Raw genomic sequence first — 144,179 nt, 5'->3', positions numbered from 1 at the left:
CTGAGCATTCACAACCTGTCCGCCAAACACCCTCAGATGTCTCCTGCCAGCACACCTGCCCCTTATTTTTCCCCCAATGAGTCGATACCAGCCCCCTTTTCCCCAGTCCGTTGCCAGATTGTCAATGTTACTACATGCCTTTGAGTTCCAGTTGCTTCTACCTGAACCTTTTCTTGTACGTGCTTGCAGCCATTATTAATATTACTACAGCTGTGCTTTTCCTGCAATCACATGTCAAAATGAATTCTGTGAAAAAGGCTTATCCTCTAGTTAAAGGCCCTGCCACCTTAATGTGACACAAAATACTTCTTGTTAACTCCTAAATTTAACCATTTCTGCATAATGACCTTCCTTCGGTTGATCCAACAGTGGTTTACTAAATTATATTGTAACTTCACAAATGCTATGTACTTAGATAGGCCAACTCACTGGTTCGGCAAATTTACAGATTGGCTTAGACTTGCATTTTTTCCTACTAATGGAATTATTTTTGACGGCCCAGCCCACCCACACAGGTGTTTTCAATATTCAGAGTAGCTGTTTAACTCTGCTCAGGTCTAATTTGGATGGAGCTATGCTGGTAATTACATAATGTCAGTTAACAACAGTACTAATCTTGTAATAGCTAAATAAAAGCAGGACCATTTGTCAATTTCTTGTAACCAATTTCTTGTGTAAATTTGAGTTAAAAGGTCTTTACTATATTGTGCAAAAACACATTGCAGCACCTTAAGAAGATTGGGGGCCATTGTAAGTTAATACTTTATGAGCTTTGATAGCACCTGCTAGATTGCAACTTTGTTACTGTAGTTTTACAAAATGATTTTAAAACCAGAGTTAACATTTTACATTTAGCACTGTGGTTCTACATACTTTAGGCCTATAACTTTGTTGTGATAGCATAATTCAGTATGTTAACTGCTTAATTTCCAAAGGCTATATGGATATTTGTGGGACAATTTACATTTGTAGTATTGTTGTGTTTTTAAGGTTTAATGCCATGTGTTCAAATACACAACTGCAGTGCAAAATAAAAAGATTAACTTCCTAACAATTTTGTTGTTCAATGAATTCATTTTTAAAGCTACTACATGGAAAGAAAGCTAAAAACTACTGAAGAAAATCTAATTGGACCAACTTGACTTTTTACCTGTCATCCACTTAAAACTTGTGTTCATAATTATGATAATTAGGTACACAATACTTAAAAATTCCTTTTAAATATTGTGGAAAAACTTGTTGGAAAAACTTATTTTTTATGAGTTATCAACTTAAAAACTTGTGTTTATGCTGCCAATTATTAAGTATGTAGTAATTAAAAATATCTTTGATTGTAGAGGTAAAACTAATTCCCCTAACTCAATGTAGTTTGTTGGTTCAACATAAATTTATCAGGAGTTGTCATAACTCAAAAAGCTTGATGCAAACTGTTATGTTAATTTTTTTGTTGAGCTAAAGCATTTGTTTAGAGTGTACTTGTGTGCATATTATGTCTATTTTATTTATTTATATATTTATTGTATTTATTGTATTTTTTGGGGAAAATAGACAACTCTGTCCTCAAATACACACAATGTCGCAAACCACTTCTTTTCACCTGCCAGTACCATGCCAGGAGATTGAATGTATGTTCACACTGTCCCATTAGAGTCCGACCTCCTAACAGGTGCCCGACCAGCTAGTTGAAAGTGACAGTACAAAAACAAGATCTAGTAGTGTTTGATTTTGAATGCTTAGCTAAGCTGGAAACTGTTGAGTTCTCTTATTCACTGAACTCTCGTATCCTATTGCACAAACAACATGGCAAAAAGTCAATTTGTAGTAGCCTGTGTATTGGGAAATAAGATACACTTGACTTTGTTTACCCATCCACACCATCCAGTCCCAAAACCACATCTTTCACTTCTTCTTTCAGTCATATGCCAGTATATTTTGGTATTAAACACCCCATTTGTTTCTTGGAAACACATGTTTAAACATCAAAGTCCATTAATCATCAACCCAATCACATTATATAAGCTACTTGGACGGATTATACATCTTTACTGCATGTCATACTCATACATAAAACATTGCCAGCATATATCTACCATTGTAGTTTTTCATGAATCGAGAATCGAGAATCAGCATGAGGTGACAAACAATAGTGCATTAGACAATTTAAGTGACATATTTCAAGGAGAGGATGACCACACACTAAGCTTGAATTATTTTATTGTATTACCAATGTTTTGACTGCACAGCAACTTTTGCAAATGTCAAACAAAAGTCTTACATATACATACATCACCTGGTAGCAACCTGCAATCAGTGACATTATCAACAGGCCTTTTCATAGCAGACATTATCACTCGTCACAGCAGGAAAAGTGCAGGAGGAACCAATGCTTTTAACGATGGCTCTGTGTAACAGGGTCAACTGTACAGCATATGTATTATAATTACACAAAAATTGTAAATAGTTAAATCCTGACGTGCTACTCCTTCAGGGTCAACAGGTGGAACATTTAAGGCTCAGTTCACTGTACCCCTACGTTCACTTTTGTGGGTGCCCTGCCGCCCCCCAAATGATGTCCCCCGCCTTTACCTCTCCCCTTTTGTTGTCAAACTTCATGGGAGAGGTAGGTGACGTTGTGCACTCCTTTTTTGAAGTTTGTTTATCAGTCTGGACTTATTGTACAGTATGGTAACACAATTCTGTTATTTAATTTGTGTAGGAGTCTGAGTTAGCGTCACAATTGACCGGAGGATATTTTCTTTTCATTTACTTCTGTCAGGTACGTTTTCGGTATTTTTGGTGTGTTTGCTGCAACATGGCTGCCCTTTTGTTGTCTTACTTCATGGGAGAGGAGCCTGAGTTAGCGTCACGATTGACCGGAGGATATTTTCTTTACATTTACTTCTGTCAGTTGCCGGAATAAATGGTGGCCTCTAACGAATCCCTTGTCTGAGCCTCTTCCTTATGACACAATGCAAGAGTCAACCGGTTACATCTGTTCCAGTTGAGTGTTGCTGACTGCTTCAGTTCAAATGTTTGTTACTAACTCTCTCACTCTCTCTCACTGTCCCCCATTCAGCCACTGCTCACTTTCCTCAGGTCTCTGCCCTTATGAATTCTGAGCATTCACAACCTGTCCGCCAAACACCCTCAGATGTCTCCTGCCAGCACACCTGCCCCTTATTTTTCCCCCAATGAGTCGATACCAGCCCCCTTTTCCCCAGTCCATTGCCAGATTGTCAATGTTACTACATGCCTTTGAGTTCCAGTTGCTTCTACCTGAACCTTTTCTTGTACGTGCTTGCAGCCATTATTAATATTACTACAGCTGTGCTTTTCCTGCAATCACATGTCAAAATGAATTCTGTGAAAAAGGCTTATCCTCTAGTTAAAGGCCCTGCCACCTTAATGTGACACAAAATACTTCTTGTTAACTCCTAAATTTAACCATTTCTGCATAATGACCTTCCTTCGGTTGATCCAACAGTGGTTTACTAAATTATATTGTAACTTCACAAATGCTATGTACTTAGATAGGCCAACTCACTGGTTCGGCAAATTTACAGATTGGCTTAGACTTGCATTTTTTCCTACTAATGGAATTATTTTTGACGGCCCAGCCCACCCACACAGGTGTTTTCAATATTCAGAGTAGCTGTTTAACTCTGCTCAGGTCTAATTTGGATGGAGCTATGCTGGTAATTACATAATGTCAGTTAACAACAGTACTAATCTTGTAATAGCTAAATAAAAGCAGGACCATTTGTCAATTTCTTGTAACCCTTATTGACCTTACAATTTAAAATATTTTTGGGACATACTAGAGCCATAGTTTTTATGTATGTTGATGCTCAACTATTTTTTCATCTTTTTTCTAATGTTTCATGATTGTTTGTGATAAACTAGGTGTTTCGTTTAGCTTGTTGATGATGACCAGGTAGTTTATGTTTATTTAAGGCAGTATGTTGGCTACAGATTGAAGAAGAATACACATTTGGGTAGAGACTTGATAATCGAGTGACATCTGGGACAACCCTCTTTCCTGCCTCCTGACCCCTGCTGATTTGACCCCTCCTGTTTTTGCCCCCTTGATTTGCCTTGATCTTGTATGCAAATGCCCTTCCTTCCTATCTTCTGTTCACCATTGATGCTCACTGCTTTGATCTTTACTGTATAAAATCGTTCCATTTCTTCTGCTCTGGGTCAGTCTACTGTATCAGACCAGCTCTGTGTCAGTAAGCTCAACACATTTCCGGAATGGTATTAAACCACTTCCACCACAGCAAACTTTGAACAAGGACTTGAGTGAATTTTCTTCAACAAGATACAGCCTTACACAACAATTGTGGGTACCATTATTGTTCCTATGCCCCGTGTTATTTATGTATGTCAGTCATGTTGAGATAATTATAGATAAACAATCATTTGTTATGGTAATGTTACCTTCCTACCAGAACTATGTAGGTGGCAGTTTTTTCTAGTTTCGCTTTGTACATTTTGTTGTTGTGATTGCACGCTGGCTCTGGTGTGGACTTGAAAAGTTTGTCTGCACTGGAGTTAGAGCTTTCTCCAGATTACCGCTGTTACCACATCCTGCGCAGTAAAGGAAGATGAATGTTGTACTCTTGGTCCTAAGTAATCCTTCCTCCTGCATGTAGACATCTAAATATCCCTAGTTGGTTGAAGCTAACAATACTACAGTGAAATCACTGGAGTTTAGCCACTGAAAATGTATTAGGTTCATTCTGATTCAAGGCTTCTTTTAAAGGAATGTACTGTCAACTTCTGTTTCTTATTATGGAATGAAAGGAAGCCAACTTCCTTTTTAATCTACTCCTTCACACTAACTATAACTATAGTTATAGTATAACTAAACAATCTTACTGTTCTCTAATTTTCCATTTTTACAGGGTACTAGGACCTGGACTTGATGTTTGCAAATCATCTGTTTACTGTGTCTTAAATGATAGGTTAACATTTTTCAAGTCTGCCTGTCACAGTTATGCAGGCAAGTGTACCCAAATGCAGAAACAACAAGCAGGTGACAGGAAATGAAGAAAATAATTATTTATTTACCAAACTCTGGTTACTGGCAGACAAAGACAAAAACAGAACTGGCTTTGGTTTTTTTAGCGTTTCATTTGTGCAATGGGGAGAAAAACATGTTTCAAAATTTGCTTATTCATGTAAGCATTAACATTGTGTAATCTAAATTCAGCCACAGACACATTAAAAAATTGGCTGTTATTCACATAGATAACCTTGTAGTTCCACTGTAGCTAAACTGCTGTTGGCCAAACTTAAGAGCCTTTGGACTATGGGAGTTGTTTTTTGCTTTTTTTCTTAATCTCTTGCTCATTCCTCCAGTGTTGCTTTTTAGTCTATAAAATCTGCAGTAAGAGATGGTAGGTATAATGATATTTGTATCGTAAATCATTTAGGATTTTGGTTATAGTGATACTGTGATACCACTTAAAGTTTTTATTTTTCCTGGTCTTAAAGGCAGAATTTCATTTCTTCTTAAGATGTCAAGATGTGTAAAATATTGTTAATTTAAACAATCCAATTCATCATCTCGAACATGCTAACCTATCTTTTAATTTGTTTTACAAGAACAAGGAAGAGTTTGAATCAGGCCTTGACAGGCTTGTGAAGAAAATTGCCATCATTGGTGATTGGTCCATCTCAGGATCTGACCACAAGACAGCAACATTGTGGGCAAGGGAACCAAGGTCCTGGAGGGAATTGCACACACAATTTGTTGCACACACAGCATACTCAAAGCAACTTGACAGAGATTGTGTTAATTTGAGTTAAAAGGTCTTTACTATATTGTGCAAAAACACATTGCAGCACCTTAAGAAGATTGGGGGCCATTGTAAGTTAATACTTTATGAGCTTTGATAGCACCTGCTAGATTGCAACTTTGTTACTGTAGTTTTACAAAATGATTTTAAAACCAGAGTTAACATTTTACATTTAGCACTGTGGTTCTACATACTTTAGGCCTATAACTTTGTTGTGATAGCATAATTCAGTATGTTAACTGCTTAATTTCCAAAGGCTATATGGATATTTGTGGGACAATTTACATTTGTAGTATTGTTGTGTTTTTAAGGTTTAATGCCATGTGTTCAAATACACAACTGCAGTGCAAAATAAAAAGATTAACTTCCTAACAATTTTGTTGTTCAATGAATTCATTTTTAAAGCTACTACATGGAAAGAAAGCTAAAAACTACTGAAGAAAATCTAATTGGACCAACTTGACTTTTTACCTGTCATCCACTTAAAACTTGTGTTCATAATTATGATAATTAGGTACACAATACTTAAAAATTCCTTTTAAATATTGTGGAAAAACTTGTTGGAAAAACTTATTTTTTATGAGTTATCAACTTAAAAACTTGTGTTTATGCTGCCAATTATTAAGTATGTAGTAATTAAAAATATCTTTGATTGTAGAGGTAAAACTAATTCCCCTAACTCAATGTAGTTTGTTGGTTCAACATAAATTTATCAGGAGTTGTCATAACTCAAAAAGCTTGATGCAAACTGTTATGTTAATTTTTTTGTTGAGCTAAAGCATTTGTTTAGAGTGTACTTGTGTGCATATTATGTCTATTTTATTTATTTATATATTTATTGTATTTATTGTATTTTTTGGGGAAAATAGACAACTCTGTCCTCAAATACACACAATGTCGCAAACCACTTCTTTTCACCTGCCAGTACCATGCCAGGAGATTGAATGTATGTTCACACTGTCCCATTAGAGTCCGACCTCCTAACAGGTGCCCGACCAGCTAGTTGAAAGTGACAGTACAAAAACAAGATCTAGTAGTGTTTGATTTTGAATGCTTAGCTAAGCTGGAAACTGTTGAGTTCTCTTGTTCACTGAACTCTCGTATCCTATTGCACAAACAACATGGCAAAAAGTCAATTTGTAGTAGCCTGTGTATTGGGAAATAAGATACACTTGACTTTGTTTACCCATCCACACCATCCAGTCCCAAAACCACATCTTTCACTTCTTCTTTCAGTCATATGCCAGTATATTTTGGTATTAAACACCCCATTTGTTTCTTGGAAACACATGTTTAAACATCAAAGTCCATTAATCATCAACCCAATCACATTATATAAGCTACTTGGACGGATTATACATCTTTACTGCATGTCATACTCATACATAAAACATTGCCAGCATATATCTACCATTGTAGTTTTTCATGAAAAATATACTTTAGGTAAAAATAACAAAATACCATGTAAAACAGATATCTATCATATATCATGATCATTTTCTCCCCCCTTGCAAAGATCCTTGAAACTCTAGTTGACAGGCAACTATGTGCTTATTTAAACTATAACTGTATTTTACAGCAGTTAGGTTTTAGACCACATGCTGTAATACATTTACTGCCACTAAACAACATTAGACATTCACTGGATGTGAAACAGCACTGTGTTGCACTGTTTATTGAATTTTCTAAGGTGTTTGATACTGTTGACCACTGCATTCTCCTCAATAAACTAATTGTCTTGGTTTGGATGTTTCTGCTCAGAACTGCTTTCATGCATATTTATCTGACAGGACACAGACCTCTTTTGGGATATATCAGGCGGTACCATGAGTATGAGTACTATTTCCTCTCCATAAACAACATTATCTCCACCACAGACTTACAATGTCCATTTATGTGGAAGGCGCAGTCTGTCAAGTTAAATCCTGATTACGATCTAATTTTCTACCCAAGCTTGTACTGAATGCTGACAGGACAAAACGTATTTTATTCTCAAGAACCCATAATTCCAGTTTGCATCAATACACTTAATGGTACTGAGATTGAAACTGTCCAGTCTTATAAATACCTGGGAATTTGGCTCATAGCAGTCTCACTTTTAAACAGCACATGGAGCAACTGGCACAGAAACTCGAGATGTCTGTCATGTCTGTCTTGAGGTCAGGAACAGTCAACCATCATGTCGACTATGCAGATCCCCTGCTGCTTTGTGCTGTTTCATTACAGGAGATAAATATAATAGACATCACTTATATGAAAAAGTAGGCTGGTCTTCACTAGCAACAAGATCAACATTATTTTGTTTTTATTTATAAATGTCTCCTGCAAAAGCTGCCTCACTTCTCTTCTTCAATTCAAAACCACTGCTCACCAGACCAGATCTCAGGACTGTAACTACTAAATACTAAATATATTAAATAACCAGTAAATACTGATATTAGAAAGACCGCCTTCCACTGCTTTGCACCTTATAAATGGAATGAATTACAGAGGATTTGAAAACTTGAGTGCCTTATCCCACTGACTGATTTTAGACTTTTAACCCCAAATTTGTGTGCCTGTTTGTTGTATGTCTCTGTCTGTTTGTTATGCCTGGCTATGCTTGTTTTCTCTCTCTCTCTCTCTGCTGTACTTAGGTCCCTCTTGCAAAAGAGATCTTGGTCTCAGTGAGATTACCTGATCAAATAAAGATTATATAAAATATATAATACAAATGACACTGTATAGTACAGCTAAATTACATAACATCAATGAGTAAGCTCAACATAAGTAATTATAACTAATATTGTGATGTTATGCTTATTTTACTTACGATTTTAAAGAATTCTTCCACCCTTGTTAATTAAAATTTCACTTGACGCTGTTGCAGACAAAAATTCCACATTTTTATTACATTCATATTATTCAAATATAACGTTGCACATAATATTAGTCAAAACTGATCCCTAAAAGTTGCATTTTAAAGTTTTGGACTAACATTGATTGACATGGAGCAGTGCGGACCAGTGCCGTATAAACATATTTATCGGGCTCTGGTGCAGATGGGTATTTGTTGTGACCATTGCACTTAGGCCACACCCTAATCACTGACGCCAGAGTGGACCCTCGATTGGCATGCCAAGGGCGAATTTAGAGAGACGGAAACAAAATAGGAAGAGGCAAGTAACGGATAACACCAAAATATAATTAAAACGAAAGTTCCGCCCTCCTTGTATCACATGGTTACAATGGAAGCTCTGTTTTTGTATATAAGACCAGAGGAAAAGGTACGGTTTATCAGGAAGCTTATAGCATTGCAGCATACAGCAGACCACGGTGTTTTGAACACTTTCAACACGCGTGTCTAAAGGGACAGCATCGACACACTTGTAAGTCATCATGGCGGACTCCAGCACAATGACATCCCTCGCCCGGGCTCTGTCACACCACAAACTGGATGGGGTCGACTCCGGTGATGCTTGTCCTTCGCGAAATGTTCCGTGCCGGAGGAGAATGTTAACATTCACCCCCTCGACCGAGGAGATCTGCGCCAATGAGTCGCGGGTCCTGGTGCTCAACACCGGAGGAACCATCGGGATGACGCTTCATGATGGCGGTAGTTATGACACAATTTTAACTCATGGTACTTGTATGTTTTCTGTGTTGTGGAAGCTAGAGCAACTGGTAGCTTTCTGATAGCACGTTGTTGTTAGCAGGTTGTTGCTCTCATGTTACTGCAAATATAGTGAGCCTTGCCTGCCAACAACATGCAAATGCATCCCAAAAATAGTATTGCGTGCTTAACTGAACAGCTGAAGCTATAAGAGTAAGCAAGCTCAATGAAACCACATTTTCTGAGTCCAAATGTAAACTTATCTTTAATTTAAAAAAAGACTATTATGGTCCGAAGTGACTCCCTCCACTTGTACAGCAGATGACAGCTGATTCAAGTAAATAAAATGTTACTGTACATTGCAAGCATCTGCGTCATGATGCATAACACACTCCCTCAATGAGTAACTAGATGTTGACATGAGGTATTAGGCAAGCAAGTAGTGAGGCAAAATAACATTCAAAGGTCCTACCAGCTTCACTTTTATTTGCTGGTCACATTTGTATCATTTCCTGACACCCCCCCCCCCCCCCCCCCCCCCCCCCCCCCCCCCCCCTACCACCCGCCCAATAACATTTGTTATGTTTAAAGGCCGTGGGATCAATAGTGTCATGGTCAGAGTCATGTCAGTCAGTTGTTCAGTCTGTCAGTTTAGAAGGAAAGATAGATAGGTAGATAGTAGGATAGATTACAACTTCATAACATATGAAGATAGACTAAATAAAATATAAAACTGCAGAATAAAATAAAAAGCTGACAATAGAGACTAAAGATAGGACTATAACTTTTTCTCTAAATGTACTGAACATACTCCGTACAATGATAGTAATATAGCCTACTGTGTAGTGATATACTTTGTCTAAGGTCAGAGTGAACTATTTTAAGGACTGTTTGTCATTTTTTTAGAAATTGCACAACCAAATTTAGGAAATACCACCATAAACTGAAACATGAGCTGACTCCACTGTAGAGTTTTGATATAGGTTTATTTTGTGTGTATTTAGAGTTATGATTGCATGGTTATTTTCCCTTTTTAATGTTACACTTTACAAAATCTTCCATTCCTCCTGTGATGACTTCAGAGTGTAGGTTTCTCAGTTTCTTTTAGAACTGATGCTCACGTGGCAGTCAGCTGCCACACAACGTCTTGCATTTCTGCCAGCGTTCATTCAGAGTACACAATGCTTATTCTTACATTTACCACTAGGGTTCAGCATGAGACTGATATATGGTGTTGACATGGTGTTAAAGTCCTTGTGCAGTTCTCCAAAGTCATGATCCTTCAGGGGGAAACTATGAAATATCACAATCATATTTTTTTTTCTATTACTGTAACCCACAGTGCTTGAACCAGAACCCAATGCTTTTGTGAAGGCCCTGCGCAAGCTGCCCATCTTCCACGATGAGGTGTATGCCAAGCAGACCCACATGTATTACTACTACGACCCTGAGAAAACCCTGGTCCTGCCGTAAGTGCTCCCTGCTCAGTAGGGGGGGAAAAGTACAGTAGCCTATAACTTGCTCTTAATACTGTTTTCACTGTATATGTTATCCATATTTCATATTTCATGACTAATATATACCTAAAACCCTTTAAATGGATAAAAGTTTGCTTTACAAACAAACAAACGTTATTTAAAAGTGTCACAACCATCAATTATGTGTGTCAGCTGCCCTGGAGCTTGGATCATACGGTTGACTTTTTCCCATTGCAAACTTTCAGAATGGTTAATGTTTAATATAATTATCTGGTGCTTGAAAGATTATTATGTGAGCATCATGTAAGGGCAGTGGTGATTACACAGAGAGTGTTGCTGACTGTACTTAAGAGTTTCTGTGTAAATCAATGTAACACCAAAGGATGTTATTATATTTGTATTATTGCATGCATAATGGCATAATATCCTCACCTAATTAATTAAAGAAGCTGGGCACGTATAGTACAATTTGACTTATAGGACTACCTGCCTTAGTGAGAAAAGTATAAAATTATTGTCCTAGAGTCCTTGAGAGATGCTTAATACGCTTAAATCATATTGACAAATGTTGTTGTTTTCAGACCATGGTGAAGAGGATTAAATCATAGATATGCCTGTGAGGCCTTTTTGCAAGGCAGGTTGGTTTTATAGGTTAAATCATGTTAGAATTGATGAACACTGCATCTTATCTTCATGAATATTAGTTTTTACCCAGTTGGTATTATGGTCATCATACAGCGCATGATACACCTCCCATCTGAAAAAGCAGAAACTGAACGAAAATGACTCACTGTCCTCTCACCATTAGCGACGGACTTAATGACTCTAAACTGCGTTTGTTGCCCTAACAGGAAGCCAACCCCCCACCCTGACCATCAATATCATAGGTAGCTGTAGTACTGGTTGCATTGTGTTTGCCTGCGCCTTGCTTGATAGTGAGGGTGTGCTTTCCTGACAGGAAGTGCATGCTGATGTTACCTTTGGCAATAGGAGTAAACACCAGGAGGGATACAGGAGCATGGGACTGTATATTGGCTGAAGTGTTTTTGGTGTCTTTTACTCTGCACTTTCTAACGTCGCCTCTGTCACCACCAGAGTCCCTGACAGAAATGTAACCTCACTCGCTAATTTTGATACAAAGCCTTATCTTGACTGCCACTGTGAAAGTCGGAGAGGCTGCAGGGTAGTAGCATGTATGATAAAGATAAGATATCCATATAACAGACAATGGTAGATGTTTTGTGAAAAGCTTGAGGTTGATGGTATATGAGCAGTTTTGGATTGGTTTGTCTGGCTTATAATGACTGTTTTAGGACTAACATTACTACAATTATTAAACCTTTGCAAAGCTTATATTAATATTAAGTTTCTACATGAATATTTGAGCATGTTTTCATTACATTTCCTTTTAGATTTTTTTTTCTCTTAGGTGTTGAGCATGAATTATTTTTTAATATCTGCTTATCCTTGAGTTTATACAGTGTTAATATCAACTGAAGTAGGCTCATATGCAAGTCTAATGGCTGTACTGTTGATAGTGTGCCTAGCCTTTGCTGAATACTTACTTCAGAGGAGGGAATTAGTTTATTGATTTATTGAAAAGCTTTATTCATGTGATCTTGAGAGGCAACGCCACAAGGTTGTATGCCCTCCCACCTCCAACCTTCTTCTTACAACTCTTGAGTCCCCCACTACACACACACACACACACATTATTTGTAAGCTATGAGGCATCTTATCACGGGTATGCTAATGTGTAGCTTTGCTACACCTTAGGGTACACTGCCAGATAGATGAATAATTGGTGATTTGAATAGTTTTCTTCTTGTGGCACTTTGGCTTCAAGATTATCAACAACATATGTTATAGGGCCGTGTGTGTGGACTTAAGGCTAATTAGAAGAGGACCCCTGGTTGGGTGGACTGGGGCTCTCTTGCTCTTTCCCCTGCTGTTCCATTCAGCTCATATCTCCATGTTAGAATGCTGGCCTATGGTAATGTGGGGGGTGTCCCACTCTGTTTCTTTAAAAGGGAGATTAAAAGGAAAATCTTTCCATGGCTGTTTAGCCAGTCACGCTGCCTTATACGGAGTGTTGCAGGTGGGGCCACGGGGCGACCGAGTTAAACTCCACTTAGAGGCAACATAAATATGTATACATGCACCCCCTCCCACCGCCCTCCTGTAGTTGGAATGAAAAAGAAACATGGGCCTTTGCCCTAACCCGAAACAACTTGCCAAAAAGGCCCAGATATATCAAATCAGCCACCTTATGTCCTTCAGCTCTGCCTTCATTTTTCACTACACAGTGGTAAATTCTCACAGAACATTAAGGCTTTTCCATGGAAAATAAAAGTGCCTACTTTGAAAGTACTGCTCTCTAACAATATGCACCGCCATGCCCCTCCCTCTTTACACTTCCAAAGGTCTCTCTCTGTCTGGAACAGGTTTTGGCACCCTGCTGTCAAGACAGAAGGCTCAGCTAAATAGTGTTTGTCTCGCTTCATAAAGTCGTCTTGGTTTTTAGCGTTCCCCTACCCTTCTTTAAACTCACATCTCAAATTTAATCAGCACTTGATCCAACTTTGTTAAATGAGCACAATGAAGACAAATGATCATTTGTCACAATGAAGTCGATAAACATTCGTTTAACCATGTGTTTGATGTGTTTTGGAGTGAATGAATGCACTTGCGATGAATGAAACCACTGATTAATAACTGGTTGTTTTGGTTTTTGTAAATATGATGATTCAGTTAGTGTATGTGATGACTGAAACTCATAGATCAACTTTTCTCTTTCAGGGCGACTAAAGACAAGAAGAGGATCATCTACACTATTGAAGACTACGACCCTTTGCTGGACTCCTCCAATATGACCCCAAAAGATTGGGCTACAATTGGAAGGGACATTGAGGTACTTGCTGCTGGATTCCTTTCATGTTTAGGTTTTGAGTTCATTCCATATCTGTAACACTGATAAGCAACACATAATTTATGCTTTTAAAAACCAAGCATCAGAATTAAAAAATTGTCACAGTTGATGGTGTATGAATTTCTATTAATTCCCAGAAAAACTATGAACTCTATGACGGCTTTGTGGTCCTTCATGGCACAGACACCATGGCTTACACGGCCTCTGCCCTGTCCTTCATGTGTGAACATCTGGGCAAACCAGTCATTCTCACCGGCGCACAGGTAAGAGCTGCTGTCTTCAGAAGTCTAAACAAGGCAAAAGTGCATCTGCAGCATTTTAAGTATTCACTGCCCTCTTAAGATAAGACGTTTTTTCTTCTCAGGTGCCTATCTATGAGTTGATAAATGATGGCAGAGACAACCTGCTGGGGGCGCTGGTGATTGCTGGCCAATATGTTATTCCTGAGGTGAGGACACAGATACACTACTCACAAACATGATATGAGATACATGTTATGTATCAGCCTCAAAGAAGAAAAGGGAGGATGTGTTGTACTTGTGAATGTGAGAGAAACAAATTAAATGTAGAGTCTGAGACTCTTGAGCTTCCCTTTTATTACTATCAAGACTTTTTGTGTGTGTGTGGGAGATAAGTGGTAAATTAAATGAATCATCAATTAATTGATAAATTAGAATAAGTAACCCTGTAGTATTACAAACCTACTGTATATATTTTGTAATGTATTGAGAAAATACGCTGTGTTCTGCAAAGACAGCTGTGAGCACTGTTGGCACGCAAAAAGGTAACAAAAGCTCCCCTAAACGGCTCGTCTGATGAGAATGTTTTCTAACGACAGTGAGATGTGTTTCGCAATACTGAGCAACAATTACCAGAACAGGAAGAACACACAACAGTCTCATCTATGTCTGTATGGCTGAATGGCAGTAAAAATTGCATCCATTGTACATACCGTAATTTCTTTTGCTTAAACAAATGCCATTTTTAGATCCATGTGCGCAGGTGTCCAGGTTCATGTACAGCACATGTGTCCATACGTTCTGCAGCGTTAAAGGGATTTTCATTTGTACAAGAGCAAATGCACTGAATAAAATATAACATGGTGTCTCTGTCTATTCAGGTTTGCTTGTACTTCTACAACAAACTCTACAGAGGGAATCGTGTGACCAAGGTGGATGCTGGGAGTTACCATGCATTCAGCTCTCCTAACATGGGTCCTCTGGCCACCACTGAGGTGGATATTACAAGTAAGCCAGTGGTGTAAAGGGGTTGTCTTGTGTAGTAAAGAACAATAAATTAAAAATAGAAGAGTCTTTTTTTTTTCTTCTTTTTTTTTAAATCTGTCTACTTCTACCTTCCTGTAGTTAACTGGGACTCAGTGTGGAGGTCAGGCACCACAACAAAGTTTCGAGTCAACACTAAACTGGACCTGAACGTGGGCCTGCTCAGGCTGTTTCCAGGAATCACTACTGAAACTGTAAGTTGCTTTATGAATTATGTCTATCTCTTTTCAGCTAATGGCCTTTCATTATTAATGGGTAATTACATCAGGGGGAGTAAAAAAAAAAAAAAAACATGGTGTAAATATTTTAGCCAAGAATGTTGTAATGAGCTTTCCTTCTCAGACTGTTACAGTGTCATTAAAGATGTGTTCTTTGAAGGTGACAGACTGCTCAATAGCTGTTGTTTTCTCTAACTTCAATAAAATATAGTTAACTTTAATCTAATTGTGCTATTATCCGTCTTCCGTTACTTTCCTGGTCATGTAAACTGCCATCGAAGCTCAGCCTGGAGAAAGATGAGATGGAGTTATGGGCCATGACCAATCACCCTGTAAAGAGGGGGGGATTGGCATAGATGCTGTAACATTTAGCAGCACCTCCCCCTCTCCAGAGGTTGCAGGGAGAGTGACTTTACTGTCTCAATCTGCTCCCACTGCCCAGCTTGGCTATCAAGACTTCCTTAGAGCCTTTTACTGCCTTTATGAGGCAACGTTTTGATTAGGCTCCTGGCTCTTGTGTGCTCACTGCCTGTCTCTGAGAGCTTCATTGGTAATCTGCGTCAAACATTTCTTGACAAAGTGCTTATCACATCAAAAAATACTGACTGAACCTGGCACTTTTAATGATACCTTCTTCTCACATTTCATGGTAACTGCCTTGTTCTTGCCAAATGACGTTATGCTTGCTAACACCTTCAGATTAATTGCTCTCCTTCCTGCCATTTCAGTCATCTGCCATTCTAGTCATATGCCATGGCTAATGATGTGGTATAGGGCTTCCCAGTGCCAGCCAACCAGCAACTGAGATACTGGATTGCATAGATGACACCAGATGGGCTTTTAGGAGAGTGGATGGTCTCATGCTTTGGAGGGCTGCAGGAAAAATAACGTGGAATACTAATTCCTCAATCTTGATTTTACGCAGTTGGGCAGCCACTTCAGTTGGCCATAAATTTGGAGTTTTTGTGATGCAAAACTGTGCTCATGTCTGTGTCCAGGTGAAGACTTTTCTGAAGCATCCCATGAAGGGTGTGGTCCTGGAGACCTACGGCAGTGGAAATGCTCCTGATAACCGCCGTGACCTCTTAGATGAGTTGCGGATGGCCACTGAGTCAGGCGTCATCATCATAAACTGCACCCAGTGTCTAAAGGGGACTGTGTCTGCTTCTTACGCCACTGGCATGGTTGGTTGTGTCACATGCTCGTCAATCATGACCTTTTCCTTCGACATTTTGTAGATGATAAATTTCCCAATTTAAAAAAAAAAAAAAATGCTGAGACTCAAGACTCAAGAGAGACGAAATCAATCTAATCACTTGTCCCTATGATTCCTCAGGCGTTGAAGGAACAGGGGCTGATAGCTGGTGGTGACATGACTCCAGAGGCCGCCCTTACAAAGCTGTCCTATGTATTGGCCACAGACAATGATCTAGATGAGAAGAAAAAGGTTGGTGTCTGCATTCATAGGTGATGTCATTCTCCACATAGACAATAGTAAACATAGGAAAAGTGAATTAAAAGTGTGTTTGTGTGTGTTTGTGTGACACTGTCCAGATGATGGGTCAGAACCTGCGAGGTGAGATGAATGCTGACTTAGCGGGAGCCAAGCTGTCCCTGGCTGACAGCCGTTTCATCCAGGTCATCGGCAAGACTCTGAGCATCAGCTGCAAAGAGGTGAGGGCTAACACTTCAAACATACACAGACTGAAATCACTTTGCCAACCAAACAACTATTAGGATTTTTGAAACAGGTTCTTGTCGCTCTGCCTCATCTGACAAGGCAATTAAGTTTTGCATAAAAGTCAAGACGTTTTTGAGAATGGTGTCATGATGAGACCCGTACACTCAATGTTTAAAGTTTATCCTAGAAATGTATTTAAAATGTAAAGCATTTCATTTCATTTTCAGACATGTTTTGGTATTCATCCACTGGATTAAAACACTATACACTTCACCTAAGGCCACAGTTATCACAAACGGGATCACTTCACCAAGCTTCACACTCCAACAGGGAACCAGACAAGGATGTCCACTCTCTCCATCTCTATTTGCAGTTTTCATCGAACCACTTGCCACAGCCATACGACAAAACAATAAAATCAAAGGAATACAATATACTAACTCAGAACACAAGCTTAGCTTATATGCAGATGATTTATTACTACACCTACAAGATCCTTTCACATCATTACAAGAAACATTCAAAATAATCAACAACTTCTCCTCAATCTCACACTATAAAATAAACTGGAACAAATCCACTATTCTACCTTTGACCGCAAATGCCTGGGATTCTGCAGCCCAAGATCCCTCTCTCCCACTCCACATTGGTAATATCAAATACTTAGGCATTAATATTTCCTCCAGACTGTCAGAGTTGTTTAACCTCAACTACACCCCTCTGCTGAAAAACATAGAAGATGATTTTAAACGCTGGACCAAGTTACCACTTACTCTTATTGGACGCATTGCAACAGTTAAAATGAAAACCCTCCCACAAATCAACTACCTATTTTCATTACTTCCCATTACCCCCACTGACAACTGGTTTCAAACTTTAAACTCTTTAACAACTCAATTCTACTGGAAAAATAAAAAACCAAGAATCTCACTTTCAACATTTCAGAGCACAAAATCACAGGGCGGCCTTGAAGCACCAAACTTCCTTCAATACTTCTTATCAAATCAACTACAATATTTACTCAAATGGATCCATAAAGATAATTACAGTACACCATGGTTACAGATAGAACAAAATCAAACCACTTCACTCACAGACCTCCCATTCCTACCACAATCAATCAAGAAACAAGATTACTACAAGAACATCACAATCTCCTCAACTCTGACAGCCTGGTGGAAAGCCCACAAAATCACCAAATCATCACTGGCACCATGAAGGTTCACCCCGATTTGGCACAATCCGGACTTCCAACTGTACAACACTTCTGTTCACTTTCCATCATGGCACCAAAAAGGATTCACTCACCTCCATCACTTATTTGAAAATAACCAGTTCATATCATTCAATACACTTATCCAGAGGTATGGGGTTGGGAGAGACCAATTCCTGCAATATCAACAACTAAAATCTATTATTAAATCCAAAATCAACATATCTAATAACATATTACAGCCTTCCAAATTAAGCGAAGAAATCTTTAAAATTACAAACCCCAAAAGAATAATTTCAAAAATTTACAAACTTCTTTCATTGACAGACACCTCCATAACACTCCCAACCACAAAATGGGAAAAGGACCTGGCTCTATCTCCCAACCCCGATTTCTGGATACAAATCAATAAAAACATCTTCTCCATGACTACCAATACAAATTTACAACTAATACAATATAAAACCATACACAGAATACACATCACTCAAGGAAAAATTTTTAAAATGGGATTGATCGATACAGATATCTGTTCACAATGCACCTTGGGTCACATAGATGATTATTTTCATGCCACTTGGTCTTGCCAGCCAGTTTTTTCATTTTGGATAACAGTCACAGAAAAACTATCGAGTATCTTGGGCTGCAGAATCTCAGCATCCCCATCGCTCTGCTTGCTGGGAGACTTGACACATATCACAATCCCAACTAAACACAAAAACTCGTTATTGATTTCTCTAACTATCGCCCGCCTCTCCCGACTCCTTGCCCTCCGGTGGTATAGCCGCGGTCCTTGGTGAGAGCAGCCGGAGGTTACTGGCTGTGGTACCTCTTCCCCTACCCCTCTTATAGCAAAAAAAACAAAACAAACAAACAAAAAAATCTATGGTCACCTTCCACTGGACAAACTCTCTCCCAAAGGGTCTGAGAGTGGTCCAGCTGGACTAGGTTTGGACCGTCTCCAAAACAGAACCGCAAACAAACAAACAACAAAAGACAAAGAAGGGGAAAAGGGGAAAAGAAGCAAAACAAACAAATATTACAGGAGGAATACCCCTTAGCTGGTCTCAGCTGGTCTGATCCCTGGGCTGTAGCGGTGTTGCTGGGGGGGCTGGCTGTCGTGTGGGAGGGTGATAGTGGCCTCCCCTCCTTGGGCTCTGTGTGTTTGGCTCCACCCCCCATAGCCATATTAAATTAATTTAATTGATATACACTCAAATAGATATAAATTGATATAAATTAATATAAATAGCTAATTATTTAACCCATTTCACTGTTATTGTGGCTGCCTCTGCCGCTGCTGCCACCACAGCATACTATCAAACAAGACTATTATCATTATTACATTATATTGCTGTATTGTTATTATTATCATTATTATTATAATAATTATTGACGCTCTCACTTGTTCTTTCCTCCCCTCCTCTCTCTCTCTCTTCTTTTCTCACTTTCATTCACTCACCCCCCCTTCCCCTTCCCCACAATCAATCCATATTGCTTAGTTGCTTTCTACATTTACTATCTTTTTCATTGTAATATGATTTTGTCATTGCTGTTGTTTGTCATTATTTTTGTTTGTCTATTTGCTTGATTTGTCTTTTTGTTGTTGTTTTGTTTTTGTTTTGTTTCCACTATGTCTTGTCAACAGTATCACCAAAAAAAAAAAAGACATGTTTTGGTATCAGTATTATTGATTTAAAGCCTGTGGTGTCTACAGCAACTGGAAGCCATCCGCGATGCCTTGACTCCTACGCTGGCATGTGCTGCCTCAAAGATTGGAGACATAAAGGCCTTGGATGCTCTAAAAGAAATGGTAACACACACACACACAAGCATTATTATAGTGTACGCTGCCTATGAGACATGTTCATGATGCACCAGGTGACGAACTGCGTAATGTAACTGATATCTTCCTGTTTTCCTTGTTTTCCTTTGGCACAGGGCAGTAACTTGTGTCTGGAAGACTATGATGGACGTACACCCCTTCACATTGCCGCCTGTGAGGGCCACCTCAAAGTAGTGCAGTACCTACTAGAACATGGAGCTACAGTCCATGCTAAAGATCGCTATGGAGACACACCCCTCTGCAATGCTGTGCGCTTCAGGTAAGACTCACCTCATTTGAAACAATAAGAGCTGTTTGTTTTTCATCTGTCTGTTTTAAAGTAATAACGGCATTTTATGAAGTTGCAAGCACAACATTAAAAATCCCCCTTTTGGTCATTAGCAACCACTTTTTCTTGAAAACATGTTGCTAATAGCTACTTTACAGGAGACTTCAGTAAATGAGCTGCTGCAAGGTAGGAAATCTGGCTCTGTTTAGATGACAGGAAGGGAGCAGCGGCTGTCGGGGTGGAAGGGGGGGGGGGGGTGGGGGGGTTGAAACCAGGGGAGCAACCGGTAATGGAGTTTAGAGGCCAGGCAATAATTATACGCTAATTAGGCTAATTGTCATCTGACACTTTAGTCAGTGTTTATTTTTACCGAAGCCGTTTTTAAATTTTTTGTCATTCTCTGACATTGCTCTAAACGTCTATCTGGGAAAAGTCACGCTTAACGTTGCTGTGTTAGTGCTATATTGAGCCCCAGGGTGAAAACGTTGTGTGTCGAAGACTTGACAAATGGCTGTTGTCCTATTTTGACGGTTGGCACTGCAAGTATAGACTTGTCTCCCTTTGTGATGGTAGAGGGATGCAATGGAGCAGTAACAACTGTCGTTACACATCCTACACATATGCTACACAACTTGCCTCGCTATGCCTTACCTGAATGTATTTAAAGTAGACACAAAGTAATAGAACTGGAGTTTTGAGTTGCTTTCAGGATGCCAGCGTTTCTCATGCACCTTGAATGTCACCGGCATTTCACAGTGCTCTACAGCCTAATGCCCATATAAGGAATGGCAGCGAGAGTCAAGAGAAGGGTTCAAGAACAAAAGTGGGGAGTGTCCTCTGAACCAGTCCTACCAGCCTGCTCCCAGTTTCACAGATGAGAGATACTGGCTTCTTAACACTCAACAGGAATTCTCTTAAGTACTTTTTAATAGTTTCTTAGGCTGTAGGTCCACATACCTGTAAACAATTAACTGTCAAATTGAACTCTTTCCGGTAATTTACCTTATTACGCAGCAAGCACAGCTCTTATTTATGTGTGGACAGTTTTTGGCCTTATGGTTTCTTGTTTATTTTTTTGTCACTGCAAATGTCACTGCAGGTGACTCCTGTGTGGGCGGTTCATTGCGGGGGATAAGGAACTTGTTCTTACTTGTCAAACGACAACCACTGCCACACTGCCTCTTTCAACAAGACATTTATATGTTTAGAATTGACAAAATCAAATTCAAGAGTTTAAAATCATCATGTATGCCCTCAAACAGTTTCTTATACCTATTAAGGAATCATCAGTTTGTGTTTTAGCTTATTTTTAACTTAGTGGTACTCTGATACTACTTATATATTATATTGTGAAAGTTATAAAATCCTATTGCATGTTGTCTATTTTAGGCGCAAGGAAGTGGTGAAGCTGCTGAGAAAGACTGGAGCCCACCTCTCCAAAGACGAGATAGAGGAAGCAGGAACAGAACTGTGCAGGTAAAACACACAAAAAACATGCCTTCAAACAATTGCACACATAAACAGTCACAAATTTCTTGGTCGTTCAGCCATCCCTAGTGACCCATGCCACATAGTTGCCACAGGTACAACCAGTTGTCTCACTGTTACACAAACTGTAGGAATGCTCCCTGGCTGCATAGCTTTGGATCTCTTCTGCATCTCTAGTGCCGGCGTCTGTACGACACACTGGCTTGCCCCTGTTATTTATCTGCCTGAGACACTCTACAGGTTTTGTCAAGACAGTTTCAATACACAGTTTCAGAAACATGCCTTTCAGTAAGGTTCAATAAGCGAGGCTTGTGGCGCTACTAAAGTAAAACAAAAGGCAGCAACTTGCTGAAAACATCTGTGAGTCACGAACGTTACTGATTTATTGCCTTGATGGGCTTGCCCAGTTTCTGAAAAGTGTGTTTACACAATCCGTCCTTCACCTGGTGTCTGTCGGTGCTTGTGCTGTTAATATGATTTTTAGAAACAGAGCCCTTTACTGTAATAACGCTGTCAATTTCTGTGTGTTAGCCTGGCAGCTAGTGGTGACCGGGAGGGCCTGGAGATATGGAGTCTCGCTGGAGCGGACCTGACTAAACCAGGCTATGACAGGCAGACAGCACGTCAAGTGGTGGGTTCTACTGGGCAACATACTCCACTAAAATAACACTTTCTGATTGTTAGAATCACACTCTTATTCATTATTTTTCTCATCCTTCTCCTGTCCCAGGCCGAGGCTGTTGGCAAACCTGAAATGGTGACATTTTTAGCCCAGCTCATAAAGAACCAACCCAAGGTAATCGCTGTTATCTGTTCTAGCTACTTTCTATCTCTTTATTTCATGACAAACAGCCTCTACTTAATATGCATGCTAGTGTAACTGTAATTCTGTCTGTAATTGCCTCTAAATTACATGTTTTCCTTGTTTAATTTCAGACAGTATTTGCTGAATTTAATGATTATGATGAATATGATGATGATGAGGTAAATGAGGTGTAGTGAATGTGTGTGTTTCCCACATTTAGCATGAGATCCCCCTTAGCGTGGCTGCTATGGCTCCCCCTTTTTTGTTTCTGTACATCACAGCATGCCCATTATCCACCCATCCTTTTTTTTTACCCACTTATCCTGCTCAGTGTAGTGAGTTGTGAATCCCAGCATGCATTGCACAAAGAGGCAGGGTGTATCTGGTCAGCTTACCAGTATATCATAGGGCTAAAACATAATAATATTAACAATAATACAATACAACAACACAAGCAAATGCTAGTCAATCTAGTCAATTTTAAGTATGCAGTTCACCCAACACCTAGTGGGAAACCATGCAGACAGTAAGAGAACATGAAACTCCACACAGGAAAGAAAAAATATTGTTTTTTTATTATTGAAATATTTCATATACCACTGTAAAAACACATAAACACTATCATAAATGTGTTTTTAGTAGAGCTAAAAAAATATTAATAGATTCATTGATTGACAGAAAATGAATCTGGAACACTTTTAATAATCATTTAATCATTTATCAAGCAAAAATGCCTGTAACTTTACTTCCAACTTCTTCAAATTTGCTGCTTTTCTGTTATTTATTTATTATTTTATGTATGAAATACATTTTTTATGAAAGATTTAAGTATTTGATATGTACACAAAGACATTCACATGTCAAAAGACACACTTTTATTGACATATACTCATACTAAATACATACATATACTAAGTAAATCCTTGTGTAGGAGAGGTAGGAAGCTAAAAGCTTATACAAAGACCTCTCCTTAAAAAACTCCAGCCAACACAGACAGAATTACTTTAAATAAAAGAGAAAAGGCTAAAAAGTAAAGAGAAAAACAATTATTTCTCATTCCAGTTGTTCAACAGTCAAGACTGTATATTAGAAGATAATCAAACAATCTAAAAAGTAATCATCGGATTAATTGATAATTAATAAATAATTGTGGGTGGCTCTAGTTTTTAGAATTTGAGCTGAGCATGCCTCAGACCTTCCTGCTTTTAATCTGTATCAGAGAAAATCTGATCATTTGTGATGGCTTTGGTGCCTGCCCACAAATGCCTGAGAATCCTGAACCTGTGCAGCCTGCTTTACACTAGTGTGTGTGTGTGTGTGTGTGTGTGTGTGTGTGTGTGTGTGTATGTGTGTTTGTGCTTTCGTTTTTGTGTGAACACTGGTAGTCAAGAGTGTTGAAACACCTCTCACCTCCCCAGTGCTTCATGTTAATCCTGTCTTATCATTTCTGTTGCAGAGCGGCGGAGTCATCGAGTTCTCCGCCACTCCGTCAGGAATGTGAGCCGACTTCTACTTCAGCCGACGGGAATCGTCCACTTCCTCCCAAGCTGTCCTCGTCACACCGCCTGCTGTTAAAATTCATAAAGCTGCTCTCATTTTGAATGTCTGCATAATGCTTGCATTTACATATTGTTAAAAGCCATAACTGCATATAGTCTTTCCCTCCAAATCCACAAATAGCACAACATTGTGTAACCGCTGCCTTGAGTGCACAGTGAGGCAGATGTATATGTTTGATTGTTGCACAATATTTTATCTGTGTGTTTTAATCAAATGATTTTATTTCTCTGTATGAGCACCACAGGCTCACTTAATGGGATTAATTTAGGGAATAAGGGTGAACGTCACCCAAACATTTTTAAGATGGAGAGCACTGAAACCTCCCATTGCTCCTTCAGCACTGAAGAACGGTGGTTAAAGCTTTTTTATATCAAAATAGTTGCTGTATGGTACCATTACTGTTTGTCTCTATATAGCAATATATAGAGACAAACATTTTATAGTGAGATGCTGGAAAGTATCATGTAAACTAATGAAAATAAGATTATTATCTGGAAAGTTATCAAACTGTTGCACTCATCCACTGTGTCGAAAGTACAGAAATGTTCTTTTTCCTTCTGCTAAACGGGCATTACAAAAACCTACGGTTACCTCTCAGACTAATCCATCCTGTTCTTTGTACTGACTGTCAGGCTGGAAGAGTGACATATCTGTCACTTTGAAATGGAAAAAAGGGAAATTCAGACTATGCCACATAAAGACTGAAACCTGCCACAGTTTTTGTGTTCTGTCTTTTTAATTTGAATATCTTAAATAATTTGCTTGGATGATGATTGCATGCGCTTTACTTATCTTTGTTCTGCAACAAGTAAAAGGTCTTAAAACACTGATTCTCTTGATTGATATAGTTATTACTTTCTGAACCAATCAAGATCAGATTTTTTTTTACACACTTTGAATGTTATCACCTGTAAAGGAATATTCCTTTTTCTGTGATTATATGTGACTTTTAAGTGCAAACAAATTCCCCCCCCAATGCTGTTATTATCCCACTGTTGTATTCAAAAAAATGCAAGAAGCAACACAAATAAACCTCATGATTCAAAACAATGTCTCCTCTTGATTTCTTACTATGTTGCACCAAAACCCCTGAAACTCATGAAACTGTAGATATGCAGCTCCTGGCTAAAGATTCCACTGCAATTTCAGATTTGACATGATTTTCTGTACCTATGAATTGGTGCACGTCTACCCAATTGTTGGAGGTCATTTTTATTAGTGTGCAGTGTGTTTTTGTGTCCTCTAAAGAAATGTGTTCTGAATAATAATTGGATTCATGTTGATGGCATTATGCTTAAAGGAGAAATACTGCATCAAACCTATATGTAGAGCTCGCCCAACACCATTCAATGTATGCTGAGACTGTGATTTAAATGAAGAAATTAACCAGAAATAAGACAAGCGCAAAGATAAAGTTTTAGATGCCCATTTGACTTCTCAGCCTGTAGAGGCTGGTATTTGCTATCTCTGTCTTGAGGGCGGCTGCCCCATCGTGCTCCTTGCTGGTGGAACCCAGCTCATCCGGTTGAACCAGCATGGGCCTCATTCCTCTCTGAATGAGAGGCTTGTATGAACCAAGCCCCCAAACACTATATAAAGAGCTCTACCGCAGTGTAGTCACTCAGTGTGAGCACGGACACCAAAGGAAACACCGTCGCAAGGACAGAGCTCACCTTCTCCAGGTAAGCGCTCTTGACGCATGAGCCTGTTGTGCCCTCTGCTCGCTTTTGCGCAATTTATTCAGCAGCAGGCCGAGGCTCTAAAACCTGTCGCGGTGACACGTTTACTTGTGTCTTTATCAAACAGATCATCTCCGAATCTAATTGTAGCTGCTGTTTTTTTCCTTTCACTAGTGGAAGCAACTATTAAGAGGACGGATTTTGCCCTGAAGAAGTGTGTGGTCTCCCTGATTAAGTGGTTCTCAACAGTTCAACAGTTCTTTGACAAAATTGTGAAATGTTTAGGACCACTTGACCAGTCAGACAAATGCTGCCAACTTGGGAAAAATACTGCCTTTGAATGGACCTTTGAACGGGCAAGCATCTCTGAATGTCTGGACTTTTTGACGATTCTGCAAAATGCATGTGTGTAACTCCCTCTGTTTCTGTTTCCTTAATGTCTCTCTCTGTCTCTCTGTATCTCCTCTCGTTGTGCCCCCTTGTGTTACAAGGACAACTGCAGTCCGGGAAACTGCGAGGGGTTGTAAAAAATCACCAAGCTTCAGTAATTTCATTCTGCTGGCACACATGCAAAAAAAAATTTAACAGCTCTACTGCTGCAGTAGCAATCCTTATTTTCATCGCTTTATTGTTCCCTGTGTTTAAAAGTACTGATTAAAACAAGTCTATAAAGCATCACGTGTCTCTGTTGAGTCTGTGGGGGATGGACAGTGAGTCTGCAGGGATGGTCGCTGTCCAAAGTACTGAAACTTCGCTGCTGCAGTAAATAAGACAAAAATCACTGCACCTGCTGCCATTTTAAAACCTAATATTCCAAACCAGAGGGGAGTGATGAGAGAGAATATATTATAATGTTGATAATGATGAAGTTAGATGCATATAAATAATATATTAGATGTTGGTTACATACAGTATTTCTGCTTTCAATTTGCTTTATGTCAAATTTGCTAGACTTCCATTACACTGACAAAACACTTATTGGTCTCAGTTAAATTCTAAACACATATGCTTGCATACAGCTACTTCCAGGACTAGTTTGATGGGAAAACCTGATCAAAATCTGACACAACTCAGGCACAAAAAAAAAAGAAAAAAAAAATCCGAATGCTTGCTTTTTTTCCCAAGGAGTAGGCTACTTTATATTGCATAAATCATTCATGAAAGCACTGTGCACCGATTAGTCCCCCTCTCCTTTTTCAGACCCCCCCCCCTTCTCCTTTCACCCTTTGATCTCCTCCATGCGCCAAGAACTATCAATATTTGCTAAACGTTTCTCACAAAGCCTGTCCGTGCACCGGGAGAAGCTGCAGCACAGATCTCACAGGCAGGGGATAAGACATAGGAGAGGCATTAATGAGATGCCCAGAGCGATTTCCCTGTACGTGCACAAGGGCACAGCAGATGTAGCGACTCAGTCCCTGGGGGATCCCGTCCACGGAATTTCATCAGCGGCCGGAGGGAGGAGGTGGGGGGACCCAACCCAGACCTCCTCCTCCAGTGGGGAGAACATGGGTGACGGACGTGGTAAATCATCTTTACTATGGATTGCAATTATCGCTCTGCTGACAACCCCTGCCTCCACCCTCTCACAAATAAGTGTCTGTGTGTAATTTCACGTGTGAGTCTGTGGGATCAAACATAATTTATTCATCTCTAAAAAAATGTAAATTATTTACCCCCCTCTGCTCATGTGTCTAAGCATCATTGTTGCAAGTGGGTCTAAATCTTGCTTCAATCATTTCTGACCTGCTGAAAAATTTAAAAAAAAAACTTTTTCTTTTTGACCTGCGATTTTAAAGTTTAGAAACACTGATCTCATCGGATATATAACACCGTCTACTTCTGCAAACATGAATTTAAGTTTGAAAATAAGTTTTTGGGGTTTCTGCTAAACCAGAAGTATCTACGATTAAAGGGAAAATCCACCGTAAAAAAAAAAAAAGATCTCATCCCACTGCTGTCTTTATCCGGTTAATATCAGTCACAGCACAAACACCTCTAAGCTGGGAATAAGAGCATCAAGACATGAATTTGTAATGTAATAGTTTTTGGAGCTGGTTCATAGAGTTTTTGTTTGACGTGTCACGATTAAAATGAGGTTTATTTATACACAGTTCCTGGCTGTGAATCAGAAAACCAAAATCACCTTGGGTGCTGTCACACTATCCCACTGTTCACTGTCTGTGGAGCAGCTCCAGGATGACATCATCATCATCATCACCACAGTCTGTCTCTCTGCTGCTCAGCAGCTTCAGGAAAAACTGGTTCAAATGTATTAATTCAATCCGAGCTGACAAAATACTCTTTGATTTCAGTTTTCAACTGGCCTCCCTGCTAAACGCAGTCTGAGTCTGAGCAGAATTCACATTTTCCTTAATACTGCCCAGTCAGCCTAATTACATCGACATAACCTAATAGCTCCCCTGCACCACATGAAACTACTCCACTGGCCTCAACCATTCAATCTATGCTGTAACAAGCTTCAGCCTGGTGGAAATGATGAAGGCTATGCATTGAATATCGATCAGCAATCATGAGATCTTACTGGATTTTAGACTTCAGATACATTATGAAGAAGAGATGACTGCCAACACCTTAAAGACTCAAGTTGCTCAGGGGTCACATAAGAGTTTTATTGTTAGTTGATGATTTCGAAGCAAAGCAACCAGTCCGCATCAATAACAGTGTCGATTTTGATTAATATTAATTTGATAGCCTGCAATAAAGTATATTAAAGTCAGTCAAAATCAAATCAGGTTTAATTGAATTGAAAAAGGCTATCGACGCCGTTCTTCATCATCATTGTAAGTAAATATCCCCTTGATAAAAATACAATGCTGCAAACAGCAGCACTATAACCGTGCTGCAGGAATATTATTAGACAGGAGGAAAAATGCCATAAAGTAAGCTATGATGAGGTCATTAATGTGTGCACAGACACACTGTAAGTCCTTTGCATGTATATTACAGGAATATTACAGAGAATCTCTCATTAGGGGTTATGGACAGGATTGTCACTGTGTTACATCTTCGTGTAGGGGGCTGACAACGACGCACCAGCAAATCGGGTAGAAGAACAGGTCATCACTGTCTGACAGCGGGACTGAGAGAGAGAGGATGACTGAGTGAGAAAGAGAGAGAGAGAGAAGGAGGAGAGGGATAGAGAGAGAGAGAGAGGGGGGGGGGAGGCTGGAGAACAGAGAGCAGCAGAGGCACAAGGTGCTCCTTCGCTCTCAGACCTGCAACGCTGAAAGATCAGGCGTGACCAGCCTCAGGATGGCTTAAAAAAGTATTCAAGTGGATGTAAACCTTTTTGCGCACCGGATGGATTGTATTGCTTTATTGTCTTCTCAGACCACTGGAAATCTGAGTGGTTATTTTTACGCACACGTGTGAGCGCTCACCGTGAGTCACTGGATGTCCGGATTAAAAAACCTTGTGGATCTTTTTGGAGGGTACGAAAGATACGAATTAGATGGCTCTACGAATGAAATAGGTTCCCTGAGGAGTGGAATATTTTCTAGGCTACGTTTACAGCCCACATGGCTTTACCAAACTCACCGGGGTCTCCTGGAGCTGGGAAGCCCAACCCCAGCGTCATAGACCTGGGGACAATCTTCGTTGACTCCGACATCATATTTGGATTTACAAGTCACCTGCTAAAGAGAAAAACAAAGGTAAGAGTGTCTCAAAAAGGACGATCTGGTTCTTGAGTGTTACCACTGCTTTTAAAATAAAGAGTGATGATGAGCAGACAAGTGATGCGCCTCTGACAGTCGCGGATCCTGTCCACCGCTGTTCAGGACCTTGAACAGCACCACGCAGCATCCTGAACCTCTTCTCTTGATCTAAAACTTCACTCTCGAGTTTCACTTATTATCAGTTTGTCTTTTTTTTTTTTTTTTTTTTTTAACATTTCTAGAGTAACTGCCAGCATATAAAAATACCAACGATTAACTTTTATTTTGTTTAACTAGCGCCAGTGGCTAAATAGCTCCTAACGTTTGACAGAAATTGGATAGTAAAATTATAATCCGCTCTTTCGCCCCTAGCCAATTTAAATACGACTGATTATGGGGATGTTTATGGACTATATGATGATATATGAATCATGATTTTAGTTTTCTGTTGATACATTTTTGTGCGTCTTCGAGAAAATCCATATTCAACCTCAAATAATTTGCACCCCGAGCTGAAATTTTCCTTAAATGACAGTGAAAATATACCTAATCCAATACTTATCCCGTCAGATTGTCTATGATTTACAACTAGTTGTGCTTTCAGAAGACAAAAGACCGTTGGTTTTTCCAAATAGGTCGTTTGAGGGCAGGAAAAAGAGAAACCCTTTCAGATGTTTAGGGCAGCAGCGCATGGCCACTGTCGCCTACATCACCGCATGAAATATTAAAAGTTTACTAATTAAATATTTAACCTTAGCAACCCCCACCCCTCCAGTTTTAGAGATGTCGCTCTGTATATTGCCAGAGGATGGCGCCAGAGTAACACTAACGGCACACAGTGGCGGCGGCTCTGCGCCTGGAAGGAGAGGCAACAGTTGCCAGTTGTGCTCTGAAACTGAGCGGTCACATTGTGTGCGCATCCAGGCGTAAAACCATCAGAAATAAAAGCCCTAAAAGGCAGATTTTAGACACTGATGGAAACGATGCTCTTATCTGTTCTATTTCAACTTTACTGGTTTGAATATAAGGAGAATAAAGAACACTAAACTCATTTTATCGACCTTTTACTGTAAGAAAATCTGCTTGATGTGATAACAGTGAACTGAATTAAAATGTCTCATGATCGTTTTGGAGAGTACTCAAGTAATAATACAAATTCTCTGAAAATATCATGAAGTTGTCTTATAGTGCTACTTATTTACTCTGATGATCACCTAAAGGAGAGTTTCCCACCGTTTTTTAACCTCACAAACCTCTCTGACGCACACTGGGCCAGTCAGTACAAATTCATGTTATGCACCGAAACTTTGTTCAAACACGGTTTTTTTCCCTGAAGAGATTTACATTAATGTCTCTGTATAGATCCAGAGGTTTCCAAAAATATATATTTGAAGCTGGACTTTGAGGAATTGTGTATAAAGTAATGGCCAGGGCATTCATTTTCATAAAGCTACTTTGGAGGAAAAGGGTGGAGACTATATTTAAAGGGGTTAAATCACTAATATAGTCTACTGTTATATCACTGACCACTACACCGTCACACCGGTCCATTTGATAAAACCTCATACAGCCCCCTCAGCCTGTGCAGGAAAGTTTTCTTTAGCCCTCCCATTCCAGGAGTAATACCGCCTCCTGCGCACCGCTGATCCCCCTCCTGCACCAAAACTCCTCCGCTGCTTGTAAACGTATGGGACACATTCACCAGTTGCCTTCGATCAGCAGCCACTGGGTCCAGTACACACTGACAGATGACTGGTAACCTTCAGTCGGGTCTGCGGTCTTGCCTATGGCTCTTCCTTGCGTTTTAATTTGGTGTTTGACGAAGACGTTCTCCTGAAGGTCTAGCCTAACCTTGATCTGGGAGAATGAATTCATTTGGGGGCAATCCAACTCCTGATGGAGGGGACCCTAACAACCGCATGTTCACTGTAAGTGTCTTATTGCATGATTAAGTGTAAAAAAAAAAAAAAAGATGATTTGCTTCTACTCATGTAGGTTTTCCTCTTAAACTAAAAGTCGCATAACCTGCATCTATGTGGTGCCTACTTGGACAGGTGTATTCAAACGGGTTGTCAAGCTGCAAACAAACGCTTTCACCCTCACACTTGTACGCACTGGAGGTGTGTGACTTGCTCTTACAATCGAAGTTAACCCAAAAATCCTTTCTTTTGTTGAAGGTGGAGGGATGTCCGAGTGGAGAGTCTCCAGCAACCCCCAGGAAAAGACTTCCCTCTGTGGAGGACGCGCGGTGCAGCAGCCGGCCTCCTCCCGAGGGCGCCGGGTCGGTTTCTATCTCCGAGTCGGAGGAGAAGGGAGGCTTTTGCCAGCAATGTCAGAAGAAAGTCTCAGAGCTGAGGAAACAAGCGCTAGCCCTGGCTGACCAAAACTCATTGAAGGTTGGTTTAATCATTTTATTCACACTTTTTTTAGGCCAACCTCTGTTTCAATGTCTGCATGTTTTGCAGTTATTTACACCTTAAAGTTTGAAATATTGTGATCATTTGTGCTACATTGCTCCATTTTACAACTTTTCTTGTTAGAAAGAATCAAATTAGGTTCAGAGAGCCCTCATGTGAGCTATACAGTCACTGTTTTACACACAGGGTAGTGAGAGAGAGCAGTGGTTTTAGCTTTGGCAGCAGTTTCTCAGTCTTGCTGTTGTAACAGTTCTGTACTTACAGTATATCTTCTGGTTTTACTTGCCCACCTGCACCTGCTGTTATCACTGTTATCTATAGACAATGAAATAAGATCCCCTTGATGTTTTATAATTGTACCAAGAAAGCTCTCACCATCCGCTTGTAAAGTTGTTTATTGCCATGCTTGACTTCAAATGCTGGCCTTGGATGTGAAAATGGAAGCTTTTGAGACTTTGAAAGTGGCCCATTGTTTTGCTAAACAATGCTTATCTCTTTATTTTGCTGTTGGGTGTGGGGGGTTGAGGGGGTTGTAATAAGCGAGCCGCTAACGTTGGAGACTGAGGAGGAAGTTAAGTCCCAGTCGACCTTCGCTTTGCATTGAAAGTGTTCCTGTATGGCTGGTCCCACAATTCCCACCGCTGTTAAATATAGGCCCTGAGACTGCTGTTGTGGCGGGTTGGGCTTGCCCTCGGGTAGGTTCTCCTTTGTTGTCCTGTTTTAGAGAGAGAGTCTCAAAGTCAGATTGGATTACAGCTACTTCAAGGTTCACCCCAAATCCCATAGCACCTGATGTTCATACGGGAATAGGTATACAAGGAACAAGGGGGGACTTTTGTAGCACCTGGGCTCTCTGTTTGAGATATCTGTATGTGTGGTCTAATCTTTGTAGGTGGTTCTGAGCATATCAGATCTATATTCAGGTATCATCAGGTAAGTCCAGCCCGTAAACACATTAAACCTACTCCTAACTGCCATTATCTGCCATGGGAACTGACCTCCCCTTTTTAGTGTGGGACCCTCCAGCAGTGCTTTGTGGCCTTCACCAGGTGCTCAGCAGCCCCCTTTCCCCCCCTATTTTGTACTTGTTGATGGCTAAATTGGGCCTTAATTCCAGGGTGGCAAACAGTGATGGCAGGGTGCTGTTATTGTAGCAGGGTTATGGCATGGGCTTCTAAAGCAAGGATAATAAACCTATTGTCTTTGTGAGTTTGAGCTGCTCACCTGTTGGGCCTCATAGGATGGACGTGGCTATGGATGATCGCTTCCAAATTACTTCCTCCATGGAGGGGAATAAGGTCAACAGGGCAACTCAGGTGGCCGTGTCTGGGATCGTACTACCTGCTGGAGTCGGTTCGGGCCAGTGTTGTGTCTGCAGTTGTCATGGGAAAACGAGAGCAGAGACTGTTTACCCGAGGTCGCACTTCCCCTCCCTCCCCATCCGCCTGCCGTCCCGTTTTTGTGAAGAGGAAGTCGGCTTGGTCCCCAGACATCCCTCTCCCCCTCACCCTGCCTGTAGACTTATTGTTTGAATACAGTAGTAGCCCCGAGTAGATAAAAATTCAAGGAAGAGTGTTTGTGTAAAGTGAATGCACTTTTATACATGAAGCCTACTGCGGGGAAAGTTCACCATTCACACACACTGAAGCCTTCCAGACAGCTTTTGTGTTTTCCTGTTTGGGTCTAAAAGAACCTGCTTACAGTGCGTCCCTCAACAAACATAGGGAAGTAAAGGCTTTTTCCCTGTATACTGTAGTTCAGCACAGCTCTGTGGTCAGGAGTCCAGTAGTGGTGTAAGTGGACACCGGCAGCAACACACTGACAGTTTTGTACAGAAACCACTTGGTCAGCATTAGAAAACTCAAATTATTTCTTTTTGGTGTGCCAATCCCTCCACAACAACTGAAAGCTCTTGGTTTCTACCCTTTTGGCACCACTGTGTCTAGAGTTTCCATGTCTTTAGTTGCTGTTTGACAACTTTTTAAAAAGCTTGCACGTAGTAAGTACTATATTGCCCTTTATACATGTAATTTGCAGTGCTTTTCTAATTCTAAATAGTTTATGACATTGTGTTGAAGGCCTCAACCCCAAATTAATTCGCTGAAATTATGTCCTTGAGCTACCACCCACAAGTTTCAGGTGCCTTTACACATTTGATATCATTCAGTCAGCAGATGATTAAAAAAATTGGAAAAAATACACTTTGCTATCAGTAGAGACACTGACAACCCGCAGACTTGATCTAATCAAGGGAATTCACCTACTTAATTTGCATAATTAAAACCCACAGTAAGGAATGACTTCAATAGTGAATAGCAGACAGTCTGGATTCAATAATTGTAGACTGTGCTTAATGTGGCTGGACACAGCGGCTAGGTATGATATATAAAGAAAGATGATCGCTTAAACCCCAACTTCAAAGTAACCAATTAGCTTCATACTGTAATCAGAGGCTCTGTCAACACAGACAGATAGGACTAGCATGCAGCTGCATTAGATCCAGCCTTAGCTCAGAAATGCTAACTCTCATCCTCTTTTTGTAGGTCGGTAAGGGATACTTAATACTTTTGGTTGTGTGTGCTGATGAGATGAAATGAGAGGAAAGTGTTTTTTGTGCCTGTGCCATCAACCATCTCATGAAAAAGTGAAAAAGAGTGTCAATGACAACAAAAGGCGATTAGGTATTGTAAAGAGCCAGTAGCCTGGGGTTATTGTGACCTGTAAGGGCTATAATTCCTCGCCTGTGGCCAGTCTGGAGCAGCTAAAGCCCCTCAGTCACAGTTTAGGCAGAAGCACTGTCACTCGATATCTTTTTTTGAAAGGGCTAACCTTAATTGTATCCCCTGAACCATGAGAGAGATGACATTTAGGGAGAATGGGAGCCAAAAAGGCTGGATTAAGTTGGTGAAATATGCAAGGAGGTGCATTGTAGCTCAGGTTCAAAGAATCCTTGAAGAACAAGTTGGAGGTGCAAAAGCTATTACTTCAAGCAATAGTTCAACATTTTGGGAAATATGCTTATTACTGCTGGTGGAGAATTTGATTAGAAAATTCAGACCACTCTCAATCTATTGAGTGCAAGGCTACAAGCAGCAACTGGTTAGCTTAGTTTAGTCGGAGACAGTTAAACAGCTAGCCTAGCTCTGTCTGAAGGTAACAAAATCTGCCTACCAGCAGTTTAAACCATACAAAAACTGCCAAAATGACAATTTGTGGTTTTACAGTGGGTTATGTGCCTGACTATTTCTTGGTTGGGAGCAGTGACTTCCTGAAGACACCAGGTATACACCACCTTCCCCCTGTCTCCAGTCTTTGTGCAAAGCTAAGCTAACCGGCTGCTTGCTGTCTTTCATGGACAGATTCTCATCTTCTCTCCAAGTCCTCTCATCTTACTCTATGCTAGAAAGCAAATATGATTATTTACCAAAATGTTTGACTATTCCTTTAAGATTACATCTGAGAATACTTGTGTTTGTTGTCTGCAAAGGCTTTTATGTATGTATTTTCATCATTAAAACTATAGGTTGGAACAGAAGCTGTTAGCAGAGAGCTGTTTTTTATAACACAGAGTACATGGTTTGTGGTGACACAAGCCAGTTGTGATATGCTACTGAGTATAAACTGGATTGTTAGAGCACATACGTCAGGGTTTGGTATGTTGCAGAGACTGTGAGTCAATGATAGAGTCAACACTTGTGCTAACACCCACTCATAAATACTGAGGCTCATGAATATAAATGTAGTGTTGGACCTTGTGAGCTCCACTAGTACACTGACTGATTAACAGAGAATGTCCTGCAAACCTCTGAGGACTTGAAGGTTTGGAATAAGTTGAGCTGTTGGAGGTTAAGGTCAGTTTGCAGCCAGGACTCACCTTGGCCTTCGCACTCTGGATACAGGGAAACTGAATTTAGAATCACAAGCTAACCAAGTCAATATCTAGATCAAGGGGTAACAAGAATGAAGTTACATCTTTGTTATACAGAGTGAGCAAACTGCCAGCTAATCATGAACACCATTCACTGCTGATATATGCAAAATGTGTCCAAATCTATTATGGATGGATCTATTATGGATGTGTATGAGTGTGACTATGAATGTGACTGCAGGAATTAATTTGTACCATGGGGCCTTTTGCCAGTTTTTTCATGTTGAATTCATAAATTATAGGAACAGTAATTCTTGCAAACGACTCATTTGGATTCATGTTCGATTTGTTTCTGCTTTGTTCTTCACTTGACCTTTGGTCCACTTAAATTGTAGAATTGTTAGTGAATCCATCTGTGTGTTACAAATCAGTTTTTGTTTCCTGAAGCACCGAGGAAAGGAAATTAATCAATCCCCTATGTCATGCAACAAATGTTTCCTAGCCAAAAAGCCAGTGGCATTGTAAGATCTCTGAGTTTGTTTGTCTTGGTTTTTGTGTGAAATAAATAGTTACTTCCACACTGTCATTGTGTGTGCTTGTGTGGGTATATGAATTAGTTTTTGCTTTCTTGAATCTCATGTTTTAACTGTATGTTGCCCGCACTCTGCACATTTCCCAAATGCATTCAGCCTCCATGCCCACCTAACCGTCACAGAATTGGGGCAGAGTGTTTGGTTGCCATGGCCAAGGAGCCAGGAGGAACATTGCTTTGTCGAAAATAGCACTGTGCATAGAAGAGTGTGTTTACAAGTCAGTGTTACAAGAGAAATTTTCTAAGTCCAAGAAAGACAGAGAAGAAGTGGGTGATGGTAAACTGGCTGCAGATTTACCAGCCTGGCTACTGTTTCTCAGGCGAGTCGAGGGGATGTATCACCTCTTCTTTGTTGACTGACCTCTCACCTTTCTGTCAGTTTGCTCAGTCTTTATGGTGGGTTAGAGTTTCAGGGGGCCGACCTGGGCTGGAACAGGTGTACGCTGCTAGGTTCGCTGCAGGAGGGCAGATGACAGGACAGAGTGACTGGCAGACGGATGGAGAGATGGATGGAAAGACTGTGTGAAAGACCCCTTGGTTGTGAAACTTGAGCCAACGTAGAGTTAAAACAGAGCATGACCACATTATTCTATTCACCTCTAAGCACCTGAGCCTCTGAGGCTCTGTGTGATGTGTGTGTGTGTGCTGCATGCCTGTGTTGCTGCTCAGCAGTGCATGCACTCCAGAGAGAGAGCATGGGAGGAGATGAGAGACAAGACAGGAGAATAGAGGAGACTCTGGGCTGAGCTGTCCCCTCGCTTCATCCCTGCATGCAGTGTGACTTCTGCTTTATGGCATGTGGCTGTATTAAACTGCAGAGCAATAATCTGGTGTCAAGTGGTGCAGAGACCACAGACATCAGTCATGGCTCTCCGCTGCCGTGCTGCACTGTATCTGTGAGCCTCAGCAGCTGTTCATTGCCACTTTAACTCAAGACTCCACAGCTTCATTCATTTACTCTTTCCGCAGCTGTCAGCCACCTCTTCATGTGACAAATTTCTTTTGTGTTTGAATGCTTTGTGTTCACTTCTTTTATACTTCCTGTTAGGGCTGGGTATTGAACCTCAATAGTTTTTTTTTGCTACCAACCAAAATGTGTCCATGGCACCAAGTATTTAAAATTATTCAAGCACTGAAACCTGGCATCTAATGCTCAGCTAGATTTGGTAGCTTGTTTACTTATATTTGATCTTTGATATTTACTGATTAGGCTTTTATCAAGGTAAAGCTCTTGTATGCTTGTGTTAAGACAACATTTAACATTTTAGAGTTTGGGCTTCTTTTGTTACATGAAAAAGGGTTTTGTAGAAAAAAAGTAATGGTAAAAAAGGCTTGGTATCGTATACCAAAACTTACGTAATATATTGCTATTATTAAAAAAATTTCAAACGATACCCAGCTCCACAAACTGTGCAGTGAAGTGGGTGCAGTGGCATGAAATTAAAGGCTTTGTTGTATGAATGCACTTTTTTGTAAGAGTGAAGCAGGAGGGTAATTTTCTTGGGGGAAAAAATCCTTCATTTTCTTTATTTCTCAGCCTTTATCTCCACCTGAGAGCTGCACAGTGCAACCACAGTCTTTCATATGCAGACAGTGGAACAGCCCTGACAGCAGCTATGGAAGAGTACAGTGTTTCTCATTCACTTTCCTGCCTCCAGATTCTCACAGCTGGTCCCGCTTTTCAAAGGAGCTGACTTTTACTGGCCACAAACCTTTTTTCTAACCTTCAGGCAACTCTGGAATGAAGCCCACATCTTCACTGTCTGCTGCAGTTTCATTTTACATCTTTAATTTAGTGAGCTGAAAGTGAATTGACCCTACTTGTTGCCGCTCAGTCCGCTACTTATTGCAATTGCAAGGGCAAATTGCTACGAGGCAGAGCTCAGGAAATGGGTTCAGCATGCACAGATGCAAGGGCTGATGGGTCTGCGTGGTGCTAGGCTGCAGCGAGTCTGATGCTCATCACCTTTCATTGGGAGAAAAGCGAAAGAATCTGTCAGAGGAGGTTGAGGAATTCTCCAGCAGGAATAACTGCCATTCCTTACATCTGCACTGTGCTCCTGACTGCTCAGAGGAGCAGATCCACAGCGGGCAAGATGAAACAAGAGCTGACTGAGGCTCTCCAGCAGATGCCCACACACACATACACACACACACACACACACACAGGCACGTGCACACAGGTGAACTCATGTGTGAACATAGACACACACACGCATATGCACAGAGTTTAGCTGTATGTGTCTTCTTCTGGCCATCTGGCCCTCTCTGGTGCAGCTGTATTGTCTACAGAGAGCCGTCCAGATGTTCCCTCAGTTACCTGTCAAGGTGAGCAGAGCTTTTTAGAGAAGCTTAGACCCGGGAATTTACTCTGCCGCCTTCAGTTATTGTAAAGGTTGCAGCACCCTCACTTTCACAGAAGTCAAATAAAATAACCCTTTTATCCTTAACAACAGCTATTCAGTAAAGACGTTCAAAGTGTGACTTGGAGACCAGCTGCACCATTACCTTATAATGAGCTAATGAGAGAGCAATAAGCTACCAAAGGTCATGAAGCTTGGTAGAGTCTCTTAACTTCTCTAAAATCTCCTTAAATCTTGGCCTGAAGAGGCCTGTTGTAAGAGTATTTTTAACAAAGAAGTGGTATTACAAAAAGAAAAAAGAAATAAAATTATTTGTATTTTTCAAGCAAAAATGTTGACATTTACTGTTTTCAGGTCCTCAAATTTGAGAATTTGCTGCTTTTCCTGGTCTTACATTATACTGATTTGAATACTTTGAGATTTAGGGTAAGGGTTAGGGTTTAAACAGTGGGAAACAGCTAGCCTGGCTCTGTCAACAGGTTAAATAATCACCATACCAGCACCTCTGAAGGTCACTAATTAGCAAATTGTATCTCATTTGTTTAATTTGTACAAAAACAGATGTGTAAAAAAGGAACATGGCTTTACAGCGTGAGCTCTAGAGGTCATAGCAGGCATGTTTTGTTACCTGTGGACAGAGCCAGGCTAGCTGTCTCCCACTGTTTACAGTCTTCATGCTAAGTTAAGCTAACCATCTCCTGAATGATGGTTCATAATCAAAAGAGTGGTATCAATCTTCTCATGTACGCCAACTCTCGGCAAGAAAGTGAATAAGCATATTTCCCAAAATGTTCTTCTGTTGAACAACAGAGTTTGTTAGCAATATGGTAGCTAGCATTGCACAAATTAGTATAAGTGGTCATTTTGAGTGACTGCAATAACCTGTAAAATTCCTGTTGGTAGCCAGTCACAGGTGTATATTTACTGAGTGTTTTAATTCAGATGTGGCTCAGTCAGGCAATCACAAATGAGGCCCGAATCTGGTTTTGTTTTATAAACAATCATTTTGACAGAATTCTTTGAATCGAAGCTCCAGGTAATGCTGACATTCTGACAACACCTATATTCTTTAACTGTTTCTCATTGTTAGTGTGTTTGAGGAATGATTGCCATACATAATAGCACTTGTCTGAATGAGTTTGCTGCTGTTTGGTGAAGGATCATGTGTAACAATGAGCCAGACTGAAATGAAACAATGGTTCTGCAGTCTAGGCTGACAGGGTGATGTGTTACAGCAGAGCATAGGTCTGCAGAGCATGAGAACAGAGCCACAAAGGCAGAAATGTCAATGAGCAAAGAACACAAATGCAACAAGAAGTGTAAATAGTGGGAATTAATCAGTTTGACTTGTTCATTTAGGTTGAACCGCCTGTGAGTGTGTGTGTGTGTGTGTGTGTGTGTGAGTATGTGTGTATGTATGTTTGCTTTATGCTGTCACAGGGCTCCTACGACTCAGCTCCATATGTCATGGTGAAGTGAGACGTGCACGATCCAGGCAGACTGCAGTCCATTATTGAGTCTGATTCAGAGCATTGGAAAAACATAGTTGTTGAGATAAATTTTCAAGACAGTACACAGACACTGAGGGGCACTGAGTTGGAGGTAATCTCCTGCTGGCTCCATAAAACGCACTCAATTGACAGCGGGCCTTGTGGTAGCAGACAAATCGCCTGGCTTATAGCAATGTGCTGAAAGAGAATGCCAACGCTGTGTATCCTTGCCAAGATGGATATGCAGACAGAAAACTCCAGCAGTCTGGGCGTGGCTCCCTTGCTCACAGTAAACAGTGGATCAGTGGAGTATGGTACTTAAGTTGGACTTGACATTGCCTTGTTTGTTTTCCTCTTTGGCAGATGTAAATGGAGCTACCTCTCATCTGCTGGTTCAGAGTGCTGCTAGTGTTTGGCCTCTTTGGCAATGTTTACCCCCAGATAGTGCACAGAACCCATCGAATTCATGTTCAGCGCAATGAACTGTGTTTCACTGTTAAGCATTAGAAAACAAAAGAAAAGCTTTAGACATGCATTAATTGATCTTTTTTAGGCCATCTGGGGACAGCATAACGAACTGTAAACACAACACTGACATATCACCTCATAAAGTTAAACAACAGAATATTTACACATTGAGCAGACATAGATTAACATTAGCATTAACATTTTGCTTTTCCTGCAAAGTGTTCCACTAGGTTCACCAGCTAGTTGCTAACTTGGCTTGTATGCAGTTTGGTACTGGTCAGGTTGCATACAATGGGTTTTGTAAGAGCTTTTCTGGAAACAGCTGCCTCCTGTGAGAGTGAAAAACACTGGACATAAAACCAAAACAATTTTTTTGGTACTACTGTGTGCACATTAATATTTCTCAACACCTTGACCGTCAGTTCCCAGAGGAGCTCCTTAGTAGCCAACAGTAGCAGACCGTGGTTGTGGCTTGCGGCTGCTGTGTGAGCACGCTGGTGTGCTTTCGTGTAATATATCTGTATAGGTGTCTGGGTGACGGTGTCCATGCATCTTATTGCGATTCTATTTGTGTTTGTGTAATAGTAGACGGATTGTGACGTGATAGGTAGATGGTTTGCGCTAACTCGTCTTACTAGGCTTCCCAGCAATGCGCTGGGCAATTCTTTATTGTCAGAAGCTCATTCAGATACGTATATAGTGCCCCATAAATCCTGGCGCAGTGTGAAAATGCCAGTCAAAGTTCACGCTGCTCATGTTCATTTCATGCTTGAGTGTCCAGCTCCATGTGCAAGGATGAGTGTGTGTATTGATGATGTGTGAATGTGCGTGTAAGTACCAGAGGAAAAAGAAAGAGATGAAGCACATTCAGAGTCTCTCCATCCTTTCCACTTTGCCGCAGAAGTCATCCATCTTTCTGAACTTAACCGCTATCCAATTTATGATGGCATTATTACAGTCGGTGTTTTATCCTCATTCCAACACACAGGCAAAGTGGTGGTCTGGTTAATGGAGAAGGTGATGGAGAAGGTGACTGTCCAGTGCTATTACGCTGGTACTTGGTGGGCTTAGCTTTAGGGTGAAAATGGTGAGAATACAAGATCTGATTTTAGCACTTCTGCGCCCTCATTTTAGTGGCTGCTGGTTACTTAAATCAAAGTCTGTTACATGTCACTGCTCATATTATCAACTTATACTAAGCTCAGTTTTTAGGTTAATTTTATATCATTATATCATTAAATAAATAAAAATCTCAGATTGGCACCAAAGCATGTATCCCTTCTATTGACAGAGGGAGCAGAGGGAAAGAAGTGGAAAGTGGTTGATTCCGTGGGCGTCTTTGTTTCACTATTGAATGACTTGACTTAGCTATTTGCCTGCTGACATTTTAAAGGAAACAGCATAGCAATACATTCTACAAAATGGCAGCAAAGTTGCTTTTATTCGTGTGGAAAGTGGTGTCGTGGAATTTCTCAATAGGCGGAACACTGAAAAGGTCAACCTCAGCTGTATGGATTTTCATAATGGATTTTCACCAGAAAAAGTCAATCAAGATACAGTAGCTGTGTTGTTTGTCTTGGATTGGCAGGTGAGGTATTTTTACTGGGACTTTTGTTCTTCTGGAGAAATGTTTTCGTAGCTTTCAGAGCAGCAAAGGCTGAAATGGAGTGGAGTCTTTTTTCATAAAAAATTATACATTTTCATCCCGTCTTTGTATTAGCAAGCATCTAACCATTTTTTGGGGGTCTCATCCCATGATTTATCCAGATGTGTAGCACCAGAGTGATAAAGATGAGAGAGAAAGAGCATCACCCAACACCACATGCTTGTAAAATCCACTTAGATTGTGCCTTGAACTTTGACAAACAGCAAGAAAGTAAAGAAAAGAAGCCAGTCCTTCACTGTTGACAAGCTGCACTGTTGAATGTGTAACCTTCGGAGCTAACATATTTGCCCACATAGTAAACATGTGTACTTTGGAGGTCACTGGTATTCAGTTGGATAAAAATAATTAGGTTCATATTGAGATTTTCAGAGATTTACTGTCTTGAGAAATGATGCCATCCTGAGCTTACCACATACTCCCAGTGGATGCTTATGGAGTAAACCTTCCCTTGCCTCTCTCTCATGAACTGACTCCCATTAATAGATCCGTCCTTTATGCTTCCCCTCTTGTTACTGCCGCTCTATTTTATGATGTCACTCTCTCTGCTGAAGAGCTCTGGGCTGTTTTATCTTCTTCATGTGTGTCGGGCACTTAAACTTAAACCTCTCTGTTTATGAGTCCCAGACTGCCTCTCCATCCTCTGCGTTTGCTGCTCAGTATCAGTTCAGCATTGCCTATAAAAGCGTGAGCATCCTCCCTGTTCTGGGAACTCACTATCGGGCCCCGCAGTGCAGACCCCCAGCTGAGTGCTGCCCAACTCCCATGCTGAGTGTGAGAACAAGCCTGGGAGAGAGTGTGTGGGCAAGTTTGTGTGTATATGTTTGTGCATTTGTACAAGTTTATGTGTCTCCCGGCATTCTCAGTCAAACTTTTTTTGTTTTATGTGATGTTGACAGCAGTCTATCTATGATTGCTGCTCTCTGGCCTGCTTGCCTCACCATTTGACTTTTATTTGGAGCATATTTTAGTTGAGTTTTGTTCTTACATGCTGGTGTTTTTTTTTTTTTCTTCCTAAAACTGTCATCATTAATGCGGTGTGTTTTAGGTTCTCGACTGCTCCTTTTCTGCCATGGGCTATTTGGCACCGGTTCACCCCCACTGCGTCTCTCAGAAACATTTAAATCAACTCGGTAGATACTGTAGCTGTTGTTTACTGCACTACATTTATACATCAAACAAAAACATGGTTGGAATGCCTTTGAACGTGTCTGTGCAACACGGAAATGCTTTGTTTCCTCAGATGCCCAGTGAAGAGGAGGGAAGCTCTCGGGGAGCACACCTGTGCATGTGGCCTTGTTGAATTCCTGCATAGCTTGACTGTTTGGAGTAGAAGTGGATGCTACTGCTGTGTCCAGCTCACCTTCCCCCCCTCTCTGCCCTCCAAGAGCAGCAACTCAGCAACTATTGAGAGTCAAAAGTTACAAAACTAAGGTCATTCCATAATGTCCACTGCAAGTCCAGACAGCCATCGGGCCGTAAAACTATTATGTGGTCAAACTTGAATGTGTGGTTTTGTTTACACACAGCGTTTTACAGGTTGTCAGCTTTAGTTTGACTTTAAAGCAGTGGTTTCCAGGGGAGGTCATAATGTAGCAATGCTGAGCTTTTCATGTATCGAGCAAACTACATTTTTTCTCTGTTATAAATACATAAACTGGGATTCTCTCTTTTTTTCTTTTTCATGCACTACTTGTGCATCTGACCTCAAACACAGGTAAATGCATTTGTGTACACATGCACTACATTTATGTAAAAATGGCCTTTCCGCTTTGCAAGCATTCCCTCACTAAGATTCCCTCACTAACATGCATTCACTGCATTCACCCGGTCATTACCACATCTAGCAAGATGTTGCCCCCTCCTCCCTATTCTGTCCATCCACTGACCCCGCGGCCTCCCCCCGTCCCATGCTGGGCATTTATCTTTTCATCTCTTTGTGAGTGAGAGGCTGTTTTGGCTGCAGAGTCCAGTGGAGGGGTGAAACCAGGGCACACTTGAACTCCTACAGAAGCGGTCACTGGAGACCGTGTTTGAACTGTATTTGACCTGCCAGACTGTACCTCATCTGTGTTTCCTTCTCTTTTAAGCGCTTCTCTCTGCCTTTTACAAACACACTCGCGAACATGTATGCACACAACATACACTTACATAGTCAGTTTTTGTCAGAGCTCGGTTCCCAAACTGAAAAGCAGTTCAGAAAGTGATTCCTGCTAGTTGTTAAGTTATAGGAGGGTGCTGTAAAAGTCCTACAGTAGCCATTGGAAGTCATGGTGGTGCTATGGGGATGGAGGGCTTGAGACTACTGCAGCAACTGAACAATGCTTAATTAGCTCATAAACAAAGGCTAGTGGGGGATCAGAGAGGGCAATCAAAGTGTCCCGTTCCTTTGAGATTCTCTCACCATCAACAAAGCCACTCTAATGGCCCCGTCACTCCACTTGTTGTGTCTCACTGCAGTGTGCTTCCTGACAACATAAAAGGCCCACATTCCAAAAAAAGCCTCGGACAAGAGACAGTACCCATCCACACCTCCCTTGGCCTTCAAAGCAATCCCCACGATGCTAGTGCTACTCCCCCCACCCCACCCTTCCTCTCTCTGTTAGATATTGACATTGCTCCTCCGCTCACCTCCACAGTGTATGTTTGGTTCCCCGTGGCGACCACCACAGCTTTCATCTATCCTCTTTCAGACTTGTGTCCATGACTTTGGTGGTCTGTTTTATTGGATTCCTTTGTGTAACGCTGTGCTGGCACGCTGCTGGGAGCCAGCGAGGAAGTGCTCGACACACAGAAGACTGTGCCAGGCTGTGGAAAGGTTATTGAAGCTTGGCACGAAGACAGGTGCAATGCGCGTGTCAGGTGTGTCTATGTGCGTGCCTGTGCGTCACAGTGGCCTGGTGTCCGTGTTTGTTCTTCGCAGCGAGTTCGATTTGCACACTGGCGCGTGTTATTTTTTCTGTGTTTGGACACGAGGCCCTCTAAAGAAAACAGACATCCACTGCCACATGAGGACAGCTCGGCAGCAGGTCGGAGGCAATCTGTGCTTGTTTGTGCGACTATGTTATCATCTCCTGTTTCCTGTCAAAACAGGAAAAGACAGGGGCGAAAATGGAGGCTAGGAAAGTGCTGCCTTGATGTGTGTTGGCTGGAGGTCCAGCTCTGCCTGACAGTGACCCTTCTGGCCAGGAAAAACAGACCCGTTCAGGGCGTAACCCACAGCGGGATACTTCATGGTGTTATTTTTATCACTTTCACAAAGCACAGCGAGGGATGCTTTTCCCAGCTGTTGACACAGGTTCTGGGTCATTTTTGTCTCCAAAACAGCGCAGCAGTTGTAAGCGTAGGAGTGAGGGAGACGTCCCCTCTGGCCGTGTCCCTTTGGCTGGCAACCTCGCTTTATTGTAGTCTCTGTTTAGGAAAGGAAATCCTTTTTGATATTTTGTTAATCTTGAAAGTGAGACACTCCTTTTCTTTGGATGATCCCTAGACCTCCAATCACAATACCTTTTCCGTCAGCGTAGTTGTCATGTGATTTTGTCCATCCATCACATATACTTGTTAGCTCTCTACAACAGGATGGCACACACACACACACACACACACACACACACACACACAGTAGACCTGGTGAAGGGTCTTTTACGAGGCTCAACTGCGAGTACATTCCAGACAGTAGAGTCAGCTATCAATGTGGTTGAGGCGGTGGATTACTGCTGATGGCATGGCAGGTAAAAGCCCCGGCGTCTGCTGCGATATGGCTAAATGAGAAGGCACGGACAGGCACGCCGCACAAACAGCTGATTAGGGAATCAGCTAATTATTGACTGGTGAAAAATGATAACCATCTCCTGTTCTGCTCTGTTTAGGGAGTCACTCTGTAAAACTGAGAGTTGCTCATGTGGAATTCCGAGAGTATGAAGGCTGAGCTAAGTTTAGCTCTTTATGGGGTCTCTAAAAAAGAAAGAGCTGCTTGCACAAGAATGCTTTTGTTAGATTGAGCAGATTGCACTAAGCAAGCATCTCTGTTTTTGTTTTCCCAGCATTTTGTGTGCACATTAAGGCCTGAGTGACCACAGCTTTTATTCATGTTACTCAAGAAGTGACAAACTGCTACAAGATCATGGAGAATGAATGTTATTTCTGATTTTTGATGACCAACTGAACATGAGACCGGACAGGTAAACATCAGCCATAGCTCCTTTAGCACGTAGCGTCTGGACCGGGCAGCGGCGGTCTGCGCCTTTCTCTGTGACCCTGATTAAGATATGGCGTGTGCTTGCTGACTGGGGTCGCTGTCATCAGCAGGGAGGTCGGAGTTCATTTGTCTCTCTTGACAGACCTTCAGGTGGTGTTCCAGCGCTCTGGCAGAAGGCCACACCGATGCTGACCTCCACGAGTCGCACAATTAGTTACCCTTTGACCCTTCAGTCCCACAATCAAACCCCAAGCACGGATGGGGCATGCTTCTGCATCCCCAGACCTACTTTACATAGAACTGTGTGTGTAATAACTCTGAAGCCATTTATCTTGTTTCAGTGACATGAAATGAACAACACATTAGATTAGAGCCATGCATAAGAATTTACACTTCCAACTTAATGACACATCTGGCTACTTTCCATTCTCCTTGACTCATAAATATATAAAATACCCATTAGTCTGCATCTCTCTGAAAATGAGCTGCTGTAGACTGTAGAACTCTTCCTTGAGTGACTATTGCTGTTTAAGTGCTCCTAACTGTGTGTTTCTCATGCTCTTAAGTGCAGTTAAAGCACATCACTCAGAGGTTATATGGACGGACAGACTCAGACGAATGCAATCGTACCCCTGAGCCAAAAGTATAAATCTCATTGCAAACTCAAGCTTTCTGTGTTCACTTTGTTTGACATGTTCTGTCCTCACACACACACAATTCAGCGCAGCTTCTCGCTGTTTCTCTCAGGACTGTGTGTTTCTCCATCAAGCTGAATTTCTCAGCTCTCACCAAGCTCTGCTGTGTTGTGACATTTCATATGAGCAGGCAGAAAGCCCCCCCCTTAAGAAGAATTTGAAAAGCAGAATTCAAGAAACTCAGAATTCAACAAAGCTGCCAACAACTCCAAGGTTATCTGTTCATTTCACAATGTGAAGTGACAGCAGCAATGTCCTTGTCCGCCCATGCTGGCGTCCCTGACATGAGAATAGAGACAGTTGTGTAACTTGTTTCCGGTTTTGTGATTGGCTGTACAGAGAAAAAGTCTCATTCAGACGAGTGGATAACTTACAAAGCCACAAATTTGTATGCTTTCTCCTGTGTGAGTTGGAAGGTGTTTGAGTATTACTTCTGTAATCAGTTTGCACAGAGGTATAACAGAGATGTTTTTCATTTAACTTTTTTGCAACTGAAAAAATTATGAAATATAGCAGAATATAATGTTCTATATCTATATATAGTCTATAAATTTATACTTTTTTGCACTATTTAATGAACTATTAGGGTGAAAAGAGATTATTATTCCCCCCAAAAAGTATATATATGGCTTTCTGCCCAACCAGTCCTCACCACCTCATTTGAATATTAAGTGAAATGGTTGGAGTAGCTTCGTGTTGTGGGCCACAAGGCCATTTGTAGGATGCTATTGTTCCTACAAGACAAAGTGGCAAAATGTGCATATGAAAAAATTTTGATAAGCCATGCATTTTCTAGGATGCTGAATGAAAATCCTTCAGACTCAGTAAGTGGATTAGTGTGCGCCATTCTCCACTGAGATAGTTCAGCTTACTTCCTTATCTCGCTGAGATTCAATTGAATGTGTCTAGACATCTCAATTAGCAAGAAAAAAAAAAACAGATACTGGTTAGCGCTTATCTCAATGTGTTTTTTTTTTCTATCAGTACTCTCGTCAGCTGTTAGTGTCTAGTTCTCATAAACAGACAACAGTTTTCCATTAATACAACCCTTCCTTGCTGAAAGCCCTTGGCTGATGTTTAAATTTCTATTATTAGTGATAATTGTGTTCTCTGAGAAGTCATTGGCATGGTAATGACATCTTTCATGATAAATTAGTATTCCCCATTCTCTCTGCCGTACCTACAGTAGGCTGTTGCACCAGGCTGATTCCACCGCTCGCAACTCTGCTGTTCCATTGTTCTGCCGACACGCAGTGGCTTTGTGAGACACAAAGCGTGTCACTCTCTGAGATAATGCACTGCAGACTGGGAGTGGATGGGACAGGGACGCTCAGCACAGCTCACCTTGGCTGAGGATGATTTGTGCTCTTCTGTATGAACAGAAGTTAAGGTGCCAAAATAGGGGGGGGGATTAACCTTTAGCTTGTTCTATAGTCAGTACAGCTTTGTGATGCTAATGGGTTAGCCTGTTGCTCACATACCCACACTGGCACACAGGCCGATAAATGAAAATTGAGATATTTGCCGAATAAAAAAAGCGCTGTGCTCGAACAATAACCACTTACTGAGACTCATTATGCACCTTCTCCTCACAGACTCAATCTATAGAGTCACTCCATGTGGAGAGAGCGAGTGGGAGGGAGACTGAAACTCCAGCAGCAACAGAAAACTTGAATATTTATCCATGTGGCAGCTTGCCAGCATAATTACTGTACCGTCCATTCTGAGGGGAAAGTGAAGAGAATAATTATTGTAGGATACTCAACATTTCACCTTGTCATCACTTTCATACAGCTTTATTTTCATGACTATGTAGAGCTATGCATTTTTACACAAGGTGTCTGGGATGAAATATTGCAATAACTGTATAAAGTGAGGCAAATATGCACCTTGTAGATCCATATGTTTAATTTATATGCACTGTAGCTGTGCAGCTATTTACATGTTGATCTAAAAATGATTAATTCTAATCATGTTGTTCATGTGTAGACTGAGATTTTTTCCATTATAGGATCTGGAGGATGTTGATGAAGATGCCGTATGCAATTACTTCTGTTTGAGCATGAGTAACTCCCTTTGCATTTTTCTTTGATAATTAACCATTCACGCACACAATCTGCATCTTTGGATGTTCACCTCTGTCACACGTTACCCTCCTTGTGGCTAAGGGAGTCCTGTGATGGAGATTAGTTGCCATAAGCTTTAGCAGCAGTTTGTTTTCTCTCTAAATAAACTGCAGGGAACTGGGGGTGCTCTGTCTCCCAGTCAAAACGAAAAATCCTCCCATAGAACAAAACACAGTTAACTCAGCTCTGTCGGTGTGGCAGTTCAGAAAGAGGAGAAGCAGGTGGCTGTCATCACTGCATAGAGACTGGATGGGGGGTTTGAAATGCAAGTGAAGTACTGGTTTGGGCTGTTGGAAGAAACCATTGTATCAGGATCCTATGCTTTGCGGTGAGTGTTTTTAGAGTGGGCTCTTGGACAAAAATAGATCTCTCAACAAGCTCCAGTGGATGGTTAGGAATACTGAATACTGCTTCAATTTCACACTGCACATTAATGAGGACAGTAGCTTTCAACTGCCAGTGGTTATATTTGTAAAATGTTCATCTCAGATTTCTGCTATTGTGCAGACTTTTGCAAAATAGCAGCTTCAGTTAAGGAGATGACAAAACATCTGTGCACCCAGATTTTTAACCCTCATCCCCTCTCTTCAGCCTCCCTCCCCCTCTCCCCACCTCCCCTTCCTCCCTTCTGTCCTTGCTTTCACCTGCAGTTTACAGCAACACCTGGCTCCTGCCTCTCCAGCTTGACTGTTGAATTTTTCATTATTTTCTCATTTTGGTTTGTTTCCACAGAAGAGTGTGGTTGGGAAAAAGACAAACTACCTTGAGAGTGTCTCGGAGCCAAAAAAATCAGCCATTCTAATTAGAAGTGAACAATTGCTGGTGAAAGTATACATAAACACAATCCAGAAGTGTGTCCCTGGCGAGGACGACACAGCAAGCTGCCCTTCTGCTGCCTGACTTGTTCTGCAGCAGCTACGGGCAGGGAAGTGGAAAATATTTGAAGAGGAGAAAAAGTAGTTTCATTCGTCTGGTTTATCTAGTGATGCAGCCGAGCGTTACTTTTTTTTCACTAATGAGAAAACTTTGGAGAGGTTCATGTTGTTCTCTCTGTGCAAACCAGAGCATTGCTTCATCTCTGAAATCAGCTTCTCACTGAGTTGAAGTGATCATCCACCTGCAGATCTGTAATGAAGATGCCTTAAGTGCCCGACTCTCCCGGTGGTGAGTCCAGCCTCGACCCCCCAGCACTCTTACTCTGGCCAAAGCCGTTGAAAGCTTGATGGATCTGAGACAGGCTGCCTTGGGTCCACAGAGGAGACAGAGAGAGAATGAGAGATGTTGGAAAAAGGGGGAGTTGGGGGAGTGGGAGAGGAATGAAGTCTGTCCAAACAGTCTGAAAGGGGCTTGTTTTCTTGTGCGTGAGTGAACAGGAAAAGGTAATTAACTGGCCAAGTGGCGAAAGGCTGGAGTGATGGATGGGTGTGGTGGAAAGAGACAGCCACACAAGGGGCAACATACACACACACACACACACACACATACAAACACTTACATACACACATGCGCGTGCGCACACACATGCATGTATTTCACCCATTTCTCCCTCTTATGTAAAGCCTCGTAAAGTGAGCCTTTTCATGTAATTACACTTTTACACAAACATATGTGAGTCAGTAAGGGGTGCTATAAGCACTCGCACCCTGATAAATGGGTGGACCATATGGAGTGGTGACACATCATTATACGAGGTCATTAATGGTTGCAGGGTGGTTTGCCAAAGACTCATGAGTGATTACATCTGACTCTATCTATGTTTAACCTGAGGGTCAGCAGGATCTATGGCCTTTTTATTTTTGATGGACAGTGACATCTGTTTTTATGGATGACATGAGAAGCTGTAGGCTGCAGTCTGCAATGAGCTGTATCACAGTGCAAGTAAGCCACAAAAGCTATTTACATCACATTGGAAGATCCAATGTGATGTGAAAAAAGGTAACAACTGTATTTTGTAGTAAATCTTACTTCCAATGGCAGATCCTGCTCGACCCTGTAATCATTCACCAGCGGATGTGTCACTGTGATACTCAGGACAGGTGGTGGTATCATGTGTTGAAAGTGTCACTAAGGGGTAAAGCCTATTTGCATTTTCTGTCAGCAGTTCACTGACAGTTAAAGGGAGGAAAGGGCTAAATCACACAGGGCAGACATCTGACATCTGCCTCTGTAAGCTTGTTGTGAACAGATGCTTGATGCTCAGAGATTTGGCTGTTCATTTAAGGGAATACTGATGCAAAACTCTTGTGCGCTTCTCCAAACAAGGTAATCATTTATTGTTGTTTGTTTGTTTGATCTAAAATACATGGAAGTTTGTTCTGACATTGTTAGTAAGCAGTTTGTCTTCAGGATATTGCGGAATTATACAATACTGGCTTATCTCTCTGAGAGGAAAGTAATGTTGGACTCAATTTTTGCCAAGTCAGAGTTGAAAATTATCAGGTTTTTGTACATAAGTAAAACTGAATGTTCAGTATATCTTTATTAGTACTTGTTTTGTGTTTGTTTTGCCCATATTTACCCTGAGATTTTCTTGTGATTTACCATCAAGCAATTACAAGAGAGTCAGAAACAGGAGCAGTGAGAAAGCAGCTTCTGAAAAGCAAGAGCTGAATCCATTTTGCAACCGTATCCCTCACAAAAGCTTAAAGTCAGATAATGGGATAAGAGTCTACTTAAACAAAAGCCGAATTTCACGTTAGAAACGCTGGAGCTAGTTCATCTTTATTTGATGGAATCTCATTGTGCTCCAATAAAAACCCCCCAGAGTGACAGAAAATTTAAGCAACCAGGGTTTTTCACACCGCCACGGAGGGTGAATGAATTCATGGCTTTAGCGGCGCATGCTTTTTGTCTGAGGCAGTGTTATCATCTAGGTAATGACAGTGCACTTGTGTTGCTGCAGATACTGTTGCTTTGTTTTGGGAAAGTCTTATTACAGGTTTGTTTAATCTGTCAAGTCAGCAGACAGGAGCAAACATCTGTTTGATGTGATTTGGTGAGCCGTCCCATTTTGTGTTCTACCAAAGACGTTCCCACAGAGTTAAATAGCATGCTAGTGTGACATCCTGAGTCATTGTCTTCTCTTGCCTCCGAGCAGGCAGTGGTTAAATTTAATGGTCTGTATCCCAGGTCTCCTGCGGCAGTAAAAGCTTTACCTGATATCTAATCAGAGTCAGGGTGCACAGGCTTTCCAGCTTTCTTCTCCTTGAGGGGATCTGAGTTGAGTCGGCTGTCTTGGAGAGCAGGTCAGAGAGGTGGAGGTGGTGGGGACAGTTGAAAAGGAGCAGGGGGCAGAGAGGGATTACACCACTGGATGTGTTGCTTTTATCCTGGGAATGTAATCTGCCTTAATGCCCTGCGCTCACCCGGGGCAAGGCCAGCAGCTGTGCTCGTTTTTCTCCAACTTGGCTGTCAGAATGAGCCGGGCTACCTGTGGGAAAGCAGGCATGCTGGAAACTCTCGTACTCACCCCAGGATCTGGACTGGGCTCCTGCGGTTTATTGGGGGCCAATCCCTTTGAGATTTAGGGAGATGGTGTGTGGTTAGGGTCAACACTGTTTCAAGCCAAGTAAACATAGTGGCTCAGTCGCATCCTTACTGGGAAGCAGAGAAAGGGAAAGCCAGGGGGTTGAAAGGGCACTAGAATCTGCAGCTGCTGTGTGGTCTTGATTTTACAAGAAATGCAGTCATAGGAAGTACTTAAGAATTGTAATGTGTAAACAGGACTGGTGCTGGTGAGAACAAAGTTTAGTGAGGACAGATATAAAGCAGCATGGTGTTGTACTGACTCATTTTGGAGAATGTTTCCATGCTAGTAGAATAATACAAGAGAAACCTGGAAGGGGAAGGAAAGGAAGGAAGACTGAGCAACTTAATCTTAAAGTCAACTTGCACTAGCGAAACTGGCTTGTGTTTCCGTTACTGAACGCTTACAATGAACACACAAAGGATCGAGGAATAGCAAATGTGTTATTTCCATAATGCCACTTCTGGACTTATTTTGTGCAAATTGCACTTTGACTAATGTTAGAAATGAGAAAGTAAATCACACATGACAGGATGCCGCAGAGAGCTCAAAAACAGTTCAGATAGCTCACAGTTTGCAGATTGCAGTATGTCAGAACTTTTCACTTTATTTTTTCTCATCATGGATGCACTTGAACACAATTTTGCTTCATTTCCCTTTCTGCCACTGCTGCAGTGGGTCATGGGGAGCTTTTATGCTGGGGAAATATCTGTTAGGCTCAACTGGAATAGAAAATACGGTTTCCCAGAGTGTTTTACTTTCAATGGAGCGTGCCTAAAAGTCTTTCGGCTAGTGCGGGGCCTCATGCATTTCAAATCACTATGACCTTCCCTTGATTTAAGTCAGCTTGCTACATCTGGCCGGGCTCTCCACATCAGAGGTATATTAGACACTGAAAGCGGAAACAGTCAGATGGCAGGTTCACTCTGTCTGGTTAGAGAGAAGGTGTACTGACGAGACAGGGTAAATGAGGTGTGATTTGAGAAAAATCTTATGTGTGACTTTGCCCGGTTCTGGTTGCACCCTAAGGAGGCAAGAGAAAGAAATCATGCACATCTTTCTCCCTGTCCCCTCATCCATAAGTAGTTACGGCTGAGCTTGTTTCTATCAGCCTGTGGGCATGGGGCTGTCTGTGATGACACTCTCCATCAACCCAGAGAGACAGTCAGTTAGTCGGGCAACTCTCCCTCCTGCTGCTGCTGCTGCCCTGGTTTTCATCACAGTTAGTCTGAGGGACAGAGACAAACTTAGGTCTCTAAGGGTTGTGAAGGGCTCATTCCACAGGCAGGGCTTTCTCTCCCCAGTGTGCTCAGCACACCTCCTTTCCATAATAAGGCCATAGCATCTGACTACATTTGTCCCCAGAGTTTAATAAAGATCAGTGCTGACAGGCAGTAAACCAACACAACCACCCACAAGCCTCCAGGCAAGGGCCACAACCCCGGCCTACCTCCTCCCACCTCTCTGTCTCTCTCTGTTCTCTTATCCTCACTCGTGCAGTTCGATTCTCTCCATGGATAGAGCTCGGCTTGAAAACCAAAACCATCTCCCACATGTACAGAACAATGGCTGAGGAGTCAGAGCCCTGAAGTAGCTCCACGCCTCTCTGCTGACGGGAATGCTTTGAACATTTGGATTGTGTTGATGCTGTGCGTTACATACTTCTCTGAAGCAGCGCTACTCTTCACACCCACTTGCACCTGTCAGTAACAGATCATATGGATAATAAAAGAAACAATATGGCTTCAGGGCGGAGTGCACTCAAGCATCATATGTTTCATGTTTTCCACTTTATGCCTCTCAAACACTTAGCTTGAGTGTGATACCTAAAACATATAAGACTGTTTAAGCTTGTAAGGGCGACTTTTCAGTTTGCTGAAAGAGTTAAACTTCTATATGTTTACGTTCAAACCTGCCTCCCCAGAAAGATTGCGAGAAATATCTCCTGATCTTGATGTCCTTTCCTTACTATCCTCTTCTCCACCTCCTATGAGTTGTATACAGATGGATTGTGTGGCCTTCAATTTCATCATACCCTCATCATTCTCCTCCACACCCCCAACATCATCATCATCCTTCTCATCATCAGTGTCATCATCCTCATAAGCCTTGTGGCCCTGACCCTTTATTCACTCCACTGGGCATAAAGCTTGCAGACAACTTTACCGGAGAAGCCCGCTCTCTAACCTCCAGGAAGAAACTGAATAGCAGATGGGCTCAGCTTTGTGTGTCTTTTTATTAGCTCCCCTAAATCAACACCTAACAATGCATGGAGAGAGATAGGGGAATTGATTTCTTCCATCTACTGGTGCCCTGAGGTGGGTAAGGGGTGGTTGGAGGGTAAAGGGTGAGGGGTGATGGAAGGGCGGAGTTGACTGGTTATGACTTAGCTTCAATTTCCTGTCTAGGAAGCATGTACATGAAGCCAGGCTAGACTGTGAACATAGCAGCTAGTAGTGTTTTTTTTTTTTTTTTTAGCTCTTTCTTTCATTTCACTCTAATTTGTCCTAGACTGTTTCATCTTATTTCAGCGGAACTGTCCTGTCCTGTGCATAAATATTCTGCCAAGTAGAAAATGTTCACGTGTCAGGATCATGCAGCATTAGGCATCATTTTTTTAAAGCTCTATCATAGCCCTATCACATTTCTATTGTAAGCTTCTTACATTCAAATCCATTCCTCATTGGGATATATTCTGGCATCAATATGCACTTGATACCATACTGCACTTGATCTACCATTAACTGCTGGTCGTCAACACATCAAAGTCTTATATTCGAGGTGAGATTAACAGGGTTTTCTACATCCTCACTGTATTTGTGCTTAGGTTCCATCCCTGCCTGCTCAAGTGTAAAATAAATAGCCAATATAGTAAATCATTAACGAGAGCTTCTCAGTTAACATCATGCCAGAAAGTAGCCCAGTCCAATCACAGTCTTGTGTATGGTTGTTCAATAAATAACGTCATAGTATGGAGATTCTGCTTATCTGTAAATGGAGTATAATTCAGTAGATACTGTAATGTTGTAGAAAGGTTGCGTGATCGCACTATTAATACAGTTGGTGTTTGCAGAGAAAGGTCATCTAAAAGTCTTTGTATTGAGCTGCTTTCATGCGGAGGAGATTTAGAGTCCCTCGGCCTGCCTCTATAGCCTCTGTGTCTATTGGGTTAGCTGTATTAAGTGGCACTGCATTAGGGCAGTGGATTGTTGTTTCCCCTCTGCTTCACTCCTCTTGATCACCTCCGAGGTTCCACGGAGCAAAGGCCTCATAAACATTTATGTATGGGCTGTGGGTTCCTGTCTTAGGCCATGACTCCACTGGGCAGGAGACCGGTGGCCCTTTATGCCTCTTAAGAGACTGTCTGTGTGTTTGTGTGTAAGTATTTGTGTGAGTGTTTGCTTCCCTAAAACACAGAGAAAGTTATGTTCCACCCTCACTTAGGATTTGAATAGTTCGCTGATAGCTCTGTGTGCCTCCAGCTTCCTGGAGGAGGTAATTATTTTTACATTTGGTGGCTTATCACATGTTTTCATGCTGGGACACTTATCATATGTAAATTGTATAGCTTTGGGCACTAGAGTCCACTCAGCTGTGGAGTTTTGTCCCTTGAGAAGGGACAAAACTCCACTGGACACCGTCTCTAAAAGCTGTAATAAGCTGAAATCTGCTCAGCCCTCTTATTTCTAAAGCTTCACAAAATAAATAAAAAACACATTTCATTTGTTTTTTTTTTTCTCGCAAGGCATGCCTCTGTGGGATCTTCTACTAATCCTTCCGAGCCTTATTTCAGAGTTGTCTCCTGATGTTTGGCTTGTTTGGTCTCCCCAACAGAAGTGAAATAAGCACATGCTCACTGAACCTGATCAGCAGTCTTAAGTTGCATGCAAGCAAAAGCAGCTCAGTCTAAATAAACAGCCACCCAGAAAAAGAGGAAGTGGTTAAGGCAGGGAGTGAGGGTCCCAGAGGGCAGTCAGGAACCACCCTGGTAGCAGACCACTGACACGCCTGGAAAATGTGAATAACGTGCAGGATTTTTTTCAAAAGGACAGATAATGAGATATGCTTTACATCAACAGTGTTATATGCACAGAGTTTGTGTGTGGGTGTATTATGCATAGTGTTAAAGCACATTTCTTGTGTGTGTTTACTCTGCAGGACCCTGGATATGCAACTTTTCTGTTTGAGCAGCTCCAAGTACCTGGGAACAATGAAGCTGGTGTCAGCTGTTGCCAGGTGTGCTTCACACCTCTCTGCCAACTGAGGCAGGAGGCCCTGCAGACGCTCCACGCTCCCATCCTCACATTCAGCTCAGACATGGCTGCCCTGCCTACCACATCATTTTTACCACAACCCTCCAGATTCACTGTGTCGTCCTCCAGCGCCAATGCTAAACAACTGTCCAAAGGCCAACCCGTCGCCCACTCTGTCCTGCCCTTGGGGGAGCGTCACATGGTGCCAGGCTGGTCGCAGAACCCCTCAGTCTCTTCAGGTCCTAAGACCAGTATCCAGGTTACGGTGGCAGGAGGGCAGCTCACTGGATCCCCGAGTTCCGTCACCATCCAGGCACAGCAGTACCTCGAGGGCATGTGGAGCATCTCCAGGGTCAACAACTTCCTCCCTCAGCCTAAACCGGTATGTCTTTAATGTCACCTTTTTCACAATATTACCTTCCATTCTTTTAGCTGCTATGGCCACTTAGAGCAACTTTTTAATGGTGCTATAGTAGAATGAGCTTAAATTCCTGGTGGGACAAATGGCAAGCAATATTTGGTAATGTAAAGGTTTGGCTACTTAAGTGCCCTTTTGAAGTTTTGTGCCTCAAGACAATCATCTGCTGGGAATATAATAAAACAGACTTTTTAAAGCAATTGGTAATTGGCAATTTCTAAGGAGAAAGTGATAATAAATATTCCAGAATAATCAACTTAAATGAACACTAATGATCAGTGAAATACTGAAGTAAAGCCTTTTTTCTTCAATTTCTTCAACCCGCGCTATAGTGCTCGTCAGGTCAAGTCTCGTCACTACAAATGTTACATTTCAGACCTTTTGAGGAAATGAATCCCTGCAGAGAACTCGTGAGTCAGAACTCTACAGGATTGCTGACCTCTCATTCCTCAGTAGTCAAGGAGCCTGAGTGATCTGAGGTCAGAGGCCATCGCAACACTAATCTGCTGACCTCCTCCTCAAGGGCATTTCGAATGACCACCCCACAGCGTCACCATAACTCTTTTCTCATGTAGGATAAGCGGTAGTCTGTGCTTTGTTTCATGTGTAAGAGACTTGGAAAGGTCCTGAGTTTTGCCCTTTGTGTCATGAGAAATTATGACTAATCATGCTGTACTTCTTTTATGACTTAAACTAATTTATTTGCACAATTAAGCAGTTTTTCATTGTAATGTAAACTTTACAATAAACACTACAAGTATTGACAGGGATCTCTAGCATCTTAGAGTGTATTTCTGGCTGCTGATGAGTCTCTTCCTGCATTGACGGGGACATCTGTTCACAGACTTGATTGACAAACCTCTGTGACATTCTGCACCAGACAGACTCAGTGTACAGACCAAACACTATAGGCTAACATAATCTAGCCCTCGCACTTTAATATTTCCTGTCAGATATATAAAATGTAAATTTAGACATTTTAGTTCAGCCCTGTTGGAAACTACAGTCTGTTACAGGCGTTGGCAATGTTATTCCCTCCTCTCTGTTTGGAAATTGAAGACAGATTTTCACTCCTCCTTTTACTCCTTTAATGTCAACAAGTGCCTTTAGAGATGGTTTATGGGCAGCCATCAAAAGCTTTTAACTGCATGTACGCAATCTAGGGCAAATCAAACAGCCTGCTGCAGAAGGGAGAGGCTGACTTGAGTTCTCCATCTATGTGTCTAAAAGCAATTAGTGGCCCTTGGAGCTGGGATGAGTTGCTCAATGCCACATAGCTGAGGTTGGGGCCTCTTTGGACAGAGAGAAATGTCCCTTCAGGACATGAAATTACAAACACAGCAGAAATGGGTGTTATTTTCTCAAGCTTGTTTCTTTCATTAAAACCAGATCCTTCAGAATGACAAAAACCCATACCAGCTCTCGTGGATTGGGAGTTATGCTGTGCCGAAAGGCAAAAGCTTTATGATGATTCCCACTTGGTTTTTTTGTGGGGAGAGCATGTAGTGTTGTTCAGACAAAGAAGCTGAGATGGACTATGTGTGTGTTAAACAGAAAGAGTGTGTCAGCCAGGGAGCCTGGGGCGCTCCCACACACAGCCCATTATAGGGCACCTTGAATCTCCCATTTGGGAAAAGGCTCTGGTTAACATCTGGAATGATGTTTGTGGTCTTTAGAATTGAAACTATCTGGCTCCCTCTTTAGTTTTGGCTGACATATGAGTGTAGCTGTCTTGAATTGAGCAAATGGCACACAAATGCACTTTTCTGAGATAGCAGGTTTGTGGAGAAATTCAGTCTCCAGCATGTCTAGAACCTTATCCAAAGCTCCACATCTGATAAGTGCCAACTTCGCTATTACTGTGTAATTTCTGGAGATATTTTCACTTTGAATGAAGAGCAGTTAAGGTAATACAGAAAACCATGTTATATGCATTCAAAACGTCAAATTGACCCAAATCTGCGAGTCACGATGTTCTCTATTAAAATCCACAACCACATGTGTGCCAATCTACAAAGACCAAGTGCTCTTGACCTATGAGGGTTTCGGTTATTGGCCCGCTGGTTGCCTGGTGCCATGGCCTGCTCCATTGCCACCAATTTGAAGCCCAGCAGATGATCTTGGCTGCTGTTGCTCTGGTGCAGCTGGGCTTGCATGGCAGTGTGCCACAGAAAGCAACGATGACAAGAGAAGAAAAGAATACAGGAAGGAAATAGAAGGATATTTCCCATTCTTGCCAAATTAGGAAACGATTTTAAAAAATTGTGCAATTATGTTTGGTATAAAAGCATTGGACACTTTCCGTCAAGCGAGCTACTTCAGTCTTTTTCCCACATAATGGGACTCCAGTATCGTTAGTCGATTAGTAGTCAATTCTCACCTCAGTTAGTTTCTGTTGGTTACAAAGGCCAGCTAAGCACGACAGCCCAGATTAACAGAGCCTATTTCACTTCAGCAATAATTGTCTGTTGACCGCTGGGATCAAAGGTCACAGGAGAGTCCTGGTACACTGGTTTGCTGATAGGATGCTGTCCTACACTGCTTACTTTAGACTTCATAGAAAGAACTCTTCTCTCTTTAGATTCTCATCCTCACTCTTTCACACACCTTCTCTTTTCCATTATGTTCAAATCTCTCTACCTTTGTCTCTTTCCTCCCCTCCCTTTTCTGTCTTTTCTTTCCGTTGGCAAGCCAAGGTAAAGGGATCAGGGAGGGCTGAGGGTTAAAGGGTGGAAGGCCAGCTCATTACTGACTTGGTGCAAACGGCCAAGCACACATGGCTCCACTGACACAGCCTAATTACCTGACCGGGGGATAGATTGTACTTTTCAGCCAGAATCAGGGCCAGTCCAGGTCCAAGGCTGCAGAAAGCAGCTTAAGTCCCCAGTCTTAATACCAGGGGGAATACTCTTTGATATACACTGTGATGTGCTGAAGTGTGTGCATGTGTACGTGCACGTATGTGTGTTTGAGTCCATATTTTATCCATTTTGAGCTCATAGCCAAAAGCCACCTGTGAGCAGCTGTCCCTGTATGCTCCTAAAATTGACAGCCACTTGATTTTAAAACCGACACTACAGTAGCTCAATCAGTTACAGATTTGATGGGCTATACACATCAGCTTCCTGTACGGCTGCGTGTGAAGTGCTCTGGTCTTTCGTGCCAAAGTGTAATGGCCCTACTTCTCTGGAATGCGCAGAGTTCCCAACCTGTCACCGACACCAGCATGGTGTGAGGCTTTCCGCTCTGGCGGCTGAGTGAGGATCTGTATTTGGCTCATTTCAGTTTGCAGCCAGTTTTTCCATCATGTACTTCTCAAGTCATAACTTCACACAGCACAGCTTGATATCTGACATAACCTCCATGATGAACTCTCAAGAGAGCGAAACCAGTCCTCCAAAACAAGGCTGGCGATCCTAAACTCTGATAACAAGCTCCAAAGGAAGAAATGGGAAACAGGGAATTCATGAAGAACATGCGCTGCTGGTCCACTATTTGACAAATGGTCAGCAAAGGTTTTCTGGGAAGCGATAATTCACCAAAGCTTTACTATAGCAACACATCGTACTGTATGTAAAGCTAACAGTGGTGGCACTCTGCAGAGCAATAGTTGTGCCTCTCATGTGAATGTCAGAATGTAAGTATGTCCCCACATCCTGATGTATAGCATTCACATGTCAGGCTTGGTATATAAATAGTTCAGCTGTCAGGCCTGTGTTGACAAATGGCATATAGTGGAAGGCCACACACTTTATAAAAAAGATTGTGAAGGATGTTATTTTAGTTGCCAAACATGAATCTAGGGCAAACACTGAGGTGGTAAATATGCAGAGGGCCTGAACTGTGTTTATAATACATGTCCTGTCAAATAGCAGTGAGGCTGCAGTGCTGTGTTGTGCTCCATTCAAGGTCGTTGCTGATTACACAATGTTCATGTGTCACTGTTATAAATGTTTTTATGAAAACTTTGGCCTTTATTTATTTAATTTCCGAGGCTGAAAACCCACAGAACCAGTTCTTGTCAGCTGCTATTGATCATTGTCCTGCAGGATAAACTAGCGGCTCCGGTGAGGATTAACCTTTTGTCAGTATGGTGACTCCAGCTGAAGTGCAGTCTCCGAGTTGGCTGTTGGTTTGTATAATTAGCTCTCTGCACTCCTTTTATTGGACTATGAGCAATCACTGAAAAATGCAGGACCCAAAGCTCCAACTGAACCTTTATGTTCCATCTTCACCAAGCTGTACCAGTATTTGCTTCAACCCTAAACAGAAACAGAGGGCTTTATGTATCAGTGGCCTCTATTTTTACTATGCATCTATAGCTCTATGTTAAAACCGTTTGAACTATATTCATACTTTGAACTTACTTCATGCTTTATGAAAAACTGTATTATGATCACAAATATTACGATAATAATGTATAAAACCTTTTGTAAATTTGGGCAACTTCTATCAAGATGGCATTATCAAGGAACAAATATAGTGCCAATGCACAGTTGTTACAGTATATCCAGTGAACAATATACTGCATTTACTCACTTTTTTCTCCAGTGTTTAACTTTCACAATTTTAAAACCACAACCACAAAAAAACAAAGCTTTTAATTTTTTTTTTTAATCAATTGTTTTTATTTCCAAAGAAAAAGCAAAGCAAAATTCATTACAATAACAACACAAAATAACAGGGTATTGTAACATAATGTATCCCATTATAATGTGAAGGGTTCAAAAAAATTGAGACATTCCAATAAAAGCCAGCTTTTAAAATTTGGATCGTAGTTTATTGTATTGTCTTTATCCTGCTCTAAATCCTCTGTGCTGATGAAACTGGTGTGGCTGTTTATAGATGCCTTGCTGCAACACAGATGTAACAAATATGACAACACACAGGTGGTATACCCAGTGTGGGTTTGGCATCAGTTATTAGAGCCCTAGGGCTGACACAGAGGCATCTCACCTATGTTTGATCCTGTTCAGTTGCAAAGCTTCCAGAGCGGAGTGTGCCTATGCAAGCACAATTTAGATACCTCATAAACATTTAAACTATGGAACGGATCTCACCTCTTACATGATTGCTGATTTGTTTACTTCCCTTGAAACTTGTGCTTAGATAGTCCAAGTATGATTAAACCTGCAAGACGACACGTTCCTCACTCCTGATGAGTAAAGTGCCAAATTAGCCATGGAGGTATAGATATAATCGGGAGTGGAGTGAAGTAATTTGCTAGTGATTTAATTACTAATTAAATGTGGGTTATCACTTAATTACTGTATAGTAGTCTACAGCCAGAGCAACCTCGAGATTCTTGCCAGAATCAATGAATGGTGCAGCTTCCTTGCTGTTCTGTAGGGAGCCCTCTGCTGTGGATACTGCTGACTCCTGCTAACCGTAGCTGGCTGCAGCAGCTGCCCGTCCATCTGTGGCAGAGGGGAGCAGAGGGGGAGTAAATGGAGTGGAAGGAAGGTGGGCAGGAGTGGTAAAACCTGTAAGTGGTGGTTGTGGTCTTATCTCTGTATCTGTGTGTCAACAGGCCCAGGGACTGATGGGGGAAACAGACAGGGATGTCACAGCCTTGGAGGCCCCAGTCACCACCATGACCACCACCACCACCACCACCAGCAGCAGCATCTTGACGCCCTGCCGACTGAGGAGCTCCAGCCAACCGGGACTCCCGTCACCCATCACCAACGCATCCTCCTCCCCCTCTCCTTCATCATCTGCAGCAGCTTCCTTCTTCATTAGGTAAGCGCCTCCCCCATCCCGTCAAATCACACCATGGCTCAGTCTGTCAAAACGTAGATAGATTAGATTTAGCTGTTGTGGTGTTTAATGAAGAATTTAGGGTTGATGTGAGATTGTGCGCATACACACCTGCATGCATTCAGGCTTTAGAGTGTGTAGGTGTACATTAGGAGATATGCACAGACTCGCCTTCAAATGTCTACCGAAGGTCATGGTTCATGGTGTTAACTTCGATGTGGGGCACCTATTCCATGGAGATGTTATTCTTGCTTTGGTTGAATTACAGCATGCCTCGGGATACGCACCATCATGGGGCTAAATGAACCTTGAGTTACAGGCACCAGTGCCCATGAATGGATAATAGAATTACATAATTCGATATGAAGAGGGAGCGTCTCACGAGGGGACTTAGGTTAAAGCTGAGTATTGTCCTGAGGTATTTCATGTTTAGTTATTTTTTTCTTTGTTTTGCTTCCTCAGCTCCAACTAGCGCTTCAGGTATTTCAGCTGCGTATTGAATACTCTTTCAGCTTCAGTGCAACCTGCTATTTTGTGTTTTGATGAAACCATTTGGTCCCTGTGTATCTCAGGCTAAAGGGAGGCTTTTTCAGCACTGTTTGGCTCCGGTGTTGTTGTTGCCCCGGAGAATACTTCACCCTCTCCAGGCGGATGGATGGCTGGTGCAACGTGCTATATTGTCATTGACAGATTCCCTGGCAGGCTGGTCAGTGCATACATTCCCTGCCTCTACTCTCTGAGGGGTGCTATGCCATAATGAATGTTGGCGAAAGAGAAGCCTGCTAAGAATGATTCATAGGACCATTGAAGCTCTGCACCACAGGAGGCAGAGGAACCAGTGAAGGGACTTGTGGAGTGTGACAGGAAGCCCATAGGGGATCACTGTGGAGCTTAGCATTTCTCCAAGCACCCCAAATGGAGTTTGTCTTGCCAGCTTTAACAGGGTCAGAGTATATATCAGGGGGACCATGAGGCCTCTTCTTTGGCTAAAGAGACATTCCAGATCCTCCACTAAATATGCAACTTCCTGTGTGTCTCGCTTCCTGCCACAAGAGCAGTAGACCTGAACAACAGCGAGGTGTGGCCCACAGCTAGACAGGGTTAATTCCTGACACTGATTTATTAGTTCTCATGTTTTCTTTGGACCTGAGCTCAAAAAGAGTAGGATGCAGAGCAGTGTCTAGCCAGTCAGTGTGGGCTAGACACTAAGCGCAGGAAAAAAGAGGGAGGTGGACTTGTTTTTTCCCTTGTAGCAGGTCCTGGTGGGGCAGAAGGGGGTGGTGGTGGAAGTACGGTGAAGGGTTCCACCTTTCATTTCATCCCAAAGATAATTTGCTGCCAAGAATGTGGTGTTTTACTTGGCCTGGAGAAACACAATGATGACGGGCCAGCTTTAAACAGCATCACATTCCACAGATATAGAAAGGGTGGTGGAGATGCACTGTGGCTGATTTGAAGCACACCCACTTCCTGACCCTCTGCAGCTGTTGCCTGCAACAGGAATATCATCATCATCATCATCATAATGTGGTTGTCTTTGTTTCATCTTTCATCTGTTTCATCTGCATCACTGCTGATTGAAATGTAACTCCCCAGAAGTCAAAATGAATTGAATCAATCAACAGATTTTCTTGTTTTCTTGCTGTTCTGCTAGTGCTTGAATTTGAAAAAGGAAATTGTGATGAAATGAGTGTTTTAGACTTGATTGAAAACTCATATCTGATTAGTATTCCTTTTTGTACACGAAAGATACAATTAGTGGGATGCATGTGCAAATCCAGAGAGCCCAGGATGTAGGAGCTGAATAACCAAACAGCAGTTTCTACCCCAGCGGAGTGGAGAAGGCTCCTTAGACACTTGTCTGACATTCACTAACACCGTTCCACTCAGAGATGAAATTTTAATTAGAATGCAATTAGCTAGACTAGCTAGTGTGGTGCTGAGAGAAAAGAAAAGAGCCATGAACAAAAGAAATTCACTGTTTAATTTTTCATTGGAAAAATAAGCCAACCGTTCAACTGGATAAAAAAGCCTTTAATTTGTTTCATTTAAGATATTTACTGAATTGAAAAATCATTTTAATATAAATGTCGATGTGATAACTAAAGCCCAGCAGGTCAGAGTCACATTTTTGACAAGTCTATTGCATGAATTAGGCTAGTAATGTGTCCCCTCAGATTAATAATTTGTGCCCCCAAATTACTTAATTGTGCTTTTTAGTTACTGATGGCATTTTTCAGTTGTGTTTCGGTCTCATGCGAGCACTCAAGTTGAGCTGGCACACTGTGAGTGTTTTTCCACAGCACAGCAAGGTAAAATAAGTTATCTACCTGTTGGAGGTGTGCTGTTTGCAGAAAATGCAGTAAGAGCCTGTTGTCTGCAGCTCTTCATCAAACATCTCACTACAGCTGTTTCTGCTTGTACTATTCGTCATTATTATAATTCATTATTTTTAACTGATCCACTGTACAAATAGCTCCAAATATCTCCACATCTTGTCGTGTAGACCTGTTTTTATTGAAGAGTAGCGCTGCTATCGTCACAGGTTGGCTTGGCATGGCTTAAACGGACCAACCCGGGCTTACTGAAAAACCCCATAAATACCTTCAAAATTTGCTAATAGCGTTAAGTTATAAGAACTGAACTTACAGGTTCTTTTGGTTAGTTACAATTCTTTCTCTTAGATTTTGACACTAAATTTATGCGTTAATTTCAGTAAATATACTTTGTTATTAAATGCAACATTTTGTTATTCTGACACCCCTTAAATATTCTCTTACATGGTAACAGATTGTTTCTGTTAATTGGCATAGACACATTATTTGAAAGAACTGACTACTTATTTAAGAGAGCATTGCTCATTTGTGCACATGAATATCAGACTGCCAGACTGTGTAGAAAGAAGAGAAAGTGCTTTTAGTCTCTGCGTTGTTCCCTTTGTGAGAATTTTCCCATAGAGGACGAACAACCATGAATTATCTTGTGATGCCTCTATTTTCAGAGAATAGAAAACGTCTTTGATCACGCAGTGAATGTATCTTTTAGAGCATTTTTGAAATACCAGTCATAAAATCTTGCTTTCATCCCGCTTCCTGTCTCTGATAATTGACGAAAGTACCCTGAAACAGAGATGACCCTGAGGTCAGTAATGACCAATTGGCAATTACACCGACCATACAGTTGCAGGGAGACAGAAGGAGTCAAGGGTCAAACTCTGTCCGAATGGTGTGTGCGTGTGCATGTGTGCATATCATTATGTGTGTATGTGTTTGCCAGTGTATTACTTGGGGAGGGTGGGGATAATGAATTTAGAGCCATGTGTTCAGCTGACTAGCACGTTAAGCCCTGATTGCCTTGTGACAGAGCATATGATTAGTGTATTGACATAGCGTTGTGTAATGAAACCAGGCGGACCTCACAGCAGGGGCTAGACTGTGTGGCTAACTGCTGCCTCACAGATCCTTCAACCCATCTTTCTGTTCCATTAACACCTACTGATTGTGACGGTGTGTTTATTACCACAGGGCCCGTGGGATTTCTCATTGCGCACTACCGAGAGGAGTAGACTGCTCAGTTTGCAGTCTACTTTTCTCAGTGTGCTCATGTCTGCATAACAGCGTGAGATAGTTTCCATGGTCTATTTATTGGTCCCTTGTTTATGTTTGTTTGCTGAGAGTTACTCCCTCTGTCACTTTCTCACACTAATCATACTCAGGAGAGGGATTATTTAAACACGTTAAAGGTTCAGGGAGATAATGAATAGAAGCAATATAAGACCTTGAATGCACAACAAGTCAGGTGAAGAGTCAGGGGCACCGTAGACTACAAAGGTGGCACACAGGCTGGCGGACGGGCTGTTGCAGAGCTGGGACAGCTGTTTGCTGGAATGCGGCCCTGGAGGAGTGTCAGGAGGAAGTGGTTTTATGGTCGTCCATCGCCGCCCTGCAGCTGCTGCCCAGGTGAGGGTTTGCGCAGTAATGACTGTGATTGTGCAGAAGGAATCCTCCTGTAATTGTGGCAGCAGGGCCATTTAGCCTCTGTTCTCCTACACACACAAGACCCTGCTTTTGTGTCCACATCACTCACTCTACACTTCATCCCCCAGGCTCCTCTGAGTAACCATAGAAACAAGTCATTAGCTTGTGGGAATAAAATGTGACTGATTTTTCTTTTCACAAGTGGAGATTGGAAATCAGGAAGTTGAAATAGGCCTCTCTATTCCACTGGACTATAATTTAGTCAGAGGGAGGGACAAGCATCTCTTCAATAATGAGACCTGTGTGTGGAAGTGGAAGCACTGCAGGATCACAAGTGCTTGTTCTTGTTCTGAACAACATATGTTGGATAACTTACTGGAGTCCATTGTCCAATCAGTGTATAGTGTGATTGTGTATGAAGTTTTCATGAGGAGCTTGGCCAGTCAGTCCTTCCTGTTTGTTTGTAAAGGAGACAGTGATAACGTCATGTGTTGCTGGAGCAGATAGTTCAGTGAGGAAGAGCCAGCTTACATTCATGCTAAATACTTTCATGGCAGGGGTGATCCACAAAGAGAGGCTTGAGGCAGACAAAGCAGGACAGTGCTGTGTTTGGTTGGCTGTGCTGATGATTGACAGCAGGGATCTCTGTCAGTGAGAGGCAGGGCAGATTATGTGGAGCAGAGGGGTCTACTGAGCACAGAGGATCTGGCCCACATGGCAGGGAGATAAAGATACAGAAGAGGACGGTAGCTGCCTGGGACGAATGTGCTTGTAAATGTTGTCATTCAGAAGGTGTGCTCAGGCTGATGCTCAATTCTGACAGCATCAGGAGCAGGAGGTCTGTACATGTGGAGAAGAATATTGGATTCACTACCATGGGAGTCAAGTAAGTTGTGTTGTACACTGGCAACAGTGAGCTCACTTGGGTATGTGATACCCTTCGTGTGTGTGTTTGTGTTGTATGTGCAGCCAAATGTATGTTTGGGTGTAGTTTTTCGATTCTGCTCGCTGAGCTGCGGTGTCTACTGTTTTTCTTTTCTCCCCATCTCTCTCTTTCCTCTCTCTCTCTCTCTCTCTTTATCTTTCTTTCTGTGTTGCTCTTACTCTCCTCTGCTCTGTGGAATGTGCAGTTTTGTGCAGTTGGAGTTGGACTGTCTGTTCCCCGGAGGTGAGAGGGTAATGGTTTTGTTGTCAAGCCACAGCGAGATGGATTCCTCCACCAGAGCGAGAGTGTGAGCAGAATGTATAGCATGGCAGAAAACATGCTGCTGAAACGCTGGCTCCATTTTGACGAAACTGCCACAGTGGAGCTGAAATGTTAATACTACCTCTACCTTCACCGGCTGACAAATGAAAATTGATTCATATTAATCTGTTGAATCTGAGCAACACATGCCCGGGGCAGCGAATTGCTCATCAGAAGTATTGAGTGGGTGGTAGCTGGGATGGTTGAGCTGCTCTGTGGTATTTGTCTTTGTTTACTGTGGGATAGAACACCAGCTGGTATTTTCCTGCCATAATCAGGCTGATGGGACTAATGGCTGCCTCTGTGCAGTGGCAGACACAGTGGCAGCACCAGCTGAGGCCATGAAGGGGCTGCAGCCTGTAGATAAGCCCAGGTGTGATTCCATCCAAGGCCTGTTAGGCGCCGTCAAGGCTGAGGTGTTGATGGAGTTCCAGTCTGGCCTTGCAGCCTCAGGCATCTACAGCAGGTAGATACATCCTACTACCATCATGTACCTTCTCAACCACCCTTAAACAGCGACGTGTTGCCTCCCTTTGATTCATAATCCTCCATGTTACTCAGGCAACAGACATCAGTGTGTTCTGATATAAAGATACAGATTTAATCTTTGTCGTATCAAACATTGCCACAGAAAAAATATGTTCAGACAGAGTGGCTCATATATTGCATACTCCAAATGAGTTTACACTGAATATTGCATGAGAAATTTTCATTTCATTCTGCATGTTGCTCACATAATTTGTGTTGAGAAGAAGTACAGATCTTGAGGTTTTGGATTCCCTTGCCTATTTCTGGGTGTTTGTCTCATCACTGAGATATGATAACATGGTGTGATAGTGTTGTGTATCCTGCAGCACCAGGGTGATGGGCACTGTTGTGACGGGCAGTGTGGAATCACTTGTGCCTGTCATAATGAATGGCCAACAGCTCCAGTGATCGAGAAAAAGAAAAGCAGAGGGTTTGTTGCAGCCTGCGCGAGGGATAACCCTGTGCCCTCTTCCCTGTTCCCCCAAATAAACCCCTGAGTCAGGAAGTCTGTCTGGCCCACTCACATAGCCTGGAGGGGGGTGCATAGGAGGGGGGCGTTTGCCAGAGCTGACAAACAAAGGACTGAAACGCTGACTCAAGCCTGTGCACTCACCCTGGGTCCACGTGTACTAAGCCCTGTGGGGAGAGGGGAAAGCACTGCTATCCACTCCTGACATATTCCTTTCACATGTGGAGAAATGAGAGGATGTGGAGAATACGTAGACTTCTGTCCTGTGGGCTTGTCACCCAACAAGGGCCTGCCTTTGTCTCAGCATGTTGGTAGTGGTGATCAAAAAGGCAAGGTTGTGTGTCCAGTTGAGTGTGGGCAGGAGAGGTCGAGCCCTCAGCATCAATCCATTTCCAGCTCTGTTTGCCTGCCCACATCAAGCATTCCCCATTCAGCTGTATAACGACTCGGCTAGTTGCCCACAGGGCTCCATGATCAGTACATTAGTGTTTAGTTATCGCGCTTGACTCTGCAGAATTCTCTACCCCTTAGCCTGTTGAATGGATATTATGCGTCATGCCTGTGGGGGCTGAGGGATGCCATCTAAACCTCTTTAGTGTCCCTCAGTGAAAGGTGTCATGCAAATGGAGTCTATTATGATTGTCATTACAGCTGCAGTCACTTCTGCATTGTGGCAGTGTGAGAGTGTGGTGGAATAAGAAAGAGTGAATTGTGGTAGCTGATGGCAGGGAATATACGTTGAGGAATTTTATGACCTATTGTGTGCAGACGCAGAATAGAGCCGGTGGCCTCTGCTCCCACGAGCGCACCCTGTCTTTATGTCTTACAATCCGGAGAAACAAAGACGGCTCCTGGTGGGCCTCTAAGGCATCACTGCTCCTCAGCGCTCAGGCCTTCTATTCCACATGAATAACTAATAGCTGCCTAATAAGTGGTGGTAAATTGATTTCCCCAAACACTAGTGCTTTATTTTTTCAGAAACGCACACGCTCAGTACCCCCATCTTGTTTATCAATGGGAGGGGCCCGGCTTTTTTACGGATGAAGCTCAGATTACCATTGAGGATAAGGGCATTGTCGGGACAGGTGATTTAGCTTTTACCTCATCACCCACAGCCTCAATAGCTGAACCATTTCACCTCCATCACATCACAGTGTCTTTTAAAATCTCTACCGAGTGTTAGCTTGGCTGCCGGGGGTTTAAAATTGTTCAGTCAGCCAAATGGCAACTGTGGGGAGTTGGAAACGAGGAATAATGGGATTGATGAGACTGATGACACATACTGTTTATTGGTGACAGAATTCATCATGTGCAAAAGTATAGAATTAACCTTTGGCTGCACTGTAGACAGGCACAATAAACAGAATATTCAGCCACATTACGACACAAGGGAAACATACAATAGTGGAGCTTCTAGTGCCTTTTCCACATCATATTTGTGTACTTCATAGTAGAGAATTGGTAAAGATTAAAGAGTTATCGTGTAGGATATTGTGCCCCAGTACACTCTTTGTAGGATTATGTGTGAATTAAGCAAACTCCTCGGACACGTGCAAAACTGCTGTGTCAAACTAAAAGTAGCAATGAGGGTTTATCTCCTCTTTGTTTCTCTTGCTGCTTTCTGCATGTGCGTCGTCTTGAATGGAGAGGATTATAGTCTGTAATCGGTTCACGACCCAGCATGTGAGAGCCAGCTGCAGTGTGCTAAAAATCCCATTATCCCCATACGCTCTATGTGGCCGAGTGAGCGTTGCTGTGTGTGTTTCTGTGGTTGACTTTATGAGTGTGTGATACAGGATAAACTGCTTAACTAGAGTAATGCGGTTGTAGTCACTAAGTCACGTCTTTTCCTCTCACATTTCCTCACTCAGTTAGACCAGTATTCTTCTTTCTATCTGCATCGGTAATGTGTTTATTGATCTGCATGATCCAAATAATTCATTCTCTCTTCCCTCCAAAGAGTTGATTTTTTACTTATTTATTTTTGTATTTCTCTTTATATCCTGTCCTTATCTAGCACCTTTCAGGAAGTTGCACCTTCAGTCTTGTTGTACTGCCATGCAATGACAATAAAGGCATTCTATTTTACTCTATTCCATTCAAAGATATTTCACTCCATCCTCTACTCCCAGATCTGCTACCATGGCCATCTTGCTGACAGTACAGCTTATTTCACCTGACTTGGACCCCCTTCAGTTTTTGTTAGGTCGCCTATTGACTTGAATATAGATGAAAGATTAAGAAACACATGTTGGAACTCCCCTCCCCCTGCTTTCTGTCTCTCCGGATGGCCCACTGATTAATCACTCCCAAATGTCCTCAGCAGCCTGCGGGCCTGTTTGTTGTGATAGCTTCTGTGTGGAGAAGTGCAAATAAATAATCGCTAGGTGTCTTATCCTGGCAGCAAGTGATTAATAAAGCAGGGAAGTGGAACAGAAGTATGCTTGCTTTCTTCCCCTCTGTCTGTCTCTCCCACACTCATCATGCTCGTAAGTTCTGATATGATGTAATGTATTGATTTAAAAGGGCATTATATTTGATTGGGGAGGCATCTCGTGTTAATAATCTTCCCGATTTGGCCTCCACTGTGTGCTGCACTGATTTCCAAGATAGAAAATGTCATTCAGTTGGCAATGATGTGCCAAGAGTTCTTCTCCGCTTGCCCTGAGCAGCCTTCCTGAGGTTTCAAGGGAAGACGTGGGTGGGATGTTGGGTGAATCGAAGTTCAACGTGTGTATTGAGAGTGTGAAGTTATTCCAGATTCTCTGCAGCCTTGGAGAGGAACGTAGCAGAATACCTAGAGCAGTGTCTGAGGAGCACAGTGAAAATGCACTGGAAAAGATGAAAGCAGCTGTTAATCTTTGTCAGCAGTGCCAGGGGTGGGGAGGCTGCAGTCTGCAGTGCAGGGAAGAACATGTCTTCATTATCATCTGTCACCCATCAGCTGAAAAAGTGAAATTTCTTCCAAGACTTTTTGTTTTTGCTGGCTGAACCAATTTTGACGTGATAGCTGAGTATTTTCCTTGCTTGCATCCAAAGCTGCAATTTTCTGGAAGCCCCTGGTAAACAAGTTACAGTCAATTGCTAGAGATTTTCCTTCAAGGACCTTTTGACTCTCATTGCAGGTATTTCCAATTCTTTCCTCTAGGGGCCTTAAATTGGCCCCTTTTTCGCATTGACTGACAAATGGGCCCTGCAGAGCTGAAGTCCTGTGCTTTGTTCACCTCTCCATGGCCTAATGTTCAAGCTAGTTAAGGCCATATTAGCAAGATGTGATCCTGAATGCCAGGCAGAACAATAAAATGAACTGTAAATAGAATTATAGCCCCTGACTTTTATCCCCAAATTTCCTTCCTTTGCTTGTCTTAAGTCCTCCTTAAGCCTAGTTTGGCAAGAGAGCTTTGTGGCCTCTCCGCGTAGGGAATGGGGGTGGTTGGGGTGTGACTAGCAGTGGGGATTTGTGTAGATATAATGCTTTATGGGCAGAGCAGGAAATACAAAAGCAAGAAAGTTATTGTTACAGGAATGAATGAGGGTTTGTCACACATCCCTGTGGTGTGTTAATGTGGCAAAAAAAATCTCACCTCCATCCTTAAGGGGCTAATCTTGGCATAGACACAGAGCTTTTTTGCACAGTCCTTAGACCAAGTGAGGGTCTGTTGGCATTAGTCTTTTCCTCTTGATCTGATGTTTAAAGACACAGAAGATAAATCTGCTTAAGATTATTCCCTTGAAAGTTCATGACAAAATCAAAGTAAAATGGAGGGACATTTATCCCTGTGTTGATACAAGCCAGTTGCTTACCCTGATCTCCTGTAGCACCAAACCAGGCTTTCTTGAATATTGATGAGTTTTTTTACTTTTTGGCACCAACTGTTCCATTTATTCTTGGCCGACTGGGGATTCCCATCTTTGGGAATAAAGCAATTCTGAGCTGGCTGTGGCATAGCCCCAACGATCATTTTTTTCCTGTTTCTTTCTCAGGCAGAAAATGATTTACCTCCTCATAGACAGCGCCTCACTGGCACAGAGCCAGGCCCAGTGATCGAAGAGAGGACTTGGCTGTACACCCTTCTGCTCCCTCTCTCACTCTCTCTTTCTTTCTGCGTCTGTTGCTTTTTCCTCTTAATGCATTTGGAGATTCTTACCCCTATTCCATCTCAGTGATCTCTAATTTATTATTTTTTTCATCACCATCCTTACCCCGGCACTGCTTTCCTCCCTGTTCCCCACTTGCACTCCCTTTCTTTTTCTTTTTTTCCCCCAATGTCTCAAATGATCCCCCGTTATTCAAACTATTCTCCAGAGGATGCCCTAATCCCTAGTTTTCCACCTCAGTCCACAGACCGTTTCAAAAGGGTTCTGAGGAGACCGTGACAGAACAGGTTTAGAAACCTCTGGTAGAATTTAGGATTTATTTACACAAAGCTGCATGTTTCTTTCTTGCTCTGACAGGAGAGCTCTTTTGAATCTGTATTATGACATGAATATGAAAAGTCAGTTGCAAAAGGCGACATTAGTTTTTGTGGGGAACATTTTCTTTTCTATGACAACACATTGTATTCACAGATGTTACATGAATGCATTTGGCCTTACCTAATTGGCCTGGGATTGGTGCAGTGAAGATGTGTGTGCAGCCTTGGGCTGTCAGCAGTCAGCACACAAATGATGCCCCATTTGGTATTCTGTGTCCAAGGCCAGACACTGTCCAGTAACAAAAGGCTTGTTGAACACCTTGTTGGAACAAAGAGCTTTTCTAAAAGGCCTTGGTCCAATGTGTTTGGAATGTGCCGGGCAGGATATTGCTCAGATAACTGGACATCACATTCATTGCTGTCTGGTTTAGCTGAGATCCGTTTATCTATTTTTGAGGATTTATAGAAAGTCTATAAATCCTGGCCTGGAGGTGTTTGGCAACTTCCTGCAAAATGCGGCTGTGTAAATCAACACAGGAGAGAGGAGCTCTACCTTTGGACTACCATTAAAACAGCCGAGCAGGACGAAACAGGCTGGCAGTCAGTTAAAAGCTTCAGAGCTTTGGATTGATAAGATTCAACTGACAGCCAGATAAGCCTGTTAGTTCTCTCTTCCATTTTAATGTATCCTGAGCTGCCGAAGGAGAGAGGAAACACATTTTTCAAAATGACTGCAAAGATCTGGGTTTTGGTTGATGCTAATCTGAATCTGAATGATAAGATAACTGCACTGCCCGCTTCTGTATCTCCAGGTGGGAGATTTTTCAGCTATTGTGAAGTAAACTTGTACATTTTTGCTACAATTAACATTTGCTGAACCACATTCCAAGATTAATCGCTATATTCAGGATGTTGAAGTCTCAGGCATTAGTTGTTTTGAGTGATTTAGGGTAAAGGAGAGGAAGTAAGAAAAACAAAATTAATGTTTACACCAGTGGTCCCTTAATTGCAGGGGGACCTTAGTAAGGAGACAGGCTCATTACCAGACTAAACCTCAGTGCCACACAGAAGGGTTGGATGCTTATTCATATTCTCTTCACATTCAACAGCCTGTTCATCTGTTACTGTCCCAAAGCCACATATTTCCTTGGTTAAGATTAAGAGCCCCCTCAAAGTTTAGTGTTGGGGTAATGCATATATTTATACATAAATGACCATACATCTGGCGGATGGTGACGCTCAAAGCAAACAGTCGTCTGTGATCTACTGAGATTCAGCTACTATCGAGTGACTTTGAGAAAAAGCGTTTTATGGTGAGCGTTTGCCTTGTATTTAATGATCGGCATCCTGACCTCGCTAGTAAATTTTGTCTGGGTGGGCCTTCCTGCTGCCAGGGCTGGTTGGCAGAGTATGACATCATCTACTCTTGCCTGTGCACCAGATGAATGTGTGTGCACTCACAGGTTGATGTCATGGACGCTTAATCACTGAAGTTCACTTAACCATTGAAGCTTAGCAGTGGCTGGGACAGGCTGCGGGTGACCTGGGAACATGGCCATTTAGGCCGGCACAGATATGCAGATTTACTTTAATCCAATCCCAATTTGGCAAAGAGCAAACTGTGCAGCAATGACTGTCTGCACTGTCGAGTCTGAACATCAGTCTGGTGCTCTTGCCTTAACTAAACTAAGTCTGTATTTCTCCTGTAGTTGAGCTCAGATGGTAGATTTATGTTATTCCCCCACACCTTTGGGGCAAAGGGCTGTTTGATCGTGTCAAGGGCAGCCCATCAATAAGACAGTGTGTACTGATTTTAGCTCAGGGGAGGTTTCCTATTGATTATCTTTTGACTCAAAAACATAGCACCTCACCTGATAGACCAACACACATCCACCCCGATCAATCATGACCATCTGCTGATATGGCATTTTGGGCTTGACAGTCTTTCCAGCACACAACATGACCTCATGCATCTAAATCCACTTTAAAACATTTCACAAATGCCTTTACTCATTTACTGAATCCAGGATAAATTCTGAAAGTCTCCAACAGCGAGTGAGCCTGACTCATTGTGCTGTAGTCATTATTATTGCATGGTGTTGAGGCTGGCTGGAGCCCAGTATTCCCATCACCATTCATGAAGAGGTATTCTGGCCAGCTAATCAGCAGCAGTGTGTGGCAGACTCACTGTGGGGGTGGGGGGGGGCTAAAGCAGTCTGATATCAGATCCAGTGATCTGATTCCTGCATGAATGGCCAGAGCAGTCTTATCTTGTCTGCAGAGGGAAAAAAGGAGAATCACAGAAAGGAAATGTCAAGGATAGTAAATGTGGCCAACATGGTAATTAGCTACAGCAAAGGGCTACCTAAAGAGCTGTATAGTTGGACTGTAGAACAGAGACAAATTTGCACAAACAAGCTAATGGGTGTGCCAGCTAATGATTCTCTGGGGCTGAGGAATTTCTCTTGTTAATTTGACAAAGCTTGAAAAGAGGGCTGGAGCGATTACGGACGGCAGACAAAAGTGAAGCTTTGAAAGCATCAGGCGAACACAGCTTCTCCACTCTCTCTGTTCTGCAGTCATTGACCTCCTCTCCTTCTTCCTCACTGTCACTCCCTCCATAGGTGAGGACGGAATCTAGATATCCTTTCTTGAACAAAAGCGCCAGGAGACCTTTTACTTCAAATGGTCCTTGATTTTACGTCTGTCTTCCTTTGGCTCATTTATATATATTACAATCATTATCTGTCCCAAAGGTCTGTTCAGAAGCAGACAGTGATGGAGCTGAAAGGCTATCAGGACAGTTCCAACTGCGACTGTTCCCAATTATTACATCAACTTGATATATAACACTTGAAACCACACACAGGGCAGCGGCAATGGGCATGAGACTAATGACTGGTTGCACTGTCAGGGAGACCAATGTCCACATTAGTATTGTCTTCTACTCATTGAGTGTTGGCAATACTGATTCAAAAGGTTTCAGTGTTATGGAAACAAAGCTTTAGGAGACAGTTCTTGCACTTTGAAATAAACTCACCTCAGGCAAATTAATTTGATACATGGCAGGAAAGCAGAGGTAAGCGTGCTGTGGCAAGGAGGAAGGTAAAGGTTATGTGATATATCAAACCGCTTCATTACTATACTGTGCTCTCCAAATAGGTAGGCAGTGCTGGGTTTTTTTTTTTTTTTTTTGCCTCCAAATTTAATCCAGCAGAGTTCATATAAGGGGCACTGTGTCAGAATGAGAGAGGCAGAGGGAGCTTGGTGTGTGTTTGTGCTGAATGTACTTTCATCTGGCATGTCTCACACCCACTCTGTCTGCCGATATGTTGTAGTAGGCACTCTACAGCCAAAGCAGCAGCCTTTCAAACAAGACTGGCTGGTCGGGGGCTGAGAGAGCTTACTGGTAAATTGGCAGCCCAGGGAATACAGGGCACTCTCACCCCGGCGCTCGCCCACTCACATGCTTTCATTCCCCTTTTTACCCTTGACCATTGACTGACTGCACTCCCTCTCACTGGCCAGCATAAATCTGCCTTTCTAAGATGTCATCTGTTCATTGTCTGCCCTCTCCCTCTCTTTCCCTTGGTCTCAATCTTTTTTTTAATCTCTGTCAGCTTTCCTATTGAGTCAGAGCATCGCTCATTCAGGCAATCCATCTTTGTGCTCTTAAGTACTGTATATCCTTCCTTATCTGTGTGTCACTCCTTATGATTAATAACATTCTCATTCATCTGCTTAATTACATCCTTCAACAAAGGCAAAAAAATACAAATGTGCACAAGTGTACACTCACTACCCACACAAACATGGAAACACACATACACACTAACACTCATGCATGCATGCACTGTAGGCATACTAACCAAATCTGTTTGAAGTGTGGGACCCTAAAAGAAGAGAGGGCTCCTGTATGCATTAAGTATTCATCTGACGTGCGGTGGGGTGCAAACGTGTGTGTGTGTGTGTGTTGGGGTTTATATGAGACAGTGTGTGTGTGTGTGTGTGTGTGGGTAGAGAGAAAAAGAGAGTACTCGCAAATTGCGCCGCGAGCAGCCAGAAATCGAGCGCTGACACCTCGTCTGGCAGTCGGAGGGAAAATGGGCTGGGCTGAGGAAAGAAAGAGAGAGAGAGGGAGGGAGGGAGGCAGGGATAGAGGAGGGAGCGTATGTGTGTGTGAGAGAGAGGCAGGGAGAGGGAGTGAGAGAGAGAGAGAGAGAGAGAGAGAGAGAGACACAGCAGGACAGCTGCCAGCATTTCTCCGATAGCAGGAGAAGGACCGAGAGGCGGAACAGGAGTAGGAATTCTCCTCATTCTCAGCCACCCAAGGAAATCTTCCAGCCCAGTCTGGCGTGCTGGTTCTCACCCCCTCCTCCTGCCTGTGAGCGGCAGAGACTCTGGGAAGGACACAGGCATCAGGACCTGCAGTCACTTGCAGCAACCTCACCACGGTGGATTAACTGAATGAGAGAAAACCATGCAGCCTGTGGGATGAATGCGGAATAGGATGTGAAAGAAGTGGAGAAAAGGGAAAACAAAGCTGAGCTGGAGTGCAAGCTGTTGCTGGGTTTTTGCATCTTTGAACTGAAGCTGAACTTTTGCCGGTGAAGAGGAATGGGAAGAGTTAGAGGGGCTTTAGTGGCGTATGAACAGACGAGGTGCTCCTTCTCATCCTGACACCATTCTTTCCTCATTTCAAGAAGCTTTCTGGACTACCTGCACCCCCTCACTGTGAACGTACAGCTTTCCCTGCAGGGTACTCATCCTGTCTGCCCACCTCCAACCTGCCCCACCTGGCACTTGTTCCATTTAGTTACTATGACACCCACGCCTCCTCCTCCTCATCCTCCCTCCACCCCTCCAGTCCCTTACAAACCTCTGTGAAATCAAGTGGAACCTCGATGATTGCGATCGGAGCAAAGAGGACCCCCGTGCCCCAACTAGTGAGCAGCCCCGCCTCGCTCTGTTCTCGGCGTATCAAATGTGCAAGTAATGGAGAACACCGACAACACAGACATGGACTGCAAAGTTGAACTCTATCAGTTGTCTGTTTTTTGACTATGAGCATAAACTAGATAATGGATTGGAAAGAGCTGTAAGTACACCACCGCAGCATTTTCTTACTGGTGCATGTTTTTTTTTAGTGTATTCACAGAGTGTGACTATGTGAATATTTCTTACAAACTTAAAACTGACACTGACTGATATCAGAGCCTCTACTATACTAGATGTTTTTTCCCCTTTAGACCAAGTTGTGTGGGGAAACAGCTTCATTAACATGGGGATTGGGAGTGAACAGGTGGACAAGCTGTTGTGGGCATAGAAATGTGAGCCTCTCCTCACCGCCTATTTTCCATTGACTGATCATATAGTTGAGAGAGGAAGAGAGAAGGAAGGAGGGAGAGGTAGAGAGAGAAAATGCAATTAATTCCCCTGTGTGTTTGTGGTTATGGTGAAAAAATAGCAATATCATCCCTTTTTCTCACTTTCCATCCAAGAACATGTGAATCAATTGTCATTGTGCAGCATGAATTAAACCTCAAGGTTACAAGCCTAGCTTTGGGCTGTGAACACTCCTCATTGGTCAAGACAATTATAAATCACTATAGTGCTCTTACCAGCCTTTTTTCCCCTACCTGGGGTCTTATGATGACACCCTGATGCTTGATTTATCTCTTTGCTGAAGCAGGAAAAAGACAGAATGAGGTGAGAGACAGACACAGAGACAGGGTACATTTATCTTGAATGAATGTGCTGCGGATAGCTCTCATAAATGCGCATACACACTCACAAGCCCACATACACACGCATGCAGTCGCACACAGCCACGTGCGCTCCAGTGTAGTTTCCCCTTTCTTTCTATCCGTCTCACATTCATCTGTTCCATCTCATTTTTTTTTTTCAGTCACACGAGCCGACTCACATGCTATCACACATAGGCAGTTCCCTGGGGAGAGCCTTCTCCTGTAGCCTTCTTGGATGCAATAATTATTCCATCAGTCGGCGTGTGTTCCCTGATTGTGCTCTTGGGCTGTCGCTGCAGGGGGGTGTACAGTGGAGAGGGGAGTGTTGAGGAGAAGAGGGGGGCCAGTTGTCACTCCAGGATGCAGGGTGGGGAGGGGGTTGTGTTTTTGGCAACAGCCCACCCAGTCCTGTCCGGAGGAGCCCAAAGCAGGACTAATGAGCTCAGGCTGGCCTCTTAGGAAACTGCTGCTCACCAGAACACACATGGGTCTGCTCTTTTTCGCTCTCTCTCTCTCTCTCCCTCTTTCTCTTTTTCATATGCTCTACTTCTTCTACTTCTCCTAAAATCCCTTGCTCTGCAGATTTTTCATCTTTCAATCTCTCACTCTAATTTTCTTTCATTCTCTATGCCACTCTTCCCCCCATGTTGACAAGCGTCTCTTTGTCTCCCTTACATTTCTCTGAAATCTGACTGCTTGAGTGAAAACCATTTTGAGTGCATTCGAATATCCTTGGGGTATTACTTTTCTCCCTGACCTTGAATTTCCAGCTGAGGTGCAGTGTTAGCTGATCCAAGGCGATGCCATACCTGGAACCACTCTAAAAGTCTGGCCAGATTCCCTGCAGGCCAAGCAGAGATATTGGTGCTGCCCTTTGAGTTTAGACAGCATAAAACACATGGGCCTGACTGAGTCGGCCCTGTGACTAATCTATGTCTCCCCAGCACTGACTCTGGGAGACAAGAGGGCAGGATGACAGTGGATTTTAATTAGAAGACTGTCAAAAACCTTGCTTCTGTTACAGCAGAGAGCACTGTTAGGTGCCAGCACAGCAGAGCTTTTCAGACAGCCATTTGTCTATCTAGATATGACTTAAGTAGAGGAGACAGGTAAGGCTTAATTACCTGCCTTTCATCTAGTGGTGATGGTCTGCTTACTCATTGTATATGACCCGAACTGCTAACAAACACCGCGTGCTCCAGCTTTGACTGAAATCACAGGCAAATATAATCTGTCATAATTGCTTAGTTTCAGTAAGATGGACATGATTTTATCCCAGAGGGCAGTGTTCCAACTGTCCTCGCCTGTCATGTTTCTGACAGTTGTTTTATGTTTGATCAAGATAAATACATGCATTTACTGTGCCTTCCTGCTATGCCAGCCCATATTTGGTTCCTAACAGGCAGAGAGCTTTGACTAATAAACATTTATCTTATGTATTTTCAGTTTCTGTGAAAAAAAATCAGGATATAAGAGAACTCCACTGGCTTTAGTTTAAGTGGGAGGCATTACCTTTCTTAGAAGGGTATTATGAGTTGGGAGTTGGAAGAAAAGCCATTTTTAGTGTGGAGAATGGTCTGGAGTGGTGGCATAGAGTGCCTCTCCTGCTGACTTTGTTTACTTTGGGGAACTAAAAGGAGCTTGTTGACCTTTGTGTTACAGCTTCAGTGTGTGATTTCTGAAGGCTTTACAGCACACCCTCAAAAATGTCAAGCCAGACTTTTCAAATCAATAAGTCCTTGGTTCGGTACCTTTGCTTATGTTAGAATTTCCTGGCATGGTGCTTTTCTAAGTTTAGCTTCAACCCTGGGGCATTTTTGTTTTGTTCTTCTAGGGCAGCTCAGAAGCTGAACCTGTCCTCCAAGCGTAAGAAGCACCAACCCTCGCTGCTCCACCCGCAGGAGCCCTCCATCTACCCCACCAACTTCAGCGGCATCCTGCAGGTCTCACCGCCTCCTGCCCCGCCATGCCTGCTCCGCGCCGTGTCCAAAGTGAAAGAGAACCCAGGGATGGGAAAGGTGAGAACAGATGCACATCAGCATATACACAAAAGACTTAAAGGTGTTTATTGGCTAATAATGCTCGTAAAGTACAGATACAACAAATATGCACCCTCCATGTACACCCGTACACAACCCCACACACACATACAGATACACACAAACCCATATTTGAAGGGGAGAATGCAGAGTGGCGACACACTGGTCCACAGGCAGCATGCCGTCTGGTCCAGTCCATGCAGATGTAGTCAGATAAGCCTGCTGGAATGTCATGAATTCACTCAGTTTGTGAGACCAGTATTCTTCTCTCTGAATACAGAAAGACAATAAAAACTGTAATTCACAAATCCGTGGTCACTTTAACAGTGGGATTTATAATTCCATTTTAGGTACAGTGTTTGATAATGAAAGTCAAGCTGGCAGCAATAAGACAGTCATTAAACAAAGCTGTATAAACACGTAGCTCTTCCTTTGTGGTTTATTGGGTATTGTTTGTCTGAGCTGGCGTCCTGTATTTATAAAGCAGAAGAAGTCCCCTAACAAGATTAGATCCCACCTGGATAGGAAGTGCTCGCTTCTGTTGCCAGGTATCCAGACGGTTGAGATTTCACCATATATTGTAAATCTCCCCATTGACACACAGGCTTCATAAAAAACCTGTGTTATTAACAAGCTTCTTCAAGCCCACACCTGAGGTATACCGTACATCTGTGCAGCTGAAGGGGCTGATTTCAAAGAGGGAATCAAAATGTATGACATTATTCCAAGTCTAGAAGGCCTGATTTTCACGTTTTTATAAAGTAAAGCAAATACATCACTACTCTTTCTCTGTTTCTCTGTCCATGTCTCTTTTGCTTGTGGAATCACAGTTGCAATATTTTCTATAGCCTTTTTTTTGCCTGCATCTGTTCCATATTAATTCAACCTAAGAAATGTCTTGTTCCTCGTCTACCATATGTGGGTCACTTCCACTTTTGACCTAGACATGGTTCTTCCGGGCATAGACAGTTGAGTAGAAGGAGGAATGCCGAGCCACACTAATGGATTTTGTGGGGGATCAAGGGACAGGGAAACAGGGGCCATTACCACGGGATTCAAGGTGTGAAAATACTGAAGGCAATCCTCTGTGGCCTCCAGTGTCTGATCTCTGCCAACATAAATAAAACTGAGACATTAGCTAGCCTGGTAGCCTCTGTCTAGTAGACAGAGGCTCAGCAGTTATATGTGGAAGCCCAGTTTAAATGTCATAGCAAATGTAATTTACTCAACATATGCACATGTCAGTCAGGATAACAGCCCCCCGCTGAGTATAAAGAGAGTTTGCACTTGGCCTGCGGAATTCATGATCAATTCACTCACTGAAAGAAAGGAATTTCCAGTGACATTGTTTCAGAGTGCTGGAGCCTGGATCTGTAGCAATATTTATATACTAGTCAGGGGAAGAATGGGCCTTTTGTGTAGGCGTGAAGACGGTGGAGACTCCCAGGCTGAGCAAAACAGTACTCTGTCATGAAGGGAAGGGAGTTAGCTGTATTTTAAGGTTTTTATTTCAGTGCCTGAGCAGCATCACAGGTACTTTTTCAAGGAGCTTTGAAATGGCTAAGGATTGAGTTCCCTATTGCATACTGTAGGATATAGAAACTGTTCAGTTGATGTAAGGCTAGGTGTAACACTAAACACTCAGGGGGTTGACAGGAACTCCAAAGACTGCTATACATATCCCAAGAACCGTTTATGTGTCCTGTCACTCACAGATATATTTCCACAGTGCCTTTGGAGAAGTAGTTAAGGCATACTGTATTTCTGACCATCAGATTGTAAAGCAATATAGCGTTGTCAGAATTTCAAAAGAAGGTGATAGTAAACAGGGGTGTCATATAGCCTGACATGCACAAGCAGGACCACACCCATGCAAACCACACACAGTGCATCTGTGCAGCGTCGCAGAGGCAGGAAATGTCTTTGCTGTTGTTTGTAAATTGTGCCACCATACACAACTGGCAGAATGACTTCACTCTTGTAACCATGGCAATAACATTAGACATGAACAGGCTTGTCAGAGCCTCGAATCGATACCTTTAGATAGGAGCTGTCATCCTATTTAGCATACCATGCAAGAATGATGATGAACTGTACCATGACCTGTGGAATGTGTTAAGACTGTAAGCTCACTTTATGAATGTCAAACCTCAGAATGCAACAGGGTGGGTTTCGAGCCTCTTGATATGGAGCTGCCATTTTCCAGAGAGCAATAGAGGGGAGGGAGAGGAGAAGGAGGAAGAGTGAGTAGGTGGGATAAGAGGGGGGCCATATGCTCCTGCAATCCCATGCTGGTGAGCTGCTCCTGGTCCAGAAAAACAACCCGCTAGAGGGATAATCCCCCAGCATGGCGCTTCACACACATTAATCTCCACCATTTTCTGCTATGACTTTCAATACGCACCTTGCTGCCTTCCACTGACACCATTAGGCAACGTGTTGACCCATCGGGTTTGCCAGTCAACGTGAGACTTAGTGTTTCCATGGTTACCTTTGACGTCCATCAACTCTGACACAGTGGACGTGATGTCAATGCACAATGCTGAGCCATATTCTCAGTTTGGATCCTAGCCTATATTTAGAATGCCTACCATACATTTCCTCTCTTTCCTCTGCACTGTAAGTAAAAGATGTTAAACTTAGCCTGTAATTTTTTCCTTCTCTGTGCTGAAGCTGAAAAATGCATCCTCACATCCCTCTGCTGGGTCTGCCCTTTTTTTCATGTTTTATGCTATCTCACTTTCTAATACACCCTCTCCTTTTTGTCTCTCTGCTTATCTGGTTTACTCTGGGGTTTAGGTGAAAGTGATGATGCGTATCTGTCCATCTCTGGAGGCTGCAGACTCCTCCGAGTCTCAGTCCTTCTTGAAAGTGGACAGCAGGAAAAAGCAGCTGACCCTCTATGACCCTGCATCCAGCCCACACTCGAGTTCGGGACATAGAAGATCTGCTACTGTGGCTGTCCCAAAGATATTCGCCTTTGATGCTGTTTTTACCCAGGATGCCTCACAAGTAAGGGCCCACGGGAGATCTCTACTATATGCATGTTTGTGTGTGTATGTATGTGTCCTTTTTTGAGGTGTCGTGTGGAGGTTTAGCCTCTCAAGGGTAAAGGAACGTCTTTATGCTGGCAGGGCGTGGCCAGGGGCTTAGAAAAAAAATGCCTGTCTTGGGTCAGGGGGCATTCTTACCAGTGTGAGCCTAACAGCTGGGCCTTTTAAGCCCTCTGGGGAATGATTTGAATCCACTCCAGTTATATCTAACCTCTCCTTCGTAAAACAGCTATATCTAATCTCAGCCCTTTGCAACCCACAGCAGGCATACTTACTGAGATCAAAGGCAAAGGTCAGATACATGTTTACTGTATGGTGACTTGAGAGCAGACCAGTTTCACTCTCTCCACTGCTTAAAACAAACACCACAGTCTTTTAATGGAATGACTGGGTCTATGTCACTCACTGCAAAATTTCCTAAATACCTATGGTCAAGTATTTTATGCTTTTCCCCATGGTGCAGTAAACTCTAAATAGCTTCAAGAGCCAAGGAGATTGTTATCACTTGAGAAAGACAGCGTCTCTGTGGCGGCGAGAGCCTTAGATCTTCTATCATACCTCCTACCTCGAGCAAGTATTTGCCTAAGTAAGCTGCTGATAGCTAAAGCCTAAATGTTGTGGCTACAGAGCTGAGGCCAAGCTGCTAGATTGTGCCGCTGGGACAGCGCTGCTGGTGGCTAGCAGTAACAGCAAGCTGTTCTGCTGTTAGAGGCCTTGTTTGCAGTGTGATGTATGGGAAGTTGCCTCTGTTGCAGGAGCCTAGCCCCAGAGGACCCATGCTGAAACAGATTGCAAAAATACTCTACACGTTGCAGCACACACAAACACGCATAAACACACACAGGCTGGAGTGATGAAAAATACTGAAACCATTATTGTGATTTGGTGTAACCAATTCCAAATAACTGTTTAGTTTATAGGATATCATTATGGATTCATTGTTTTCAGTTTGCCTGTTTTATAGTATTTCTTGGATGTGACTGAGTTGTAAATTGACTGCAAGGGGGGGTGTATCTGTGTGTTTTTCACAGGCTGAGGTGTGCTCAGGGACAGTAGCTGAGGTCATCCAGTCTGTGGTGAACGGTGCAGACGGTTGCATCTTCTGCTTCGGCCAAGTCAAGCTCGGTAAGCTCCTTCACTGGCAAGAGATTAGACAAGAGCCTTTGTTAGCTGAAGAAAACTCTCATTGCCCTTTGTTAGCTACACTTGATGTCTACAATTGGCTTAGTTGTGCACTGGGGTGAGTCAAGGAATGGGAGATTGGTGGAAAGAAATGGGCAGTGAGTGTGGGGTGGGGGTGAGGGCTAAAGTGCTGCATCCAGGCTTCAGGGCTCAGTCTGTAATTAAAATCTTAGTAATTGGCCTGGCCAGTGCTCTTAGACTGAAGGGCTTGTTCTCCTCATGCTGCTGTTTCCATCAGCTATAATTCTCCACAGAATGACTGCTTATGGAATGGGTCCTTGGATTAGCGTTTGATTTTTATTTAGCATGGAGTAGATATTACTTCCGAACCCCCACCTCAACCATTATTAATTTTTTTCATCAGCAGTTGTTAAACACAATAACCCTCAAAAAATATCGAATGTCAGTGTATTCCTTTGTCAACGTCCTGGCCATTCCAGACAGCTTGATGAAAGAAGTAATTTTAGCTTGAACACACAGTATATGTAGCTGGCTTCTAGACACAAGGCAATATTTCCATTTCCATCCCCCTTTCTCTTTCACACATCCCCAGGCAAGACATACACCATGATTGGCAAAGACAGCTCCACTCAGAGCCTAGGCATTGTGCCCTGTGCCATTTCCTGGCTCTTCAAGCTCATCAATGAGCGCAAGGAGAAGACGGGCACACGCTTCTCTGTCCGTGTGTCTGCGGTGGAAATCTTCGGGAAGGATGAGGAGCTGAAGGACTTGCTGTCTGAGGTGTCAACAGGCAGTTTGCAGGAAGGCCAGTCCCCAGGCATCCACCTGAGAGAGGATCCCATCTGTGGCACTCAGGTGAGAAGCCTTCCACCTCTCCACTCTTTCTTTGTTCGCTGATCCTTTCATTCTCTCGGTGGGTTATACAGTATTAGTCTGTCTGAGTATTGATCTCTTTCTCTCTATGATGTTGCTCATCCTCTCCCAAAGATGTTTGACTCTATCTTGTGTGTATGTGTTTTTAAATCTCTGAGGTCTTCCTAGTCAGTCTTGCTCTATCCTACCTGGCTCTGAAATCCTTTTTTTATATTTCCACCAAAACCATCTGTGGTATTGATGGCTTTCTTCTTACCTTTGTATTGACTCTCTTGTCAGCATCCATCAGCATCTATTACTTGTGCTAGCCCTCTACAGCACAATAGAAGTATCATTGGGGGATGGTGGAAGACTGTAGGTTTGAAGTCACTCACAGATGTTGCTGTCAAATGTTGTTTTTTGGGGATCTGCATGGACTCTGACTTCAAAGGCTATGCAGTTCTGTGAAGCTGGCTCTTGCTCTTCCTCTCAGCAGCCACATGTGGGCTCCCTTCATAATGCCCTCTGCCTTCTTTCTCTCTTCCACCTCCTGCTTCCCCCTCCTCTCTTTCTGTATCTCACCACCACATCATCATCACATCCATGGTAAGGGAAGTGCCCCTGCCTCCTGCTCCACCATTACCTCTCCTAATCCTCCTCCCTCTGTGTGCATATCTGCTGTTTTAATTGCCCCGGAGACCCAGTCTAATGGGCAAGAAATGTGTGCTGGGATCCAATTAACCAGCTCCCCTCTCTTCCCCTATATTTTTTTCAGATCTGTCCTCTTTCTCAAGCACTACGTGGTCTCTTTTGCTCACCATAACCCTGTTCTCTGCACCCCCGTCCCACCAATAGCTCCAGAATCAGAGCGAGCTCCGTGCCCCGACGGCTGAGAAAGCTGCCTTCTTCCTGGATGCAGCCATCTCTGCACGCAGCACCAGTAGGCCCAATGCAGATGAGGAAGAGCGACGCAACTCCCACATGCTGTTCACACTGCACATCTACCAGTACCGCATGGAGAAGAGCGGCAAGGGAGGAAGTTAGTACTATTAGATTTATACATCTACAACTCTGCAGCAGTGTTCCTACATGTTGCCGTCACCCCTTTATGCATTAAATTAGTGTGATTGATGGTCAATTTCATGGCACTTTTCCATGTATTCTATACAGCGGAGCATCTGTGTGCAACAGTACATGATGTCCATACTTTCTCTACTTTCTCTCAATACTAATCTCTAAATAATCCAGCTGTAGTGTCATTTCTTTTAACATTTCCTCCCTTACTTATGTTATGCAAAGGTGACCTACCTGTCACACTGAATAATCACAAGTCGTGATTATGTAGTGGGCTAGATAGCAGAAAATTGCACTGTAAAGTATGAAAGGAACATCAGACAAGTAACTTATTTGCAATATTTATGGATGAATTGATTCTGGCCTCTGCAAGACATAAATTTGTTTGTATTTATATGCTGTGCTTGGGCTAACAGCGAATGAAGATTCGAAGCCATACTGACAAGAGTTTAATGTTTTGCTGCTGCTCCTGCAATTATACCCACCCACAAAACAATGTACAGCCCTGTGTTTTTTACAATGACAGCCAATTGTCTCTTGCTGGATTTTAAATCATTAGAAATGGACTGTATATGTGTCTCTGAATGTCAGTGGAATTTTTCATTTTTATGTGTCTGACCAACGGAGTCTCCTAGTTACCATGAGTTACACATCTGGTGGGAGTTAACCAGTCTGGCCGCAATATGAATCACTTCAGTGTGGGAATCTGGGCCACTCCTATCATCATGGCATTGTGCGTGAGGAGTTGACTTCATAGAGGGAGTGTCTGTGCTGTGCTCACCTGGTTCTTCTTCTTCTTTGGCACAGTGTCAGGCGGACGGAGCAGGCTGCACCTCATTGACCTCGGGAGCTGTGAAAAGGTCCTGAGTAAAAGCAGAGACGGAGGGGGAGGCTTGTGTCTTTCTCTAAACGCACTGGGAAATGTCATCATGGCTTTAGCAAATGGAGCAAAGCATGTACCTTACAGGTAAGAGAACAACCATTAATTTTACAGTCTCTTTCACTTTCTCTTTGTTTTAGCTTCTGTGAACTTGTATCTATGCATAATTGTTTCAGGCAAGTCTCTGCATGCGTTGTCAGCCTTGCAGGATTGCTGTGTGTCAGTTTATTTAGTTTGTTTACTTAGCCACATAAAATAGCTTTCACTGGTATTGCACAAGAAGATTATATTATGCTAAGTCAGGTATGAGAAGATTAATGACTTGTCATGTGGGAATATTTTTCAGTTTAGAGACTTCAAAATGACTCCTCCTGGAGAGCCTTTGGAAATCATGTCAACTACCTTTATTGTCATTGTGAAATAGGGCTGTGCCATTTGCTAATAACAATGTCAACCTTGTAGGGACAGCAAACTGACAATGTTGTTGAGGGAGTCCCTTGGCAACATCAACTGCAGAACCACCATGATTGCCCATATCTCCGATTCTCCCACCAACTACGCTGACTCACTCACCACTATCCAGCTGGCATCCCGCATCCACCGCATGAGGAAAAAGAAAACTAAGGTACGCTGATAAACTGATAAATCTGGATAAACAGTAGAAAACTGATAAACTATATGACATTCCAGACAGTAGTAGTGGTACATTTTTAAAATAACAAAATAGGCATTTAGCAACTAAAAGTATGATACTTCTTAACTATGATTCCTGCAATAATTGGGCTCCATTTGATGTTGTCAATTGTATATAAGTGATGAATGCAAAGTAATTGTTATTTAACATTATATTTAAGTGTTGCTATTACAGCAATTACATTCCTAATATGCTTATGCAACTTTAATTATATTCATCGTATTTCATGCCATGACTTAAGTCTTTAAATTTTTCTTCCTCCTGTAATTTTGAAGTAATTAAGCAAATGAATGTGTGAATGCCTCTGCAAATGAAAGATTATTAGTGCAGTAACTCAGAGCTAGTTTTACTCAGCTCCTCAACACATAATCATGTAATCAATACCACTGCCTAAGGAACTGTGTAATGCATTCCCTCAGATTAGGGAAATATATGCTCCAGATAATTAGGTGGAATGACAGCATGTATTTATTTGGTATTGGTTCCAGGCATGATTATAATGCAGTCCACATCGAGCAATTCATATTATTGACATTAATTTCTGTGTGACTATTGATGTGCACTCTAACCTTTAGATAAATATTGACTGGTAATTTCATAGGAATTAATATTTGCCCCAAGATTTATTTCACTCTAGCATTGTCATGAAATTATTATACTAAATTAAAATGGTTAAAATGGTTTAAGGGAAAGACAAGATTGTTACATTAATATTTTACAAAGATAGGATCATATTACTGTCATCACTTAATGAGATCATTTTTAATTATTAAATCCCAAAAGACACATGTCTCTTTTGCTTGAACTCTGCTTTGCAGTATGCATCCAGTTCATCTGGAGGGGAAAGTTCCTGTGAGGAAGGGAGGATCCGCCGGCCGCCCCACCTAAGGCCCTTCCACCCTCGGACGGTAGCCCTGGACCCAGACCTGCCCTCTCTACTCAGTGACCCAGACTACTCCTCCAGTAGTGAGCAGTCTTGTGATACTGTCATTTACGTGGGCCCTGGTGGAGCTGCAATCTCAGACAGGGAACTTAGTGACAATGAAGGCCCACCTGCCTTTGTTCCAATCATCCCCTCCCTGAATAAGAAGAAGTCTACAAAAGAGGGCCCTCTGGACAGAGACCAGTTCTTTAAATGCAACACATTTGCTGAGCTGCAGGAGAGGCTGGATTGTATAGATGGCAGTGAAGAACCCACTGCCTTTGTTGGAGAGGGCAAGCGAAGCCAGGCTAGCCCCAAGATGGACAAATCTAAGGAGAGCCAAGGCTCTGTTTCACCAAAGACTATAGAGAAATTTCCTTACACCCAAGAGGGCATCTCACCCAAACAATCTCCTAAATCTGTTGCAGCACATCCATCCTGCAGTCCCAACACTAAATCTAAACAGGAGAATGCCAAGAGGCAATGCATACCTGCAGAAAGGGCACCATCAGAGAGTGTTCAAAATGTATGCAGAACCAGTGCTGATGGTGAGAAGGACTTGGTTTCAGAAAGCAGAGTTAGCACTACTAAACTGGCAACTGCTGCAGCACCTAATTCTGAGCCTGTGGTGAGGGAGAAGGTCTACTTCAACAAGAAAGCCTTGCCGAAGCCAGCCCCACCTCCTTCACAGCAGAAAGACTCCAGCAAGGAAAATGCAGATAAGGAGGAAAGATCCAGCACCAGAATGCCTCCTGTGGGAATGAGCCACCAAGCTGTGAAAAGAAGAGATCTTTGCACTTCCCCTATGGTCAGAGCTCCAGTGGAGGTCTGCCAGGTGCACTCCACCTTGAGGGAAAGATGTCTGGATCGAGACATCCTTAGAGCCACTGTCACCTTGCAGCAGCCTGTAGAGCTGAATGGAGAGGATGAGCTGGTGTTCACTGTAGTGGAGGAGCTGTCTATAGGCAGTATTGTTGATAAGGGTCGGCCATCCAGCATTATCAGCTTTAACAGTGACTGCTCCCTTCAGGCCCTGGCCTCTGGTTCCCGACCTGTCAGCATCATTAGCAGCATCAATGATGAATTTGACGCCTACACATCAGCTGTGGGAGGATCAGAGGTGAACATTGCGGTCACACCCCTCCAGGAGGGAGCAAATGAGTGTATAGATAGCAGGGGTTCATCTATCAGCTCTTGGCTGAGTGAGGTTAGTGTCTGCACCTTGGAGAGTGAAGGGGCTCATTCTACAGATGTCTTCCTTCCACAGGCCAAACACATGGGACCAGAGGCCACTTTTTACTTTGATTCTCTGGATATGTTCCATTGTGTGTCCTCTCCTAGAGATGCCAAGAACTCCTTAAATGACAGTGGATTTAGTTTTTCTGAACTAGACAGTGACAGTGCTGCCTCAAGCAAACTATCCTTGACAAAGTGCCCCCCATCTCCAGAATCAGCCAAAGGCTCCCTCAGATTCACCTCTAAAATAACTAAAGCTCACTCTCTTAGCTCCTCCCAACTTCCACAGGGCCCCTCCATAGTCCACTCCAGTCTTCCCAGGAAGATCAAACCTACCTCATCCATCTGTCATATTAGTAGCAGTAGCAGCAACAATAGAGAGCCACCAAGGCAAGAGACTAAGCAGGAAGATCCTTGGCAGCGCATGGACAACCACTCAGAACCTCAGTATTCTGACTCCAGCAACACCAGCAAGTTTCTCAGAAATCCTCCCAGTGGCATCCCTTCAAGCAAAACGTCCAACAACAGCAACAGTGTACCTCGCCCACCCAAGGTGCAGGGGTCTACCTCATCCCAAAGGGTGGTCGACGGCTGTGAGAAGTCAGCCAGTAAGAAATCCGATCCACCCAGCAAAATGCCTCAGCTGAGGCGAGGTGCCACCACCCTGGGAACAGTGCCCGTTATCCATTCCTCCACAGACTACAAGGGAACCCAAGACATTATTGCATCTACCACAAGCCTTAAATTCTCCTCTCTGGGGAAAAACAACAAGGCTAACTCACAGAAATCAAGCAATCTCCCTAAACCTGGTTGCACCTCACCTCCTCCCCCGCCAGTGAGAAAGTCCAGTCTTGACCATAAAACTAAGACCCTGCTGCCCCAAAGTGCCTTAAAGTCAGCATACGGGGAGGCAGGGAGGGCCTTTGGAGCAAGGGCAGCTGTATCAGAGGATGAGCTTGAGGTACGTCACAGAGTGGACTCCACCAGTTTCAAAAATTCCAGCCTCAAATCCGACCTCAACACAGCCAAAGTTACCTCGAGTCTGAAGGCCAGAGGGCCTAGAGGTGAAACTGGGCAGCATTATGGCAGCCAAATGTCTCTGGAGAGGTGTGAAAGCCTGTCTTTATCAGGTTCCAGAGCTGCGCTTAGTAGGGAGAATAGTGGAGCAAGTCTGGGGAGCAGCAGTAGCAAATCCAGCAAATCCATTCCGAGATTTGGTATTCCTAATTCATCCAGTGCTCCTATTGCTACTTGCCCATCGTCCCCAAGTACAGGAAATATAAGCAAACCTGGTCAGGTAAAAGCTTCTGTAAATCCCAGAGCATTAGGAGCAGTCAATGGTAGTAAGGCGCGCTCATTGTCAGCAAACAACTCCAAGGGCCTAAGCTCCTCCACCAAATCTTTGGCCACTGCCGTGACCAGAAATACCAATGCCAATCTTCCTCCATCAGGAAGGACATCAGCTCCTCGGACCACTGCTGCTGTCAACAGCAAGCCTGGGAGAGGAACTATCATGGGCACAAAGCAGGCCATGAGGGCTGCCAACAGCCGTGTGAGTGAACTGGCAACAGGCAACATATCAGGCAAACACATGAGAGGTTCTGGAGATTCAGACAGTGGGAATGACAGTGGGGTGAATGTGAGTGATGACAAATCCCCCATAGCCATGCTGCCCTCTCCATACAGCAAAATTACAGCACCCAGGCGGCCTCAACGCTACAGCAGCGGCCATGGCAGTGACAACAGTAGTGTGTTGAGTGGGGAGCTGCCTCCCGCTATGGGCCGCACAGCTCTTTTCTACCACAGTGGCGGCAGCAGTGGATATGAGAGTATGATCCGTGACAGTGAAGCCACAGGCAGCGCTTCCTCTGCCCACGACTCGATGAGCGAGAGCGGCATGTCATCTTCAGGCAGAACAAGGAGCTCCAAGTATCCCAAGAAGAGAGCAAATGGTGAGAAACACATTTGTGTTTTGGTGTTTTACATGTAGCAAGTATAGGTAATATTCCCAAATATTATTAATATATCATACTGGAAGTAGCAACAGTGCTAGCCCATGGAACTACACACATTGAAATAGTATATAGAAATGAATGCTATCTCTGAGGAAATTAACCATATAGGGGTCCTAACTTTATAAATCCATTCATATTACACTCCCGAATCGGTATTTCATTGGATTTTCTGTCCTCCTGAATCAGCAGCATACATTATTCATACATATATGGGAAAATGATAATGAATGTTTCAAACAAGACGACTGGAACTGTGTGATGATCAAATAAGATGAATTGAACATGAGTGGTGGTGACCTGGATCAGGTTTGTGTAGCCCTGTACATATAAGCATTTGAATTTATGTGTGTCAGACCAACCATTTGAATTTATTTAGGCTGTGGATACAGGGTTAGAGAATAGAAACTCATGAAATCCTTATAAATATGCAATCACCACAACTCGGCTGGCCTGTGTAAAGCCTTGCATCACTTTACATCTCAGAGTGAGACTCATACATATTTACTCACAGATCCCAGCAAATAATACTATTGTATGTCACTAACGTAACTGGTACCTGTCTGATCGTGTGCATAACTTTGTAGGCTTCCAGAGAAGACGGCTGATCCCGGCACCACTACCAGACACCTCTTCCTTGGGGAAGAAGGTGGGCACAGCAGGCCAGTGGGTGGACTTACCCCCTATGTCTGGACCACTGAAGGAGCCTTTTGAGATAAAGGTGTATGAGATCGATGATGTGGAACGGCTCCAGAGGCGACGTCAGGAAGAAACCACAGAGGTGAGCAGAGGGTCACTCCTGACGTGTTCTGCATGGTGGTTCATCGTGCTGAACTTTGGATCATGTAATGTCTGGGTTAAGGTCTTACTGTATGAATCCAACTTGCTAAGCCTTAGCAATATTTTGCATATGTGACATTGACCCCATACATGCTCAAGATGTGCCACATTGACTTGCTTTGTGGGAATGTCTTAGCTCACTTCTTCCCAGTTTCTTTTTAAAGAACAAGACAGGAATAATATGTCTCAGACGTCTGACCTTCAGTCAGCTCAGTGGCAAATCCTTGAGTTAAAATGTCTGTGCCGAGGTTCCCATAGCTTGGTATTTTGGCAGGCCTCCTCAGAAATGTCAAGAGTTCAGGAGGCAATTACTGAAGAGGGTTAATTGGTTTGGATATGAGTGATGACTCGACTTACAGCTGAAGACGGTGGTGATGTGGGGGAAGTAAAAATGAAAAAGATGTTCTGAGGAGATTGGTTAGGGAATGTGTGATGAATGCAAGAAAGCCCAACACCATCCCAAATCAGCTCACCGCTAGCACTCATCACTGGCTGCCTGATCGCTTTTTATAGCTGACTCCTCTTCTGTGGTTCATTAACTGCTTCCACAAGTTCAGCACAGCCAGACAGGGATTTGTTAAAAGAAGATATTAAATCTGCTAGATAGTAGTTTGATTTTTACTTTCAATTAGGATCTTTAATTTTCCCCTGCCAGCCATCACTGCCAGACCGACAAATAATTAACTGCTTTTCCCTTTTACCATTTTGAAATTAGTATTGGAATCTTGCACATTTACATCAATATCTTGAGTCTACTGTGTGTATATTCACTCACTGTTTGCATGTATACATGTATTAAGATTATATGCTGTTGATATACTATTCTGTCTTGTTCAACATTGTAATTTGTTTTTTTTTTTCTGTTTTCCTACAATCTTTCCTTCAGCAACCATTCCAGGATGTTGACAAGGTGAGTTTATTTTTCTTGGGGACTGAAGTGTAATTGTACTGTAAGTGGCACAGACTGTATTAAGAGTTTTTGCATAAGCATAATTCAGCCCACAATGGCAGAAATGGAAGACTTTTTACATCGCAAAATCTCAAATTTACAGTAAAACACAGCTTGTTAGATTTTTTTAAAATCATTTTTAAGTTTTAATTTGATTGTACATGGGCGCTGTATTCAATTATCTTTCTTTTTTCTCTCAGGGCCTGCTGTATTTTAACAGTAAGCTGAAGATATTGGAAAGAAGGCAACAGCAAGTGAGGGAACTGAGAGCAAAGCATGAGGTGTTGTTGGAGGAGCTGGAAGACACCAAATCCCGGCTGATGATGGATCCAAGCAAGTGGACAGGAGAGTGTAAGTAACTTCTTTTAATATCATGTACACATTTTTAAGGGATCTTAAGTGACAAACTATCTAACTAAACATTAATGTCCTTTTTTTCAACAGTTGAAGTGGACCAGAATTTGGATAAAGAGTCTCCAGAGTACCTGGAGGCCTTGGCACAGGTCACAGAGGAGCTAGAGTTTTGTGTCAACCTATGCAAGTCCCGTGTCATGATGGTGACGTGCTTTGACATCAGCATGGCGACACCTGGCACGCAGGAGGGACTGCGTGAAGTCGAAGTCTGAGGACAAAAGAAAGTTGACGTGGAGAAATGAGGAAGTGAGAAGACGAAGGATGATGAAATGTAGCAGCCAGTTTATAGATATTACTGGAATGAAGAGCAACAAGACCCAGAGATGAGATGAGAGTGGATCTTTGCATGAAAACAGAGGAAATCTTAACCACTTAGCTACAGTGCCTCGTTGTCCAGGACATGTTTTAGTGGCAGAGAAACGAAACGTGAGCACAAATGCTGTTACATATATGTCACAGCAGTAGCCATCACTTACTCAAGAGTCAATGAACAACACCTGGAAGTGCCTTTTTTATTCTTTTGAGTCATTATTTTTCATATGGTGCAGGTATCTTAAGCATACTGAACCAAACCCTGAACATATTGCTTTTAAGAAAAATATTTTATATTACATTGTAAAGTGTATTTATATGATTATGTGGTGTGTACAAATATCTTTTCAAGGGAAAAAATAAAGAGGAAAAAAGAAAAAGCAATAAGCTAATGTTATTGCGCTCCCAGACTTTGCCTTTTCTCTGTTTCAAACCTCAGTCACAGCATTTTATCCATGTTCATTCAGCCTCTTGCGCCTTATGTTAACTCTCTGGTTCTGTAGTTTTCTAGATTTTCAAACTGGACTATGTTATCTCATCGAGGGCTGCATTTGCTGTTGTCACTCTTTGCCTGCCAGCTGGCCTGTGAAAGCTTGCAAGGTTGAGTGAATGTTTTTCCCTCCAGTTGCCTTGATCAAAATGGGTCTCAGTGGATGCACTAAGGTAGAGCAGCAGTTATGTTGGGGGACGGAGAGCTTATTCAAGCTGTGCTTGCCCATGTTTATCTCACTGAAAATGAGAGATTAAGCCAAAACATATCAATCAGAGGGCCACTGTGATGGATAGTGAGTGATTATTCTTGATTCAGCCATTCTCTCTGGTGCTTCAGTATGTGGCGATGCAACCCTGAGAGGCCTAACCTTCCCTACACAAGCCGACGTGGATAGAATGATGAAGGGTTTCACTGGTAGCAGTGCTCATCAGTGAGCCCAATTCCTCCATAAGTGGGCTTGGACTGGGAGCTATCTATACACTGTAAAACAAAAGGGCACAGATGAGATAGCGCAAGTCTACTGATCTCTTATATGGTCCTTTTTCAAGCGCTACAAAGCCTATGCATTCCAATACATTTACTGCAACTACTGTAAGAACCTCAATACTGACTTAAGGGCAGCAACGCAGTTTGACCTCTTTTGTCCCCTACTCTTTTTTTTTTCGTATAGGCAAATTATCAAAGTTGGTCCAGTGTAAAAGACTCTCAAATTAATGGTTTCCCGTGAAATGATGCAGCAAATAAGAGCAAATGATTGTGACATTGTTTAGCAAATTCAATCATGATATCAGCTCTTTGTAGCTGCCATAATGTGCTTGTTAGGAATCAAATGGCTGACAGAGAGAACAAAGATGATCAGTGAAAATGATTAAGAAAAACAAACTGGCTTTGTTGTATTTGGGTGTGTTTGATTTCTATATCTATGACAAATATGAATTTGTTTACTTTCTTTTACAAAGATGTACTCTCTCAGGCCCTCTCTGAAGATGCTGCATGAGATTTTTTAATCATTTTTAAGAATGATTTCTACTCCATTTTTACCATTCTAATTTTTTACAATAACTTCAGTTTTCACTAATGTGGGGTTAGGCTCATAAATTAAATAACTATTACCAAACCAAGACCTTTTTCCAAGAAATTATTATATGTAAGGTCATATTTCATATCAAAACCCATATTTTCGAATATCTTTGTTTTTGTATAGGATTTTCAAACCCTGTGTATAAATGTATGATACGGCAGCTTGTGTTTTACTTTTACAGTACCTGTGAATAAAATGTTTCTTCTTACTGATGATTCAGAGTTGAATGTTTTTCCCCAGTTCACATATTCTGTATTCAAGGGATTGTTTTTTTCCACGCCATGGCAAAGTGGATAAAACTGAATGAAATTTGTGCATATGTAAACACTTCAAGGAAATCTATAATTAAAATAACTGAATTGTTGTTTAAAATAAAAATGATAAATCAGTCAGCCTTATATTAGGTCTCATATTAGGTCCTGCAAACAATATATCCCTTGTACTCACTCATTAATGTGTAAGATATGAAATGTTGACTAGTATATGACACTAAAATAACAACTGCACTTAACCTTTGCACACCTTATTTGTAGTTGTTATGTGGTACTGTAGATATTAGTCTAACAATGCTGTTTTAAAATAGTTTGGTTGCACAAAAATTTAAAAAGAGGTGAAAACATCACAAGCTTTGGACTCTGAATCTAAATTAACTATGAAACATCAAAGTATATGGAGGTCTTGCCAATATTAAGATCCTAGACACCAAATTTGGACATCAAAACAGAGACTTTGTTTCTCTTTGCCAGATTTTACCTCATTTCAGGACTGTGTGGGAGTGTCAAAGTGCTTAATTGATTCTCCCATTGCACCTGGACACACATTGTACAGTTTAGTGACAGATTTCCTCGGCAGTATAGTTCTTATTGTTCACATTATGTTCTGTGGATTAGCCAGAGTAACTGAAAAATTGTTTCTGGGAAAATGCTGCTGTCGAAGATTTCACATCACAACTCCATTCACCTCCATTTTACTGGGATGATGGCAAAAATAAAACAGATAACTCAAAAAACAAGAACAAAAAAACAACTATCTACAGCAGCTAGATACCACTACAGGTAAGAAAGAAAATGTTTTGTTGCAATTTGCTTTAACTGACAAAACTGTTTACTGCTACATTGAGTTTGGAAACCTCATTTCTAGCTAAGCTCTGTCCAACTTCAAACCTGAGCAGCGGCGTAATCAGCCAGGATAATTGAAAGCACCTGTGTGTGTGTGTGTGTGTGTGTGTGTGTGTGTGTGTGTGTGTGTGTACAGAGCATTTAAATAATTCAATTAAGTCGAACTCTTTTCCAAGAAGGTAACAGTGGATGTGTCCAGCACAAGTTTACTGTTGAATGAGTGTCACTACAATTGCACCATACACAAAAGAGACATGTCATATCATATCATGTCGTTGTTTAAAAGTTGCTCATCTCCCTTTTCACTGATTCCCAACATTACCAGTGGTTTTATTTGTGTGTGTTTATTTATCATTAATTCCAGTCCAATGTTTCTGTTAATTTAATATGTTAGACAATAAATTACAATTTTCATGTTAGTTTGTGTTTGTCACAATGTTATATTTTGTTGAAGGGCTTCAGTCTCGGGGCCTGTTCTTCAAACGTGGCTTGACTAATCAGACTAAAATAATCCTGTGAATTCTCATCCAGTTAATTTGATTCTTTGAATGCAGTTTGAGGATTGATTTGTTAATCCTGGATGAAGTTATCATAAATAACAAAGGCTTAATGAGTCAAGAACCCTCCCAGCATGCACTGGGGTAATAGATTAATGGACATAAATCTCATTTTATGTGTGTTTCTGCATTGTTACTGCTGTTCTACATTGTACTCCACAATGTTTCCACTGTTTCCACACTTTCATCACTGTTAAACAATTAGTGAATCACCAGTGAATGTGATTAGACATGTGGGTGCATGACTGGTGAGTTTCTCCTCATTGGAGATATCAAAGACCTGTAAGTGTTAATCATAAGCCTGCCATGACAATGAAACCTTACTAAAAACTAAACTAAAAGAGAGGTCTTTATTGCATAGACATATTTCAACATAGTGAGTTGTGTAGTTTATCATTAAATACATATTAGTGATCAAATGTCAAATTAAATGTCTTATGTTCTGGCTTCACTGGTCTTGCAAGTCTGAATCTTTAATGTCTTTTTGCTCAGAGTATCCCTGTGTAAATTTGGATTGATTCCTTTTTAGTGTACAAACTTTCATACAGTTTTATATTTTATCATGTATAAGTAAAGATAACTATCTATTATGTAAATTAAATGGAGATAACTACACCAATAGATCCTAATGATTTATCAGTAACCTGCATGTTCTCATCTAAAATCATAATTATATCAACATTCTTTTAGTCAAAAAAGAAAGTGAGACATCTGTATCTGAAAATGAGTTTGTGTATTGGGTTCACCCTAAAACGTTTCAGTGATGATCCAGGTAACTGTCAATAAGCCTGCACTTTAGCAGGTTTGGGTTTAAGGACTTGTTGCTATGACAACAGTTCCAGATTAATTTTAAAACAGCTTTGAAAAACCTAAAAATCCAGACACATGTCAAAATTTTAACTTCCTAATCTGGATAACCTAGGTATCTACGTACAAAGAATGGGGCCCTGCTGTGATGTGTTTCTATTTTGAGAGTGTTTTGTGACGGTGGGGTAGATTGTCTAACAAATCAGTGATAGTGACTGACAACAGGTGTGAATCATTAGGTGCACCAAGCAGTGAGTCACTGTCAATTTGAGGCAGAAAGGATAAAACTGTTCTGTAGTAAATGTCATTCTGTCTGTGCGTGTGTGCCCATAGAAAATTGTGATTGTGTGCAGTAACAGAAAGTCTACATCAGTGTTGTTCTAGTTGCTTTGAAAGCTTTGAAAGCTAACTCACTCTGTAGTTACCAGTTAGGTGAGGCTGAGAAGGTAAAAGGCCAGTCACTGATAAGGTGGAATGAGTGAGGGAAGAGTTAATAGCTGCTTGCTGTCAGGCTGCATTTAATTTATATGTTTGTTTTTATTCAGTTATCTGTTGAATTTCCCAAGGTTAATTTTCACCGCTGTTTCATTAATATCTTTGCTAATAAACATCACCTTTTTGGTATTCTTCCACACACCTGCTTCCTCAATATTTCTTTTAAAGTTTTCCAACATCCTCTGCTCTTTATATGAGATGGCGGCACTACAATCAACATAATATAGTTTTAATTCTTGGCCTAAAAATACACTGTGCTGTTGTTTTAAACCTCAAATCAAGTGATCACTGTCACCTTGGTTACAGTAATAGCAAGAAACAATTTGTAACCATTGTTGACATCACAGATTTGAGTCCTTTTTTTTTTTGGGAAGGAAACCCATAAATTATCTCACAAACTCCCAACAAATGTACATGTTGTGAATAAAAGAAATAAAAAAACCCATCCATGTCTCCATCGCAGTTCACTCATCCTTTTGGTGCAACATGTTGACTGAAAGTCAGATCAGGAGCTCCCTGTGAGAGAATATACAGTTGTCTAACTTGAATGAACTGGAATCAGCAGAAGCAAATTGGTGAAATTGTTAAAATATTGAATTTGATATAAAGAAAACATGATAAAACAGTTGGTGAAGGTCCAGAGTGATTAATTACTCCCTGAATCAGGAGGCCGCTTGCTCAGTGTGATACAAGACATCCTGTTGAGCAATATACTATAGATGAGTGGATGTGTTCAACTTGAAAGTGCACCACGCTGGGCAATAATATCTTGTCTTCTCCCTGTTAATTCTGTTTTGATCAAAAACATAAGAGGTTAATTTGGCTGACTGGCAAGACCGGCCGGTCATTTTATTTCCAATCAAATTAGTTGGGTGATTTTTTTTTGCTTTCAGGCTCACTAATTTTTGTTGTTCTTTGACACACAGTGAAGACTATTAGACAGAATTCACCTACAGAGGTAATCAAATCAATGACTAACAACAAAAATGTAGAGAATTTAATCATTTTTATATCAATATTCAGTAATTCTTCAGCCTGCAGTAATTTGGCAAACAGTAAAAGCCTTTGACAAATCACTCCCAAGTCTGTCAGCTCAGGCTGTACCTCGTTGCTCTTAGGAAGTTGGAGTCTGAGTGAAAACAGTTGGCTAGGGCTGCTGCAGACGCCTCATGGCTGCTGAGTCTGTGCTGAGCACAGTGAGCCCCATGCATCCTAGCCCACTTCGCCTCAGGGCTCTCATCATTAGCAGGGAGCTGGGTGTGTTGTATGGGAATAGAAATGAGTTCACTGAAAAGTCAGGAGTTCCCCCCCTTCCTCCCCTTCACCCAAACCCAGCTCTGACCCTGTGTTGGAACTCTCCTCTCAGTCCTCCGTTGCATAGTTTTCACTCAAAAGAAATCCCAATCCACTCCAATTCTCAGTCCATTTGATATCTTTCCCTTTCTTCATGTCTTAAGTCTTTGTTTCCATTATCGTCTCGTTACATTCCAGTGTGTGCACTATTCGAAGTAGTCTCTCCAGTCAAACTGGGTCATTTTGTAACTGAGTTCTTTTTGCCCCTTTGACACTTGAAAGATGTTTAAATCCTACAGATGCAAGTCCAAATCTCTCAAAGAAAAATGCATTTAGATTGTTAAATTCCTTTGCTATTTTTTCATGTCATGTTTTAATCATTTTAGATGACCTCCAACTTTACAGTCAGACTGAATGTCAATTGTTGGTTCAGATATATTAAAGGAAAATAGGCTCTATACCGCCGCTCCGCCCCTGTTACGCTGCCTGCATCTACCCTTGGCACTGTGAGTGGTAGTGGTTGCTCAGTTTTGGATTTACAGCTCTGCAGTCCCACAGATTGGTCTGTCTAAACCAAGCCTGCTCTTTGAAGAAGACCCATAAACCTGACCAAATGCTGCCACTTATTCTCAGTAATTAAAACAAGCTGGAATGGAGAAAAGTCCTTAAATTATCAGAGGCTAGGCAAGATGCAAGCCTCACACACAGCCTCGTACTTCAGGGGGGTCGTAACTATTGACATCCCCAAAACAGATTGCATGTGCGAGGAGTTTTGCACCAAGACAGAAAGCTTTAAGAGGTATAGTCCTGAAAGCTCTCCCCACGCCATATGTATTGTAAATTCAGGGTGGGCTTCCATACAAGTCCAACAACGTGCCACTAGGCTAAGATAACGCTACAGGCAGTAAATCAAACCAAAGCAATCCATAATGTGAAAGTGAATTAATTAGCCTTTTAGAGACAACTTAAAATGATCTATCACTGAAGATTTAACCTTATTTACTGTGTGTAATTTAGCAAGCGTCAGGGGTAAGAGAGGCTAGGGAACTATAGCGGAGATTGCCTATATGAGTTGTAATGATGTACATGATATAGCACTAATAAATAAGCATATTGGTACATACTGTAATGTGAATCATCTCCCTTGTATTATTATCACTGAACTCCAATAGTCGTCAACCAGCCTATGTGGTTTGAACAATAATGAGAAGCGGGATGCGGGTCATGAGTTCAAATGGCCTGTTGTGTGTTGACCCGCGAGCTGGCAAAGTAATGAGTATCTAGATGATGAGGATACACATGCACACCCGCACACTCACGCACGCACAGCCAGTCTCTGATGCTGTCTGACAGTAAGCTGGCAGGGTTGGCCCATTTATTATGCGTCTGAAACTGGCGGTGAAAGAATCAGTCACAGGAGAAGTGAATGTTTTTATCATTTGGCCAAGATGAAACATTACATTTTTTTTATGTTTATGTCATTTATGTCATTGCTCAGGTCTTGACCACAATTGACTACAGTATGTGATTCTAAATGCTAGTTATACATGCAACAGTCAATGGTTTGGTGACTACGTGATGCACTGACCTTGTCAAAGAATGATGAGCAGAATCATTTTCTCCACTTCATGCACTGACCTTGTTTTATCTGTGCTCTTGTAGTCCCTTGGTCCAGATTCCTTGTAGATAACACTGATTTACATAAAGGCTTTGTTTAGAAAGTCTGTTTTAAAATGCTTTTAGAATACTGATGCGAGGAGTTAATACACAATGAATATTCATGATTTAAAAAAAAAGCTTCTACACAATTGAGCAGAAAAAATACAGTCCTTGATTACATCAATTGTTGGGTATGTTGCAGTACACTATGGTCAGGTTAATGACTTGATGTTCTTCTCTGCAGGTCTTTGTTTTTTTCTTAAAGGTTTCAGCTCTTTTAAAGATCTACAAATTGCACTCAGGAGATCACTGACCATAAAAAATAATTATTCCCATAGAAGAAGCTAAATAATTTAATCCCAGAAAAAAGTGCTCACTGAGATATTGCTGTTAATTGCACGGTGAAACTGAGTAGCCAGCAATTCCATCAGGTTGTGCTCTCTTAACAGATGGGCAGGCGTGATGAAAAAGACCCTTTTAATTAGTCTGTCTGAAGAGGTTTCTTCATAACCGACAGCCCCCTCTACATTTAAGTTTCAGTGGCCACCAGGCAGGCTCTTAGCTGGCTCCCAGCAGCAACCATCTGGTGGACAGCAGAACCGTGGCTACAGGGTGGCTCCTCTCTCCGCTGAGTCGACACATAGCCCAAGGACGCAAGCAAAATGCTTGTGCTGAAAGGTCCCTACACCGTTTAATCTGGTACCTTTGTGTTCTGCATGGGGATCAGGGGTCAAACTAACAAACTACACATCAATGTATGTAACATTGCAGAGGTAGGTCAGACAGGATGTGATAGTAGCTAGTGCTAAATTGAGTTAATTAGCTGTGTTGACATGTGTTAACTATGTAGCACTCAGTCATATTGAAACCTTACCTGCAAGATTTAAATGTTTAAATAATTTAAATGAGATTTATAATATGACTTTTTAACCTGATTGAATTTTTATTATTCCAAATGGTTCTCAAGTGACCCTTTAGTAGTAAAAGAATATACTAGGATTACCACCTGGGGGATTGCATTTCAAAAGGCTGTGTGGGAGATCAGCATCAGCAGATTGTAGGACACATTTTAGAGTGTGATTGTAAAGCATCTTCTTTCAGCTTGGATGATTTCACATTCACTTGACTATGATTGGCAAGTCATTGATCTTCCATCCTGTCCCTTTTTGTGGCTAGATCCTGCATGTTTAAATTGCAAGAACATTGCATTTCTGAAGATTTCTGTCTTTTCTTTTTTTGAAACTGTAATTCATAAAATGCAATGGCTAATGTGGTTTCAGGTCTGTGCTATGGCTACTGATAAGATGAATTGGATTTCCTAAAACTCATTGGATAGCAGAATTATGTGTGTTACACTCCCTTTTCACCAGAATGAACCATTTTCTTGTTGAGAGGGGGCGTTTGATCTGATGCATAAGGGTTTCTGAGAAGCAATCAAAGCCCGGAGAAATCAAACTGTCCACCTCTGTGAAAATGGGCTTTTTTCTGCACACAAACAAACCTTCAAGTGTGAGAAATCCTTCTAAAGCAACATCTCAAACAAAATATAGTCTTTTGATTTGTTTTCTTACTTTGGAATTGGAAAAACAAATTGAGGTGTTGTGTGCAGGCCTCAGAAACAGTAGATGTGGCAACAAATTGCCAGAAATGAAAATACAATGATAACTGTCTTTGTATCTGTATGATGATGTGAAATGCTCTAATTAGATGGATATTACAACTTTGAAGACATTTGATTCAGTATATACACCATCAAAAAAAGAAGCAAGGTGTACAGCAAAGCTTGTTGCTCACTAAATCACACAGCATCTGAACTTAATTGCAATCCATACAGTATGTGAATGAAAATCTATGCTTTGAGGACTGTGTTTGTCACAATTGGTGCTATTTTCTCCTTTTCAATGCAAGAAATGCAAGAAATTGCAATGTAATTGGTATTTAGCCGTACTGCTGGAAGATATTTTGATGTTCCGCCCACTCCTTTTTGTATTTGACATTTACTTTACCTCATTGTGATACCACTAGTATCGCATTCACAGTTTGCATGTTTACCGTGACTAAAAAAATATAATCAAACTAGTCATGGTCCAGCCTCTGGGTTAATCCACCAATCATACAAAGCCTTGTTCTATCCACCATGCTTTTGTGTGCTCCTCACTCACACCTTTTGATTAGGTGTGCTGTTTTCATTTACACATGTAGATGATGATGATTATAGATGTAAGGTGTTTTTTTCTTCCTGGGGCGTTTCCATTGCAGCACTAAGGGGCCCCTTCATTGTCTCAGTGAGATACAGTGCATTGTCTCATCAGACAGTTTCATAAACACCACAGTGGTGACAGCCCAAACGCCGTCTTTGTATTCCCTCTCAGTCTCCCAGATTAGAGCTTGATTGGTGCAGGTTGCTGACAGGAGGCTGTCAGTAGTTGTGATGTCTGAAGTGGAGTATGTGCAAGTGAAGAGGTTAATTACACAACATTTAAGACCCTTCTTTGCCTCACCATTCATACTGCAGCCAATCACATCCAAGACACTCGCTAATCAAACGTAGGCTGGCAGCTCCGCGCCGTGGCAACAGTTGCCGTGATGGCGGCTTGTCTGGCAGGGAGCGCGCGTCCTGCTGTTTGCCTATTTGAGTTGGTTGGCAGGCTTTTACAATCCCCCCTCTCTTTTACTGCTATTCATTCATAGCCAAAAAAGGTGGAGAATAAATTTGTTCTCTGAATTACTGATGCACTGGATCATTCTTACTCGTGTCGGATTTGTGCCTCATTAAAGCTGGCAATTATGTCAAAATAGAAACCATTTGTCTACTATTCAAATAAACAATGTAGAAAAATACATTTCAGATGCCTTAGAAAGAGCTACATAAGATACATTGCCCTTAAAATATCTGATATTAAATTTTAGAAAAAGCAGCTGCTACTGCATTAGACAAATTAGAAACAGATGAAGCATACCAAGGTTCAGTTTCACTTCTGAGTGACAAACTTTGAAAGTCGACCATAGCCACGATGAGGTATGGCATTCTCACCCGGCCCCCCTCATGTGCTGACATTTCAACATGAAGACCCTCGTCCACAGGTCGAAACATATGGCTGCCAGCAGTCGCTCCACGTCAACAACGTCGTCTCTGCTGCCTGAGCTCACAACTACAGCTTTCATCTAGTTCACTTTAAAGTATGACCCCTTTGACCTGTCAGAGAGAGACACATCTACTCCCCTCACACCCCAACTGTAGGACCTCTCACCACTGTGGTAATGAGGAGGGCTAACAGCTTGGTTTTGTGGACAAGACTGACAGAGATTATGAGCAAACAAGGAAGAAACTAGACTTCATACAGTTGTAGAGGTCCATGCTATCTTCTGAAAATAGTATATGTCAGTCTTGCCTTCCAGTTAGAGCTGGGCAATATATCAAATTCATTTAATTAATTTTGTTTTTGCAAGATGTGTAAAATGTCTAAATCATGAAAACCGAGTTATTACAATATGCACAAAAAGGATTTTTTTAGTCAAAAAGGAACATAGCTGATAGCTGCTACATTATCCATTTTGAGTCACGACAGGCTTTGTCACACTACATGTGCACACCTACTGCAGTTTACGGCAGGCTACTGTCGTGACTCCAGGTGGCTAGCTGTCTCTGGCTAACTTGGTGTGAATTTAAAGGTTGCATCTATGAGAGTGAAAGATTGAAGTGAAATGACTCTGCACACTGGTTTGCACTCTAAGTTTGTGTTTGTTGACGAGGTATCATCTCTGGATTAAGGGCTGGGAGCTAATGCTAACTAGCAGCAGTCAGCAGATATCAAGCTGATGTTGTGTCTAGAAGCACAAACAACAGCAGGTCCATTAGTAAGGTGACTTTTCTGCCCTGCCTGTACCGTAATGGATTATTCAACTAGATGACCGTGCTCTAGTTGAAGCATCTGTTACTGACAGTCAATAGCTGTGTGGGATAACCTGTATTTTATGTATAATGATGGCAGTCTTGCAGGTGCTGCAGGTATTTCATTATTCTTGCACAATTATCCAAAAAAATATGATTTTTCAGTCCGAGTGTGAAACAATTGAGATTTTATTTTTTGACCATATTGCCCCGCCCTACTTCCAGTGGTCCAAGGCACTGCACGTGTATGTTTGCAAAGATCTTTGGATATCAAAAGATTCATGGCTGGCCTTTATACTACATGAGGCCACTGTTAATTATTTTCTTTTATGGTTATATTGTTCTGTGGAGCCCCATATGGAGGATGGTATAGTTATGCAGATTCCCAAAGGTATTAAGATCATAGAAACTAGCAATCAACCTCCTTTTTTATGATCAGTATCATAGAATAGAATCATTTGTTTGGTTAGTTGACATATAGCAAGAGGCGGTTTATAACAAAGTGCATGCTTTTTGTACTGTAGTATGGTACAGGAAAATAATTTGACTTTGGCCCTTCTTGTTACAATAATGAAACTGGATGCAAAACCCATCTGAGGATAGAACAAAACATAATGTCCTTGACAACACTCAGCCTCTTTTTTTGCCGAAAGAAGCAACAAGACATTGTTCAAAATAGCAGCAGTGAGATTATTTCTGGTGCCAATTTCCCCAAGGTAACGTTCATTGTGTTTTTAGTATATGTTGTTCCATAGCAACAGAGATGAAATGGTTTTATTGATTTGCTCAGGAGCAAATTAGGCCTCACCCGGGAGTATCCATGCGATTCACTCTGCTCTGCCTCCGTTGCGGTATGAACAACCATCAACAGATATTTCTTCCTCCTCTTTAATTACCATTGGTTACCTGAATGGCATGGCACACAGACAGAGCTGCCCTCGTAATTAACTGTCAGCTGTTTTAAGGCACAGCTCATTGATTAGGTCATGATTGCTAATAGGACGTGAAATCCTGCTGCATTCTCAATTGATATAGACTACAATGAATGGTAGTTTTAAATTGGCGTCAGACCTCAGAGTTAAGTACTTTAATAGGCAAAAATTACACATTTGACATTTTTACTTAAACAACCTTTACTTTCACTGACTTTTACAAAGCAATTACTTTGTGATATATATGCTTTAGGTTGTACTGTCATGCTGTTTATGATTATGCAACTGTAATCCCTTTTTGTTTGCAATTCCGTTTCTTGAGATGCAGTTGGCTTACATGAAGCTTTCAGGCTTTATATTGTGTCTTACTGTCCAAATTGGTTACTGTGACTGCAAACTGCAGTGTTACTTTGTCAGTCTAGCTTTGCATTTTGGAGGGATGTGTTGTGAGTGGATTAAGAGGGTGGTTGTTAGATAAATTATTACTACATGTCCCCACATAAGCACTTGTGTCATGTCCTGTCTTTGTAATTCCATAAATGTATTATTTTTGGTTTTAACTCATTTTGTTTTAGAAGAAACAGATCATTTAAACAGCTTTTCACACAGATTTTATATGTGTAAATTGTATTTCCTATTACAAGGAGACACTGTTCACTACAGTGTGCAGTAAACAAGATCCTCTTGTGACAAGGACAGCTCCAAAAATGCTTCTGGTAATACAAAGTGTGGGTGAAAATGCAAATTAGCTGTTGATTAAGTGCCCTCTAATAATGAAAAAACGTTGACCTAGAGTGTTGCACTTAAAAAAAAATAATTTTCACATAGTTTGATTAAATACAAAAAAATAACGAGATATACAACAATTGTTAGTCTGCTGGTATCCTTTGCAAGTAGCCACTAAGTTAGGTTTGAATTTAGCAGTTGCACATTGAATATCCGATCTCAGCATGTTGTTTCTTTGTTCATTCATGATCATTGATCTTCTCTCTGGGAATGTGACTAGTCTGGATGAACAGGTGGGCTCATGCCTACAGGCATGTGAACTCAAGGCCTCAGCCGCTCCACCATCCAGACTTTGTGCTCGGGAGACTTTTGGCGGACGTGTGGCAGTCCCTCCTCCTCCTTCCATCTCTGCAGCTCCCCAAACACAGTTGTTCATGAATATGGATGGCAGGCAAGACTCCCTGGCATCATTAATGTGCCACAAGCCCATATAAATCACATCACCATAAAACCTCCAAATGCTCTGATAAAGAAGGTAACACGATAACAACTGGCGGAAGTCAAGAAGACGAACAATACTTGAGAAGAGAAACACACTGTGGGTTCTTGGTTAGTTGCTTGTTCTACACTTTGATTTGGTCTGTCGTAACACTGCAGTTGTTGTTATGTAGTAGTGTTAACAGCCTAAAACGGCTCATGTGACAAGAGTGAATGCAGTTACTTGCAGACACAGTTTATCTTGGCTGAGATGTTGACAGGCACTCATGCACAGCTGCAATAGACTATAACCCTTAGAAGACTGTCCCTTCTCAGCATGGGGAAGAAAAGCTCTGACATCTTTTTAGATTGAAAGATGAGTGCACACGCTGAACTCCCAGTATCCCCTTTTGATAAACTACTGTAGAACATGTATGCAGGGTTTGCTGCAAGATGTTTGAGAATGATGAAAACTGAATGGTCTACAGAACTACGATAAAATTGGATCTCACACAAAAAATGTAAAAGATCGATGGGGCATATTCTAAGTTAAATAGCCCGTTTCTAAATTTAAATCGAGTTTTAAATGGTGATCTGTACATTTACAGTGTGTTTGTTTAAACTAATTTGACAAGAAACTGTTTTAAAAAACAAAAATGCATATTTTATCCTCTTTGTCTCTCTGTGAAAAGAATAGCAGAGTAAAAGCAAAATACTTTTAAATGGCACAATCAGCAGCTGGACTCTGCACTGAGGACATTTTCACAATCTGTTGGCGGCCAGCTCTCTCCTCTCTCTTGTCCTTTTTGACAAAGCCACACACAGCCACGAAACATGGACAAATGCTTGGTGTGTATTGTTGCCTGTTAAAAGACCTTCTAACCATCTGGAGTGTTCTTGAATAATAACCACAATGACTTCGGTTTGTGACACGCATGAACATGCCATGTGTATCCTTAAGATATGTTCAGAGCAACAATAGCGCTGCATCAAAAAATTCAAGCTCCTCCTCAAGAGAGACGACTGCAGGGACCAAACACAGTCATCTGGCGAAAGTTGAGCCAGAATGAACTTGCAGAGCAATATCATCTGGCAGTGCACTAAACTGGTCAAGGAAATATGTCAGAAGCACAGCAGATATGATATTTTGTAGCATGTAGCATCATGCTAATTATACTATTTATCATAGAAGAACTGAGAGTTGTAAAACCCTGCCTCAAAAGAGTATAACTTCGAACCAGACTTCCAGGTTTAATTTTCATCTTCTCACCCATACCTGTAGCAACACACTCATGACACCCATGATCACCTCTACATGAACATACTTTTTGTTTTTAGGTTTTCAAGCTTTGAAGAATTGGTTAGTTAAATCACTGCAGGTCACTTGGACTACATAGTACCATTATTTCTGGCTCATGTTGTCTCATGTTGTGTTACACATTTTGTCAAAATTTGGGGATTTCTATTTTTTCTACTTTAAATATTACAGTATGAACTCTAAAAAGCAAACCTTAACTCACTGTTTGTAAAATTGCATATACTGTAAGTATTAGGTCACTATGAAACATTACAGAAAAATATGTAGAGCTAATCCTTTAGGTGCTGCAAATTTTTTATGGACATGGAACTTCAGGCGGACTAATTCTCTGCAACACAACAGAGAACACAGTGGTGTGCCAGATTTATTTATTTATTTTTCATGACAATGCACCCCTGCAAACATCAAACAGGTCCCCATATACAAAAAGGAGGCTTTTTGACGCTTTGAGTTAGACTTTTTGCCGTGTTTGATGAGTGAGTCTTCCCCCCGAAATCCACACATGAATATGGAGTAGCAGGGCCTCAATGAGGCAGGCAGGCTTCTCTTCAGAGCAACTTCAGACAAGGTTCCTTGCAGGGGGTCTGGAGTGGATTCTTGGGGGCACCACAATGCCAACCTACTTCACAGACCTGGCTTTTGTTTTTGGAGAGGAACCAAGCAAAATTTTTAGCTTTCACCCTGCAAAGGCAAAGCATGGATAAATATTTTGAAGCATATCTATAAGGAGAATAGCGGAATGGTGTTTTAGCTTTGTGCTAGAACCTACCAATAGCAATGCATTGAGTACTATACTTCTATATGTTCATACATGATTCAAATGCACAGTACTGTTCTCTCCATCCTTATCAAAGACCTATTAGGAATTATTCAGTAGGGTTGTACATGATTGAACATGGGACTGCAACACTATTTGATCTATCAAGAGATAAAATTCATACATACAAGTGGAATATGTGTTTCCTCAGCTGTCCTTCCTTTGCATTTTTAAAATACAATACGCATTGTTCTGTCATACAAGTAACCGTTTTACAGATTTTCAGCTCTATAACATGAACCTGAAACCTAACTTAAACAGTCAAACAACACTCAAACAGTGACAGATATGGGACAGAACAATTATCCCTGAAACATCAGAGCTGCATAAAATTGCAAAGGAAATGCTGAATAGAATTCCAATTTTATCGTCAAATGTGTTATTGTAACCCAAGTAAAAGAAGTATCAGAGCTGTGATGTAAAATTCATTATGCAGTGTTAAATGGCTACAAACTGGAATTCAAAAGCTTGTATTACAATATATTATTGCATGTAAGATATTCATTCTTTAAATTTCTGTTGAGCTGCTCCTCTGTAATGAAAAAAAAGAGAATAGCTAATTATTTATGCTATAAATCAGCTGGAAAACCGATGATTAATGTTTTATTTTGATGCAGCAATTCTTTTGTCACTTTAGTTTCATGTCTGATCAGGCTCTGATTTCCTCAGGGACTTAACACACCAGCAAATCAACCATTTAGAGCTGTGGAAATCCGGGTGAATTTGCTGAAAACGATAGCCTGTAACTCAATTAAGACAACTTCGAGCAATGCACACCCACTTCGTACTGAATTAGATTAACAGTAGCCGAATGCTGATATTAACCAAGTGATGTAATTACAACCACAGGTTGGGTGCTAAAGCAATTATAAAGCTGAGTGAATATTCCCAAATCAGATTAGGATGGTGAACTCCAACCCCTCTGCATTGAATAAGACATAATTTATCTATAAAGAGCATGGCTACACCTCCCTTTGCCTTTGACTTTGTCTTTCACAGGAAGATTAAGATGCAGAGATCTTTCACTGACATCCACTTAAACCTTCCTTTGTCATAACATCACCTCTCAGTCTATATCTCATTCAATAAATAATATTCCAGCTCTTTTTTTTTTTTTTTTTTACCTATTCAGACATAGATCTGGTCTACGTTTATCCATTTCCCATTGAAGCTGCACAACACAGATTTTAGCAGAAAACTTGACTAAATCCTAAACTGTACTACATTTAGGAAAAAGCAAAACACCTAACACATTAAGTAGTTAATTATTAATTTCATATTTTTTAGGAGTGAGCAATTTCTCCTAGACAAGGTGAGCAAAGTCTTGTGTTGGCCCCTTCAACACAGGTCATTATTATTGCCCTAGGTCAGGATTATGGAAAAGCTAATGCAAAGATATGCAACGGGATGGAGATCTGGATGGAGGAAGGTTGAGCTCAGATTGACTCCTTAATGTAATTACACCCACTCAGGGGAGAGAAGGAGACAGAAGTGGGCTGGGGATTTAAGAGAGGGATCTGACAGCCTCACAATAGCGAGCAGAGGAGTGTCAGCAGACCTGTCTCTCAGGGTTGAGGGTCGGCCTCATGGCCCCAGGCCAGGCACAAGAGATTAAAACATCCTGGCCGTAGGGCCTGGAAACAGCACACCCAAACACAGGACGTAGGGGCAAGAATTAGAATAATAGGATGGAGGATGATGCATATAATTCATTGTTATTCCAGTGCTCTACCTTTGCTTTACGTGCGTTCACTTGGGTTGACTCCCACACGAATCCTGCAGCCTGTTTTTGTTGCACTAAATTTAAGCAACATTTGTGAATGTGATAGGGAGTGATTGATGCATAATGTTTCGCAAGACTTTGAGAAAAGCTCGTTATTTCTGTCAGGTGTGATTTCCAGCATAGACAATGTGGCTTTCACTTCTTGACATGCAATCACAGAATGGATTGCCCACTCTAGAGTTGGCACTCCCTCACACAGAGAAAGAAAGAGAAGGGGGGAAAGAAAGGCCCTTTGATGAAAGGACTGAACCCAGCCCCCCACTCGCACTCTCTCCCTCCCTCTTATTCTTCCTTGCCCTGTGGAGTTAATCTGGCAAAGAGGAGGCAGCATCAGCCAATTTACACAAGCAGCAGCAGCTTTTTTTTTTTTTGTGCCGTGCCTTCTCTTTCACTCGCATTGCCTGTTTCTCCACCCCTATCCACCTCTCTGTTCTTTGTGTGTACTCTTGTTTGCCCATGTCTGTGTGCACGGTGTCTGTGTTATTCTCCATGCATTGGGCGGTGGAATAATATCAAGTACAGTAAGGTGAAAGACAGTCCAACCCCCGAGGCTGGCAACACCTGCCTCATACAAGCTGTGCAGCGGAGCTGTCATGGCACAGGTATCACCACCTACCTTCACCCATCCTCATGTACCCACTTATTGTGCAGTCTGTCGGCTCTAATGCCCGCCTACCTCTACTTTTCTTTTGTTTGTCTCCATTCTGTCGTCATTCCGATAAAGCCTTCTGTAGGTGCCTTTGAACAAAAGAGAAGAAAACGGATTAAGAGTTCTCCATGATTGAGCCCCACCCTCCCACCTCCCTTAACACATACGCATACACACACACACATCCCTTTTGGGCACCTATGCATATCAGAATCAGCTGTGCCCCCGGAAAAGAGGAAAACAATGGACAAAACATGTTTTAATTACCAGCAGGGCTTGGATGGCAGTAAAATGAATAGCTTGAATGATGCTGCGTGTTTTATCCACATCATGGCGGATGAAAGTAGGTGTTAATCAACAGTGTTTACCCTGTCCATCACTGTGTCCGAACAGTAATTACCTAAACACAAAGTATGGTTTTTGTTTTGCAATGGTATTAGTCATGCTGGTGTGAGACGCTTGTTTCTGCTTCCTGCTGTAATGTGTTCAATAAATCCTCCAGACATACTGATCCTCTTGCAGTTTGGAAGCGAATCCAAACATTGTGGCCCATCAATTTTTCTCCACCAGGCTTGCCCAGATCAATTAAATCAAAGTTCCTCTCAGCCGGACGTTAATTATTTAATGAATGGCATCTGGACCTGGTGTGGCTGTGCATGCATCCGAGCCGTGATGGGAATGGGAACTGGAGGGATATAGGATGTTATTTGTCATGATTGCCCCCATCTTCTTAATATTTTTTCATATTCATACATATTTCATATGTAGAGGGATTTTTCTGCTGCAGTATTATGGTAGCAGGATAGCAACCAACCATTGTTGGTTGCCCAGGAGACTTAGAGGTGAGATTCATTTCTAAATTTAATTCAGGTATCAGTGTTTTATAAGTCATTGTGCAGATTTTCTGTGCTCTCTGTTGTTTTAAGGAGGAAAATGGAATTATTTGTCATTGCCAATGACAACCAAGAAAATGCATGATTGCCAGAGACAAATATGCTTCTGCTGGATGTCAACATGGCACCAGTTATTAGAAAATTACAATCTTTTACACCAGTGTCAGTGTTCCTCTCTTTTGAATTTTTAGGCTCACCTCTCCAGAGCTTTTGGTCAAAGGTGAAGGAGACTAGTCTCATCCTAATTTACACAATGATGCATCAGCACTTTGCGTGCCCCAGGTCAATATAAGTCTGCCAGCACCTTGTGCAGCCTGTCAGAGTCAATAGACTGGTTGACATGACATGTCCTGCACCAGTGATTGAATTACTGGCCATTTGTCTGCCATGATTGTCTTGCTGTCATATCATAGTTAATCTTGTTGTGGGTGCTGTCTGTCATATCTTCATCAGATGTGACAAAGGACTAAAAGAACATTTTGCTGTGTTATTGTGATTTTCTTTTGTTATAGGATTCCATATATCCCTTTTAAGACCAATTTAAATTCCTCCTCTTCATTTATTTCAATAAGGAACTTGAAAATCTTTGTCTACCTCAAATGCCTTCATCTTTTCATCCTGTCTGTAAAATTTAATTGACACCCACAGTATAAACCACAAAATAACACTATTCAGCAATGTTCAGTAAAGAAGAAAATTCAGCTTTCTAATTCCTTATTTGTGTTTTGTAATGCATGTGTCTCCCATTAGACACATGCATTGTGCTACAAGTGTCTATAGTAGAAATAGCTAGTCTAATTAGATCTTTGTAAAATTAAGCCAGTGCTAGTTGTCCATCTTGAACAGATGTGATTATGATTTTCTGATTAAAAAATCATTCTGTTGCTCCACACCTACTCCACCCACAGAATCACATTGCCAGAAGAGTTTCTGCAGCTCTGCAACAAGGTAGGCTCATCAAAATGTTCATATACAGCATGTTGCATCATAACTGTGTAGCATTGCATGCACACAGTATTTACGTAATATATACTGTATATTCATATGCTCGAGCTGCTGCACTGCATTTTCAGCAAATTAATTACCAGCTATATGCGGTATGTAGTAATTACCATGGAGGAGTGGCGCGGACTGAATTACGATTAGTATGAGTAAATAAATAAAGAGTCACTGGGGATGTCAAGTGAAAGGAATGCTCCCAGAATGGCTGACATTCAAAGTAAACTGGGGTGTTGGCCTAAGATAAACAAAACTATTGATACATTCAAAATGTGTTCATTCCAAGCTGTCCACTAATGTGGAATAACTTGAAGTGGTCTAGAAGATATCACAGCCATTACTTGTTATAAAATGTATTTACATTTCATAACAAATACACAGGATTGATTGCTTAGTAATGCCACTTGCTGAGACTTTAAATACATTTTGTGGCCAACAAAGAGTTAATGTTGCTTTTGTCCTCTCACATTCATGACTTTACACTCCAACAATACTGAGACAAACCATAGTATTGTTAATAATTCAGAGACGGTGGAATATGCATGCTTTTTCTCTCATAGACTACTTAAGATGCACAGACTGAGACTCTTCAAATATTGATTTTCACCCTCTCTCCAATCCAACCTCCGATTTAGCCCTTCCTGTGACATATGAAACAAAGGAGTGTGAAAAGGTAGTTAGGCTACAATAGTAAGTACTTTTTTGCCCAGGATTTGCATTGGTTCCAACATAACAAGATGGTAATTTTGTGGCATTCTGCAATATAAAAACACATAAATTCCATCTAGCAGGATTAAGCAACTCACTAATCTATCTACAGTAACTGTCTCGCATGTGTAAATTTATTTTTACAGCCTGTCAGACCGAAGCAAGATGCTCGATGGCACAACTTCAGAGGAACTCCGTGGTGGTTGTAATTCATCTGCTGCAGTTTTCAAAACCTCATAGTTCACCTTGCTCCTCTGATCTGGACCCGGCCTGGCACGTATTATTTAACAGGGAGATGAATGGCCGATTGGGCGTTGCTCATGTGTCATGGCGTAAGTCATGATAAATAATAGGAACAGACTGACAGGACACAGGACAGTAAAGAGTAGAGATATCAACATCAACACAGGCTCCACCAACCGCAATGTAATTTTGTAAGTCGTTAAATCACTGCCAGAGAAATATGAGTCCAAGGTTATTGAGCGCAGCGTGAGTGATGGAGACTTGGAGTGGTCCACAAGGCTCAAGTTGCTGCGGAAATGAGATTTAACACTGTGTCATCTCATAGACCTTAGCCAAGCAGAGAGGGAAAAAAATTCAGAGTGGAACTGAATTGTATCTGTTGATGTGATGCTTGAGCTGTTTACTGAATTATATTGGTTGGAATTATGGACTGAAATTTTATCTGAAAATGAATCAGCACAATAACGCTTTGTCAGTGTTACATATCTTCCGCAGCAGGGCTTCTTTATTTACAAGGATGTTGTGTTTGTTCTGATGGACAGTACCCATCTACTACATAATGGAGGAGGAGAAAGGCAAGGAGAGCTGAGGGTGATATGGGTTGAAGATGTGAGACAGAGGGAGATATGTGGGGTACATCATCCAATTTGTGATGGACCAGATGCTGTACCCTCAAGCGAGGTATTTTACCCCAAACGGTACCTGTTTAAAAACTCCATCTGTTGAAATGGGCCCTGGAATATGTCAGCAGTAGCTGAAGGCTCTCTTGCTGTGCTCGAGCTGGCTGTCTGGCTCTGAGGATCATGTGCTGTCAGCTGTACCCCATGGGCTGAGAGAGGGAGAGAGGTGCTGCTATGGCAGTCTGACAGCAGGGCTATGGCAGCCGCAGCCTGTACCATCTCTCTAAGAACCCAAGAGGGGGAAGAAGGGGGGCAGAGGAAAAAAGAGAGAGAGAGATTCTATCATAACATGGAGCCCATGTTGTTGAATGTCAGTGTGGTGGGGAGATTGCAAATCACCTCTTCCTCTGAATGTCACAAAAGGTGCCATATGCATACAGCTGCAACACTGAGTGTCTTGGATGAAAAAGTAATGGTCAGCAAGCATATGGACAGATGTTTCACTGGCTGATCTGATGCAAGAGAAAAGCAAAGTCAATAAGTTCACCATCCATAGGAGTTATACAGCTGGGGAAAAAAAAATTGTGTATGTGCCTGCACATGTGTATGTATTCAAATTTGCCTACAAGTTTTGAATTGTTTTTTGGGCTTGCCTTTCAATGTGGTTATGAGGTTACAGTAATTCAGAGAGCAGGAGCCCTGCAGCTCCCTCAAAGGATGCCTCAGGCATAGTCTCATATTGTATGATGATTTGAGCACTTGTAAACTGTGCTGTAAATGGAAGTAAGTCCCTACTTAGAATTACAACTATTTAATGCACATAGTTTTTGTAAGTTTTGTGTATTACCTTGATGTTTTCTTGATATTTGTTCTTCTCTAAGCTTAACAGCAAACCGAGATTGAATATTTGATTTATTGCCTTTAATCATATACCTTCAAATTAAGGTGTGGTTAAAAGCCCAAATATTAGTCATCTCATGATAATACTTGCTTCTCTTGTGGAAGACCTAAAGGTGAGGCTGAAACAAGAACCAGTCTGTTCAGTAACTCCAGATTCAGAAAAAGCGCTACTGACTGATCGCATTCACAGCACATGCCTCCAAGCATACTCCCTCTGCACTGGGAGGCAAAACATTGCCTGCAATTTTCCATCCAGTCTTATTCAATTTAGCCTCGCAATTTCACTCTGGTTCAAAATGTCCATCTTTATAAAAGTATACGGATGCAGCTTCACCAGCTAATGCCCATCTCCTCACATGTGTCAAGTGAAATAGCTGCATAGGTGGGGTAAAAATGTGGTTTCCTCCCCATAGCTGTGGGGTGTATAATCTGTAGCTGTGGATATGCTGGGGTTCGGTTTTGTCCCACAGTGATCCAAGGCTAAGACTGTCCACTAGGGATCTCCACAGGAGCCAGATATCTGTGTCCTCTATCTGCTCTTAGAGGACATTTATACTCCCTCTAGCAAAAACTCTAATATGATTCATTTGCAAATGAGGTTAAGCAGAAGGATAAAACCCAAAGATTGCACAGTGTCTATATTTTACTTTCATTTTGTCAGAGTAAAGGTTTGGTTAAAAGTTCCATGATTCATTTTAAACACTTCCTCTCATTAGAAGTAGTTTTCCCACCTGCAGCGGTCTGTGTGTATATGTATGTGTGTGTGGAAATAATCAATCCCCATAGCAGTAATCAATGGGGGGAGAAGTATGCAGTAATTTAGTTAATTAAAAGCTGGGGGGCATTAGACAAAACTGGGCGTTAGATCTCCATTTTAGAGGTGGCATAATTATGTGCTATACTTTGTAAAATGGCTGATAGGGATTTCCTGCCCAGGCAAGAGAAATGAATATTCATCAGGCATTGTTAAATGGTGTTTGTAGACATATTACCACTTCGGGAGATTTACTCTTGCTCTTCAGTTACTCATCCGAAGAAGCATTAGTGAAAAACCATTCCAAGGGCTGCGGTGTTAAATGCAGCATTGTGCGTGCATGTTAGCAACTGAGTACTGTAGACATTCAAACAACAAGACATGAGAGATACTCGAGCTAGGTGGCAACCATTCTGGCAAGGAAAAAAAGACCAATTAGCAGTAATCTGTTGAAGCTAAGTGGACTTAGAGTGAAAGCCCAAATCAAATAGGAACACGAGGGATGAATTCTCTCTAATTTGAAGTCATTTTGATGGGCAACCTGAGCATGGTGGAGCATATGGCAGACAATTCAGCTGTGTTTTGATAGTGTTCATAAACAGAGACCATTGCCATGCTTCATTTCAACCCAAGTGCACATTGCTAAAGACAAATGCAGCATAGAAAGATAAGGGGGTGTAAATTGGTCTGTAATTGCATTCTCAGGGGAAAAACCTGAACACAAATCTTGTCCCATATGCACTTGCAACACCTACACATATGTGCATGTTGTCTGCACAATTTGCATTTGAGCAATTTTATGCAAATGTACGTTCAAATACACCAGAAATACACACTTTGTTATATTTTGTGTCTTGTTTGTCTAGAGATTGTGGATATGCATACTAACTGACAGTGTCTGCCTTTAAAGGGGACATATCATGCTTTTTGTGAATTTCTGTTATTTTTATATTGTTATGATGTTAAGTATCTATGCTGAACACGGTCAAAGGTCCAAAACTTTAGGTGAACATCTGTAAAAATGCTCTCTGAAAGTCAAAAGCCCAGACTTCAGCCTGCCCTGACCACTTGATTTGCAATGTTACCTTTATTTCCTCCTCATGATGACATCAGATTGTTCGTGCATGCCCACAAACGGCCGTTCGTTGGCTGCCTTTGTTGCTGAGGTTGTTGCTAAGGTTCGGATCAGATTCAGGCTCGAACATGTACGAATGTATTTGAGAAGTTTCCATTTCTAGTAAAGATCGAGAAAAAGAAGTATGATTTGAAAGTCTGTTGATAAAAACCGTTTGTATGTTCTTATTACAACACTTTCAGTGAGAAATCTGATGAATGTTTAAGTCATATAGAATCATGTCTGGTTTATAGTAACCCCCTTATGGAACCTTTAATTCAATTAGACCTGGTTTTGACACAATTTCAACTGGATCAGGTTGTGGAATTGACTTGGACTCAACTAATAAGGCCTTAATTACAGCTCTAACTTTTAACAGTTATGACAGTTATGTGACAGTTTAACTGCATAGATGGCTAGTTATAAACATTTACACCAATGAGCATACAGATGTGCACTAAAAGCTGTTTCTATGACTGAGTCAGGATGTTCCCTCTCAATAAGAGGAGCAGAGAGCCGCAGGGCATGCTAGTGTGGCTCCACATGTGGCTGTCATTCTCTGTTTGAAAGGTCCATAAAACATGATGATATTGTATGGTTCCTCCGCCTGTTCATGAGCTGACAAGCTAACAGCACTGATAAGGTCTGCAGAAATCTATGTCACGAAAACTAAGGTGAATTTTAATTTCCTGCTATAATCATCCATCTTGATTCTTTCAACATAGGCTCTTGTAATTATGTCATATTCCCTGTTCGTCTCCGTATGTACAGATTTTTTAAAATTTATTTGGCATCAAGGGAGGGGCATCTGGACCACGACCGTATCTCCATGTCCTCACTCCACCCTGCTGTGAGGTACTTATATTATGTCTACTCTTATCACATCTCTGTCCTGGCAGGCCCGGCGCATCCACTTCGGCTTGATGCTGGGCTCAACCTGCTCCTCTAATGGAAGGAGGGGCGTTCCACACATGGTACAGTCCTGGTACAATGTTTTAATTAAAAGACCTGCTTCAGAGGAGGGAGGCTCACAGGGTGAGAGGTGGACCATGGGGTGAGAGACATCTGCCCTCACAAGCACATAGACAGATGGACACCTTTGTGAAGTCTGTTAATGGTAATTAATATGAAGATGAGAATGTTTTATTAGTGTCCTGAAGTATTAAAGTGTGTGATGGACAGGTCTTAAAGGATAAGGCTAGTAATATTCTATATTTTTCTTATTGTAAACAAATCCCCAAAAAAGGACCAAAACCAACAATGTGTTAGTCCGTCTCTTAATACTTCAGACTTCCCTACCCTGTTTTTGGCCCCAAGCCCATTAATTTCTACTGCCAACCAGGAGTAACGTTTGTTCAGACTATTTTCATCCCTCATGTTCCTAGTATTTATGGCAGCAGGACGGTTGATGTTTGATTGGCCAAAATAAACTACATGTTCATTGTAATGAAGGAACGTGTCACCCAGTAAAACGCTATGGCTCACTGATTGTTTGTAATCATTTTTAGGCAACAATGGAGATGTATGGCACAGTGGAATAAGCTGTATCAGGCTTCTAAGCAACAAACTCATTGTTGCTTGTGGTCTTGTTATGGTATTTGTTGACAATAACAAAAATATGAATATATAGTATAAATAAGTATTTGATAAATAAAATAAATACATAAAATATCACTTATCTCTTTAGGTGTATAACGTTCCTGAGACTATATCTGCCTCTGAGGGCTGGAGGTGTGTTGCAGTTTTGCGTTAAAGTGGTAAAAAGCTCTTTGAGTTACCATCAACTCTTCAAATTAATCTGTTTCACCAGCAGATCTATTCATTTTAAATGACCGACTTCATGGATCCGACAAGATTATGCCAATTTTTCCACTTATTTCAATTTCAATCAAATATTAATAATGCTTTTCATGACAGCATATAGTTGTCCATTTAAAATTATAATCATGCAAGGAAATAAGACAATATTTAGCGATAATAGTGTTTTTCCTGTTTATGATGTAAAACATATATGGTGATATTATCTCATTGTTATTTCATGAGATCTTCAGATGAATTATAGATGATGTCCTCTGAGACCATGTGCCCTTGTGCCTACCCTTGTTATTAAGAGAATTCCAGATCATATCGGGCCAGCACGCTTCCTTTGGTGTCCTCCTGGAAAGTCTTTTTCAAAACTGGCCACTGATCCATCATGTTGCCTTAGTATTGCACATATTCTACATCATATATAATATTGTTTATTTTCTGCTCCTGTCCTCTGCAATATTTGGATTTGTCATTTTCTATACTGCTGTACTTTATGTTGCTGGATTTGTCTTCATAAGGGGAGTGTAAAATCACTATTTATGCTTTGTACAAGCAAGCTGGTATTAATTCAGGGTTTTCCTTGGTGTGTTGAATCGTGAACTTGATAAACATTTCACTAGTACTACATTTAAATTACTAAGAAAATAATTGCACACAGCCTGTATGAAATGTGTGATTATCATACTTTGTAATATTAGAATGATACACTCTTCATCATGATCTACTGCGTTTAAAATAGCAATGATTAAACATCTGCCACATTTCAATTATTTCCACGTGTGGGTAAGAACGGCCCCAAGCAAATGGGACGCTGTGTGCCCTATGCATCTTGGGTATGAGATCCTGAATAATCGAGATAATTATCTCCCTCAGCAACAGGGTTTTTCAAAAGGAATTACCATAAAACATTGCTAATTTTAATGGGCGACCTAATGCAACTCAAATAATTATAGCAAGATGGGATGAGGGTGGAGATGTGGAGGGAGGCTTGAATCATTCACCCCCATATAGAGGAAGTGAAGGGGGGGAGATAGGGGTTTGTGTATCAAACGGTGGAGTCAGAGCTTTTGTTGCTAATTCTGCTGAAAGCCTGTATAGCAGGTAATACGGGTCAGCGGGTGTGATCAGGTGGTCGTTCATCTGGTAATGGTGCTTTTACAGATGCCATTTTGCTATGTTTTATGATTAAATTTGTAGAAATTTGCCAAATAAACACATCTAGTTTTTCTTTTTTTGTCTGTTTTCCCCACTCACAGACTCAGACTTACACTCACACACACTCCCCCGCATGGCCAAAAAGGTCAAGCAATTAATCTATAAACCACGATAAATTACAAAGACCAGTTTTACAGAATAATCCATAACAATATCAGTGCGGGGTGACCAGGCTGTAAATACAGAGGTGAGATGCTTTGATGCATGGCTGCTGTAGACTGGTGAAAATAAACTCTTACTGGTGTCCCCCCTGTGAAGGAATGAAATCCAGGGTCAAGTCGTTCTCAATTTCCTGCTCTTTCTTACTCTCCGTTGGTTTCTGTTGATTTGTTGAGTTTATGTTTTTTGACATGTAATGCTATTTGAGTCCCTTTTGTTTTTCCCCTTCCTCTCTATTTTGAGTGAATAGTTCTCAAGGCAATGATAAACACATCGAGCTTAGCTGCATACAGGATCTTTTCACCCCGAGGAGAATTCACAGCAGAGCAGGTTTCTGCCAGCTGTAGCAGGATACTGATTTTACATGTCGCCTTCTTTCAACATGCTTTATCTTCTCAAGATTTTACAATAGAAACCACTCATTAGGTTTTTTTTTTTCGAAAGATCAAAAGTCATCAGAGAAGTGCTTTAACCCAGTCACTCATCGCTGACAGACCTGATCTTCAGTGAATGTGAGTTCTGTGTAGGAAAAGAGCTCCCAAAGGCAGAAGCTCCAGAGCTGAGCGCACGGTATCAGTTCACCCCTTAATGAAGCCGCCGTAATCACACTCGTGCAGGATGGTCGTCTCTCATTAGCGCACTGGTTGGAGAAACGCTCTGCAACTCTTTGATGTTGTCAAAGATTCTCACCACTCTGTTCAGAACAAAGAGCGTCTTCCTCTAAGATAAGGGGAGGAGGACGCTTCCGTCTGTTATGCCGGAGTTGTCAGGAAACTGTTTGAGTAGGGAAGCCCTTTGTTTTGGTTTCAAAACAAATTATAGAAAAGAAAACTACTATTACTCTGATTTGTTCTGGGGAACCTAATTTGAGAGGGTGAATTCTAACCAAATGTGAAAACACACAGCACAGCAAATTGAGTTAAAGAAAATAGTGTTTTCCCTGTGATAGAATAGTGACCTGTACACTGTTTTTCTACTTTTTTACCCAGTTTGTACCCAGTTTCCTGCTGGGGTAGGCTCTATGGGGAATAAGCGGTTATGGAGGATGAATGGATGGATGAAAAGATAATTGCTGACAGATGTCCCATGCACTTGTAAGTCACTTTTTTGATGTTTTTGAATCTATTTGAGGCATCTGAGGCATACCTGGCATTTGATAAGACTCCTTTCCAAGGTTGTGTTTGAGACAGGATCTTATGTTTTCCAAACCTTGGCTCCCTCACTGCAAGGGCTGCTGTATGTAGATAACACTTAGGCTTGAGTCGCCAACCTAATGTCACAGAGCAATTGGAGAAAGGTTAAGAAATGGGAGAAAGTGAGAGAGGGAAAGCAGAGTGATCGTGAGGGAGTATGGGAGAAAGCGAGGGGCTAACACTTATTTTTCTTGACTCATTTTAGATTGTCTGGGGGGCTGTGGTCACACATGGGAGCTTCCTCTGTTGGTGCTGATTAAAAGGCACCACCACTCTCCTGCCCTCAGCAGTATGGCTGCAGGGAATAATACCAAACAGAGAGGCTTTTCCTAATTGTCTGCATACCTGTAGGGCTGTGGAAGTTAGTCACACACTGTTTACTCACTGTGTCTGAAAGGAAACAATTAAAGAAGGAAAAAAAAATACAGACTAGACTTTAAATTTTGTATAAAAAGACTGGCATGTATATTGTTTGTTTAACTCATGAGAAGAAAGCAAGCTTTGTAATTTGGAATCTTTTCAGTCTTTGGAAAAGAGCGAAATTTCATGGAAAAATATTTTAGTTTATCAGACTATGGCTTTGTGATGCTCTCCAGGATTAAACTGAATGTGCTCAGCCTGTTCATTAATCATTGCCATATTTATATCTGTTTTACATCTTGTTCATTCTTCACCTCTGCCAGTTCTAAATGCCAATTAGACAGAGAATGAATTGCTGTTGGTCACTTTTAATGTATTTAAATTGCTGGTCATTTTCAATCCAAACATCTACAGTTTTAGAGACTAGAGATGTACAGCATAAAATAGACAGGATGGTGTGATTTTTAGTTTGGTCAAAAAAATTCCTTTTATATTTTGTATATTTCATATATGTTTATTGTAAAACACATTTCTGAAACAGGGGAGAGAGAGGTATGACTACTCTACTAGTATTATTTTTTTTTGTCATAATTGTGTAGATTCATGCCAAGTCATTTTGCTCATGCTCTGAACAGCAATAAAAAAATCAGAAAATCAGAATCAGAAAAAGATTCAAATGCTGTGAACAAGGCGGCTAAAAAGTGTAAACATAAAAAATTGGAAAGCTATGACTGTCATACAGTAGATAGAACTTTTAATCATTAGCATCAATACAAACACATTTTAGGAAAAGATTAGTTAAGTTTCATCACAGTGACTGTGCATCTCAGAATATGGTATGCTGTGATCTGATGTAAACAAAAGTGTAATGAGTGCTCTTGGCTACGATGGTCAGGGATCAATGATCTCTAGACAGATCATCTGCCAGTGACCAAACACACCAGTGCACACGTGAGGCTGGCATAATTATACCAGGAGGAAATCAACTCTCAGCTGAGGGAAATCAAGGTTTTAATTTAATTAAAGATAAGACTGCACACAAAGGATTGCAACGTGTAGGTCTTTAGGTTTTACAAGCTGGTGGCCCTGGCTCGGCAGCTCTCTAGAGGAAGATTTAACGCTTACTGCTCTACTGTTAACATGGAGATCTATGGCCTGTGCCACATAGTAGAGTTACAGTGTCACCATTCACAAGCGTTATGATGTTCAAAGGTATACCGATCTTTTTTAAATCATCAGATGCACTTAAAATAATCAAAAAGCGAGATCGCTGCAGAACTGTATCACCCTATGTTAATCTGCCTCCAGAATTTCAACCACATGGGCGAGCTTCAGACTCATTCAAAATAGCTCTATTGACAGATGGTAGGCCTTAGACCTGCCGTGAACAGAAACAATCATTATATCCCAGAGGAAAAAAGTCTAGTTTAAATCTTTTTGCTCTTTCCCTCCTGCTGTGTAGCACTCAGGCGGTATTGCATTAAGTCAACACACATACACAAAGACTTTCACAAACACAGAGGCAAAAAAGACATATTTGTATTTGGATTGACTCTCACAGCTATTAAAGTCTGTTAAATGATATGCTCTTTTGTAGGATGTGTAGCCTCAGATTAAAAATGTGTCAGTCAAATCTCTAATGATGCCATTGGATGAACGTTTTTTTTAATCTTCACCATCTGTTTTATAGTTTCCCATTTTGAGAAACTCGAAAAAACTACATTTGACTGAGGAGGAACACATTCTTTTTTGCAGTGTTAAAAATGGTAATGAGAACCTAAGCTTTCTGCTACTTAACCACACCTTTAGAAGCAGAGTGCAGCTCTGGATTTTACAACTCTCAGTAGACAAGCAGGCTATCGACAGAGAGCAGGAGACTCCTCTGAATTCTGATTACAGCCACTTTGTGACACCTGGGGGACTGAGAAAGATGTCTTTAAACCCGTCATAAATATTCACAGCAACTTAACTGTGCATGCTGAAGTGATATAAAGACCCACCAACATCACACTTCTGGGGAATTGATGCAGCAAAACGGAGTCCTGGCACCTCACTCGGACTTGACTTGTGAGAAGCTCACAGGAACAGTACGTCTCGGTTCTTCCCGAAAATTCCCAGTGAGCAGCCTGCGCTGTCACACATTCAGCGCTGCCTTCCTGCCTTCCTGCCCTCCTGCCTGTTGTAGCTGCCTGTGCAGTGGCAGCTTTCCTGAGACTCCACCTCTCACCTTCTGCCATTGTTCCTTCTTGCATCGGTACCTCCCCATTTTTTTATTGACTATCTCACTAATTGCAGCCTGCATAAACAAAGCGTAGAGGGGACTTGGCAGTATAAAATGCTCAGATAATTAGTTTTGCAGGGGGGAGGACTGTGTCTGTGGACATTGATCTGATGGTTTGCTGTATTGAATGGTTAAGGGAGGGACTCCTTTGATGGTGACAGGTAGCCTGTCTCATGGATCACAGCCTCTCGTCAATACTATTCCTCCTCTCCAGTGGTCTGCTGTGGAGCCTTTCTTAGAATGACACAGGTGCCAATTGATTCAGGACAGTGCGAAGGAGGCATTTGTCGCCATTTAACACGTTATTCTGGTGTTTTTTCATTGCTTTTCCTTTCTGTTGTCTTCTTTTGCCAACCCTGCATCAAGCCTTCATTAGTGAAAACAGAGCAGCTCTTTAGTAATGATGGTAGAAATAGATATCAACTGATCATGAGAAATGTCTTCCAATGAAATTTTCTTTAACTTGAGTGGTTTTGTGTTTTTTCTTTTGCAGGTTGGATGTAGTCCTCAATGTGGTGTGACACACACCAGCAGAATCTAAATGGTTCATTTTCTCCTCTGTTAACATTGCAGGGGTAGAGTTGGGGGAAGGGATCATGCAGTGCTAGGTGTAGCAGGAATAAAGATGACGATGATGGGAGTGTTGGGGTGCAGGTGCACGAGAGCAAGGGAGGTGACCTTGGCCATGGTAGAGACCGCAGAGAGGAGCCAGCCATCTGTCTTGGGCCATGAAGAGGTGACCCAGCATCATTGTTTAGTCTGACGGGGTACACTAGGGTCACTGGGAGGGCCAGACCTCCCGGGTGGAGACCAAAATGGGGTGTCTGAACCTTATGAACACTGGCGATAAAGAGAATGAAGATGTAGAGCAAAAGTGTACCATGAATTATGCCCTAAATCTTTTTTTAAATGTTCAAGCAAGCTGTTATCTACTATATTATTTTGGGAGAGTGCGGTATGAAATATAAGAAGTGCTACACTGAGTGTCCACCTCTGTGGCCTTTCCCTTTTTAGATTCCTTTTTTATACCAGCGAAATAGCCTTTGCCATTATTATTCTGTCATTTTCATGTGGCACCCCTTAACCCTGTACCCATTTGTGAGGTATTTTATTGAAAGCACAAAGAGGAAAAGCAATTCGGATATAATTTGCTCCCTGACGCAATTCAAAATGAGCTTTTAATCTCCATTTTATAGAAACACGTCACCAAAAACTGCAATTTTTGTATCAGTGCACCCTCTGTCATATGGCCGAGAATGCTGGTAGGAAAACAATTGTGCTCCATAATACAACTTCTGTAAGTATTAGAAAAAATCAGTTGATTGGAAACCTTTTTTAACAACAGCAAACTAATTTATCAAAACAAAAACTAATGTAAAAAATATTATCAATTTACTTGTGCTCCAGTTTTTTATGAAATCATAGTTGTGGGATTATGTCCTCATTTTCCCTACATGAAAATCTGCTTCAATGATCTTCAATTACAAATCATCAACTAGGCACATTGTAACATGTTCTTAGTTAAGTATCTCAGGAGCTCTATTAAATTAACACAGGTATCGTAACAAGTATCATCATCTAACCTCCCATAGTTGTGGAATAAGTCTCCAAGACCTCATAGAAACATGACATTTTTGGGACATTTTTTACTGACCAATGCTTTCTTGTCCTCAGTGGTCTCCAGGGAAAGGTCCAGGACCAAATTTGGCACTCTTACCAGACAAAGACCTTTGATGAAGCAGTCGGTCTGACAGAGACATGGCAGACATGCAATCAAAGTGTTAAATGATAGAAGGGCCATAATGTCTGTCCTTTCAGTTTAATCACAACCCCATAGCTCAAGTTTTACTCCGGCAGTTTCAATCACCATCCCCGTTTCCTTTCACACAGGATTTGACCCTCTCAGTGTGCCCCTCTCAAATGCTTCATTCTAATGACAAGTTTCACTTCTCACCTCATGCTCATTAGTCACCTTTGTAAGCAATAACACCATTGCGGCAAGGTCTATAAATTCACAGGGCTATGGCCACATAAATGAGTAGCTTTTTTCAGAGCTGCTGTCACATAAAGCCAGCCTAGTCTGTGTGAATATGGCCACAGTGCAGCTGTTTTATGCAGTCGAAAAATTGGGCCATTTTAAGTGTGATTAGTTAAAGGAAAGAAGAAATGTGTTATTATGTGTTAATCACACCCAACTTCAAAGGCTGAGCTTTCAACTTCCTGGTCTCCAGCTGGACGTAGCATTCAAAGACGCAAATATGAGTGAGATCAGAGGTCGTGGTGGAGCTGTGGTCTGTCTGCTGCTAAGCGGATAAAGAGTCACAGAGTAGCAAGAGCCTCATGAAAGTCACCATAAAATGGGGTTTACAGCTTTGCATAGTAAAACTGACCTCTTCACATCTCTCTACTCTGTCTGTAGTGTAATGACATCGGTTGCTACAACACCAACACATACCAGGACTAGATGAGAACAGATGAGAGGCAGGCTGTGCAGCGATGTCTGGTTGATATGACTAAGCCTGCATGGCTGATTCCTGTCACTTCCTGTTTTAACGGGAAAATGTTGGGGTTAATTGGGGCTCTGACTTCATTCAAATCAGAGCAGCCTTTGCTGAGTTTGAAGTGATCTGACCATTGTTTGACCCATAGCACAGATTTAAAATACTGCTATCCTTCTCTCCGACTCTCTTTTTCAACATATTGCAATTAATTTTGACAAGAAAGTCAGAATTGGCTCTCTCCAAAAATGAAGGGAGGAGAAATGTTAGATGAATAAAAGTCTGGTTGTCAGTGTTGCAGAAAAATGTACACTAGTATATGATTGCTATAGGGATACCATACTTTTAGAAAATCCATATACCAACACTGTACTTGTCTGGGGCCAACTGCCATGCAACCAGTGGAGACTAGTGGAAGTTACTGGAGTCCACTTTGTTTTTACATGCTGATTTTTGTATGGATTAAACCAATGAAATATAACATGCCATTTGAGGTGCTGGTAGATTAAATTTGTGACCTTTGGACGGAATCAGACTAGCTATTTCCCATTTTTGAGCTAAGCTAACTGGCTACTCAAGCAACAGAGGCCCTGTTCACACCTGGCATTAACATTCATCTTGGGTGATCCAATGACAAGCGGACAGCTCTAAGCACATCATTTCACACCTGGCATTAGAATATGTCTCCACATGCGTCTCGAGTGACCACTTGCAACTATGCAAGTAAACACATATATTGTTTCCATTTGCAACACAGTAGATACTCTCACACTGGGCTGAAATGAAACAAGCGCACATAAATTAGGTAAAAAAACATAAATAAACATCTCTACTATTTTGCAGTAGAGCTTGGCTTTTAAATCACAATGTTACAATAGTAGAGGGCTCGGTGGTCGATGACTGTCAGGCAATAGCGATGCAACCCATTTTCACACTTTAATATGACGCCATTGGTACACGAATGAGTATGTACTTTCACTTATGCAGCGGGTGTCAGTTGAGTAGGCAGTTCTTCAGTGTGACCCAGGACACACTGCGTACAGAACGTGGCGATATGTGGCCCAGACTTCCTCTGAATGTGGTCTGAGCAATCAGTTTTCAATGCGTCCTCAATGCATCTTGGATGCATTCACACCTGTACGGAGCTGTCCACTTGTGATCGGGTCACCCTAGATGCATTTTAATTGGTTTGTTCTAGACATCCTGAATCATCCTCCATTTTTGTAAGGTGCAATTTTTTTTAGGAGTCAATGAGAGATTGTCAGCATGTGGTTCAAAAATGAAAATTAAATTAGAGCATGCCCTGTTTGCTGTATCCACTGTGCAGTAGTATAGATTTCACTGTGGCCATGTACTGTACAGTATGTTTACATTGGGGTTTAACCCAACTGGATTTTTTAGCCTTACAGGTGCGTGGAGCTGAATTGGTTTCTTTAAGCTTACATGTCTTTGAAATAGTTAATTTCATGGTTGGAACAGAGCACCATCCCCCTCCTTATTGAGTGAAGAGGGTTAAGCCTGTATAAATGCATAGGTTTCTTGAACAGCACATACCTTTGCCATTCTCCTGCTGCTCTGAGTCTAGTATGTGTGAAATGGTGTGTGGTGAATCCCACTTCTTATTCTTTTAGCATGGCTAGCACCCTTTTTGATTTCATAGGTTCCATTACTCTTCAATCTGGACCATGCTTAAAGGCAAAATATATGTGAGGGGCTGCCACAGCGTGTCAGAGAAAAATGATACTTACTACATTTGTGTTGCGTGAGTGCACAGTGCCTTTGGTGTAGTGGCTAAAATGTGGTGTGAAAAAATATGTAAACCATAAGATAAACTATTTTTTCTTTCAATAAAATGTAAATTTGAAATATAATTATGGTGAATTCAAAGGCAGAAGGGAGAAAAAAATACCTCTATACAGTACTTGTGTGGTCTCTGGACAGTTTTACGTCTTGGATTGAAATTTATGACTGCATGATCTACCACACTGCAATCCAAGACAAGTAGTTAAATATATGAAAGCTGCACATAGTGAAGCACGTGGATGCTATCAAATTAAATCTAAAGCGTCTCGTCCATGACCCTTATGGCCAGTTCACAGATGGAGATCCATCCGAAACACACTGTGTCTTGTGACCGTAATCTTGACTTTTGACCGGGCTCATTGAACTTGACAAGATCATGACCTTGTGGAAGATGGAACATGGAAGACATAAGGTTCCCACTGACCTTGGCTTTTAGCACAAGTGATTTTTATATGCACTTCAACCTGACACTGATGGATGAAGAGCTTCCTTTTCTTTTCTTTTGAGAGAAACAGACAATAATGAGAGGAGGGAGGCTAACACATACATGACATTAATCCTAGCATTAATCATATCCTCTACAAATGTTGTTTAAGAGTGTTATCTAATTTTGGCAGATACAACCATACAGAAATAGGCTACCTCCCTGACTCTTGTTGTGTGTTCAGATAAAAATAACATTTGAAATGTGTTTATGCCAAACACTGGCAAACAGAGAGAGAGCGAGAGAGAGAGCACAATATGAAACAGATGCCACCACAGATGGAGGATAAACAGGCACATACATTTCTGTTACAAAGCAGAACTGTCACTCGCGGTGGTAAATAATTATTATGTTTGTGGCGAAGTAGGGATTCGGAGCCTGTTGTCTCGTGAGTTTCATGGCATACATCTGTCTCACTGTGGAAAATAGAAAATCTTCACCACAGCCTTTGATAAAGTTTAACCCATTGAGTCAGAAATGCTCTTTTTGCCCTTTGATTTCTTCACTTGTGTAGCATCTAGCTAACCCTTCAGTGGATATAGATCAAACCCGGGGTCCTCCAGCAGCGGAACAATGTTACTACCCACCAGGATATCCTGCTGTCTGTGCTGGTGTGCTTGTACTTCATAATTATCTACTAAATGAAGGAATTATCTGCCAGAAATAATTAGTATAACAAATAGAGGGGCTGTATTCCAAACAGCATTATTGTGTTTTAACTTCAGTTTTACTAATGCAGTTTTATGTGACATGGGGAAATCACTTCATCAACTACAGGTTCATCTTAAATTAACTTTTTCTCCCATCAACACAATTACACATATTCTTTTCATAATGAGTTTCTTTTTTCAATTTCATCTCTGTCTTGTGTGTCTCATTACTGTAGGTGAGAAGGCCAGAAGAAAGACTTTAATAGGTTCATCTTAAACAACCTCTGCTTTATGGCTGTGATGGGAAAATTTAATTGCCAGCACAGATATGAGATTACAGTAACGGTCATCATGTATCTGTATGTGTTATGCAGAGTGTGTATATTTTGGCCACATTTCTGTGCATAGGGGGAGATGTGTGGAGTAGGTCTGGAGCTGTCACCTATTGAGAGAGCCCAAAGGGAGCACAGGCAGTGATTTACACTCTGGCAGGACACCTGCATATTCAGACTGGTGTGTTATGACATGTAATCATAGATAGACTTTTGGTGTTGTTTCTGTCTCTCAGCAATATTTTGGCATTACGCCCATGCCCCCATCTCGCAACCCTGTGTCTATTGGTTTATTTGAAGCTTTGCAAGCCTTTTGTTTCGTGCAATGGATGAATTTGCCTGAACTGCTTTACATGCTATTTGTATGGGTGTTGTTATATGTATGACATTATAAAAGGACCCAGGAGGTTCCAGATGTGTGTCTCTTCAGTCAAACCCAGAGGCAGCACATACTCAGTTAACTGGAGGGATTTTAACAGCTGGCAATACATTATTTTCTCTACTAAGCCTCTATAACAAATGGAACCCACATAATTGGTAGATTCAAATACAAAATTAAGGCTGTGGTTTTTGGCATGTAAACATACAGTAAGTTATGTCCATGGTCATGGCCTTTCTGTTTGTTCATCTTTCACGTCATTGTTAAATTTAAGTTTATTGATGCACATTATAATTCAGTTCCTTCCCTTTGTTCTCACAGATTCATTTTTAGTCAGTTATTGTTTAGTTGCAGTCATGAAAAATCTGTGAGTAAGTATTTTTTCATTGCACAACTAATCCAAGAATGTTTCTGCTTTTGACTTGAGCAATGGTGGTGCATTTGAGGGTAAAAGGCTGTCCATTGGCCTGTGTCAAAACAGTCTGTAACCTACTTCTATAGGTGGTTTGTATCTCTGACTGTCATCTCCTCTTTACAGGTCACTCATCATAGAGTCATGGTTTGGCTCTGACTATAAACACAGACAACACTCAACCCTTCCTCTCTGATCTGCTGACTCACCCTGCACATAGCGGACTACTCAGTCCAGGAGGGAGTGATACCAGGAAGAGTATGCTCTGTTGCTGCAAGGCTCATAGATGACAGGTACAGCAGAACCGCAGTTTTGCTTTTTTCAGCAAAGAGCAAGCACTCAGGGGTCAAAAACACCCACGCACAAATACTTTAGTGTGTAGACAAATATTTTTGTGTGTAGGTGTTTGCAACTGTAACACGCATACACCGAGACGGAGAAGGAGGGAGAGCACAGGAACATATTTTCTATTTTCCATGCCGTGGGCGTTAGACATACAAGAGCGACAGAAATCTCGCCAAGTGGGATAAGATCATAAAACTGCAAGCCACTCTCCTCTCATTTTCAACTAAATGAATAAAATGGTGTCAGCATGTTACTGCGAGCCCCTCAGGATCCAAAATACTGGCAGGACTATAAACTAAAGCAGTTACTCCATGACAAGACACTGAATCCTCCCTCATCAAGAAACATTTCCCTTGAAATGCTGTAGCAATTGCAAAAAAACCATCAGAAAATAAAGAAGGGCTGAGAAATGTTGACAAACATGCTTTCATTTTTGGTATTTTAGACCACATAGCTGAATATCAATGTGTTTCACTTCAACTCCCACACAAAGCCGATGGGATTTGTTGTTGGTATGTAGTTCCAATAACAAAATAACAAATCATTATTACATATCGCCTTCACGGATATCATACAACATGTCACATATACACAACAAGCCAGTATCAAAATAACTGGTGTAAGTTTCTGTTAGTGCACAGTCCTATACAACACTGTAATGTAATTTTAGACATGACTTATAGCTCTCTTAGAAGATGTTTACAGAAAAGATTTGAGAACAAAAATCATTGTAAACATTAATATGATGACAAATTGACAAAGCTACTAACTACTGTCAGTTAACACAACCTTAAAAAACAAAAACAAACAAATGATATGTCGTGATATTATTAGAATCAAATCTCCAGCAATGGCTGCTCTCAAATTGTGATAGTGGTCCTATATATATAAATATCTACAGTTATACATAGTGTAGGCTATTTGAGCACATTCTAATTTTAGCGTTATGCTCTGGTTACTTGTCTTGTTTGGGAGGCACTAACCAGAGAAATGGGAACGTTACACTTGGTTCTTTGTTAAATACTGTGATACAGCAGGTTGCAGAGGTGTTGATGGAGTCCCCTCGTCACATTGTAAAGGAGCCTCAAAGTCACATGCTGTGTTTAATTTCTTTTCTTCAGTTTTTCTGATCCTGTTCAGGTTTAGAAATTTCAATTATTGTCGCTTCTTCTCTGTGCTTTATTGTCTGAAATTGTACTGTCAGTTTTCTAAGTCATTAGACTTTGTGTTAACCTCAGGGGGCCCACTGGGTCAGGTGTCACTTCATGATCTGGGCACTGATGAGAGATGAGTGGAAATGAAAGAGAGGAATTGAGAGGGGGAAGGAGTGATAATGATAAACCGGATTAAAGGACATCTAAAGGTGTTAGGTTCTCTCAGATCGGTAGGAGATGTGTCAGTTTGCAATCTGGGCAGGGGTCACTGTTGGAAAAAAAAACAACTCCACAAAACAGTACAATTGCTACTGAAATTGGTATCAACTCAAATGCAAAAACATTTGCTGTAATGCTGTAGGTCACTTGTGTGTTATCCCATTATTGAAACTATTATAGAGCTTTGCATCCAAAACTTATCAAAGCAGAGGTGACATTTGTGCACAAAATTTCCTCTTATAAAACACCTGCACTGTTTCAAAAATCCCTCAAATACTTCTTACCAAGGGACCTGTTAAGAATGCTCATATCATTTTCCTCAAGGCGGTAAAACTCTTCACTCCTTTTCTCTGCTTTTCTGTCATTTTGGTTTTGACAGTGCTGTAGGGTGCTTATAGCTGAAGGCAAGTAAAAATTGCATGCACTGGCTCTCCATGAGGCCGCACAATTATCTGGTGCTTGATAGCAGAGCCTGACTCTGACACGTTCTGTGTCACCATATTGAGTGTGAGTGCAGGTTGGGAATGGAAACTACTTCTTGAAAAAAAAAAATCCTCCCCTGAAGGCACAATGCAACAGCAGCCTAGAGATCAGCTGCTGGTGAATAGCGTATTGTAGCGTGAGCTGTCATGTTAGCATGAATTGCTGATAAGACAGTCTCACACACACATCATTTCACATGGACTCATTTAGTATCATTATCAGCTAGAACACTTGACTGTTTTAACCAAGCTCTATGTGAGCTGTCTGCTTTATTGAATGAATTATTGTTTACAGTGTTTGTGTGGAGTTTGGAGGGATAACAGTGCTGGAATCGTTATTCAGTTCAGCACCATCTGTGCTTTGAGCAAAGGGAGTGAATGGGGTTCACATGATTGAGTGGCACCTGCTTGTCAGAGGGTTGCTGCAAAATATTGCTGCATTCAGAGAAGGCAATACTCCACCTGCATGCCAATCAGGCTGTCAGGCTAATCCCCTCCACCTCCATGCATTCACACACACAAATGCTCTCTCTCTTTCAGTGTTTCTTTCACAGCATATCCCCTGTAGGTATGGACACATATGCCCATCACAACATCCATTCATGCATTGACAGCGCTTGAAAACAGGCACTAATTAAATTTCGCTGTATTTACTTTGCACTCAGCGCAGCAGATATCAGTCTGTTTTGTCAGACGGATTGTCTTACCTGAGCATGTAAACTGACACTGAAGCTATTTAATGTCTGTTCACACTAGCATGGCTGCCAGCATTGATTTACCCACTCTGACGGTGTTGGGTGAGTGAAAAACAGGATTCTGTTCGGTTATTTACAGTAGCTGACATCCATAGAAACACTTGTATCAATGGAGGGAAAATGAGTAGTTTTCTATCCGCTGTTTTTAAAGCTATTGATTCTCATCGTAGGAGATGTGAAAAGGACCTTTGCCCAAGCTTATGATCATGTGTGGTGCTGTGTGTGTGTGTGTGTGTGTGTAGGTGTACTTGCTGGAGGTGTGTGCACTGTATATGTGTGATAATACAAGCATACTCACATGCATTTCTGTGATTGTTTTTGTGTGTATGTGAGGAAATAGAAGCCTGAAAAAGGGTTATGAACAACTGTGTCTGTGATTGGAGTTCAGCTATACACACACAAAGCACAATCCGATTCTCCTGAGTATATTCTCTGATCTCTATTTTCTCTGTCATGTCAAGACAGTAACAGGTGTCTCACCTAAGGCAAAAACACTGTCTATCACTGTCTTCTTCTTTATCTCACTTTATTTATTGTTGCAGCTCTCTGGAATAAAACAGGAACATTGTAGAGAATTTGGAACCCAGGCTATGTCTCTGTCATGCTCCGCCACGGTGCCAACCTTGTAGGTATCTTTGGCAGAATAGTTTCATCAAGGGATTAACCACATGGTGCTGACTGGCTTGGATACATTCCCAGCAATGCACCCATGCTGTGCTGGCTGGATGAACAGAAGGTCAGGACATGCCATAACACTGTGTAATGCTGGGCGTTGATGACAGTGCCCAGGCAGTGCCAGGCGCTGAAAACCATATCACGTACCAATATCCGCCAAATGTCTGACTCAGCCGAGTGTATAGTGATTTTTAATTTTTTTTTATCATATTTGATTCATCAAGGTATCACACACTGAGCCAGCACAGTGTAAATCTTTATTGCTTAACTGGATTTGATCTCTAATATCATATTCCACATCTAATGGTAGATGTGAGATCTGGCAATGACTGCAAATTGCATTGTGGAATGTGACGTTAACAGGACAATGAGATAAGGAAGCTCAATCTCGAATTATTTTTGAAGAAAAGTGTGCAAAGAAATGCATTTCCTCCCTCGTCTGTTTACATTGTGCACTGTATGAATCATCATGTTACGTGTGTCTGCCTGTCCTTTTACCTCTGTAAACCCTTTTCCCTCCTGCACATCCTCTGCTTTCTGATGCAGGTAGTCAGACTGTAAAACAATAGAGTCTTGCTCCCTTGATTAAACACTCCGAGATTAATTTGCATCTCAGCGCTGTTAGACAGTAGGATATGTCTCTCACAGGTAGCTGACATTATCGGTCTGACTCCAGGAGCCTCATGCGTATGTACTCAAAATGTAATTTAAGTGAACCATTTTTGTGAACATGATTATGAACATGATGGAGAAAATAATACCCTCATCGACTATGCCGTATTATACAGTCTGGACATTTAAATACTCCTGAATGAATTGGTTTTAATTGGTAGTTATATATCCTTGCAATAATAGAAAACTAAGCACAGCATACGAGGTGATTAATTTAAGACTTGTTTGAATTTGTGACCATAAATATATATTTTAAGATATTTGCTTTTGTACAATACATTACATCATATTCCAACACATCCATCCATCAGCTGCTTGCAGGTCACAGTTTTCAGGCACCAGATTAGCCAAGACATCCTTTTCCAAAGCGACCTTATCCAGCTTCTCAGCACAAGATCCATCATTTCCATCTGCCCTTGATTTTCCTACAGCTTTAAAAATGCTGGCTAATCTAATATTTACAAATTGGTCATTAATACCCCTTCATTAGAGGAGATAAAACCCTGCCAATCAGACAGAAGAAAGATAGCATAGCTCTGCCCTAAATCAGTTAACAGCCTGAGTGGGTGAAGTTAATGATGCAGTCAAAACCCTTTGAAAACTGGGTAGATAGTGACATAATAAGCTATAAATACACAAATGTGAGTAGCCATCAAAGACAGCATATGGTTTGTGTTAAAAGACTTAAAACTAACATTCAATACTTGCAATCCTATGCTCTCTGATGAAGATAGAGTAAAGAAAGTGGAAATAATCATCAGCGGAAAGCAGCATTTCTACGGCACAGCATTAAATGTTAGCTTGTCGCCAATATAGTACAAGAAGAAATGTGTCAGCACTGTGGGATTCCTTTGAGAGATAAAATAAATCGCTTGTTATTTTGTGATGACTTGCATTCATTTCACAGAAGATAATCCCATACTCCCTGATGCTTATTTTTTGCTCTTATACCTGAACATGTCCCCTTAAAACATATCCGGTGGGTCTGTCCAATACTAGGCCATACCTCAGCACAGAGCATATGGATTTAAACATAAAACACATTGAGGAAAGTTGAGAAAGTGAGCTTTCACTGTGCTGTACATGCAATTTATTTACTCGTGAACCACTTTCCATGAATCAAATAAAATCAAGATGCTCGCTAACTATGGCGTCTGTTTGAAGGTGCAGGATTCTTCTGTGCTAATTGCCTTCAGTCAGATAAACAGGATGCTTCTAAGGCATTAGACTAATAATAGTGTAAGCATGGTGAAGGCAAACACCACCTGGCAAATGTCACAGACAAGTCAAGTGACAGAGACGAGGGTCATGTTTACACTGAATCAGCGGTAATTGTGTGTGATTGAGGTAATACAGACTAATTGTGTCTACATTCATGGGATTTATTCTGTGCAAACTGAAGCATTACTCCAGAGAAGCACTTAAGCAAGATAGCATATATTTTTTATTATTTTCTCAATTGCTTGTTTGTTTCTGGAATTACAACTGTCATGAAGAGGAAGTACATTTAAACAGTATTCAGAAATCAAACTAATTACACTATAAATAGGGTTGGCCAGACGGACCTGATTTTTTTTTTCTTCCCTCCCCCATTTCTTCTCTGAAGCCAGTCAATAAACAATCTGCATAACTTTACCGCATCAATATTTAATGTGCCAGCTAAAGGTCTCCTCTCCTACAGGTCTCAGTCAGTCTGGTTTTGATGTTTACTACTTTGAAATTCGCCACAGACACAAACAGTCCCAAGGGGCTTCACTGCTCTGTGTGAGTGTGTGTGTGTGTGTACGTCTGTGTGTATGCATATTAAAGAATGTTTATGTGTTTTTAATATTTTTTTTTATTCTACTTTGCAAGTCTGCCTTTGTTTGTGTGTCTGAGGGTGTTTCCTTACATCAGAGAGAGAGGAGAGAGGCCTCAAAGCCCTCCCAAGCCAGTAGAAACGATCTGCTCCTCCAAATTGCTCACAGCCGGTCTATCAGTGGGGAGGGGAAAATATGAGGGTGAATTTTTTTAACGACGAAAACAAATGAGCCAACACAGGCACACAATTAGGGGGAAGTCATGGCTATGTGTCGTCTTTAGATGAGCAACATGATGGCCTCTTTACCCCTAGCGGGGGTAAAGCCCTGCCCCAGGAGATGGCTCATTAGGGCTGAAGAGGGGTGAAGAGGAGGGGCTGCTGACAGTCAAAACAGTGGGCGTGGAGAGAGGGGGTCGCTGCCACTCAGGGAGAAGAGGGGCTCGGCTAAAGTCCTTTCACATCAAGGGCCATTCTGATTCTGTGGAAGACATTAGCTCATGGTGCGACTTACTGCTGCGAAATCATCATGTCACACAAAGGACAGCTGCCATAAGGGCTGCATTAACTCTAGTGCCAAAATATTGCCTCATCACTTTGGCTGCTTTGTGTTGTTTTCTTCTTCTTTTTCAAATTTTTGTTCACAGTTGAATCTCGCATCCTGAGAATTTTCTGACCACATTATGTCCATTGTATGTCTCTTATCAATAAAACTTTTGAACCTACAAAGAATAAGCACAAACCATATGAGGAAACATTAACATCCTAATAATCTCCCCAAGAAAGAGATATTATTTGAGTGAAATTAAGAGGGATTGTAATATCTTAGCTGATCTGACAATAATGAAACCACTCATCAATTATACTTAATGAATTGTAATGTGGAAGTGTCATTTACAGAGTTGGTCTTCATCACTGATATAATCACAAGAGGATGCATCTCATTAATCATGATCTGTCTGTGCATTTTTTGGATCCGGTTGTGTCTGAGCTTGTTTAAAAGGGTTTCCGAATCACAATTCAAACTCTGTAGGATTCAGCAGAACAAAGAAAGATCATTGTAAACAGGAACTGTACATAGAGGCTTTATCTGATAGTGAGACTGGGAGCATTACTGTAAGGAATAAGTGAATGTGATCTCCATTACAAAAGCCTTTGTTCATCAGGCACGGCAGCCTTTGGTCCCATTATGGGACTGCACATGTGGCACACTCCTGGGTCTTTAAAAGCTGGAAGAGTGCCACCAGATGGTTAAGAGCAGAAGTGAAGATGTCATTTTCCACCCTGCGTCTTTTTTAATGATCCATGACAACATACTGTATCTCATTACAGGCTCTCACATACTGTACAGTGCATAGACGTTATTTAATTAAAAGAAAAGTATGAGGTAACTTAATCAACAGTCCCTATACAGTAGTTTAGATTTCAATGTCTATGTGTTAGTAAAGACAGAATTGCTCTCAACTGCACATGCGCACTGACAACTTCTGTATTTGACTTTTTAGGCTAAGCTGCATCCTTTATGACTGCATAACAACAGAGATCTCCCCATGGAAAGTAAGTCCCTGATTTCCTGATGCAACACTAACAATTTGTCAAACTTTCTCTTTGGAGATGACCGCCATGCTTTGATTCACTGTTGATCAAAGGAACTAAACCCAGACTGATTCATTTGTTTTCTGTCTCTCTTGTTGGAATACCCTGTGCGCCTGTATTCAACGGAATTTGCATACTGGGTATTAGCTTTGGAACAAACTGGGCTTCACACAAACAAGCGCACACAGCTTTATTTAAGCAGCTAATTGAGAATCGAGTAAGCATCTCTAATCTGTTTAACAAAAAGAAATAGTATTTTCTCATCTAATTAATATTCTCAGTTTAGCTAATTAAAAATCCAAACAAGAGTATTGAGTTTAGCGTGAAGTAAGACTGACAGGAGTTTAGTACCCGCATAATCACGCCACACAGAGCCATGTGGAAAATAACATCAGAATAGCTTTTTTTTAGCTTGTCATTTGAAGCTTGCTTTTAAAAAGTAGTTTCCAGACTTCCATGGGGGAAAAAAATCAGTCTCATGAAGATATTACCAAAAGCCATAATAACTACTGTGGGGTTTTGAACAAAGGTAAATTTACACCATTCAGCTTAAGCGCCTTCTGTGTTCTTCTCACACCCTCATTTATAGCTCATCATGAAATAGAAGTGACATTAACTAAAGTGTTAGGTAAGGCCTCTTTTTGTTAAATGGATGTAATGTGTCTTTGTGACTCATATTCTGATGGACACTGCATCTACTGTGCATCAAAGCTAAGTGCTCTTTGCACAGCTTTTAATGACCATGGATCTGTAAAACCATTTATGATTTTGGATCCGCATTTTTCTTAATTCATCTCTTGGCTTTTCACAGGTGAAGGTGGAATGCACTTAACAGCACAGATGTGTCAGTGCAGGATGATAATCTCACAGGAATAACTCACTATGCAACAACATGTGTTTGATTCTCACATCCTTATGCACTGACTGAAAATATCCCTAACCTCTCCTGCATGAGATATGTTTAAAAAATAAAAAATTGTCATGAAATCAGCTACTTTCAAGGGTCCTTTTCAAACTAATGTGTCAGCAACCCAATGGTCATTTTTGCTGTTTTCTTGTGGTGCACCTTCAAGGACACACACTGCACAGCAAGTTTATGTCTCACACTCTCAGTTCCTGACCTTGGACAAAATGGCTACCACCTCTATCAATCACCACCTCAACCAAGAACAGGAGAAAATGATGCCACTAACAACATTATCACAGCACTTGTTCACATCTCATTGATTTGACAAAAGCCATCACTCAGCAGTGTCAGTCACATGGTTCACTGCTCTGTTAAAGGAAGGATGGGCAGCACAAAAGATCAGATTCTATAAAACCCCACTGATAGGGTTTTTAACGTACAATTTCTTTTTACCCTCTGAAATTAAATGTACCATGTGGAGATTTTGACCTTAAGTAGTGCTATGGAGCAGTTTGAATGTACATGTGCATGAGGATGCACATGCACGCACACGCAGGTAACATGATGTACATTCCTGCCAATCACACTATTCCGCTGATCGACAGGTGCCAAGAAACGGATGCAAATACGCCAACAAAGGCAGGAAAGAGGAATACTCCTAGCTAGAACACATGGATGTAAACAATGCAGATTTTCAAAATGTTTTAAGAAAACTCTATAAGGCACTTTTGAGAAAAAGAACTTGAAAAAATGTTCATGATCAGAAACATTTTACAAAATCATGCAATTCAAAATATTACAAACTATGGCCTCAAAAATGTCCATAGAGTTGAATCAACATCCCATTGACAAAGCCAACAAACACTGAACATTATCCTCTTCACAAAGGAAGTATTTATTAGGGCATTTTACTGTATCACATTAGACTGTAAGCTATTCCTGTTATTTTGTCCACGCCCTGCATCAACATCAAGAATCTGTTTCTCATAAATGATTGTATATCTGAGTGTTTATATAGGTGAGTTCTGCAGGCTTTCTGTATCTCTCAGATACTGTGATACTGTAGGTCCATTGTTCATATGAATAATGTATCTTTGAGATGATATTACTCCAGTGATTTTGTATTTCCACTGACATAAAGTTGGAGGCGAAATCGATGCAGCAGAAGCCAAGAAATTCAGATTTTTAGTCCCTAATATGGTACCTATGCTTCCCACAATGCAGCTCAGTAACATCTTATGTCAGACCCTCCCTGCCTAGTGAATTTCCATGTCTTTCAAATTTTAGGTCCCAAGTTTGTAACCCAGGCTTTTTGTTATATATTTGAGATAACAAGATAACCCTGATGACATAGGGTTTTTTTCTCCTCCAGAGCCACAGAAGACATTATACAAATGTTCTTCAGGCCGAATAGTGTGCCTTGTTTATAGTGTCGGGGAGAGTACACCACATTCCTAAAACAACAGAGCTCTCCCTTCCACTTTATAAGACAGATACTCTAATTAGCCTG

The 144,179-nt window shown here is 41.6% G+C and overlaps 2 protein-coding genes and 2 long non-coding RNA genes across 9 annotated transcripts in view; all 4 read left to right on the top strand.

Annotated features, from left to right (window-relative positions):
* The window catches only part of LOC121880780, a 5,745-nt gene extending 4,022 nt beyond the window's left edge, over positions 1 to 1,723 (top strand). Inside the window, exon 4 of the long non-coding RNA XR_006091639.1 lies at positions 1 to 1,723. This exon is cut by the window's left edge and continues 39 nt beyond it. This is a non-coding gene — a long non-coding RNA (uncharacterized LOC121880780).
* A 7,016-nt stretch (positions 1,724 to 8,739) lies between these two features.
* On the top strand, positions 8,740 to 24,806 carry aspg (asparaginase homolog (S. cerevisiae)). Its single transcript, XM_042389034.1, has 16 exons — positions 8,740 to 9,399; positions 10,739 to 10,865; positions 13,674 to 13,785; positions 13,941 to 14,066; positions 14,168 to 14,251; positions 14,924 to 15,050; positions 15,168 to 15,280; positions 16,303 to 16,488; positions 16,641 to 16,751; positions 16,859 to 16,978; positions 19,916 to 20,011; positions 20,140 to 20,303; positions 21,702 to 21,788; positions 22,332 to 22,431; positions 22,531 to 22,596; positions 24,062 to 24,806. Exons 1-16 carry the CDS (start codon positions 9,183 to 9,185, stop codon positions 24,104 to 24,106), a joined length of 1,881 nt encoding a protein of 626 aa, XP_042244968.1. The 5' UTR covers positions 8,740 to 9,182; the 3' UTR covers positions 24,107 to 24,806.
* Positions 24,807 to 31,155: 6,349 nt separating this feature from the next.
* On the top strand, positions 31,156 to 97,945 carry kif26ab (kinesin family member 26Ab). Of its 4 annotated transcripts, XM_042388897.1 has the most exons (16): positions 31,156 to 31,452; positions 31,702 to 31,920; positions 57,089 to 57,565; positions 63,132 to 63,343; positions 81,578 to 81,761; positions 84,582 to 84,794; positions 85,867 to 85,960; positions 86,571 to 86,833; positions 87,686 to 87,869; positions 88,712 to 88,871; positions 89,247 to 89,409; positions 90,297 to 93,588; positions 94,236 to 94,429; positions 95,375 to 95,398; positions 95,638 to 95,788; positions 95,882 to 97,945. In XM_042388897.1, exons 1-16 carry the CDS (start codon positions 31,390 to 31,392, stop codon positions 96,061 to 96,063), a joined length of 6,075 nt encoding a protein of 2,024 aa, XP_042244831.1. In that variant the 5' UTR covers positions 31,156 to 31,389; the 3' UTR covers positions 96,064 to 97,945. The 4 variants fall into 4 exon arrangements, with proteins under 4 accessions (XP_042244831.1, XP_042244832.1, XP_042244834.1 ...); XM_042388898.1 differs by lacking the exons at positions 31,156 to 31,452; positions 31,702 to 31,920 and adding an exon at positions 43,717 to 43,819; XM_042388900.1 differs by lacking the exons at positions 31,156 to 31,452; positions 31,702 to 31,920; positions 57,089 to 57,565; positions 63,132 to 63,343 and adding an exon at positions 68,154 to 68,224.
* Positions 97,946 to 98,577: 632 nt separating this feature from the next.
* LOC121881347 lies at positions 98,578 to 142,693 on the top strand. 3 transcript variants are annotated; one of them, XR_006091756.1, is made up of 5 exons: positions 98,578 to 98,792; positions 124,664 to 124,768; positions 134,193 to 134,359; positions 141,672 to 141,723; positions 142,574 to 142,693. It is a non-coding gene; the product is annotated as an uncharacterized LOC121881347 (long non-coding RNA). The 3 variants fall into 3 exon arrangements; XR_006091758.1 differs by lacking the exon at positions 124,664 to 124,768; XR_006091757.1 differs by lacking the exons at positions 124,664 to 124,768; positions 134,193 to 134,359.
* Positions 142,694 to 144,179: the final 1,486 nt, after the last annotated feature.

The sequence above is a fragment of the Thunnus maccoyii genome, chromosome 16 (assembly GCF_910596095.1).
Source record: "Thunnus maccoyii chromosome 16, fThuMac1.1, whole genome shotgun sequence".
In the NCBI taxonomy this organism is placed as follows: Eukaryota; Metazoa; Chordata; class Actinopteri; order Scombriformes; family Scombridae; genus Thunnus; species Thunnus maccoyii.
Note: the sequence above shows the minus strand (reverse complement) of the source record. Positions and strands in the feature narration are given on the sequence as shown.

Excerpts from the sequence above, each read along its gene's own strand:
- aspg (XM_042389034.1), top strand. The coding sequence starts at position 9,183 with ATGGCGGACTCCAGCACAATGACATCCCTCGCCCGGGCTCTGTCACAC. Across the intron at positions 16,489-16,640 it reads CTTCTTACGCCACTGGCATG|GCGTTGAAGGAACAGGGGCT; the intron begins GTTGGTTGTGTC and ends ATGATTCCTCAG. Across the intron at positions 22,597-24,061 it reads TCATAAAGAACCAACCCAAG|AGCGGCGGAGTCATCGAGTT; the intron begins GTAATCGCTGTT and ends TTTCTGTTGCAG.
- kif26ab (XM_042388897.1), top strand. The coding sequence starts at position 31,390 with ATGAATTCATTTGGGGGCAATCCAACTCCTGATGGAGGGGACCCTAAC. Across the intron at positions 85,961-86,570 it reads CTTCGGCCAAGTCAAGCTCG|GCAAGACATACACCATGATT; the intron begins GTAAGCTCCTTC and ends ACACATCCCCAG. Across the intron at positions 94,430-95,374 it reads GTCAGGAAGAAACCACAGAG|CAACCATTCCAGGATGTTGA; the intron begins GTGAGCAGAGGG and ends TCTTTCCTTCAG.